At 39.4% G+C, this 122,080-nt stretch overlaps 1 protein-coding gene across 3 annotated transcripts; it reads right to left on the reverse strand.

Annotated features, from left to right (window-relative positions):
* Positions 1 to 47,282: 47,282 nt before the first annotated feature.
* On the reverse strand, positions 47,283 to 119,140 carry KDM5B (lysine demethylase 5B). Of its 3 annotated transcripts, XM_044676353.1 has the most exons (28): positions 118,768 to 119,140; positions 97,515 to 97,592; positions 93,442 to 93,564; positions 91,339 to 91,509; positions 89,434 to 89,490; positions 86,048 to 86,182; positions 83,692 to 83,788; positions 82,353 to 82,462; positions 81,173 to 81,331; positions 80,078 to 80,197; positions 78,985 to 79,143; positions 78,062 to 78,243; positions 76,696 to 76,858; positions 75,065 to 75,184; positions 73,254 to 73,448; positions 70,573 to 70,754; positions 70,260 to 70,384; positions 68,709 to 68,859; positions 68,490 to 68,604; positions 65,414 to 65,769; positions 63,341 to 63,479; positions 58,460 to 58,639; positions 57,026 to 57,184; positions 54,061 to 54,546; positions 52,517 to 52,628; positions 51,883 to 52,037; positions 49,644 to 49,964; positions 47,283 to 49,098 (listed from the first exon to the last, which is right to left on the reverse strand). In XM_044676353.1, exons 1-28 carry the CDS (start codon positions 118,981 to 118,983, stop codon positions 48,961 to 48,963), a joined length of 4,704 nt encoding a protein of 1,567 aa, XP_044532288.1. In that variant the 5' UTR covers positions 118,984 to 119,140; the 3' UTR covers positions 47,283 to 48,960. The 3 variants fall into 3 exon arrangements, with proteins under 3 accessions (XP_044532288.1, XP_044532289.1, XP_044532291.1); XM_044676354.1 differs by lacking the exon at positions 89,434 to 89,490; XM_044676356.1 differs by lacking the exons at positions 86,048 to 86,182; positions 89,434 to 89,490 and having other exon boundaries at positions 118,768 to 119,139.
* Positions 119,141 to 122,080: the final 2,940 nt, after the last annotated feature.

Consider the following 122,080-nt stretch of genomic DNA (forward strand, 5'->3'; position numbering starts at 1 on the left):
AGCCTGAGGTTCTGTTAACCCTTAGAGAGCCCTTAGAAAAAGAAAATATGGCTATTCTAGGAGAGTGTTCCCCCCACCTCAGGGCCTGGAGAGGTAAGGCAACAAAGATCAGAACTTAAAGCTATAGAGAGAAAAACCTCCCTTTGTTCACCAAGAGCAGCTAAGAAGACAAGGCAATGCTGAATTTCTTTCCCTTCCTTCTTCATATATTTCTCTGAGCATCCATGTGGGGAGATCCTCCTCCAGTTTGATCTTCAGTCCCATGACCCCAACATGCACACAGGAATATGCATGACATCCCAAGCAAGAAGAGCTCTGGTTCACACTAATCTAAAATGTTTCATTACAATTGGTTTCAGATAAGATTAGCCAGGACAGGAGCCAAAAGTGGGAGTGGAGAGAGGGAAGGAAGGAATAGAAGGAAAGCAAGAATAAGAGGGGATGTGAGGAGATGGAAGGAAGGAAGTGGAATGTGAAGGGAGAAGTAGAAGGAGGAAGGAAAAGAAAAAGAGGGAGGGGAGAAAGTATGGGGGGAAGAGAAGGAAGAAAGGAGAGAGAAGGTCAGAAAGAAAGTAGGAGAAAAAAGAGGATAAAAAAAGGAAAGATGGAAGAAGCATTTCTTTAGCACTGGCTAGGTACCAGACACTGTGATGAGCATTTTACAGGTTTTATTTCATTTGATCCTCCCAACAACTCTGCATTTATTATTCCCATTTTACAGATAAAGAAACTGAAGAGACAGAGGGTTAAGTGATTTGTCCAGGGTCACACAGCTAGTAAGTATCTGAAGCCAGATTTGAACTTCCTGACACCAGACCTAGGATTCATTTCAATTTGCCATTTAACTGCCTTTCAAGCAGAGAAGGAAGGGAAGGAGAGAAAGAATGAAATAAATGAGGAAAGGATTGAGGTAGAGTAAGGAAAAAGAAGGAAAGAGGGAAGAAAAAGAGAAGGGAAGAAGAGAAGGTAGGTAGAGGAAGGGAAAGAATAGGAAGAGAGGAGTGAGAGAAGAAAAACAGATAAAGAGAAGAAGGGGATGAATAGAAAGGAGAGAAGAAAGAAAAGTATGGGGAGAAAGGAAAGAAATAAGGAAAGGGAATAGAGAAAAAAGGAAAGAAGGAAGGGAAGGAGGGAGGGAGAAAAAAGAAAGAAAGAGAGAGAAAGAGAGAGAGAAAGAAAGAAAGACAGAGAGAGAGGAAGGAAGGAAGGAAGGAAGGAAGGAAGGAAGGAAGGAAGGAAGGAAGGAAGGAAGGAAGGAAGGAAGGAAGGAAGGAAGGAGAAAAGAAAAGAAAAGTAAAGAAGGAAGGAAGGAAGGAGAAGGGAAGGAAAGCATTCCTCCTCCACACTCTGCAGCTGTCTCACCCTCCCTTTTTTCTCTCTTTCATTAGTTAACCTGGATACTAGGAGTCAAGAGGACATGTTCATTTATTTCTGCTGTAACATCACCTCCAATTCTCCATCCACTCAAGTGTTCCTCTTTGTCTTTCACACTTTCCTTCTGAATACCTTTGTCCCCAGATTATTTAAACTAAATGAATTACAGGGGTCAGGTTGGAAAGAAGGGAGCCTGTGATTTCCCCCAAGAATCAGACAGAGGAATCTAAGGTCTAATCCCATGCACTGAGCCTCCTTTCAACTACTGCTCTAGGACGATACCAGAAGAAAAAAATAATAGTCTTTTCCTACTTGGAGGTGGAAAGGGTTAACTCAGCAAAGCATCTCCTCCCTGCCTCAGAGCCCCCACCTACATCCAGTCCTCTTACAACTCACCCCCCTCCTCTCCCCTCCATTCATTTCTATTTTTCCTTGTCCCTGGTGCAGGGTTCCTAGTTACAACCACTTAAACTCGTTATTAAGATGCATGGAAAAGTAATGGGTGAATTCCGCCTCTAATTGCAATATTCCCTAATTGCTAAATTCCAGAATCACCAGCCTTCTGCCAATTATGAGAAGCCCTGCCTTGGAGCCTGATGAGGATGAGGAATTCCTCCTCAGGGCAGGGATGCCCTTCAAAAGGGGCTCCCTCACCTCCACCTCCCTGAGGTGCTGCAGCTCCAGCCTATTACTAACTACCTCTCAGGGACTCAGACTGCTCATTGAGCCACAAACTCCCAAGGCTCCTGGCTTTCTTTCCTGGGGGCTGGAAGACGGATGGAATGTGAAAAGAACAGTAAAAGAAACTTCAGGAAAGGGAGGAAGTCTGGGTGTTTGCAGGAATCTGCCCCTAGAGAACTGGGGAGGCGGAAGGGCACTGACAACAACGCTTTGTGTTTTGGTATTCCTCTACTAGGAGTGTTCCCAAGCACAGGACCCCTGGCCAAGGTGCTGGAGATAGTGGGTTGAAGGAGGAAAGAAAGCCCCCTTTCCCATCTGATGGACAAACTCAATTTCTTTCCTAGGGACTTCCCAATTAGATGAAGGAGCAGGAAAAGGGAACAAGCACTTATTAAACACCTATTATGTATCAGGCAGTGTGCTAAGTGCCTTAAATTTTTATTTCATTTCATCCTCATAATAACCCTTCAAGGTAAGTGCTATTTTGATCTCCATTTTATAGTTGAAAGAAACTGAGGCAGAGATTAAGTGACTCATGTAGAGCCAAAGTCAAATCTGAACACAACCCTTCCTTGATTTTAGGTCCCATGTCCTATCTACACACTGATGAAATGATGGTTTATGCCTCGTGGATGTCCCAGGCAATTCAGAGAGGGGTAAGGGAGGGAAGGGAATAAGAATTTAAATGCTACCTACATGGGGCAGTGGGTAGAGTTCTGGGTCTGGATTCATCCTCCTAAATCCACATCTGGCTTCAGACACATACTAGCTGTGTGACCCTGGGCAAGTCACTTAACCCTGTTTGCCTCAGTTTCTTCATCTGCAAAATGAGGTCCACAAGGAAATGGCCAACCACTCCAGGATCTCTGCTAATAAAAAGCCCAAATGGAGTCACCATGACTAAAATGACACAATAACAAAACAAATACTTACTTCTGCCTGCTAGATACTGTGCTAAAGTTTTGTACAAATATATTATCTCATTACCTCCTCTCCTCAGTCTCGCCCCCACTCCACACACAGTCAGGATAACTACACTCTCAGGTAGCAACAATTAAATGTAAAGTGGCAAAGCCACAGTTGAGAAAATGAGCCCTAAAAGGGCTCAGGATAAAAGAATAAAAGTTAATCTGGGAAAGCTTCCTGGAAGATGTCACTTCAAAGAAGGCAGCCCTGCCTGTCAGTTAACAAACATCTTTTTAAGTGCCTACTATGTGTCAGATACTACACAAAATGCTGGGGACTCAAAGAAAGGCAAAAGTGAGACAGGGAAACTTCAAAGAGCTCTCAATTTAACGAGGAAATCAATGTGAGACAACTATATATATATGCAAGATATAGAGGATAAATGGGAGACAAAATATACCAGTACCTAGGAATGCAGCGGGTAAAGTGGGATGGCTTGGAATCAAGCAAACCTGAGTTTAAATCCTACCTCAAACACTGGCTAGTTGTGTTTTGTGTGATAATAAAAATCAAATTTTAAAAATCCAAGTCCAGTGGCAAGACAAGAATCAGGATGACTACAATGGCCTGAGATTCCATGAATGACCTTTTTTTATTTAAAAAAATTTTATACATCAATACAATTTTTAATAATTGTTTTCTGACATTTTTCAATCCATGTCCTATCTTACCCTCTTTCCCCCCTCCCCAAGACAATAGGTAATGTGATATAAATTGTACATATATTATCATACAAAACATACATCCATGTTCATCATGTTGTACATATATTATCATACAAAACATACATCCATGTTCATCAAGAAGACATATATATCGCTTACACTAGAGAAAAATTCATGGAGGGAATAAAGTGAAGATGATATGCTTCAATCTGCTTTCAGACTTCCCTCAGTTCCTTCTCTGGTGATAGATAGCCTTTCATCCTGGATCTTTGCATTGCTGATAAGAGTTAAGTCATACATCAAAGTTGACCATCATACATTGTTGCTGTTACTATGTACAATATTCTCCTGGTTCTTCTCACTTCATTTTGTATCAGTTCACATAAATCTTTCCAGGGTTTTCGTGATGATCTTGTTCATCATTTCTTATGGTACAATAGGATTCCATCACAATCATGTAGACATTGGCATCTTCCATGTCTGACCAAGCTCAAAGCTCTCCACAGTGCCTGCTTCAGCTATCTTCAATCAGATTGCTCTCTTCCCTCCATTCCACCAAAGAAAGTCTTCACATGCTTGGGGTAGATGTCTCCCTAACCCACTGACAAGTTTGTAGCCTGGCAGTTACCTTCCACCTGGTTTAGCCCATCTGCTTCAATGGTTTTACTGGAGTATGGCCACTCTGCATGCTACTGCTTCTTGGAGCCACAGGTGAGAGTTGAGTGACAGGTGAACATCAAAGATGGATAAACAGTCCTGGAAAGGTCTTAGCAATCCCTCACACCAGAGGTGCTAGACCTCCCTGAAGGCTTTATAAACTCCATGGGGCACAAAGGGTACCAATATTGGAGTCAAGAGTCCTGAATTCAAATCTCAATTCTGACACTCAGAATAACTTACATTCATGTCATCATTAAGGTTAAGAAGCACTAATTCCAATAATAATAAGTCAATTATTAAATGGTTAACATTAGTAGCAATAGAAATTTAGTAGTAGTAGTAGTAGTAGTAGAGGAGGAGGAGGAAGAGTGTAGTAGTAGTAGTAGTAGTAGTAGTAGTAGTAGTAGTAGTAGTAGTAGTAGTAGTAGTAGTAGTAGTAGTAGTAGTAGCATCTGAGAGAAGACACCTACAGTGGGTGAACTGTGTGAAAGGTCTCCTATAGAAGATTGGATCTGAGCTGTCTTGAGGAAGACAAGGGAAGCCAGAATGTGGTACTTTACAGAGTGAGGGGACAGCCTGTGAAAAGAGTTGGAAAGCAGGTTCCTGGAGGTCTAGGGCCTCTGAACACTTGTCTCTTTCCCTGTTTTTTTAGGATTAAATGGCTCCTGCTTCCTCCCCTCCCAGAAAAGGGGAAAACAAGGTCCAGTGAAGGCTAAATCCCCATCCTATTTTCACTTTTTAGCTCAGGGTGGCTCCAGGTGAGTCTTTGAGTCTTTGAGTCTTTGAAGGGAAAGCAGCCAAGGAAAAGGAAAAGCAATTTTCATCTATATAGATCTTTAAAGTTTATCAAGTTAGAATAGTTTGGGGGTTAGCAAAGAATTAGAAATAAAGTAGGAGCCTATCAGCTGGAGAATGGTTAAATGAAAAGTATATATTAATATAATGGATTATTCCAACACTACGGATACAGAGAAGCAAGAGAAGACAAAGAACTGATGTAAAGGAAACAATATATAACTAGAACAATATAAACAAAAAGGACAATAAAATAAAATTCAATGATATGTAATTAAAATGGCAAGTTGAGAAAATATATCTGTGTTGGCAGAGGTGGGAGAGCATGAGTGTACAATATCAGACAGGGTTGATATGCTAGTTAGTTTTGCCTGTTTATTTTCCTCTTTTTAAGTCTTTGTTACAAGGGATGACTTACTGGGTAAAGGAGGGGTATATTCAGAAATTAATGTGATATTTTTTAAAAATTAAGTTTATAAAATATATTTTTATTAGGCAAAAATATTGGATTTTATTTCTCTGTCTCTTCTATCATAACCTTTTATCTTTTTCTAGTTTATAAAATGCATTGCATACATTATCTCCCCACAACTCAATGAGGTAGATGCTGTTGATATCACTCTCCCTATTTGTCAGATGAGGAAAATAAGGTTAAGTCACTTGTCAATGGTCACACAACTAGTAAGGGTCAGAAGCTGGCCTGGAACCTCATCTGGATGTCTCCCAAAACCCAGTACCCAGTGTGCTTCCTCACAATAAAGGGATGAGTCACCCTATTCTCCAAATGCCCTGCACCTTGTTTTCCAACTCCAAAGCTAAAATTCTAGCACTAAACCCCCTCTTTGTCCCCCACTCCCTCTCCATACATACCCTGAATGTTTCTGAAGTTCAGATGTAGCTGTTTAATTACCAAAATGAGAATGATTCAGAGTGCACCCAGCATTAAGGCTGGAGATGATAACAAAATCCCATTATAGATATTGTTGTTCATCCTTCGTTTTTTGAAGAGGACCAGTGACATCATGGAGTGATGTCTTGATTTGTGCATGAATTTGATTTAAGTGAGGCAGAATGCACAGTCATCAGCCTCAATATCTTTCTCTCTCTCTCTCTCTCTCTCTCTCTCTCTCTCTCTCTCTCAACCATTACCTTCCATCTTAGAATCAATACTAAGCATTGGTTCCAAGACAGAAGAGCAGTAAATAGGCAATGGGGGTTAAGTGACTTGCCCAGGGCTACACAGCTAGGAAGTGTCTGAAGGTATATTTGAACCCAGGACCTTTCACCTCCAGATCTGGCTCTGAATTCACTGAGCCCCCTAGCTGTCCCGTCTCAATCCTTCTTCCAGTCATTAAAGTTCAGTGGCAAGAGAAAAATCAGAATGACTGGCATTGGTCCAGGATACAGTGGATGATTTGGCATCTTCTATGTCTGACCAAGTTTTAAACCCTCCACGATGCCTGTTTCAGCAGCCTTCATGACTTTTGGAACAAATTGTTCTTATCTTCTGCCAAGGGAAGTCTTCATGCTTGGAGCAGATATTCTCCTTCCTCACTGATGGGTTTGAGACCTCTTCAGCCTGCTTTAGTCTGTCTACTGGGCCAGTTTTACCAGGTTATGGCCACAGCATTGCTACAGCTTCTTGGAAGTGAGAGCTGGGTGGCAGGTGGACACCAAAGATGGAAAACCACCCTGAAAAGGGCTCAGCAAGCCCTCATACCAGATGTCCTAGTCTTCCCTGAACACCTCATATATTGATCATAAGGAGGGGATGAAATTAAGCCAGGTTATCCTAGCCTCTGCAGTCAGTTCAGGAGATAACTCAGACACAACTGGGTGGCTCTTCTCCTATCCTGGGAATTCTCCAAATGCCAGAATTCTCTATACCTGCCTGGCCTGGCCCGGGAAGCTGCCTCCTCTGCCTTGCCTATACCCACCACCAACCTGACCTCCTTCTCTTAGAAACATTTGCCATCTTTCTAAACTCTGAGCACACCAGTGTCTGCTTCCTCACACACTCTTCCAGTTCCCATTCTCTCTGATCCTTACCCCAGAGGTCCCAGGAAACCTAACCCATGGGAGAGGGAAAAGATATCTTTCTATTAAGTCTGAAGCCTAATTTCTTTGATAACTAGTGCCTGATTTCTGATTTGGGCAGGTAGGTGGCACAGTGGGTAGAGCATTGGACTTGGAGTCTAAGAGGACCTGAGTTCAGATCCAGCCTCAGACACTTACTAATTGTGTGACTCTGGGCAAATCATGTAATTCTGTTTGCCTCAGTTTCCTCATCTGTAAAATGAGCTGGAGGAGGAAATGGCAAACCACTTCAGTATCTTTGCCAAGAGAAACCAAAATGGGATCACAAAGAGTCAGACAGGAGTGCAATGACTCAACAACATAAAGAAATCAACATGACCATTATAAATAATAATTTATTTTTATTGTGTTTCAGTTCTGGATACCACATTTGCAAAAGAATATGGAAAAGCAAGAAGAAATCCAGAGAAGAAGGGCCAGGACAGTAAAAGACCTCCAGCTTATTGTCATGAGAATCAGCTGGAAGAAATGGGAATTTTTAGCCTAGACAGAGCAGACTGGAGTGGGGGAGAAGAGTGGGAGGAGATGGAGAACCTAGATATGGTCTCTTGCTTCAAGTATTCTAAGAGAGTTTATGTAGACAAGGAATAAGATTCATTCTGCTTGGTTCTGGAGGCAGAACTAGGAGCAGTTCCAAAAGGTAAAGTTGCAAAAAATAAGGACTAATTCCTCAACTCCTCGCTATCCCTCACTCCTCCATCTCTGAGCTGTTGCCAAGGATTATTGATTCCATAACCTCTTTAATATGCCTCCTTCTCTGCTCTGACACTGCCACCCCTCTAGTACAGACTGTCATCAGCTTACACTTGGACTATTGCAACAGCCTTCAGGTGGGTCTGCCTGCCTCAAGTCTCTCCCTCCAATCCATTCAGTCACCAAAGTGATTTCCCAAAAGGGAAGATCTGATCATGTCATCTCCTCTATTTAGTAAACCTCCAGTGGCTTCCTATCAGCTCCAGGATGAAATGCAAATTGTTCTGTTTGGCATTCAAAGCCCTTTGTAGCCTATTTTTCTTCCCAAACTTTCTAGACTTCTTATACTTTACTCCTTAATATATAATCTATCCTGTGACACTTCTCTGGCTTGTCATTGGTGCCTGGAATGCTCTTCCTCCTCATCTCTGCCTTTTAGCTTCCTTTAAATCCCAGCAAAAAACTCATCTTCTACAGAAAGCCTCTCTCAACCCCTCTTAATTCCAGTGCCTTTCTTTAGCTCATTATTTCCAATTTATTATGTATGTAGTTTGTTTATTTATGTATACTTATTTATTTATTGTCTCTTCCATTAGATTAAAAGCTCCTTGGGGGCAAGCATTGTCTTTTGACTCATTTTGTATCTCTATCCTTAAACACAGTCTCTGGCACATAGTAGGTGCCTAATAAATGTTGGTTGGTTGAGTAATAATGAGAGCTGTCCCAAAGCAGAATAGTCTGTTTTGGGAGGTCATGGATTCCCCTTCTTCAAAGGTCTTCAGCACAAGCTGAGAGGTCCCTTATGTCAAAGAGCAGATTCTTTTTAAAGTATGAGTTGATTGGTTGGCCTCTGAAGCTCCATACAGTTCTGAAAGCCTGTGATTCAGCCACTGTTGGGTTAGTTCTATGGATTACTGAGAGCTTACCTAACAACAACCTTATTTAGTGCCCATTTTTTAAGAAAGGAAACTGAAGTCTAGAAAGGGAAAGTGACCTAACTAAGGTCACACAGATGAATTTTGGGATTAAAGACTGGAATTCAGGTCTTCTGACTCTAAGACCCTTTGTCTGATACCATTTTCCTTCTCCAAGGACATGGAATCTTATTACACTTAACTATGTTCCCACAAGACTATAGTGGCCACTGCAAATGGGTAGTGATCAGTTTTTACATTTTTCTCACTCTCTCACCTCTCCCTCTCTAATCTTGTATCTTTCTCTTTTCTTTTGCTTTCTTCTTTCTCTTCTGTTTCTTTCCTCTCCATCTCTTCTCTCTTTGTCTACCCCATCTCTCTATCTTTGTTTCTTTGTCTATCCCTATTTCTATTTCTTTCTCTCTCTCTCTTTCTCTCTCTCATATCCTCTGTCTTTTTCTGACTCTCTCATCTGCTTCCTCTCACTCATCTCTTTCTTTTCCTCTTTTCTCTCTTTATCTGCCTCTGTGTCTTTGTCTCTCTCTCTCTCTCTCTCTCATCTTCTCCTTCTTTCTCTATCTTTCTCATGCTCTTCCTCTCTCTCATCTTTCTTTTCTCTCTATCACTTTTTCTCTGTTTGTCTCTGTATTTGTCTTTGTCTCTCTGCCTCTGTATTTCTCTTTCTTGTCTTTTTCTTCTCACTCATCTCTTCCTCTTCTATTTTCTGGCATTGTCTCTCCATCTCTTCATCTGTTTCTCTCTGTTCTCTGTCTCCCTCTCTGTCTTTCTCTCTCCCTATCTGTCACTTTTTCTCTGTGTCTCCATCACTTTCATTCCCTGTGTGTTTTTCTCTCTGTGTCTATCTGTCTCTCTGTCTCTTCCCCCCCCTTCCTCTCTCTCTCTCTCACTCTCTCTCGCTTCCTCTCTCCCTCCCTCTCTCTCTCCCCCTCTGTTTCTCTTTCCATCTTTCTTCCCCTATTTGTTTTTCTGTCTCCCTGTCTCTACCATCTTTCTGTTTTCTTTTTCTCCTCCTATCTGTCTGTTTTTCTCTCTCTGTCTCTTTCCCCTTTATGTCTATATGTGTCTCTCTTTCTCTCTCTGTCTTCCTTCCCCCTTTCCTCCTGATAAGAGCTACTGATAGGCTCAGAAACAAGATACAGTCAAGCCCCAGTTATCTCTATGTTCCCAGTCAAACCTCAGTCATCTTCTGAATGTTTGGTCTCCACTTAGTAGCTACCTTTCTGCCAGTGTTATATCCCAGGACAGCTTCCCTTTGCCCCTGTCTCCTCGTGTCTCTTTCCCCAACCAGTTCTAGGAAATTCTAAGAAACACAATGGGGGAATACAAAAAAGATGTTTCCATCTAACAAACTCTGGAGAACAATCTAGGTCTTGGATAATACTGCTAAGGACACATACTTTCCTCCTCTCAGACGAGGAATAAGACCAGAGGCCGTAGGATGTGCTGTACAAATACTGTGATTTGGCTTTTCTTTAGTATTTTTCTTTGTTTGAGAAAGGGTTCAGTTCTGGGAAGAAGGTGCTAGAGTGTATATGACTACGTATAAAAGAAGGCGACAGTAAAGCTTTTCAAAATACTAAAATCAAATCAACAAGGAAAAGGGCCAAAAGAATCTTTGCATTGTGCCCTTTCCCCAAAGACGTACTATATTCAAAAGTCAAGTGAAAAGTGCTTTTGCATTATCATCAGCCTTCAATTATCCATGCCCTTCTTCCCAGGAGCCAATACCAGAACCATGAAAGACTCACATAATTCAGAGTTGTCAGGGACCTCAGCAGCTACCTGCTAGAATCCCTTTCAAGAAGGCAGTCCCCACTACAGCATCCCAGACAAGTGTTCATCCAGACTCTGCTTGAAGGCCTATGACAGGAGAGATCTTCTGCTTCCCAAGGCAGCCCATTCTACTTTGGGGCAGCTCTAATCATTGGGCAATTTTTCCTGACATCAAGTCTATATGTGTCTCTTTAACCATTACTCCTGGTAATATCCTCTGAGGTAAACCAAAAGAAATTGAATCCCTCATTCACATTAGAATTCTTTAAATGTCTAGAGACATCCCTTCTACCCCTAGACTTCTCTGTTCCAGGCTAAATAAGCCTTGTTCCTCCAGCTTTCCCCCTACCATGACTTCCTTCACTCTTGTTTCTGATAAATAGATGACCCTTTTCCTTGCCAAAGCCACCCCCTCTCTATACAACTTGACCTCATCCCCTCTCATATTCCTTCATCTGGTTGCCCCAAACATCACCTCTCTAATCTTTAATCCTCAGTCACTCCCATCTACTTGTTCTTTCTCTATTGCCAACACATCCATGTATCCCCCATCCTAAAAGAAAAAAACCCTCACTTCTACCATTCTGTCATTCTACATCCCTCCTATTCTCATCTAAACCCCATGAGAAGTGCCTCCACTTCCTTACCTAACATTCTTTTCATTTTAACCCTCACCTTCCATTGCAATCAATACTATGTATTAGTTCCAAGGCAGAAGAGCAGAAGAGCAAGGGCTAGGCAAAGGGGAGTGAAGTGACTTACCCAGGATCACACAGCTAGGAAGTGTTTGAGGCCAGATTGGAACTCAGGACCTCCCATCTCTAAACCTGGTTCTCAATCCACTAAGCCACCCAGCTGCCCCCATCTCCTAACATTCTTTACAAAACCCTTTGAAATTTAGTTTCCAGCCTTAACTAAAATGGCTCTATCCAAATTTGCCAGCTATTTCTTAACTAATGGCTTTTTTCTGAATTCTCTTCCTGATCTTTCTGCAGAATTTGGCACGGTTGATCCCGTTCTTTACCTGGATAATCTCTCTTCTATAGGTATTTTTTGATCCTGCTCTCTCCTTGTTCTCCTCCAACTCCAGCTTCAGAAGACCCAGAAAATGAAGGTATGGAAAGTCCTTGGTACTGTTGATGGGTTCAGCATCAGAAACCAGATGTGACGGTATCAATGAAAACAACATTAAAGAAGATATATTGCCATCTACTTTTCTGCTGCTCCTTAGGAACTTGGGGCCCTTTCTATTTGACTTTCAGCTAAAACCTCCTATTTGTGCCATCTTCCCCTCTTTGAATGTGAGCACTTTGAGGGCAGGGACCATTCTGCTTTTCCATTTCTGTCCCTAGGACTTTCGCATACTGCTTTTACATTGTAAGTGCTTAATAAATGCCTTTTTAGTCATTCATCTCATGTCATTCCCTGCCCTCAAAGAGCCTACATTTTTCTTGGAAGGAGCCCAATTTCAGTTCATTATGAAGAACTTCCTAGAAATTAGAACTGCCCAGTCATGGAATAGACTGCCTTAAAGAGTAGTGAGCTCTCTGTCAGTGAATGTTATCAAAGCAAAGGCTGGATAACTTAAGTAAGGGCTGGGTGCCTCAGATGCCTCTGCCAACATTGGGATTCTCTGATAATGACTCACTGACTACAATTCCATTTCTCCAGGCCAGCAAGTTGGGATATGGTACCTCCCTCGTGCCTTCTGTCTCACTACTCTCTTTCCCCTCCTTTACTCAGCTTCCCTTCTTTCCCCCTTGCCTACAGGTGGATGCATGGGCTGGGTGGAAAAGAAGATACCTGGCTTTGAGAGTCATTCTATAGAGGGAGGACTACTGGAAACGGGGGAACTCCAAAGTCAATTCTGCATCACTAAGAGCAAAGCTTTAAGGCTGATCTGGAAAGATACCATCTCTCTCTACTGATTGAGGCTGGGGTCGGGGCTTTCTCTGACTGGAGCTATAAAGCTTTCTTCTGCAGCCTGGAAGAGTGAGCAGCTGAACAGCCACCTCACATGCTCAGAGACTCAGAGACAAAGAGCAGAAGGGAGAGAGTAAGACTCTGCAGTGCCATGTAGGGGAGAATTGAGAGCTAACCCTAGAAAAAGGATTCCAACCTAAGGGGAGAAGAGCCAGCTCAGCCCACCATCAACCAAATGCTCTCTTTGGCCAAGAGTAAATCCAACCCGAAACCTAATGTGATTCTATATGCAATCAGCTCTGGGTGGGTTTAAGCGATGACTTATGAGACCACCACTTCCTTCCTTACAAAGCTCTCCCCCAGCCCACCTACCCTAGAATCTAAGACAGGAAACAAGGAGCCGGGGATAGCCAAATGCTCCAGTAACCTCTGTCTGTGAAACCAGTTTAGAAAACAGCACCTGGTCCTCCCTGGTAGAAAGAATGACTTGCCTTTCTTCTACCCATTTTCTAAAGCCCGAGTTCTTCTGGGTTGGGGAAGGGAAGGACGAGAGAGGGGAAGAATTAAGGAAAGCTACTTTGAGACATCCTGGGCTGACAATTGTCTGTCTTCCTCCCCCATGGCACTTCCTAAAGGTATTTTGGGGAATGATCTCTAAGTGGCTTCCAAGGGCAAGAATTCTCTACTCTAGACCCTCCCCATACTGTATCCCAAGGGTCCATCCCCAAGAGTGGGGTTGGCATCTGTTCCCTATGATTAAACAGCAAAAGATTTAGAGAAACATCAACAACAACAACAATAGCTAACATTTATATGACACATATTATTATATGCTGGGCATCATGGTAAAAGCTTTATAGATATTATCTCATTTGATTCTTACAGCAAAACTGGGAAGATGGTGTTGTCATTATCCCCATTTTACAGATTAGAAAACTGAGGCTAGCAGCTGTCAAATGACTTGCATAGGGTCACATAGCAAGTATCAGAGGTCAGATTTGAATTCTGATTGCAGGTCCAGCACTCTATCCAAGAAGGCAGGGGACTTGCCTAAAGTCCTATAGTTAACTGGTAATAGATACAGAATTCAAACCCAGGTTCTCAGATTTTGGATTCTACTACATTATTCTTAGACACCCTACCTACGCCACAATGAAAAGGCAGCTCAAACAAGGAGAAAGGAACAGGAGTGTGAGCAATCCTGGGGGACCCTCTGACTCTGACCAAGTAGGGAGCAACTGGCCTGGGGCTAGGTGGCAATATGTCATGGCGTGGGCCCCAAGAGCTGACTCACCTGCTGTGTCCTGAGATGGGGCTGCAGACTGCAGAGGCTGCCAGGCCCAGCTCTTCCACCAGGCACGTCCCACTGCATCAGAGCTCTCTTGGCCCCGAGGCCAGAGTCCTGACCCCCACCCTGTTTCCCAACCTTCCTTGGCAAAGGGGCAAAATAGTGTCAGCTGAGAAGGAGGTGGTCAGAGGAAGGAGGCTGAAAGGATTCAGGTCTTGTTCTCTCTCACCCTCCCCATGAAGTGCCTTTGCCTGGACCCCTGGGATGGAGAGAAGTGGATCACAAAGGAGGAAAGCCCACCCCAGGCCCCTCCCTCAAAGACTTGTTAATGTGTTGAGGCAGTAAACTTTCAGCCAGCTAAAACACTCCCAGACTCCGATAAGGTTCTGCCCTTTTCTTCTTTCCCTTTCTACTCATCAGTCAACTTTGCAGAAGCCAAAACAGCAGCGTCCTGTCCTCCCCAGCCCAGCTTCCACTCCACTGGGGCTGCTCTGCCTCACTCACCCTCTACCTGCTCAATCCCAGCTTGGATCCACAAGAGCTTTTTTCTTCAGTGGCCCCTCCCATTTTGCCATTTCTTTGGTCCCCCTGCCTAATATTTCTCCCTCCTCCATCCACCTGGTTGCCATTAGAGAAAGGAAGAGGTCTTTACCCTGAGGGCTTCTGGGGCACCTTCTGTTTCCCACCCTTTTATCTGGGTTTCCAGGCCTATTCAGGGACTCCTTTGGAATCCAGTGGCTGGGAGAGGGAAAGCCATGTGTTTTAACAGGGCAGGACTGGGAATCCCAAAACTTGAATTCTAATTCCTATTCTGACTATTCTGTGACCTTGGACAAATCCTTTCCCCTTCTGGGCTTAATTTCCCCATCTGTAAAATGAGGGGTTTGAACTAGATCATCTTTAACTTACCCCCAGCTTTGACATTTTATAGGTCAAAAAATACATTCTTCTTTGACTCTATAGTCTTTGGGGCCCCCAGTCCTAGACCCACCTCTGTGGGAGAGTATATGACTGGGGAAGAGGGAGTCTGTGGGTATGGACAGAGGGGCTTGGCATGCTGATTTTGCAGAGGGGATGAGGTAGAGAGATGGAGGAAAGGTCAGGGCCACAGGAGGGGAGAGAGGTCATGGAACCAGGTAATTTTCCCTTTGGTGGGGCTGTCCAGAGGATGGGGGGAAGAGAGATGGTGCAAGGGTGTTCACAGACCTCCCAAGTGAAGGGCAAATGAAGAAGGCCATAGGGGCATATGACCCTGGCTCTTGCTTACCCTAAGTCTTGGTGGAGAGAAAACCGGCAAGGGAACCTGGGAAGGGGCAGAAACATGCTGAGTCATGGGATTTGGGCAGAGGGCAAGGGGTCTCCTACCTCCCTCTTCCTGAGTGCCCTACCTCCTGGGGATCCCCACTTGCAGATATCCCCCATTGCCTATTCCACCCTCTTTCCCTTCCCCAGTACGGGGTCTCCATGCTCCTCCCCCTGCTTATCCCACTCCCCATCAATCCCACTGACAGCTCGAGCCGCAGGCTTTCCCCCAGAGTCCTTAGCAGGTACAAGTGAACATCCCCGACGGCTGGGTCCTGTCTGGGGGGCGTGTGGGGGGCTGGCCTGGGGGGGGGGGGCGGCCTGGGATGGGAGAAGAGAGAGGAAGGTCCCTGGTCCCGTGGGAGAGTCAGAGGACCTGACGGGGGTGGGCACCCCGCCTCCTTCCCCCTCTGCAGCTTGTCACCTTGAGATACTGGTATTCCGGGCTGCCCTACCTAGTTCAGATCGAGTAGCCGTCTCCTCCTCGCCCCCGGGGGGAGGGAGAAGCGGGGAACCACTTCCAAAGCGGCTTAGTCCACTCGTACATACACAGGGGACTCCCTTCCAACCAGACTCCAAGTCCTCAGCACCCCGGGCTTGGCTCCGATGCGCCCACCTCAAGAGGGACTGCAGCCCCTCGGTTTGGCCACCCCCGAGAAGAAACGCCACTCCCTACCCGCAAGAAGAAACTTTAGAGGAGGTGGGAGGCGCCCCCTCCCAGGAGAGACTCACCCGGGTGCAGCCCCAAGGGAGCTGGAGAGAAAGGGACTCCCCCGGCGCAAGGGGCGGGCTCGGCTGGGAAGCTGCGGCAGTGGCGGCAAGCTAACCGGGATGCATCTGTCTCCACGGGACCAGGTCCCCGGCTCTGTCTCTGCCCCAACTCCAATTCCAAGTGTCTGCTGCAAGACTTGCTGAGCTTAGCAGTCTGCGCCCGAACCAGAGGGGGGAGGGAAGGGAGGGAGAACAACGGATCAATGGGCGAGAGGCGGGGGGAGCAGCTGCAGTGTGGGGGAGGAGAGCAGGGAAGTTGGTGCTGGTGCCGGTGCTGGTTGTGGGAGAACCTGACCCTGTTACGGCTTTGGTGATCCCCCGCTGCTGCTCAGCCTCTCACCAGCCTTGCTCGCGCTTAGCTCAAGGACATTGCTGCTTTCCTTAGGGCTTGGGAAAGTGGGGTGTGTACCCTGAATGGGGGGCCGCTCCTTTTCCCTGAGATGGGGCTCTATGTACCCCCTTCCTCTTCCTCTTCCTATCTTCCTCTTGCCCTTGGCCTAGATCGGTCCTCTCCTCACCGGTTCTCCCATTATACAAATGGAATCACTGAGGCACCCAGCTGGAAAGAGTCCCAAATCCAAGCATCTAGCCGTTATCATTCCACCTCTAAGAAGGGCAATAATAATAATAATAATAATAACAGCTAGCGTTTATATAGTACCTACTCTGTGCCAGATGCATACTATCTCATTTGGTCCTCACAATGACCCTGGGAGGCAGATGTTACTAAAACCTCCATTTTACAGTTGAGAAAAAAGAGGCAAAAGAAGTGAAGCAATTGGCCCAGTGGCACAGCTATGAGGTGTCCAAAGCTGCATTTGAACTCATCTTTCTAACTCGAGGAGCAGCTCTCTATTCACTGCACCACCTAGCTGCTTCTTGGGTGAAGATCCACAAATCTTCCCCAGTGGATATGTTTTCTGCCCATTCATTCCCCAGTTTCCCCAACCATGTCTCCACCCCTCCTCCAGCTATCTTGGGGTCCCATGTCACTGCACCACCAACTAACTGCCCCCTGACCGAAAGGGTTGCCACTTACCCATTTCCCTGAGCTAACTTAGAGGCTGTCTCTTCTCTGAGTGTCATCCTGCCACTGTGGGGTGCATTAAAAGGGGGAAGTGAAGGCCAGGAGTCATATCTGTCCATCTCTACCACTGGGAAGGTTTCTTTTAGGGACTGGATATAGAAGAGGGACAACACTAAGCAGGATGAGCCAGCTTAGAGTACTAGGAGGGTCAGTAGAAAGAGGACAGAAGGAGAAAGAACGAGAAAAAGAAAAAGAAAGGAAGATCACGAAGGAAAGAAAGAGGGGGCAAAACACCCCATTCAGATTATTCCAGAGTTTAGAGAGGAACGGAAAAGTGAGAAGGGGGAGAAAGAGAAGTCCTAAGGTAGGAAAATATTAATAGCTCACATTTATATGGTGCTTTGAGCTTTGCAAAGCACTTTTCTCCCAGCTCTTGTGAAATACATGGTATTATTGTGATACCTTTCTTGCAGATGAGGAAACTGAGGTTCCTTTTGTATTTAAACTCTTACTTTCTGTACTACACATAACTTTAAGACATAAGAGCAAGGGTTAGACAAACAGGGCTAAGTGACTTGTCCAGGGTCACACACCTAGAAGTATCTGAAGTCATATTTGAACCTAGATCCTCTGGATTCCAGGCTTGATTCTCTATCCACTGTGCCACCTATCTGCACTTAAACTGAGGTTCTAAGGAGTTGAATGACTTCTCTGGTACTGCATCATTAATTAGTGCCTAGGTCAGGTTAGATCCAGGTCTCCTGAGCATCTTGGACTTGTCCTTCCTCTTAATGGAGCCTAAAGGTTTGTCAAGCTCAAGCCACGTTAACCTGATCCAGCAAGGGCTTAGGAGAAAAGAGGCAGGAGAGTGGCAGGCTTGGGGGTACATCTTTTTACCGTGAACTGTATACAAATGAGGTGCCAAAGAATGCCCAATACTTCAAACTCAATCGAGAAGGCCCTTTTTGTAGTAGAACATCAGAAAGTAGCTCTTTCTTCATTTCCTGTTGTTGGGGATGGAACAAGGCCAAAAAGATGGCCCTCCCAGGTTTCCTGGAGGAAGTGGGATCCAGGGGTGGGTGGGAATGGAGGACAGAATGGATTTGCAGAAAGTCACCTTGCAAATAATTCTCAAGCATGTGACAGCCCATGGAGAGATTCATCAGCCCGACCGAGAGCAAGGGGAAGAGAGGAGCTATTTATGAGACTGTCACAGAGGGGGGTGATGGAAAACACTGGGGAAATCCTAAATCTGATTGAAGTTGCCACAGACCAGGACTCTGGGAGAGAGGTTGTTGTCACAAACTGCCCAGCTGCTGAGCAGAGATAACCCTGGGGCTGAAACAGGGAATATGGAGAAAGGTAAACCAGATGAAGAACCAGTCTTCATTAGATGATAATAATTGTATCCTTTCATTCTGAAGATGACTCTTGTGACCCACTGTCTTTGGGTTGTTTACTCTCCACTGAGGATGGTTTTAGAATCATAAAATTTCACCTCTAGAAGGTCTTTGGGGGTCGTCCAGACCCTGTCCCTTATTTTATGGGGGAGAACAGTGAGTCTTAGAAAAGGGAAATGACTTACCCACATTGTCACAGAAGCTGAGCCCACTTTCGGTGTCTCCCCTATCCAGTCCATCCATCACCCTGCTTCTTGGATAATCTTCCCAATGCATCACTAGGATGTGTCATTCTTCTCATTAAAATTCTTGAATGCCCCCCCTTACCTACCTAATAAAATATAAACTCAAGTCTAGCACTCAAGGCATTTCACAAACTAGTGCCAATCTAACTATCCATCTTTATCCCATGCCTATACCGTATTTTCTGTGATCCAGACAAAACTAACTACTTTCTTCTTTTTTTAAACCCTGACCTTCTGTCTCAGAATCATTACTGTGTATGGGTTCCAAGGCAGAAGAGTGATAAGGGCTAGGCAATGGAGGTTAAGTGGCCTGCCTAGGGTCATGCAGATGGGAAGTATCTGAAGTTGGATTTGAACCCAGGACCTCCTCTCTCGAGGCCTGACTCTCAATCCACTGAGCTACCCAGCTGCCCCAAAATTTGACAGCTTTCCATCTCTACCTCTTCCACCCTAATTTTCATACCACTTCTTGCTGGCCTTAGGATCATGAAGATCCCAAGTTCACATCCTGTCTCAGACATTGTGTGGTCCTCGGTTTAACCTCCCTCATCCTCAGTTTTCTCATCTGAAAAATGAAGGATTTGAACTTGATGGCCTCCAATGTCTGTTTTAGCTCTTAATTTTTGATCCTATAATATTTTGCCTTTACTTACATTGTTTCCCATTCTTGATACGGATATCTGCCCATCAGCCCCACATCATCAATCTCTATCTATTGGGGCCTTTTCCTTACTTCAAAATCCAACTAATTGCCAAGGTAGCACTTCAAGACTTGGTTTAAATACTACCTCTGAACATGAGACCTATTCCCCTCTCTCTATTTGCTAGTTCACTTCCCCGGTGAAATTACTTTATATTTATTTTGTGTATATATTCCCCAATAAAGGTTCTCTCGGGACAGAGACCCTTTAGTTTTTGTCCTTGTATCCCCTTAGCACATAGACAGTGTTTAATAAATGCATGCTAAATGAATACTACCTTCTTCATGAAGCCTTCCCTGATACCCTCCGTCCCCTGATTGCATTGCCAATGAAAGAAAGTGATCTGTATCTACTCATATTTCTCACAGCATTTTGTCTGGACTTGTCCTTTGCACATATCTTACTCTTTCTTGATTAATAGTTCTTCGTGTACTTGTCCTTCTCATCAGATTGTTAGCTCTATGATAGCAATTCTAATATTCTCTATATCTAGCACATAGTAAGTACTCAATTTAAAAAATTTAAACCCTTACCCTCCATCAATTCTAAGGCAGAAGAGCAAGAAGGGCTAGGCAATTTGGGTTATGTGACTTGCCCCAGGTCACATAGCTAGGAAGGATCTGAAGCCAGATTTGAACCCAGATTCTCTAGGTCTGGCCCTCTCTCACTGTGCTATGCTGGGGGGTTACCAGCAGTCCGGTTCCCCTTGGGATTTGGTGAATGAGCTGTGGCCAAGAAGCCAGGTCTCCTGATTTTCTGTCCAACATTCCTTCTCCTCTGCTACGATGTCAATCAATCCCTCCAAGGTCCCTCTCCTGGTCCCCATTCTAACAGGATTCATTTTGTCCTGGTGAGGACAATTGACCAGGGTGAAAGGTGAAGCCTTCCATTCACAGATTATACCTAAGCTAAATGGCCTGTGTAATATCAGTTTCATAAGGAGGCTGACTCTGCTTCCCGTCTTGAAAATCAAATTCCCCTATCAATCTAGTACCTCGACTTTTTCCAAGTACTCTAGAGAACCCAGGGTTAGATAAAGCAAACCTGGCTTCTCAGAGACTATTAAGAGATTCAGTGCTGCAATCAATTTAGGTAAATGAAAAATTCAGTGTCCCAGGTTACAGTTTTAATGTCCTTTTAATTCATCAGAACCAATAGCATCTGGGTTATAAACTTAATCAGCAGTTCAGCATCCCTGGTCCCTGTTCCCTCAGGCTTCTGTTGCTGTAAAAGCAAAGGATAGAAGCAAATACACACCAACCCAAACACTACTATTTCTTCAGCCACTGGCTATGGGGCTCTATTTTCAACGGTGTCTGGTTTTTGTTGTTTTTTTTTTCTTTTGGCATTTCAATCAGTGATTCATCAATGGTTGAGGATACTCATCCTAGAATGATAATGGAACTTCAAAGGAAATCATTTCCCTATCTTCAAGCAGAAAGGAATCAGACCTATGGGACGGAGGTCTTGTGATAAATTCTGTAACTTCCATCTATTCTATTAGTTCTTCATTCTATTGTTTCAGCACCTACTAATTAGCTTAAACCTCCTCCTCCTCCTCCATTTATTTTCCTATTTTCCTTTTCTCTGACAAGTTTGGGAGGAAGAATAAATAACTGTCGCTTTATTCTTTATAACAAACCTCTTCTTAGACCTGAAGTCCTGCCCAGGTCCACCCCACTCCAGTCCTCATATATTTGGGGGTTAAATAATTCATTCTATTCCATACTTGTTCATAGTTCCTACTCCTCCACCCTTTTAAATTGTCTTTGCTTCCTCCTGGTGAGGTTTTTGTCCTCATAAAGAGCTTTTTTAGCTACCCAATTGTAAACATAATAGGCAAGAATTGGGGCCAAGTGAACACGGCTTCAGCAACAACATCCCTGGACAGCTCCAATGACTTCAACCTTTTTTCTCCCTTCTAGGTTAAACCGTCACAAAACCATCAGACTTTCCTTTCTGCCTTTCTACTCCGTGGCAGTTTGTATTGTTCCCGACAATTAAGTAAACAGTGATTAAGCACTTCTGTGAATGGCATCCGCTTCGTGGATTTTAATTGAGTAGATGGTTTCTCAACTTTACATTCAGTTCCTACCATGGAAGGTCTCTTTCTTGTACCTTGTTTTGCCAAGTGTGTGTCATGCTGAGTAGAGATGTGGTTTTCACATTTAATTGAATTAATGTTTCATTCTTCTTTTGACTTTCTGAATGTCCCTTAGGTGAATCATGAAAACTGCTTAAAATAATGTCTTTTTTTTTTTTTTACACTAACCAGCTAGGAGAAATGTTACTTTACAAAAAGAAAAATTGGATATAGAGAACAATGTTAAGCATCATAAGGGCAGCAAGTGGCCTGGACATAGAAGGTCCTGGAGTCAAATCTGATCTCAGGCTCTTCCTAGCTATGTGATTGTGGGCAAGTCACTTAACCCCAAATCTCTAGCCCTTAACTGATCTTCAACTTTGGAACCAATATTTGGTATTGATTCTAAGGCCAAAAGTAAGGGGTTTGTTTTTTTAAGTAAATGATCGATATGTGCATGTGAATAGAAGGCATCCCATGCCTCAAAAGCAACTCTCCAAGAAGGCAGGGGCATTACCACAGGATTTAGAGGTAAAAGGGACCTTTTGTTGTTCAGTAATTTTCAGTTTTATCTGACTCTTTGTGACCTCATTTGAGATTTTCTTGACAAAGATACTGGAGTGGTTTGTCATTTCCTTCTCCAGCTCATTTGACAGATGAGGAAACTGAGGCAAATAGGGTTAAATGACCTTAGCCATCATATGTCCAATTTTGTATATAAGGCAAATGAGACCCAGGGAAATGAAATTACTTGTCCCAAAGTCACCCAGCTAATAAGTAGGAGAGTCAGGATTTAAACCAAGGTCACCTATCTCCAGATTCAATATTTTTCCCCTACACCACACTGCCCTCTAGCCACCTAAACCATAACTAGCAATATGAAAAGGTACTTCACAGTTTTCAGGCAATAGTCAGATTTATATCTGGTCATAGACATTAGGTAGTAGGTCGCAGAATCACTGGGAATTTGTCTTTTAACTGAAAAGATCAGAATTGGCTATAGCCCATGGCATGATGAAAAGAGCACTGGTTTGAGCATGGAGAGATCTGTGTGTCCCTGGCCAAATTTCTCTCAGAATCAGATCTCTGAGTCCAACCTGTGCCAGAACAAGAACTTGTCCGGGCCTCCTTATCCTGAGTTTCCTCATCTGTAAAATGAAGAAGCTAGACCAGATGTTCCCCAAGAGCCCTTCCAGCTGGAACCTTCTATAACTCTCTCATACCTTTACCTCCAGAGCTTAGGTAAGTAAAATCCCCCTTAGTTTCATTCAATGATTCTCCCTTCTCTTCCCTCACTCACCAAACCATAAGGGCACTGAAAGGAGTTTTATAAAAAGGGTATTTTCAGCGTACTTGGTGCTCTCTGGGGCTTGAAAGAACAAATGAGTCAGAAAAAAAATGAGTTAGACTTGGACACAGGTGAATATTTCTTTCCCTCTCCTGAAGGCAACTGTGGGTGATTGAGCTACCCAGCAGAAAGGAGCTGGAAGGCAAGTAGCTAAAAGGCTCTCTCAATAATTAACCCTGGCCCCCGCGTCCATTAAAACCCTATGTAAATAATAGCCTTACTAAAGAACTGGCCCTGGGGAGAGCATCTCAGCCAGAGGGAATAGAGGCACTCTGAGTCACAGAGGATAAAGCCAAGGAAGAAAGGGCCAAGATTACTGGGTTCAGCATCCGATGTGACCTAGTCCAAGTGCTTTCCTTCTCTGGGCCTCAGGAGCCACTGAGATACTTCCAATTTTGCTCTAAAAAAACCCTTCAAATAAATTCTCTTATTCTCTCAACTTCTCCAGAAGTTAGAAGTGAAGTTGAGTCTCCCTGTTACCCAGATATGGAAGCTGATCGCCCAGTGAATGTTGAAATCAATTCTTATTTTCCTAGCCTTTAGGAAGAGAACTGGATAAAGGCAAACGTCACCTCCTACAAAGATCCTTCCATGATTGCTCTTTGTGATAACAATCACCCCCACCTCAGACTTCAGACCTCATATAATTCTGTTTTGTAACTAACTTCTGTGCCCCAACCCAAGTCACCCAAGGCCAGGGTTCATTTCCACTTTGCTCTAAGATCATGTTGTGTGGGCATATGTGTAAGATAACTAAGTGAATAGACAAGATGACGTTCCTGCAGATGGCCAGACCCTCCAGCAGTATTCCGGGCCTGTGGGTTGGGATCAGGAAGAATTTGGGGGAGAGGAGGGAGAAGATTTTTTACTGCTTTCCTTGGCAAAGGTCCAAGATTGGGAGCAGCTGGGTAGCTCAGTGGATTGAGAGTCAGGCCTAGAGACGGGAGGTCCTAGGTTCAAATCTGGCCTCAGACACTTCCCAGCTGTGTGACCCTGGGCAAGTCACTTGACTCCCATTGCCCACCCTTACCACTCTTCTGCCTTGGAGCCAATACACAGAAGTTAAGGGTTAAAAAAAAAAAAAAGGTTCAAGATTGACAAAATATTAATAAGCTGAAGAACACAAATAGCTCCACGTACTTTGGTCATGAATGAAAGGCAAAATTTTCCACATGAAGTGAGGTAAGGATTGTCTATCCCAGATAATGATCATAGACAGTATAAGTGTCACCTGTGACTTCTAAGCTTAGGTTCTAAGCTTACCTGGACCGAATCCAATCTTGAACCTCAAAATCATATAACTTCTTGGTTTTGTCCCCAGTGTTATCTGTGGGAAATCTCTGGATGTAACTCTCTCTCATATATGTGTATACACACACACACACAGAATCCTCTGATCCCATACAATACTCAAGATAACAAAATAAATTAGGTGCAGGACAAATTTTATTCCACCCCAAAGAAAAATTCAAAAAATCAATCACATCAGCCCATAAATAGTCCAAAGATGTCTCTTCCTTCTTCAGCGAGTCGTCCCTTCTCACCAAGGGCCTATGAAGTGCCCTTGAATCTTAGTGCCCCCTTGTGGCCGAGGCTTTCCCCAGAAAGCCAATGAACTTGGGGTTCCAGCTCCCTAATGTCGAGTTCTTAACTCCAGACCCCTCTCCGTCCCCCTCTCTCACACACAAATATATATGTATATATGTACAGCGTTGTGGAGATCTTGAAGGTTTGCTCTACCCCTGGATCAAATAAGTCCTATTTCAAATAAGCTACAGGGGGAGACAAACTGCAGGTCCTTCTCTTCGCCACTTCTCCAGGCGGAGGAGGCCACGTGTGTGACTCTTTTCTGCCTCCAGGAGGCTGGAGCTCTCCCTTCTCTCATAACGAGGCTGAACTCTGGACTTCAAACTTCTCCCATACAAATGCTCAACGATGGCTACGTTGGAAACGCCAAAGCTGGGGTAGTTCAGCAGCTTTTTTCCCTGTAGAAGACCAGGGTTAGGGACTCCCACAACTGGACCACATGGTTCTTCTTTCCTAAGCCCGAGTCGTTAAGAGCTTGTAGAACCGACTCATCCCCCGCCCCCCCCCCCAGTCAATCCATTCAATTCACCTCTAAATGATGGCAATCAAAGCCTCATCTTTCTGTGAGCTCATTAAGTTGACCAGCTTCCCAATTCCCCGACTGCCCCCCAACAGCCACGACCGAGATGGCGCCGCCTATTAAAAACAGCTCCCGGTCCTGCTGCTCTCAATGACGTCAGCCCGGGCGGGGCCCTAAACCCCGCGCGCCTCCCGGTCCCTCAGATAAAGTGGAAGGACTGGACTGAGGCGAGGGACAGAAGGAACGCTTGTTTTAGAAGCCGAGGATCTTGGTTCGAATCCCAAGTCTCCCACGACGGTCCCGGCTGGGTCGTCTGTTAGCTGAGGGCTGGATCCAGCGCGGCGCCCCTTCTAGCTCTAAATCTCCGGTCCCAGCGGTATTCCCGGCGGCTGCATCCCAGGCCCGTCTCCTCGAGCCTTCATTCAGGAGGCGCTGGATAACTTCTTGCTTTGAGAGAGGAGAGGGGTAAAGGAGGCGGCAGGAGGGGAGGGGAAAGTTTATAGAGGCAGGATTCTCCCGACGGCCCAAAATCTCAGAGGGCTACAACAAAGAGAGAACCTAAAGGACGCATTAAGCGAGCGCACGGGACTTCCGAGGCGGTCTCTGAGACGCCGGTCTTCAGGAATGCTGCCTCTATTTGGACTGATCTTCAGGGTCCCCAGACTCGTCCCTTTGGCCTTGGAATGGGAGGGCCACGGCTGAAGTCGGGCCCCTGCTTGGCCGAGTTTTATGGCCCTGGTGGTTGTGCTCGGCCACCTTACAACTCCATCTAATCATAATTCCCATTTATAGGATTTGAAACTTACCCGTTTGCTCCTTCCTCACTCCTGGAGTTTGCTCCGGAGTCAAAGCTAAACCCTCATTTGAGGCCCAAAATGACCTCCTCCACAATCTTCTCACATTCTTAGAACCCCTCTAGCACCGATGCCACACAGCAAATCATAGATTCATTTCTATTTACATGCACAGTTAGGTAGCAGTGGATAGAATGCCAGGTCTGGAATCAGGAGGACCTGGGTTCAAATCTGGCCTCAGAAACTTCTTAGCTGTGTGACTCTTAATCCCAATGGCCTAGCTCTTGCCACTCTTCTTAGAATTGATACTAAGCTGCGTCTAAGTGCCTCAGTGGATAGAGAACTAGATCAGGAGTCAAGAGGATCTGGGTTCAAATTTGACCTACCTAGGAAGGAAGGAAGGAAGGGAAGGAGAGAGGGAGGGAATAAAGAAGGGAAGGAGGGAGGTAAGGGCATGATGCTTCTTAGTCAAACCTGGGTTCAAACCCCACCTGAGGTGTAGCTGTGTGATGCAGGCAAGGCTCTTAATTTCTCAGTCTCAGCTTCCTCATCTATAAAATTGGACAGCAGTATAGCTACAATGCCTATTTTTCAGGGTTATTTTGAAGCTGCAATGAGAACAGTGAAAGTAACTCAAGACTATGTAAACATCAGATGGTATTCTGGAGGCAGCGATGGTGTGTCCTCTGAACCAGAATGTTCCGAGCTTAGATATCTACTCTCTGTGACCCTCAGAGTCAATCAATTCATCAGTGCCTCAGACTTGTGGTAAAATGATAAGTTGAAGAATAGGGGCTTATTTAGGTCCCCTATATAGAAAGTTCCCTATAAATACTTACTTGGATACTCAGATTGACCGTCTCTTCCTTTGACTCTGCCTTCATGAGTGTGTCATGAAAACCCCCCATTCCCTTTCATCCAATGTGAAGCCTGGCCCCTGATCTCATGGGGTTCACAATTTATAGACAGGTGAGCCACCATGACAAAGAATGCCACCTACAAGCTCAATGGGGGACTAGGGAAAATTCAGGAGAAAATACTACAGAGACAAATGACCATCAGACATATGTACATTTGCTAGGTCTTTGCATACATTCTTCTTTAAGCAGCCCCCAAATTCATCAAAAACCTCTGATTTTTAAAACCTTTACCTTTCATCTTGGAATTAATATTGACAAGGGCTAGGCAATGGGGTAAGTGACTTGCCCAAGGTCATCATCTAGGAAGTGTCTGAGTCCAGATTTTAGCTTTCAATCCATTGAGCCATTCAGCTGCCCCACCTCTGGTTCTTTTTAATAATTTGTAGATCCCAGGTTTGTCATTCCTTATTCTCACACAAGTAGCCAATTGACATTTCAGGACACACAATTATTTTTAGTTATTGACAAATCATTTAAAGCTGGCTCCAGAATCTTCTGCAAACATTTCATCTGCCCTTCTTCCTGATGATACTGCTTAGCCAACTCTACAGCACCACTTGGGGCTCTTACCATCTTCCACACAAATACAACTTGCTCAATAAAGCTTCATCACAAAGGAGCTGTAATCCATCCTTTTCAATGGGGATCCCATCTTACTCTGAAAGCTTGTAAAGGGTCAGAGACACTGGGGAGTAGTGGAAAGAGAAATGGAACAAAAGTCAAAAGGCTTTGGCATGTGTCCTGGCTTCCTCATTTAAGAAAGAGTTGTACACTTCCTAGCTGTGTGACCCTGGGCAAGTCACTTAACCCCCATTGCCTAGCCCTTACCACTCTTCTGCTTTGGAGTCAATACTATGTATTGACTCCAATACAGATGGTAAGGGTTTTTAAACAAAAAAAAGAAAAGAAAGTGTTGTAAAACCAGGGGGGAAAAAATCACTTTACTTTTCTGATTCTCCTCTGTAAAAAGAGGACAAGTGCCATGTCAAAGTGTATAGAGTGCTGGATTTATAGTCAGAGAGCTGGGTATAACCTAGCCTCAAACACTTAGTGGCTGAGTGATCCTGGGCAAGTCACAAAACCCCTCCGAGCCTCAGTATCTGATCTGTAAAGTTAAAAGATTGAACTAGATGCCTTCTAGAGCCTTGAACTCATAGGATCTATGATCCTATAAAATATTTGTTGAGCCAGATTAAATTTACTAACAATTATGCTCCATCAGGCTGCTCTTAGGGGAATGCACAGTTTGTCAAGGTCTATTCGCTCACTAAAAACAATACATGAAGTAACTATTCACCACAAAACAGTCCAGTTTGTGCTGGAGGAATACATTAGTCATGAAGATTGTTCTTGCCCGCATGGAGTTTACAATCCATGGGAATGTGAGCTTTCATTATAAAGAATGGCATAATAGACATATGGGAAAATCTAAGCAAAATTAAACAGTCAAATCCTTCCCCACTGAGAACTACAGTACAGCTGCACAGTCATGAGGCCGCTGAGGTTACAATGAATTATTGATAAACCATTTCTATAAGTTGATTTTTATCTTAAATCTGATTAAATGCAAAATCAGTGAGCCAAAAACGTGGAAAGTTCAGAGTAAACACTGATGGAATATGAATCCTCTAAGGCTATTGCTAGAACTCCAAATGAAGAGAGTAACCTCACAGCATGATTGAGTTGTTTTTTTTTTTGTTTTGTTTTTTGTTTTTTTCTGACAGAATATGCTTAAACCAAAGCATAGGAGAGATTTGATTAGACATAAGAACTCCTGAATGGAGTGAGGTGCTGGACAGAGCCCAAAGCAACTTGAACACTGTAAGTAACACTTAAAGAGAAGGCATGAATTCAGACTCGATTTCAAATGTCAGCTTTGCCTCTTGTTTTTCCTGTGACGTTGGGCAAGTCATTGAACCTGGCTAGCCCTTGGTGAGCTCATCCACAAAATAAAAGAGTGGGATCAGATGATATCTAAGGTCCCTTCCAACTTTAAATCTCTGATCCTATAGTTTCCACATTGGAGAATAATAGTAATACACGCGTGTGCACAAACACCTATCTATATACTCACCACCCAAGAACGCCCACTTATATTCCTTCACACGTCAAATGAGAAAATATTTGTAGAGCACTGGCACATAGCAGACGCTGCAGAAATGCATTCACATACATTGTGATTTACAGAGTACTTTACAAATTTGGGAACAGAATATTGATCAGGAGAACATTTTGATTTGAGCCCTTACATCTATTTGAAATTAGTGTCAGACTTTAAGTAGTATCTTTATTCACATATGAAAAGGAAACTTCTGAGGACTTTGGAGAGATTTTGCCAACCCACAGAGCAGACCTGCTAAGCCCCACAAAGTAATGCGCAGTCAAAAATGCCCAGGGAGAAGCAATGTTGGGGCAACAGGAGAGAGGCCTGAAAGGCTGGAAATGCAAGATATCCATCCACTCACTTGCAACTCCCTATTCCAGATCTGTATTTGTTTCCTTTTCTTTTTGATGGGCTGCATGTGCCCAGGAAGAGCTGCTGATAATGGAAGCTTCAGGATAGGCATTAATGAGGATGCTAAAAGCTTATTACCAAGGCAATGGATTTTTTCAGCTTGTTTAGGATCCAAAGACTCAGGAGTTCCGAAGCTACCTTCCCTTATCTCTTCTACTTTTCACAAACTCCTAGAAAGGATCGTCTACATTCTTGACTCCATTTCCTCACTTGCCTCTCACTTCATTCCCTTACAATCTGGCATCCAACCAGACCACTCTGTCTCCAAAATGATCAATAATCTCTTAACTGCTAATGGTTTTCTCAGTCCTCATTCTACTTGGAGATAATAATAGCACCTGCCTCCCAAGATTGTTGTGAAGATAAAATGAGATAACATTTGTAAAGTGCTTTGCAAACCTTGAAGCATTATATAAATGCTAGCTGTTACTTGAGCTCTGCAGCTTTTGAAACAGTCCCATCCAGCCCTCCAGGACACTTTTCTCTTTTGGTTCTCCTCTTTTTTGATGACTCTTCAGCCTCCTTTTATGGAGCATCACATTCCTTCTACCCACTAAATATGAGTATTCCCCAAGATTTAGTCCTGGGACCCCTTCTCTCCATATCCCCTCGCCTTTTCTCAGTGATCAGCTCCCATGAGCTTAAAGAACCTATCTTTTTAACAGCTCCTAAATCTATTTGCTCTCCTGTCATCCCTCATTTCTACCTGCTTTGTGACTTCTACCCAGATATCCATCATCTCAAAATCAGCATATACTGAAAACTCATCATCCCTCTTCCTCTCAAATCCATCCATCCTCCAAACATGCCCATTTCGGTAGATGGCACCAAGATTCTTTCCACTCACTAGTTTACAACCTCTGAGGTCTTCCCTATCCTTCACTACTCCACTCCATTCACTTAGTTATGCAATTTTATTCATTCCATTTCTACAATACTTCTAGCACCTGCCCCTTTCTGTCCACTTATACTTTCTGCCCAGTTGACTCTCATTACTTCATCTGGACTATTGTGATAGCCTCCTAATCAGCATTTCTATATGCCGTTTCTCCCCCTCTATAATCCATCCTCAACAGTTGCCAAATTGACATTCCTGTGATGCCTTACTCAAAGAATCCTTTGCTTTCTTCAAGGTTCATCTGTGGTCCTACAGGGAACCTTTCCTGATACTACCAGTTATGAGCATGTATCCTCCTGGTAGAATGAAATCCAATAAATGCCTGGTAAAAATGAAGCAGGTCATGTTTTTTCTTTCCTGGTTTTTAAAATTTTGCCTTACTTGTGATGACACTTTTGGAAAGGGGCTGGCATCTGTCTTACATCAAGATGGGACATTTGCTAGTTACTAGAAGCAAGTTTTTATGCCATCAACAACAATTTTTCATTCTCTCTACCTAGTAAAGTCATGATCCAGGATATTTAGTCACAACTAAGGTCCTCTAGCTGGACTCAGGTAAATATATAAGACAAGGAAGAGAAGTTACAAGGGGTAAGGGGCTAGGAGTGATTAGCAGTTTGGCTCCTAAGTTTGCCTTGGCCCAAAAGAAATGAGACTTTAAGCCTGAAACCCATGGTATGAGTAATTGTTTAAGCTGATTAGCCTGGAAGATGTGGTCTTAAAATAGTGGGGATTCTAATTCAAAAAAAAATTTCCTGAGTGTAAGATTTATTACCCTCCAGACATCCAGAAAGCAGTTTTTCATTAGTGCTTTCATGCTTTCAGCATCTGATGGAAGCTGGGAGACATTTAAGTAGAGGTCTAGAGAAACCTTGCTCTAATTTTTGTACCCTGGAGATTTTTCAGAACTAGAAAAGACCTTACCTGTTCACACTGCATCACTGCCCTAATGTATAAGGATGATGAAATGTCCCTAAAAATATTTAGGATAAAAGGTACCCAATTTCATCTTCTAGTCATCCTGCAAGAAAAAAAAATTTTGGTCCTTTGCTGCCCTCTACTGTTGTTTCAAAGACAAAAATCCATCGTTCTGCAGGCTTTCTTGCTTGACCATTATCTCACATCTACTCTTTCAATATTTGGTTGAGGTAGGGTAGAAAAGGTGTGAGGCCTCCAAAGGATTTGAGTCAGTAGTAGTTTCAGTGGCTATCATTCTCATGGAATTAAGGGACTGCCATCTGATTGACTCAACCTGGGCATCCCTCTCATGGAAACTAAATTGGAATGGTCCTCAAAATGTCACCTAGTCTATCTAACCCCAACTGACCAATAATCCTCTCTATAAAACCCTTGATAAAGTTTTTGCCTGAACACCTGTAATGACTACTACCTTCCAAGGCAGCACATTCCATTATGGGTAGGAAATTTTTCTCTAATAAATGAAAATCTTATCTATAACTGCCACCCACATTTGCTCCCTTGGTTTATGCAAACAAGTTTGATTCAGAACACTCAATAAATGGTCCCATCTTCCCTAAGCTGCTATAGGTCTTAGATCTAGGGCTGGAAGGAACCTCAGAGTCCCTAGATGCCTTCATTTTATATATGAGAAAACTGAGGTCCAGGGCAGTTAAGTGACTTGCCTAACATTACACAAATAACATCAGAGGTGGGAATTTAAATCAGGTCTTCTAAACTATAACAGTTCCTAAATGGCCTAATTTCCTAAATGTCAGACCAACTTGGCCCTCTCTACCCAATTTATCATGGTCTCTCATGATCACCAAGACTTGGACACAATATTCTGAGAAACAGAAAAGCTAGAAGAAAAATTTATGGCACCTCTGACAAAGGCCTAATTTCTCAAATTCAAAGAGAACTGAGTCAAATTCATGAGAATACAAGTCATTTCCCAATTGATAAATGATCAAAGGACACGAACAGCTTTCAGACGAAATTGGAATTCTTTATAGTCATACTGATGGAGGCTGGCAGTGGAGGGGCAAGAAATAAGGCCTTATACTCTGAAATCTTGTATTTCTCACCAGTTAGCACTTGTTAAAATATCCACTGCAGTTCGGTATTAGTCAAGTATGAACTACAAAATCTGTATTGTTGATCAGTTACCCATTCTGGATCTGTTCTATGCTGGGAATCAGCTTTGTGCCTAATCCATTTTATTACTCATTGGTTTTTTGTTTTTTTTTTTTAACTTTAGTTCTGAATTGTTAGGACTGTGCTGTATCCCCACCCCATGTTCCCATTTCAGAAGGGTAATGAAATCTCTCCCAAATTGACATGGTGGACAATGAGGGAACATGGGAAATATGCATCAAGGTTTCTGGAATTCCAGAAGGATCCCCCAAACCTACGCATGCTCCTTATTCCCTATAACGTATGTCAAGCCCAAAACCAAATCTCCACCTAAATGTGATCATGCCCATTTTTTCCAGGGTCTTTGGGAAAAGTGGAGACCTCCCAGGAATAGATGGCTTAGCCCCCAACCCTAATAAATATGCAAACCCTAATCCACACCTGGGGCTGCTACTCCCTTACCTATAGGACTATTCTATCACCTGGAGAGCTGCTACTCTTATCAGCCCAGAGCAAACGGTTGCTAATACGTATCTGGAGGGCTTTCATTGCATCAGCTCCAGAGGCTACCCTACTAGCCTCCAGGCTAATCCCTCATCTCTAAGGCTGACTAGCTCAGCTATTAGGCTATTACACCACCTTAAACCACTTCTTCAAATAATTTTCATTTTGTACATCTGGATTGAATATTATTGACAAGACCCTGCTACAAACTTGCAATTCTCCCACAACATGAAAAAAAAAGGTGTGTACTGAACCAATCATTCTGGGAAATAATTTGGAATTGTGCCCAAAAGGCTATAAAATTATGCTTTCCCTTTGATCCAAAAATACCATTACCATGTCTGTATCCCAGAGATTTAAAAAAAAAGAAAAGAAAAACTTGTTCATCCAAAAATTTAGCAGTTTTTTGTGGTGGCAAAGAATTGGAAACTGAGGGGATGCCAATCAATTGGGAAATGGCTGAACTAGTTGTGGTATATGGTTATGATGAAATACTGTTCCATAAGAAATGATCAACAAACAGTATGATCACAAAACACCTGGAAAGACTTCTATGAAGTGATGCAGAGTGAAGTGAGAAGAACAGGGGAACATTATACACAGCAACCGCAATATTGTTCAATGAACAATTGTGAATGACTCGGCTTTTCTCAACAATCCAATGATTCAAGTCAACTCCAAAGGGCTTACAATGAAAAATGCCAACCACCTCTAGAGAAAGAACTGATGTTGTCTGAATGCAAATCAAAGCAGGCCATTTTCACTTTATTTTCTTCAAGGTGTTGTGTGTTGTGTATTTATGTATGTGTGTTCTTTCACAACATGGCCAATATAAAAATGTTTTGCATAATCACACATGTACAACCTAGATCAAATTGCTTACCATCTCATGGAAAAGGGAGTGGAAAAAAGGGTATGAACTCAGTATGTGAAAAATGAATGCTATAGGGGGCAGCTGGGTAGCTCAGTGGAGTGAGAGTCAGGCCTAGAGACAGGAGGTCCTAGGTTCAAACCCGGCCTCAGCCACTTCCTGTGTGACCCTGGGCAGGTCACTTGACCCCCATTGCCCACCCTTACCACTCTTCCACCTATGAGAAAATACACTGAAATTAAGGGTTTATAAAAAAAAAATGAATGCTAAAAATTATTTTTACATCTAAGCAGGAAAAAACAAAGCATTATTGAAGGGGGATAAAAAAAAAAATAAAAAATGATCTAGAGAAGACACATTACCTGTTCAGGCTAACACATTGTGATTAACTTGGGAGGCAGTATGAGGAGGGGAAAAAGATCATCTTGGCAATTGAGTATCTATGATTAGTTATTCACCTGACCTTTTATAAGTAACTTCATTGCTCTTTGATTCACTTTCCTCATCTGTCAAATGAAAGATATTGAGATGCTAGGGCATATCTAGAAGGGCAACTTGGTTGATAGGTAGACTGTAAATTATGACATGAGGATTATTTGGGAAAAAATGGGGTTCATCGGGAATCCTGAGATTCCTGAATTGAGGGGAATCTCAATGGCTATACATGAAAGGAATATCCACTAGCAGAATTGATAAACATTCAGTCTCTATTAATATTTCCAAAGAGGAAATACCTTCCTCCTCTGGAGGCTAACCATTACACTTTGGGGAAGTTATTAAATTTCTCCTGAAATCAAGACCTGCATACATGCACACACATCATCTACACACAGCTATCGTTCCTTAAGTTTTCTTTTCTCCAGGCTAAACTCAAAAGTCCTTTGTCTTACTCCTCTGCATGCTCAATGTTCTTCTTAAACATGGAGCCCAGAACTTTACATGATCCACCAGATCAAGGCTGAATAAGACGGGAAGGCAGGACTATCGCCTTGCAGTTCCTGGAAACCAGACCTCTCAATGAACATCAAAACCATATCACATCACACTGCTGACTCATGGCAAGCCTCTAGTCCACTAAATCTGTCAGATCTTTTTCAGATCTGCTGCCTCATCATGCTTTTCCCAATCATATACTTTTGAAATTGATTTTTTCGTATCCAAGTGCAAAACTTTGATATGTATCCCACTCAGCCCAAAGTCTAGGCTGTCCAGATTTTTGGCAGAGGAGGAATTGGAGATTCAGCTTTGTATCCTCTGAAAAGTGGATGGGTTTTTATCTATGCCTCTCCAAGTCACTAATAATAGCACAAGGCCAAGCACTTCTTGAGCACTACTCTGGAAGCTTGCTGCCATGTTGACATGAATCACAGAACAAACACTGAGTATGGCCATCTGTCATTCTGATTCTTTTTGATCTTATCATTGACTCCATCTTTAAAAGAAATTTATGAGCTACTTTAAAAAAAAAACTTGGCTAGAATTAGAATCTAGGTAGACTAAAACCACACACTTTACTAGTTTAGTTCTCAGCTAAACTGGATGTTTTGATCAGAAAATAGAATTGTATGAGGGGAAATAGGATAGATGCCTCCAAGTATGTGAAGAGTTGTTAAGTGGAAAAGGATTTAGATTTGTTTTGTATATGAGTCTCCAGAGTATGATATGACTTTAGGCCACTAAGATGGAGTAGAAATTTCAGAGATACAACTTAAAGCTTAATTAAGAGAAGGGGGAAGAGCTCTTAATGACAGCTATTCAAAAATATAAAGTGTTGCCTCAGGAGGCAGGGCGAGTCATCATAGCAGAGATTCAAGTGGTATATATATACATAGAATCAAATCTATATATCCAGACTCCTTTATCTTCAGAGTTGCAAGAAAAGGCCTAATCCTTACCCAAATCCCATATTCCCAACTTTCCACTGTTTGAGACACACACACACACATCTCCAGCTCAAAACAACCATCCTCTAGGAAAGCAGTCACAAACCAAATCTAAATCCTTTTCTACTTAACAAGTTTTCAGATATGTGGAGGCAGCAATCACCTTCCTCCTCTCCCATCATCTCTTTTCTGAGCCAAATGTCCACTTTAGCCGATTACTAAGCTAGTAGATAACAGTAATAGTGGAGGGATCGTTCATCTAGATTTTAGCAAAGTTTTTGATAAAGTAGTTTGTAATATTCCTGTAAAGATAGAACAAGATGGAGTTAGATGGCACCTTGCTCCTCAGATGTACAAAGCTGGTCTGCCTGGACTCCTCACTCTGCCTCACACTTCATACCCAGTGTTGCCACCTTTTGTCAACTTTACCATCACCTGACTCCTGGGTCATCTGTTCTTCATTCACACCTTCCTGGGGGCCAACTCAAGGCCTGGAATGTAATCATTTCCTACCTGCAACTTGACAAATTCCTATTCTTTTTTGTTTGTTTTTTTAATTTTAAACCCTTAACTTCTGTGTATTGACCTATAGGTGGAAGAGTGGTAAGGGTAGGCAATGGGGGTCAAGTGACTTGCCCAGGGTCACACAGCTGGGAAGTGTCTGAGGCCGGACCCGAACCTAGGACCTCCCGTCTCTAGGCCTGGCTCTCTCAATCCACTGAGCTACCCAGCTGCCCCCAAATTCCTATTCTTAAAACGCAGTTCTGACCACATCCCTCCCTGCTCAAGGAGTCCCTGTGACTCCCTTGAGATTCCGGAGCAAAAGACAAGCTCAACTCATTTAGAACCCCTGAATCTGGCTTCAATCCTCTTTGAAAGATCATTTACTTCATGCTCCAAACAATGTATCTCCCATGGCTGGAATGATCTCTCCTCACCTCCACCTCTTGGAATCCCTTGTTTCATTCAAGACTGAATTCAAATGCCATATCCCATAGGATTCCTTTCCTGATCTTTTTAGCATTTCCTACCCAACTCTGGTCCCCCAAATATTTTGTATGTATTTTGTATTTACTTCTCTGTGTGTACATCTCTTCCTCCTTCTTGGGGCAGAGGCCATTTTCCTTTTTGGTTTTGTGTCTACCTAGAACCTATTACCTCGCAACACAGAAGGACTGGAATTTAAGAATCTCTCAAATGACCAAGCTGCATATTAAATCCTGCATGTTAAACTAGCCTTTACTGGAAGGTAAGGGCTTGGGAAGACAGATGAAGACAGGACATTCCAGATAGGAGGAGGGGATGAATGGGAGTGGTTGAAGACATGATGAGCTGAAGGAAGAGCTGAAGAGTCGACACTGGCTGGCATGTAGAAGTCACATATGAACTTTGGCTGTTAAGACTGGCTGAGAATCATTTATAAAAGGCCACTAAGCACTAAGAAAACGTCTGAAGCAGTGATATGGTTTAGGCTTATGCTTAAAAAAGAAAGGTTTCTTTTTTTTGGCAGATTGGGGAGAGAAAAGACTGGGAGCAGGAAAGTCAGGAAGCTACTTACAATATTCTTGGCAAGAGGAGATTAAGACTTGAACTGGGGTGGTATTTCCATGAATGGATGGACACAAGATATTATGGAAGTTGGCCTGACAAGAATTGGCAAGATTGGATTGGATAGAGGTGAATGAGTGGAAGACAACTCCAAGGTTACCAAGCTAAGCAACTACATAGTAATCCCTTCAACAGGAAGAAAATTTGAGTGTTAGAGTTCATGGAGATTACAAGCTATTTTGGACATGTTTGAGATGCAAAAGAATCTTCTACATTGCTGGTGGAGCTGTGAACTGATCCAACCATTCTGGATGGCAATTTGGATCTATGCTCAAAGGGCTATAAAAGAATGCCTGCCCTTTGATCCAGCCATACCATTGTTGGATTTATACCCCAAAGAGATCATAAACAGACTTGCATGAAAATATTTATAGCCGTGCTTTTTGTGGTGGCAAGGAGGGTTTGCCCTTCAATTGGGGAATGGCTGAACAAATTGTGGTACATGCTGGTGATGGAATACTATTGTGCTCAAAGGAATAATAAACTGGAGGAATTCCATGTGAACTGGAAAGACCTCCAGGAATTGATGCAGAGTGAAAGGAGCAGAGCCAAAAGAACACTGTATACAGCCACTGATATACTGTGGTAAAATTGAAATGTAATGGACTTCTGTACTAGCAGCAATGCAATGAATGACACAGGACAGTTCTGAGGGACTTATGGTAAAGAACACTACCCACATTCAGAGGAAGAACAGCAGGAGAGGAAACACAGAAGAAAATCAACTGCTTGAATACATGGGATGATGAGGACATGATTGGGGATCGAAACTACCACACCAATGCAACTATCAACAATTTGGAAATAGGTCTTGATTAATGACACATGTTAAAACCAGTGGAAATGCATATCGGCCAGGGGAGAGGGGAGGTCGGGGGGTGAAGGGGAAAGTAAGAGCATAAACCATGTAACCATGTTAACTTTCCTAAAATATAAGTATTAACAAAATGTTTAAAATAAAAAAAAAAGAATCTTCTAGGATCTAGGCCCTAGGCTTTAATTAAGGAGAGATACAGATTTGGGAGTCATCTGTGCAGAGATGATAATTAAGCTCATGGCTATGGAATACAGTGAAAATTGCAGAGAGAAATGGAGCCCTCAAGGAAGTCTTGGTTGGCACTAATTCTTAGGAGACAGAAATGTCTTAGGAGATATTCTCCTGTGAATACTGGAACGTAGGAGGAATGCAAGGGGTCTGGCAGGTATTGCTTTAGCATTCACTTAGTAGTCAATAAGAACATGTACATAGCGTGCTTAATACATAGCAGGCACTGTGCTAAGGTGTTTAATGATAACAATAGCTACACTTAATAGTGCTTTACTTACTATGTGGAAAGACACCATGCTATGTAATTAATGACAATAATAGCCAATGCTTCTATAGGATTTTCTATATGCCAAGCACTTCTTAAGTACTTTTATGATTACCTCATTTAATCTTCAACTAGGAGGTGCTATAATTATGCCCACTTTGCAGATGAAGAAATTGAGGCAAACCAAGAAAAATGATTTGCACTAGCTCAAAGAACCTGAAGAGTATGTACTGAACTCCCGAGAACCGAACTCTATGGAATCCACTCCTTGTCCACAGGTTTCTGCCTTGTTCTAACTTTTCCCACAACTTTAATAAAGGAAAACTCATTACCACGTAACTAGTTTACTTAACCAATTTCCTAGCAAGACATCCATTAGTCTTTCCTCTGATCCACCCTCACATCAAATAATTATTGTCTCACTCCTTTCAAAAACTATCACTGTTCTTTTCACCACTAACAAATTAGGTACAAACTCCTTACCCTTGATACTTGAGGCCCTTTTTCAATTTGGCACCCTCTCAAGGTCAATGAAATTATGAACACACAAAGAAATCATTTCACTGGGAAGTGTATAAAGATGCTGATGGGGACATACAGGGACATCCACAGGTCATCTTCAAAGACATGGTCTGAGGTTTGTAAGCAAGGGCAGGTAACAAACAGGAAACACTAAAGCATGTTGGAGTTCAGAATGAGCTGGTAAACAGTGTTACAGAAAGTTTTTCTCACTACATTAGGGAAAAGAGGATGAAAAAAGCAAAGGCACTATTTAAGACAGATTTCTAAAAACAACGAAGAAAAAAAGGCAGAACTCTTTACTCTGTTTTCATTTTTAAGAATATTCTTTGAACTGCAATGGACAGGCATGGAGTTTCAACCCAATATAGTGGGGAGAAACACTTTGAGAGGTGGCAGTTACCAAGTCCAGAGTTGATCCACAAGGTCAAGTAACCCCAAAAAAGGCAAATGTGATTTCTGGAACACTAAAGTGTGGCAAGAGTAGAAGAAAAGATAATGTTTACATTTTGAAAAATAAAAACAAGAAGTTGGCACATTAGCAGCCAGTAATATTAATTTCAATTCCTGGGAAAATTCTAGAATATAGTAAATCTAAAGGAGCAACTACGGTGATGCAGTGGATAGAGCACAGAATCTGAAGTCAGAAAGGCCTAAGTTCAAATCAGATACTTATTATACTAGCTGCTGTGTGAATCTGAGCAAGTCTGTTTGCCTCAGTTTCCTGCCAAATGAGCTAGAGATGGCAACCTGCTTCCAGGATCTTTTAACAAGAAAACTCAAATGGGGTCATGAAGAGTTGGACACAACTTTTAACAAAAGTAAATCTAAAATGGAGTCAATGACTGATCTACAAAGAGATAGACCAATCTTATTTTCTTTTCTGATTTATTAGGCCAATAGGGGAAATGCTCTAACGCAGCAAAGCAGATAGTATGATCAAGATCCAAAAGGGGCTTGACAGTTTATAGTATGTTGAGCTAAATCTAATAAGATTAAATTCAAGAGGCATAGAAATAATCTTGCCCCACCCCCACCCCACCAAAAAAAAAAATTGTTTTGGACAGTTCTGAAAAAGACTTATAGTGGACTGCCTCAGTACATAATGTGGTAACCAAGAAAATTTGATCTGAATTAAGTCACTTTCAAGCACTGAGAAGTGAATAGTCCCACTGTACTCTTTTATCCTCATTTAGAGTACTATTTTTAAGCAAGATATTGGTAATTTAGGGAGAAAAGAGATGGACGAGTCCTTATGGAAAGACTGACTGAACACATCTAAGGACTGAAGATTTTGCTTGAGGGAAAAGCAGGGTTGTTTGTACTGATGAAGAAAGGAAATTATCAAGGATATGTGGAAAGGATAACTTGTTTCCAAATAGTAAACTAGATAAGAGGGAGGGAAAAGCTACCTGATTGGAATTGTCTAAAAGTGGAATGTATTGGTGCTAGGGTTTAGGTGGGTGGGGCAGTGCTAAAACTCCTGTTCAAGTGCCGACTTCTTCCATGTGCCATAAACAAGATACTCCTTATCCTTCCACTCTAGATTTCTCTGGCTAGTGCCCAGGCCTGGAATGCTCTCCCTTCTCTTTCCCACTATTAGGTACTCCCAACTAAAATCCCATCTTTTACTTAAAATCTCTCCAACACCTCTTAATTCTAGTGCCTTTTACTAATTTCTTATTCTGTATATAGCTTGCCTACAGTCTACATTAGTTTGAGTTCCTTGAGAGCAGGGTTTTGGTTTTATTTGCCTAGCACTTAGCAAAGTACATGGTACATAGATTGTTTATCTTATATTTGATCCCAGTGGTAATAGGGGTGGGACAGGGGTGGGAATGGAGGGGGGAGGGGGTCAATGGACAATATCAGACTTACATTTTAAAAAGATAATTTTTTTCTTAAACCCTTACCTTCAAGTCCTAGAATCAATACCGTGTATTGGTTCTAAGGCAGAAGAGTGGTATGTGATAAGCAATGGAAGTTTAAGATTTGCCCAGGGACGCATAACTAGGAAGTGTCAAGGCCAGATTAGAAACCAGTACCTTGCCTCTCTGAATCTGGTTCTCAATCCAATAAGTTACCTAGCTGCCCCCAAGAAGAGCACTTTTGACAGCAGAGTGGAACTAATACCTGAAATGGAAACTCCAAGGCATGTAGATCCACTAGCAGGTTATTGCAACAGTATATGTATGAGGTGATAAGCCCCAGAAACAAGTTGATAGTGTCAGAGAAGAGGATGTATACAAGAAATACTACAAAGGCAAAATATATAGGCTCTGGCAACAAATCGGCTCAGGTAGAATGAAGAATGCCATAAGTTCTGAGACCTGGTGAACTGAGAGAAATTGAGTGGAAAGTATGATCAATGTTTAATTTTGGACATGTGAAGTTTAAAATGGTTAAGAGAAATTGAGCTTGTGATGTAAATAATTAACTGTGTGGGAGGGTATGTGTGGAAGTCAGCAAAAAGGTTAGATTTGAGAATCAACAGCATAGAGGCATAACTGAATTCAAGGGAGCAGCTGCAATTGAGTAAAACTCAAAACTGATGTCTGGGGTTACAGGGCTTAGATGAAGATCCAGTACAGCCTGAGGAGCATAAGCGAGGAGATAAGGTTGTTTTAAAGACCTTTAGATTATGAAAGAAGAGTCATTAACAGTGTCAAAAGACTTCATAGAAGTCAAGGAAAGCTAGTAGGCCATTGATCTCATATTAATTATACCAAATTTAGAGTTGAGAGTACAAGAAGTGGAGGGACCTATTGTATTAGATTCTCTCTTTGGGCAGAAAAGGCAAGAGATTAACTAGTGGAGATGAAGTTAGGGTTTTCTGAGGATGGGGGAAGGCACAGTTCGTAGACGGAAAATAGCCAGTTGACATGGAGAGACAAAGTGAGAGATGACAGAAACAATCTTGCTGGGGAACACAAAAGACTGGGAAGGAATGGAATGAGCAGAGATATTAGCCTTGGCAAGAAAGGTCACCTTAATTTCAGATGGGTGGAGAGAGCGAGAAGGCAATCTAAAGTGGGAGGAGACAGGAGAAGAGGAGGTACCACAAGGAGTTATACAAATGAGATTTGGAAGCACAGCTGTGTTAAGTAGCAGAGTGAATTAGGGAGATGCAAACTGCCTTACAGTTTGCAGGTCCAGTTGAGTTTCTGTGACAAATTTGTAGAGGCCTAGTTCCCAAGGTTATCAGCTCCATTAATTAAAAACAGTGGATGGTAAGAGTAATCCAAGGGCTGAGGCCTGGCCAGGCAAGATGGAATTGGATAAAAGAACAAGGGACTCAAATCAAAAGGGCCAGAGAAATGGCTCACCAGGAGGTCAAAGTGATGAAAAAAATGTAGTCAGTATGGAGGTGCTGCCTTTTTTTTCAGGTATCTCTCTATTCTGAGGCAGGCTCCACTCTATAGAATCTTCCAACATTCTGAAGGCCTCAATTACTCTTAACTCACTGGAATTTACTCACCTGGTTGGTCACCTTGTATGTATGTCCTTGTACAGTCTTTTGGTATGAATTGTTAAATGTTCCAATGCCTTAAAGCAAAGGGTATTAGATATTTCCTCTAAAGTTTTGAAATGACTTTCCCACCCACCCCACCCCACGCCCCAGTTTCTGAAATCCATACCCTTATCAGAAAGCTTGTTTCATTCATTAAGCAAATAATATATGCAAGGCACTGTGTTAGAAACTTGAAGTAAAAAAATAATCCTATCCTCAAAGGGCTTACAATCTATTACAGAGATATACAAATAAATGCATAAAAATATAAATTTATTAAAGAATTCAAGGGAAAGGAAAAGAACACTAGCAAGTGAGGAAATCAAGACAGGACCTAGTAGAGAAAGTGAAACTTGAGCTGAACCTTTAAACAAGCCGGGATTCTAAGAAGCAACAAACATTCCAGCCTTTGGAAATGGCAATGGGACAATATCAGAAAACGGGATATTTTATACAAGGAAAGGCAAATAGGTTAGTTTGGCTGAAAAGTGGAGTATGAAGAGTAAGATGTAATTAGTCTGGAAAGGAAGGGTAGCATATGAAGGGATTTTAATGCCTAAGAATTGAAGGAGGAACTCGCTAGTTTATATGGAAAACATTATAGTCAAACTTAGGATTCAGCAATTATGGCAAAACCAGTCAGGGGTGATGAGGATATGAATTAGGCTGGTGGCTATGAGAGGGGAAATGACAATTCTACCTCCCATAACATTTCTAGCAACCAAGTAATTGGATTGGGGAGGGGGTGGCAGGGTAGAGAAGAAACACAGGTTTGAGGAAATAAGAGTGGAGGTTGTAACTTGGGTGACCAGCAATGGAGAAATTAGAAAGAGGGAAGTATTATTGGATAGTATAATTAAGTCCCAGGCTGTCTAGCCCCAGAACTGCAATAGATTTTCCTTCTATACTTCACTCAATAGTCACATTTTCTAATTAGACATGAGAACAGAGTATCTTATCTTATTATATCATCCTTACATTTTCCTCATTATTATATCCCATGCAAATCCAGACAAACCAGTACCTTAGCCTAGGGACTGTGTGTAAGCATCAGTTATAATGAAAGGAGACACCATCATTATACCCCAGGAGTCTTGGCCTTTTCTAAGGTAAGTTCCTTCCTTTCCCTGATCTCACAACCAGAGTAGGTTACTAGGTTACTGGTAGCTCTGCTTAGAAATTCAGACCCTCAAAACCTAACATATGAGTGTTACTCAGGCCAATTCTGAACATAAAAAAATAAGGTAGCCTGGAAGCATTCCCACTAAATACAACCAAACCTCTAGGGCCCCTTTGACAACCCCATTATTTCTCACTTCTGTTATGGAAAACTGTTCCAGTCTGGGTAGAGTAGAGGTTCACCAGATCTATGAAAGCTAAGATCCAGCTAAGCTATTAGATTCTTTAACATTTATTTCCAGGGTTTAAGGCCCAGAAAAAAACATTTGTGGATATAAGATACAATTATGGGGTGATTATTAAAGAACTTAATATGGTTAATAGCTTGAGGAATTGTGGCTAAGAAAATTGTTGCCTTGTCACCAGGTTCCTCAAAGGCTCAACTCAGGTAGCCCCTTCCTAAAGGAAGGAAATCTTTCTAGATCCCTTTAGCTGTTCAGGATCTACTCTACCTCTTTCTTTTATTTATCTGTGTGCAAGCTGTGTCCTTTCCTCCCAGAAGAACACAAAGTGTAAGTATAGAGTCTGACACAGTAATGGTTATTTTCTACAATATGCTAACCACTGGAATTACAGTGCTGGAATTATAAAGAACAAAGTTCTTTATAAACAGGGGACCTAAGCTCAGGTAGAACATAATCTAATGCAGATGTTAAAAGAAATGCCAGAATTAAATTTGCTTAGATACAGAAAATTCTAGCCCTATGGTATGTGTGTAAAGGGATCCCCTTCCTCCTGGGGTCATCTGACCTGCATCCCTGCGCTGCGTGACTGGACATCATGTGAATGCTCCAAACAGAGGTCACAGGTGAGGAGTCCTAGGGACATGACCCTGAACTAAAGGGTATAAGTCAGGCCAAAGGAAACAAATAAAAGGGGTGCCAGGAAGTGCTCACTCTCTATTCCCTTGGATGGGCAGCAGTGAAGGACTGTGGCTGAGAGAGACAGCCTCATGGAGGGGCATGATTAGAAATAGGCTTTAATCTCCCTCTATCTCTATGCTCTCTATCTATTTCAAGTAACATTAATAAACTCTATGGAAATTAAGAACCAGGAGTTTGTAATTTAACTTTAACAGTCTAGAACCTGAGAAATGGAATCTCCATATCTTCCTAACTTCCCAAATAATTCTGTGTAAAAGGGTTCACTTAAAAGAAATAAAAATTTGAGTAAACACAAAAAGGGATTCCTTGATTGAGAATCATAGTAATTGGTCACTGGCTCAGATAATAGAAGGTTCTGAAGCTGTTTCATCCCAGGAGACTGTGATTATTAGTAACATAATCAAATCATTTTTTAAAAAATGCCAGATTTCAGGGACAGGTATCAATTTTGTCTGTTGGACAAGGACTAGACTGGACCGGATTACAAGAATTCTACTCTCAGAATTTTTCTACAAGGAATCAGAGAAAAAAAATATTAGGGGTGTGTGTGTGTGTGTGTGTGTGTGTGTGTGTGTGTGTTTCTCTCCAGCTTCTGTGTGTGTGTGTGTGTGTGTGTGTGTGTGTGTGTGTGTGTTTCTCTCCAGCTTCTGTCCAAATCCACAAGTTGTAGCTCATTCTTTATAGTGGGAACAAAGTTTGAGATAAAAAAAAAAACACATAATTGAGCAGCTTGACCATTTCTCTGTGCCAAGAGCCCGGCTGTCCTTACAAAAAAAAAAATTCTTTTTGCTTCCACCCATGTCACTGATAAAGTAACTTCACCATAATCTTAAGCACTTAGACACAATGCAAGTTAACTAGGAAATAGGATGGCTGAGATATTCATAATACCAGAATTCTTTGCCTCATATTTAATCTAAAACAAATAATGGGGAAAGCAGTATGTCTAATCCACTGTCGGTCTTGAAAGTTCTATCATGTGGTTACAAATATTAAGGTGCACCCCTAGTTATATGCAGACATGATACAAAGGGATCTGAAAATTGTGATCATATACTTTAGATTACATTTCAAAAAGAAGTTAAGGTAGCATTGCTTCAAAGAGTAGGCACTTAATTTGTAAACATTTCAGACAAGCTGTCAGTAAAGTCCATTTATTTGCAAGGTCCATATGGCCCTCTCGGAAGACTTCACACTAACTAGAGCAAGAACTGTATTGGAGAAGAAAATCTTTTGAATGACAGGAATTAGAGCAGCCTAGTGACAACATCCAGGGCATAAATTAATCTATTCTGCTGAAACTACACAGGAATGACACAGTTGGAGCCTCATTGCTGCCCCTATTCTTCTTCCAAAAAACCAATATGAGGCATAAATCTTGTCTTAGATTCCTTAAGTTACATGACAAATATAGGCTAGACCAGGGGCTATCAAGACACATGCATCATATATGTAAAATTATATTTTGGAATAGTGTCTATATTGCTTATATGTTTAAATATTGTTGTTATTCTTGTACGCTTCTGGTGGTAGAGCAGAGACCTTCAGTATCTAGCAGTTTACCTGCACTGGGATTAAATATAAAAGAGCTTTGGAAAGATAGTTTGTCATCATTGTTGCCTTGTATATAATTGATGTTCACTAAACATCTGAATGATACTGATCTGAATGATCTGAATGATCCCATTCAACTGTAATAACATTAAAATGTTTTGATTTGTCAATGATAAATCAGGCTCTAATCATGATGACACTAAGACGAGAAGGGCTTCACCACATCCTAATCAAAGAGATAATCTCACTGTCCATATGCACTTGAAAAGATGAGTAAAAAGGTAAGTATTTGAGACCTCTCAGCCAACTAAAGTGAGCTTAAGGTTTAGCATCTGAATATTGGAATCTTCCAGTCCAAACCGGAAAACAAGTGGGCAAACCCCTGACCAATGCTATATACAGGAAGTTTCTGGCTGGGAACTTGAATCTCAATAGTGAGTATAGAAACCACTTACCAGTACAGTCTCCCCAAAGACTAGAGGACCCGGGTATAACAGATGAAACTAGCCTTAAAGAACTCTCCCATAGAGATGTATTCCAAAAATGGAGTTAAAAAATCCAGAGTGCCACAGAAACACACAATGTTTCGTACAAGAACTTGAATGAGGTTCGTGGATTTAAAGTTACAAGGGATCTTGAGATCATTAATTCAATGCTATCCTAGGGAAACTGGAAGTCAAGGAAGTAAAAGGATGGATCCAGGATTCAAACCCAGGTCCTCTGAGTCCATAGTCAGCATTTTTCCCTCAAAGCCAACCTAAGGTCTCAGGTCCCTTCCACCTTTAAAACTGTATCAGATAGGGAGAATTCTATTCTATAATGGTGCCACATGAGCAGGAATCGAGTTCAAATTTTGCCTCTGATGCGTAATATGAATGACTGTGATCTTATTTAAGTCACTGAATCTACTTAAGCCTTAGTTTACTCAAGTGTAAAATGAGGGATTTGCCTAAATAATGTCCATGGTCCCCCGTCTCACTCCAAAACTATGATTCTATGATTTTCTAATTTGAGTAATAACAAACCTCAGAGCTTCTGTGTAGACTATCTAATAGACATCCCAGGTGGCTCCTTGTCTTAGTGCCCCAAAATCTTTCTTCTCATTAAAACACCCCTAATGGAATGAGAGAATGCTCACTGCTCAGAGCCTTTTGAAAGACAAGGACCCATCAAGCCCATTATCAGGATGCAGAATCCTCTTGGCTTTGCAGTCTTGGTAGTGACTTCATTGATAGCTGACATTCTGACTAGAGAGACATTTTCAGACCTTGGAAATTTGAGAGCCAAAAACACAAACTATTTTAGATGGTGCTCTGTTGATCAGGTTACTTTCTAAACCCAGGACCCCCAAACAAGGAGAGACATCACAGGATCTGCATCAAAACTGCAGACAACTAAGAGTTATTCATAGAGAGATTTAATTATTTAAATTGCATAAGGGGGCTAGGGCTAGTACATTTTAATCTCCACTACATCACAAACTGCTAGGGTGTTTTTGTTTTTGTTTTTTGAAAACCCACTAAGTTCTAACCCTTCTTCAGGTTTATGGCTGAAAAATGAGAAAATAAGCAAGAGAGCTTGTTCTGTTTGTCAGTGATCACCACTGTAAAACAGACCCTTTAAAGGAGCTATTAGAGGGGAATAATGAAAGAAGCCCCTACTCCCCAGGACAGGTGATCTGAACTGAGGGTGAGGAGGAAAAACAAATAAGAAGGCAACTGCTCCCACCTTGTAAGTGTTTAACCCCATGGAAACTAAACTCTTCTTTAATGCTCACTTCTCTAGGTCTGTGAAGAAGAAATCCCTTTGGATTGTGTCCTGACCTCTGATTCTTAAGATGCTAGTTTTCATCTTCACTTTAGTAAATACAATTGAAATAAATTCATCAAATGGGACCAAGCTGCAGATTAGGCATGGTTTCAACATTCTGAGAAAGCCTATAAACATTATGGCTTTCAAGAACAGGTTCTGTTCCCTGTAGAGTATGAGCCACAACAGGAGGTTGGGGGAAACGGGAAAAGGGGTTGCAGGCGCAAGCAGCTGCAACAATAGAACAGAAGGCAGGGGACGGCACACCAGAAGAAATCCATCTCTAGCCCCTGCAAGTTGGAGCTTATTTTACAGCAGCCTAACTGGGACGAAGCAAGGGAAGCTGAAGAAAAAAAAGTTTAAGAGAAACTGCATTACTAAGGGCTCTGAATAACCAAGATTTACTAATATATCATAACCAAGGATTTATTCCACAATATAAACTGCAACAGTTGATACAAGCTACCCCCCTCCCCAGGAGAAAAAAAAAAAAAGGAAAAAAAAAAAAGAAAAAGCCAAAATACAGCTGTGGCAATTACTTACAGAGCTGTCTCCCTTCTACATCGCTAGTCCATCAGTGACACTAGAGCCTAAAACGTCTGTATCCCAAACATCAACCCAATGCTAAAGCACCAACACACTTTTCAGAACGTTTTTAATTCCAGCCACTGAAACCAGACATAGAAGTTATTGCTCAGATAAATAAACCTAATCTATGGGGAGGAGGAGAATGGGGAGAGGTGGGAGTTGAAGAGCAGAGCAAAACAAAAACAAAAACCCCAAAGTGAAAAACCAAAAGTTCCCCCCAAATGGTAACAGAGTAAACAGGAGAGATTCCTCAAAAGAGGATTTACTGGAATTTCTGGTGCCATTCTGGGCACTGAAGCCAAGCTGGACTCTTAAGCCGGTAAATCCCAGACAGAGGTATGACTTTAATGCTGTCCATGAAAAGGTGCAAGCTTCACTGCCTTCTAAATTGGTGGAAACCCCTGCAAAAAACAGTCAGCATTTCAGACCTCAACAACCACAAACAGCTCTTAAGGGAAAAATACAAAAAGTGTCAAAAAAAATTTTTTTGTTAGTTTTTTCTTTTTTTCTTTTTTTTTTTTCAAACAGTTCTGGAAAAATGATCCCATGAAGAATAGAAATAGCACCGTTTACAGGCTGGCACTAATACCAGTCCTGCAGCTTTGCTGAGAAATTGCAGAAATCTTCTCGGAGTCCTGAATTACATAAGTGGGGGATTTGTTTTTGTATTGTTTTGTTTTTTTTACTTTCGGTTCGGTGCGTCCTTCACAGTACAGCGCACACAGATGTAGTCTTCCTTCTCTGCCATCTCTGGAGAAACACCAACACAGACCTGATGAAACCACTGATTGCAGCTGCCATCACACTGGACCCAGTCCACCTAGTTACAAAGAGCAGGGAGATGGGATTTTCAGAGGGGAAAATGAGTTTCAAAACTGGGCGGGCCAGCGGGCCATTTTCAGGAGATCTAGACTGTTTCTAACTAACCCGCCAATATCCCATTCTCTGGCACAACAGTTAAGCCAGATGTACTGTAGCTGGACCACTAGCCAGAACCACCAAGTCAAAGCCATTCTTCAAGTGGTGACTGCTTTGGGGTTAGACAGCACTTCCCTCTGGTGGGTAAGCATTAAAAAAGCAATACGACAGCATCCCTCCCACCTTCTGAGCACCTGGATGGTGAAAGCTGGAAGAGGAGGCAAGAAAAGGAAAAAAGGGAAGAGCGAGAGTTTCTTCGAGAAAAGGGAGGAGACCCAGTTAACGATGGTAAGAGCAGAGAAATCAGTAGGGGTAGGGAGGAGCCATCGACTTCGATCAGCTCAAAGCAGATAAGCAGAAGAGAGAGAGACCCAGCGAGGTCTAGCTTACAGGGTTTCTGAGTTAGGGGGTAGGTAGCACGTCCTCTATGGCCCAAACCTCACTGACCTCATCTCCTTCTGGCTGTAGGCAGCTCACAGCAGGGCAGATGGCATCTTCATCCTCAGAGTCCTCTTGTTCCGAATAAGATGTATCTGAGGGCAGGGACTGAGTTTCAGTGGGACGGGCCAGGTCGTAGCTCCGTTCTTTCTCTTGCTTGAGATTGTTCATGTCCTTGGAGTGGCTCAGTTTGATTTTCTTCTTTTTAGGGGTCCGCGTTTTTTTAATTCGTTCCCGTCGTTCGATAGATGAACCCTCTCTTTCCAATCGTCTCTTCAATTTTCTTTCAAGATTTCCAGTTCCATCTCGCTTCCCTCGGCAACAGTCATTCTGGAAAAATGTGAAGTCAAGGTAAGCTTTACACAATTTCACAACTAATCCTCTTTGATATTTGTACTAAAATAAAAGAAACTATTACAGCTAAAAAGAACATGTATATTAGAAATCCACAAGTAAAACCCAAACCTGTCTTAAAAATATTTTAACCTACACCCTAATACATCAGGGTAGTCTGAATTGACCAGAGATGCTTAAGAAATGACTAAATCAAAGGAAAAGATGTCAGACCAAGAAAGAGTTAGGTTAAAATTCCTGAATAATCAAAAGAATGCTGTTAAGAAAATGCCATCTTAAAAGTAGATCTGGGGGGGCAGCTGGGTAGCTCAGTGGATTGAGAGCCAGAACTAGAGATGGGAGGTCCTAAGTTCAAATCCGGCCTCAGACACTTCCCAGCTGTGTGACCTTGGGCAAGTCACTTGACCCCCCCATTGCCTACCCTTACCACTCTTCTGCCTTGGAGCCAATACACAGTATTGACTCTAAGACAGAAGGTAAGGGTTAAAAAAAAAAAAGTAGATCTGGTAATTATTTTGTCTAAATATGCACATTTATCCCTTCTTTAGACTACAGATGTTACAGCCAAAGTCTCATCTCTGTGTTTTCAATGATAGAAGGAATTCATGGATGAGAAAATACTCTACACCAAGTAATTCCCAAAGTGGGCGCTACCACCTGCTGGTGGGTGCTGCAGTGATCCAGGAGAGCAGTGATGGCCACACTTTTTTTGTATTACATTCTATTCTGAGTTCAATAAATAGTTTCATAATTTCCAAGGGGCGCTAAGTAATATTTTTTCTGGAAAGGGGGTGGTAGGCCAAAAAAATTTGGGAACCACTGCTCTACACCAAAGCAATCTGCAACCTGCCACCTTCTCTCTTCAACTTCTCATCTCAGATTTGCCTGAAGTCATGAGATTCAGTAGTTGAACCTCAAAAATCAAATCCCTTTGACAGAAAAAATATAATTTTGCATTTAACTGCAATCATAATAGATTTCATGTCTAAAGATCTGAGGGGGAAATATTCTTCTATAAATGAACCAACATGGTATATGCTTTTTATCTCCAATCTCCCCCAGGCTCCATCCTCTACCGATCTCTCAAGATCACCATACTGGTTGTCCATTCTAACAAGTATTCCTTTTTACTTGGAAGCTCTAGAGGGAATAGGGGCTAAAATTGACTACTGAGTACTGAGATCAGTTCATTAATAGGATAAAAACACTTTCTATATAACAACTGAAAGGAACATCTCTCTTCTAACAAAGCTGTAGAGTGTATAGAAAAGGCAACTTCATTTGAATCAGCCCTCCAGAAAAATAGTCTAGCCCAGGGGTTCTTAATCCAGGGTCCATGGAGAGAATCCTAGGGTGGGCCTGCAAACTTGGGAAGAAAAAAAACCCCCTCAATTTTAGCTAAACTCTAACCAAACTATAGTATTTCCTTTAATTGCTTAAAAACATTAGTCTGACTATGGGTCCTTGAGTAGTCACCAGATTGTGAAAAGAACCCCTAGTCTAGTCTTAATTACAGATTCAAGATGAACTAGGAAAATGAAAAACAAGTTCACATAACTACATTCAGCCACAAATGGGCTACATATCTTGTTCAAATTATACACATGAAGAGAGGGAGAGGGAAGGAGGGAAAGAGACAGACGGACAGAAAGACACACACACACAGTATTCAGGCCCAGCCAGTTAGAAGATGGGTTTCAAGCCACAAACTGAGTCAACTGTTAAGTCCTGAGCTGGCTCCAAACAACACTCCTGGCCTTCACCTTATAGCCCAACTCCCAATTCATGGAAGTCCTTCTCCTTGTAATCCAATAAGACAACTCTACTAGTTACAATAAGGGTGAATGATATACAGCCTAAACCCCCTGTCTTCAGTTCTGAACCTGATACCTGCCTTCTCACTGGTGAGTCCAACAGGTGAACCTCGGTCAGGATGCTGAGTCGGGCTTGGCTTGGTGAGTAAAGTCTGGTAGATTTCCTGAATCTCAGGCAGAGACACCTGAAGTAACTGGGCTTCTGTTAGCAACTCATCCACATCAGGATTGATACCTATAAAAGATCAGAGCAAATAAATCTCTTTATCTTATTCTTCATTTTTCCTCTAAAACTTCCTTCATAAAGGACAAAATGCTACAGCTTCACATTAGTCCTTTAATACAAGGAAGCTGATAGTCCCAAACCTGCAAAACTAGAACTAGTAAAGAAGCCAAGCTATTAATAGATACTAATCTGTTTGTGGAAGTGCCCCAGACATTTGGAAAATTAACCCATCATTTTGGAAAGTGGAGATCCAGTGTAGTTGTGATCACAAATTAACCATAACAACATTCCAAAAAGAATAAAAAGCTTTTTCCACCCAGAACTCCTTTGCATTTCTAAATGGACCAATAAACTTTTAGTTATGACTCTAAAATGAAACAGGTAATGGCTTTTTAATTAGATCACTGATTAATAGCAGTTGAAAAATTAAAAAGAATTTCTTGTAACTCCTCTATCCCAAACCCCAAAATGAACGGGAGTATACAAACCATGGAGGGGGATGCAACTTCGTCCAGTTGAAAAGGGAGAATGTAAGTAGGAGGTTCTGTTGTCCCAGTCATGGGGCAGAGAAAAGGACATTGCACCAATTGTCTGTGAAACCTAATAGGAGGAAAACATTTTGTAACAAGACTTTCCTAGCATAGAAATAATTTCTTATAGGCCCAGTGATGGAGCTGGATCAGGTTGTCAAATTGACAAAAGGAGCTGCAATGGCTTGATTGCCCCCAAACTGACTGGCACTTATCAGGATCATCATCTGCCTCTTTGAATCTAAGTAAATAGGCTAATTACTAAAGGGATTAAGGCTTTAATCTTCCAGGCTTTACTGAAACCAGTTTTACAGGAGGACTACCTTGACAACAGTTATACTGTCAAAACAAAGGATCATTTTTCTTTAGGGGGCAGATTCAAATTAATGAACTCTTACTGTGTATAAACTAACACGGTCGATTAAAAATGCTAATTTGCCACGGTAATAGTTAAGATTTACTGAGGGACATAATGAACATAAGCTTTAATAAAAGATTTTAGAAACTATTTTAGAACACTGATCCTGAAGGAATCATAGCCAAGGACGTGGAATAAAAATAAATAACTTCGAGGTCCCACAGATACAATCTTTTTTACTTGTAAAAATATAAACTCTTGGTCTATTCCCAAGGAATTAAAGAGAAATCCAGGGAATAGAGTGGTCAAGGGAAATAGTCAGGGAAAGGACACAAATTCATCTTTGTTCAAATGACTGGAGAAAACTTTAAAGTTTTAACTGGCAAAAGAGAGACTAGAAAAGTAGTCCAACTTCAGTTTCCTTTTAAATCTACTATTTTTTACTAGGAATATAATGTATTTATATGTATGTATAGGAATGAAATAGGAAAGAAAACACCTTCCTATCCCAAGTGATTTAGTGTAGTGCTTTAATCAAAATGCCACCAGACAGCATCAAATGTTATGCTGAATTCACCTTTGTTCTCAGATAAATGGATGAGACAAATAGCACCAATATGTATTTTTGTCTTTAAGGAATGGTTCCCTAGGAGGAGAAAAAGGGAGGGATAGGAAAGAAATTCTGGAAAAGTATAAAAATCTATTTGAAAAAAAAGAACAGAATATAGCAGAAGCTTCTTTCCATTCTACTTGAAGAAGCTATAAAGTCTAAGAAATTACTTTAAAATGAGAAATACTGTATAAACAGTAAAGGTATATAGACAAATGGATTTCTATACAAACTAATTTACTATTCACTAGTGGAAAACTTGAGACTGCTCTAAGTAAACAGAGAAGAGTCATCAGTCTATGGAAGACTGCATTATAGAAAGAGATGAATCCACAACAACATGGATGAGCAAATGCTTCAAAACAGAGACAAAATAAAGTTCTAAGAAAACAGTTCTCTGAGAAGACAGCAGTGGCACACACAACATACAAGTGATACCGAAGATGATGCTCCATTAGTTGGAGGAGCACCTCAGCAACATGTATATAAATCATAAGGGCTTGCCAGATTCTGAAAACCCAAGTTTGAGCCTACCTTATTTGTCTCTGGCACCTGGCCTGCTGAGGCCTGCCATCTGCTGTACAACAGTCCTGACCCAACTCGGTCTAGTACCAATTTTAGGCTCCCTGAAGAAAGCATCTGCTGTGCTCTATGCTGCCAGTTCACGGTTCTTTCAATCATATATCGAAGAGCATCTCCTTCAGGAAGGCGAACACGGATACGCTGAAGGGAGGCCAAAAGGGGCAGAATTTTCTCTAATGGAGGCTTCTCAGATCTCCGACAATAGGGACAGAGCCAGACGCGGGGACCTTGCAAAATACTGGGCACAGCCACACAGCCCGTGTGGAAGGCATCTCGGCAGAGTTCACACTGAATCATAGGTGCAGCTGGGGCTTTCTGACATAAACAGATTTTGATCTCCAAGTCTTGGTTGGGTGACAGAAGTTTCCCTTCATTAGCTGCTCTCAGGGACTGCAAGGCCTCCATTTCCTTAAGCCGGGCTTCACCAAGTGTTGCCATCTGCAAGGAGATTACAACTTAAGTTTTAATGTCATTGCAGGGAGATTCCTGATCCCCAAACCCCTACCTGCAAAGGTCTGATGATCCTGGGAGATTTCTATTTTGTTACTTCTCACAAAATTTATTTCCTCTGACTTCTTCCCCTTCTAAAAATCTCCAAATCCTCCAACATAACTTTTTTCAAAAGTATATTTCTTCGTAGTCTTTACCATAAACCCACAAATACTAAGTTAATGTAAAATGCTAGTATTTATAACTCTTAAATCGTTATAAAGGTTTCATCTGTCCTATGCATCTGTTTTAGATAGTGAGCTTTTAGGAACTCTTATGTCACTTGTTCTACATGTCCTTATAATTTGTAGTTAATGAAATGACTCTCTTCAAACATTAAGTTAAATTAATTTTAACCAATTCTTTTTCCCATCCCTCACTATCCAAAAGCAATAAAAATAAAGGAAGGTTGAAATTTGTTTTCCTTGCTCAGTACAAATTAGCTTAGTGGTACATTTTTTTTTTTGGGCCAACTTCAATCACAATATTTCAATCCTCCCTTTATGATGTTCACACTTAAAAGAACTCCCAAATTATAGGAAAATCCCAACTACTAAGTAAATCCATTCCACTGATTAAAAAAATAAAACACTAAAACTTTATGTTGCTAGCTAGTTATCTCTCTGAGCCCTTATTGCCCATTATGAGCTATGATTTAAAAAACAGGTTTTCCTCTCTGCTTAAAGATGACAACTATGGTACTTTTGAAAGAAAAAAATGTTTTAATTTTTTTTAACTCTTCTTGTCCTAGAAAATCTGACCCCAAAATAAAGATATAATAGCCTCTGGGGTCTATCTTCTTCAGGATTATCCAGTACGCAATTTACATACAGTATCCCTTCACAATGTAAATCAGCACAATGCACAAGATTCCAACGCCTACAGCCACTCCTGAAACTAAGACAAACTATACACTAGGTGATTAAATGAATTACCAGGTTAATGAATCAGATTTCAGTTCATTTATGGAATAGAAAGGGTAAGTGTACAATGTGTCTCTAAAGAAGTGATAGAATGGAAATTTGAAGTTAGCATTTAATATATCATTAGAATCACAAAGTTGCCAACGTAAGTGACTCAAATCCAAACCATGTTTTGCAATGACAACATAATTTGGAGCGCATATCCATAACACATTTTCCAAAGTACCTTACAAACACTCTCTTCCTCCTACCAACAGCCCTATAGGAGATAAAATCCTTTCATGGAAAAGTAGAGAACTATGGTGTGGTAAGTCACCTTAAGATGTAAGTCAAGATAAAAAAATCAAGCCATTCCCCAATTGATAAATGGGCAAGAGACATGAATAGGCATTTTTCAGATAAAGAAATCAAAAGTATCAATAAGCACATGAGAAAGTGTTCTAAATATCTAATAATTAGAGAAATGCAAATCAAAACTCTGAGGTATCACCTCACACCTAGCAGATTGGCTAAAATGAAAGAAGGGGAGAGTAATGAATGCTGGAGGGGATGTGGCAAAATTGGGACATTAATGCATTGCTGGTGGAGTTGTGAATTGATCCAACCATTCTAGCTGGCAATCTGGAACTATGCTCAAAGGGCTATAAAACACTGCCTACCCTTTGATCCAGCCATACCATTGTTGGGTTTGTATCCCAAAGAGATCATAGATAAAGACTTGTATGAAAATATTTATAGCCGCACTTTTTGTGGTGGCAAAAAACTGGAAAATGAGGTTATGTACTTCAATTGGGGAATGGCTGAACAAATTGTGGTATATGCTGGTGATGGAATACTATTGTGCTCAAAGGAATAATAAACTGGAAGAATTCCATGTGAACTGGAAAGACCTCCAGGAATTAATGCAGAGCAAAAGGAGCAGAGCCAGAAGAACATTGTACACAGACACCGATACACTGTGGTAAAATAGAATGTAATGGACTTCTGTACTAGCAGCAATGCAATGACCCAGGACAATTCTGAGGGATTTATGGAAAAGAACGCTACCCACATTCAGAGGAAGAACTACAGAAGTGGAAACAGAAGAAAAACAACTGCTTGAACACATGGTTTGAGGTGGACATGATTGGGGATGTAGACTCAAAACTACCACACCAATGCAACTATCAACAATTTGGAAACAGGTCTTGATCAATAACACATGTTAAAACCAGTGGAAATGTATATCAGTCATGGGGGAGGGGTTGAAGGAGAAAGTAAGAGCATGAATTATGTAACCATGTTAAAACTTTTCTAAAAAATAAATATTAATGTTAAAAAAAATCCTAAAAAAAAAGATATCAATCATGATGTTTGGTCAGTTTGGAGCAATACTTTGTTATGCGGAAAGGTCACTATTGCCTGGGAAGATTCAGAAATGATTGTGATATAAAATAAGACAGTGCTTTAACAATACTAAAAAAATAATAACAAATGGATAAACTAGGTTAAGAAGAAATACATACTGCTGAAGCTGTCTCTTTACTTTCAGTCAAAGCTCTTTCAAGGTCACTCAGACTCTCCAGTCTTGTGCTCCTCTTCTTTCCACTTGGAATAGGTTCCTTTAACTTTCTCTGCTTTCTCTTCAGCCCCATTGTACCCACATCACATCGGGGACAAAGAACCTAATATAAGCAACAAAAAGTTTCAACATTCAACTATCATTCAAGGAGACACAGAATGAAGCACAGAGTTAAAGGCCTAAGTCTGGACTAGAGTTCTTATTGAAGGGTCTATGATCCACCAAGACATCTGTGAATAGATTTCGGGGAGGGGCAGTAATCTTGGATGGGGGGAAAAAATTGTCTTCACTTGTACCTCTAACTAAAAGTTAGCATTTATTTCAATGATTTGCAAAAACTTTATGACGCAAAAAAGTCCATAATATGTTTTACCCAAGTGGCCTCATGATGAGGCCACCACCCTCCTCCTATCCCCAAAAAAATTGTTAAATGAGAGACAAGAAGCCCACAGGCTTTCTGGTCAGATAATGTCTAAAAAGTATAATACCTAAAGTTTCTTAGAGGAGGGGGTCTAGGGCCAGTGACCTGATTTAATGAACTTCAAAAAATATTTTGATTAACTCATTAATTAGTTAAGGATAGTTGGTTACTTGGAAAAAGAAGCCTGCAATGGATCTGAATGAGGTAATAGCTTAGAAATGAGAAATTAAAATTTAATAATTATCAAAATTATAAAACTAAATGTTTCCTCTGCCTCCCCTGACAAAACACCCAAAACCAAACATTTTTATTAATAAGAATAACAATGAGCATGACAGTAGAAAGTCACAAAGTCAAAAAAACTTGACTGCAAGTCTCACCTGCAAACACATGCAAACCTGGGCAAGTTTTAAAAAAAAAAAAAAAAAAAAAAACTCAGTAGCCATGGCAACTAACTCTCTATTAAGATTGCAGCAGCTGGAAAATAGTTTCCAGTTCAAAAAGGCAGATGAAATCTACTGACCAGGAATTCTCTATACAAATGAAATCAGTTTTGGACGAAAATCAATTGCAAGGAAAATAAAGAATCTATAATATATATATATAGCAATCTGGAAAAACTAAAGCATAGGCATTTTCTGATTTTCTGGAGAAGGTAGCACAAGTACTACTATTACTACTAGAACAATGTCAAGCTGAAGATCTAATGACTACAGGTCAATTAGATTTAAAGGAAGAATAAAGTACTATCTTAGTGAAAAAACGGTTATCCCAGACTTGCTTATTATTAGCAAGTTCATGTAAAATGATAATTTGGGAAGTTTAGTGTAAATTCAACATCCCTACTAGAAAAAAAGCACCTCAGGATACAGGTCAGTAATGTTAACTTTATCTTTGAATGGTAATACTTTATTGAACCAGGAGAGACACAGGGTTGGCTAGTTTCAAGTATCTTACCTCCAAGAGTGAGTATGGAGAATTTTCCATCAAAAAGGTATTGGCTGCACATTCTTTCCAAGCCTGAACCTCAGCAACTAAGGACTCTAGTCTTGGCAAAGAATTCAGATGTACAGGGATGGATCGGCCACGTGAAACAAGCTCCATTAGTGTTTCTAACACTGGCACTCTTCCTCCAGCCTAATATAATCAAGAAAATAACTGACATTAAAACACAAGAGTTTTACTCAAGAATTTGATTTCTCAATTTATTCTTCTGACTGGGAAAAAACATGACACTTCAACAGTGAAATAAAAGGGACAAAGAAACTGAAGGCAAAGAGACTGAATTGTAATAACTTGTCTTTGAGAGATGGAATATGGCTTGTGTTTTATTTATTCAATTCCAACTCCCCCCCATCTATTTAGTAATTCTCTTCTCATTGTTGTTGCTACTGAGTAATTTCAATCTGTTCATGACTTATCCCTCCCATCCTCCAATTTGAGGTCATCATGTTTGTGGTTCAGTTGTTTCAGGCATATTCAACTTTGTGTCTCTATTGGAGCTTTTCTTGGCAAAGGCAACAGAGTGATCTGTCATTTCCTTCTCTAGGTCATCTGACAGATGAGGAAACTGAGGCAAACAGGGTTGAGTGACCTATCCAGGTCAGAGAAGCTGGTAAGAGACTAAAACCAAATTTGAATTTGGGTCTGTCTCCCTGACTCCACAGCCAGCACATTATCCACTATGCTGCCTTGCTGCCTCAGATCTCTTCTTATGCTAACGTGAATAATTTAAAGAGATATAACAAGAGATTTTTAATTTCTAAAAAGTGAAGCATTTGGTCTAATCTTTCTAGTGCAACAAATAACCTACACTGAAAATAAAAATAAAAACAATTTTTATTGCTACATCTTTGAGTCACATCCCTGAAAATAATGATTTAAGAGCAGTTTCCATCACCTGGGACATAATATCAGACAATGTTTTTGCCTTAATCACCCTTGGAGAAATTGTTAGCTCATACTTGTCCCATCCAGCAAGAGTCCACAGGATAAGACAATTTGCATATGCTTCACAGATCTTTAGCATACTTTCTGAAAAGAAGCATTTTGCCATTAAATCTTAATAACTAGAAAGGTAATCTTGGCAAAAGAATTTATACATATGCATATATATATAAATATACATATTTATACAGATCAGTCTAAACACACTGCACATGTTTTCAGACTTTCAGCGTACTGATCAGTTGTGCCGGCTATGTCTTCAAAATAGATTATTAGTTAAACAGAATGTTTTTTTGGAAAGGGAAGGGGAGATAAACTGAATTTAATTATGATGGTATAAAAACAGGGGACAGCAACAAAAACATTTTTTCTAAAGAAGCTCTATGAAATAAATGTAATCATCACGCTCCTATCACTTGGCATTGTATCCTCTCCATAATAACAAATTCAACTCAATTGAACACATTATAGCTTCTTGTTTGTGTCATTCAAAAGCCTTCCATGAATGAAACCAATGACCTTAGGATAAGACTGTGTTGCTTCCCTTTATAATCAGTCATTTACAGGGTCCCCAGTGATGAAAAATGTATTTTGCAATCAACAGAATATTTTGGGTGACATCACAGAGAATTTGGACTGACGGCTAAAGGAACAGGGGAAAAGAGCATGTTGTACATCGTGGGTAATGTTTAGAGAGGGCTATCCTCACAACAATCATAAATAATCCTGAACAACTTCACACTTTTGCTTTTGATTAACATGATGTTATTAAGTAACTTCATTTTCACTTTCAAGTTGATAACCAGGAACATTCAGGCTAGGAACAGTACAGGCAAGTTTATAGCCACAAAAAGGAGGAAAGTATTCATGAATCCACTACAGAAAATGCTAGAGTAACTTCTCAACTGTGAGATAAGGGGGAGAAATGGAAAAATAGCTAAGCTTGTGGGCCTCTTGAGCTGTGTGCTACCGTGCTCCCCAGTATCTAACAGTGATGTCCAATCTCACTGTACCTGAGAGACTCCCCTTATCAATCATCAGACTATGAGTTCTGAAAACAAATTGGAGAACAGTTTAACCACAAAGCTGAAAGTGAGATGATTAGAGCTGGCAGATTGCCTTTTCCCTTTTTGACCTTGGGGCCAAACTAACACTTCCCATCCCATTCAGTGTAACTTCTCCTCTTCCCAGAATTTGATGGATTGTTTATGGTTACTGCGTTAGAAAAGTACAAATTATTATAATTTGTTATATCATAAGAAACTTTATGCAGAAAAGTTTATTTTTAATAATTTCCAGCAAAAGAGTTATCTTTTGAAGGACCTGGGAACTAAATCTCTGCCCCATTTTCCATTTGTGGTTTTCACTTTTGCACCATTTTCTAGACTTACAACACACAAAAATTAAGGATTGTTATTCCCATTTTAATATCATAAAATGGACTACTTTTGAAAATACTATCAATTCCCACTTTAAAAATTATGAAACTAAGTTAGAGAAACACTAAATGACTTGTTCATGATCAACCAGCCACTAATTTATTAAATGTTGAACATGGGGTAGGTAGTGAACTCTGTCTTTGAATTTCATTTCAATCTCAGAATTCTTACAAGAGCCGCCCAAGTGTAGCTTGTTTGACAGAAGTCTTGGCCAAGAACCCACCTCTAACAATTGCCTTCTAAGGCTTAATCCCTTCAAACAAGAATATATATATACCTAACTCAGAGATTATTTAGAGAATAGCTCCTTGATGAACTCTAAGGTCCATTTCAACTCTATTATCCTAGGGCTTCCATGTAGTATTTAGCCGGCTATGATGCCTTAAGCATCTACAAACCATGCAAGGACGTGAACTGAAAAATACAGCTAACTTCTCATTCAGGTAGCAGAGACAAAAAGCTTAAATTTGTGGCTACCCTTGCTCCAAGAGTATTCTAAGAAGGTAATTAGGAAGAGTCAGCTATAATCCAGCTATTACATTTTTCCTCCACAGTCCCAAGTTAAATGGATAAAATTTTGCCCTATGAACTATAATCAATGCTTCATCCAGATGTAAAGTAAGCATAAAACATGACAGTATATGAAAGGGAGACAAAGACTTACCTATAAAATTCAACTTCTAGACAACCAGTCCTATCAAATCTTTACCCAAGATAAAGTTCATAGCACAACAAAAAAGAAAAATTTTTAAGTGCTAGTGTGGGAGAAAACATCAAGAAGGCCCAAGGGGGTTTCATTAAGTACCACTGCAATTCCTATCACTCCAAATTAAATCAATATATGCTTCAAACTGGTTCCATTTACAGAACATGAAATTATATTTATATTATTTTTATTGACTATAGAATTATAATATCCTAGAATGTTAAAAGTGGAAAGAATCTCAGAGATTTAGTTGAATTTGTTCACATTTTCAGAATGAGGAAAGTCAGTCCAAAGAGAGAAGAATATTCAAGCAAACACATGATATCTTCTTGCTGGAAATAAACCCCCTAGACCTGTCTATCCAAAGTCACAATGAAGACCACTTCTAGTTGCAGCACTGCTACTTCCTGGAAAAGGGCCGAGTAAAATGCAAAGGCTGAATAAAATGTATCTACAAAAACAAGTCATCCTTCACAGGCAAAGATAATTAACTTTTGTTTATCTCTACCACAGTGGAGACAGATCCTAGGGGAAAATGTCTATTAACTGACCTGGATTTAGTTGACAAGTTAATAGTGGGCTTTGTACTAATGAAAGGCTGAGTTTCTTGCCTTTTCTAGTTCTTGACCCTGATATGAGTAGGAAGAATATTCAGAGACAATGAAATTTCCCAAACACGACCCCACCCTAACCAGTTCTTCTCACAATGAGGATATTGTGAACTGGATTTACTTGGCCTATCAAGTTATAGACAGGTCAATGACATTTAAAATAAACTGGAAATATCCAATTTATACAGAGTAAACACAAGAGTAATGCATGCAACCATGCCAATAACTTAAGTTGATCATGTTGGTAATAAGTTTAACTTATTAACAATTAATTAAATCAAATAATTAATAATTAAAAATTAGTAACTTTTTTCTTCCAGGAAACTACTCATGCCTCTTACATAGAATAGATCAGTGAGGTCAGATATTCTTTAGCAACACTTACACAAGTGTCAAGAAAACAGCAAATCACTACATTGTTGGATTTGATATTCTTATGTAAATTTTAAAATAATCACAAGCCTGACATTTTAATTTTTGAATTGCCAAATTAATCAGCAATTGGAAAAAAAAATCACAAGCAGCATATTTCACCTCCATCTGAGCTTTAAAAATTAAAATTTCATGGTTCACTTTTCAAAATACCAGCATCAACCAGCTGCAATATTCTGTAATGTATCTGTTGGACCTGAGTTTCTAAAAAGTAACAAATTCTATAGATTGAGACCTATTTCATTATCTAAGCATAGTCAAAAAATTCAAATCACCAAGCCCACTTGTGACCTCTCTTCATAATTCACCCAACTTCTAACTCTGCCACTCCTTTTATTCTTCTCTTTACACTGCACTCCAATAACAGTATATAGGCTTAGTCAAGAAAAAAAGACACACAGGTTTAACAAGAATAAACAACTGGTCTGAGCAAATCTAATTTGGATGAGAAGTGAAAGAAAATGGGACTTGAGCACTAGAGGATAGCAAGAAACCTCAATTTAAGATTTAATGTGACCATTAATATTGCCACATTAACCTAGAATTGTACCATGCTAAAATTAAACCTTCATAATGGTCCCTTGTCTTATATAATATAGGATACCAAAGAGATTTATGGTAGATACACATAGGGAACAAGTCAAAACAGAACCACAATTGGGTTTTTTGTTTTTGTTTGTTTTGTTTTTTAAGTTAGACAAACCTGAAGGGCTTCTACTTCCTGAAGCCAATCTCTGGCTTTCTGTACAGCATCTTTCAGAGCAAGGCCATTTGGGAGGTATGCTGGAATCTCCTCGATTTCCTTGACTGCTGCTGCAAGACTGTTTAATGAGTGTCGTGGTCTATGAAAATGAGATATGCAACTCATTGAGCATCTGATGTGTCAAATTCACTTTACATACTAAAACCAGAGGACTAGAAAAATACTGGTATCACAAAAATCTTGAGTATTTCAAATACAATTGGCTAAGGAGAGCAGTCACTTCTAAGGCATATGATTACTTAGCTTTAGCAAGTAATGGCTAGGCCCAAATGGCTGAAAAGTCTACAATAAAAGCTTTTTTTTTTTTTTTGGAGGGGGTGAGAAGGGGAGGAAAAAAGGACACCTGAAACAGTGCCTTGTTCTTGGCACAATGAAGGTATTACTGAGAAATGATCCATTTGAAGGATAACACCATGATAGTTCCACGTCCACAGAGGAAGTTAGGCACAATCTGTACAAAAAGGTACATGCCAAAATACATCAACTCAGATCCATTCCCAAGGACAACAGGGCAGAAGCAGGACTGGAGCAGTCTCTTTTCTATCTTTAAGTCCCACCCAGAGTATGGGAGGAAGAGGATATATTCTTCTACTAACCTCCAGAGGACAGAAAACAATAAAGAGGTACTTGGAAGAGCAATGGAAAAAAAAATATCAGATGACTTTCCAAATGCTTTGGGGAATGGATAAAACAGAAAATTAAGTGGGAAGTTCATAGAAACCTGTTGGTTGAACATATAGCATAAATACTGGTAGCCAGGAGGAGAAGCAGGATGTGAGAATTACCATATAATAGAGTGGTAGGAGAAATAGGAGCCTGCCGCTTGATGACAAGGGAAAAACTACATTCAGAGCCAGAATAAATTTGAATTCTTATTCATTGACCACGGACAGATTACTTTCTTTCTCCAGTCAGTTTCTCCCCTGTAAAATTAGGGGTTCAGACTATCTGCTCTTATCTGTTTCAGCTCTAAATCCTATAAAACAATAACATACATTTAATTTACTTGAGCTTAAAATGTGATAAGTTGGTGCAATAGCAAAATATGCTTGTCTTCGACTATCAATGCTTTAACTCAAAAAAAGTAATTGGAAAACTAGTAAATGAACTCAGGTGGTTAGCACATAGTACTAACGAAGACAGGGCCAAGTTCAATTTCCATGTTCATTTATATTTTGTGTTCTGTTCCATGGCCAGAAATTAACATTATTAAAATCAGTCACACTGAAAAAGAAAGGAAATAATCAATAGTATATGGACAAATCACCAAATCTTAGAATTAGAAGGCCATCTTTGGATAGATAAGTGCACAGTAATTAGATCAACAGGCCTAGAGTTGGGAAGTACGTGGGTTCAAATCTAACCTGAGTCACTTCTTAGCTATATGATCCCGGGTAAATCACTTAACTAAGTTTGCCTAGCCCTTTCCCTTTGTTACTAAGACATTAAGAAAAGATTTTTTTTAAAAAAGGACATCACCATCTAGTCCAATATACAATCTCCAGTGCAAACTTGCCTAAGTTATCCTGTGGAGAGGATCAGTATCTAAAGAAGTAACATTTTCCATGTTTGAATAAATATAATTAAGTTTTTCCTTATAAACTTGTAACATGATAACTTTTAATTTGTTGTTTAACAATTATAACTTTAAGTATCAACTGATAGTTGCTCTCCTCTCTCCTCCCAAAATGATGAATGGTATTCTGGAACAATTGGATTTACACAATTTTTAAAGAAATCCAGAACAAAAATCTCACTTCCAAAAGGATTTCTTATCAAAAGTCCCTAGAGAATAATAAAGCTCAGTGATGAATCCATAAGCATCCCTTAATTTTAAGAGCTTCTTTTTAGCTCCAACTCTTCCTACCTAACTTTCTCTAATATTGGGATATTAGCTTTTTTATAACGTATGGATCATGAAAAAAATTAATATGCTGATTTTGCTTTATTTTTTAAATACCTTTTCCTCCTATCCAATATCAAATGGAGAAAAAAAATGAAATTTGGTTTCACCTGGCTTTAATGAGGCTCCTGGCTTTGTCATCCCAATGTTCTGATACAGTAAGCAACTCCTGTAGCCTCGCCATGGCCTTTTCCACTGCTGAGTATGGAGCCAGTCCCACTCCCAAATCTATGAGACGTCTCATATCATCAAGGGTAAGGGAGCTGGGGTCTAAGCAAGCTCTGTGAACCTCTTCTAGCCAACGGGCCTGTTCTAGACGGATGCGCATCTCAGAAAGTTGTGGAAGCTCAACATCAAATTCAAAGCTGACATCCAACAACTCTTGTAGCTCAGCAGCACTGGGCATTTCTTCTGATAGCAGTTTCTGGCTATGTTGTTGGAAATCTTCCACCCTATTCAAGAGATCCTGAAAAATATGAGATGGAAAATCAAACACAAAAAAAAGATACTTTTTAGTAAAGATACTTTTTGATTATCTTCTGTTTAAAAATTGACAAATGTCAATTTTGCAAAACTTCATTTAATTTCTCGTGATATTTAGCCACATTAAGTTAATAAGTCCATGTGACTGTGAATTCTATGAAACTTTTAAAGATCAACTAATTCCAATATAAGAAATTTGAAATAGGTAAAGAAGGAGTTTGACAAAATTCCTTTTATGAAACAAATGTGATACTGATATCTAAAACCAGGAAGGGGGAAAAAAAGTGAGAGAGAAAAACTATTGACCAATTCCATAAATGAATAGACATAAAAATCAAAAATAAAATACACTCAATTCCTATTAAAACAATAGATAAAAGCATAGATAAAAATGGGAGTTTTCTTACAATGATATGAAGCTTCTATCTAAAACCATCAGCAAGGGTGGAGTTGTGAACTGATCCAACCATTCTGGAAGGCAATTTGGAACTATGCCCAGAGCGCTAAAAGATTGCTTGCCCTTTGATCCAGCCATACCATTGCTGAGTTTGTTCCCCAAAGAGATCATAGGAAAAAAGACATGGACAAAAATATTTATAGCCGCGCTCTTTGTGGTGGCAAAAAACCGGAAAACAAGGGGATGCTCTTCAATTGGGGAATGGCTAAACAAATTGTGGTACATGCTGGAGATGGAATACTATTGTGCTCAAAGGAATAAAGAACTGGAGGAATTCCATGTGAACTGGAAAGACCTCCAGGAAATGATGCAGAGCAAAAGGAGCAGAACCAGGAGAACATTATACACAGAGACTGATACACTGTGGTATAATCAAATGTAATGGACTTCTGTACTAGCAGCAATGCAATGACCCAGGACAATTCTGAGGGATTTATAGAAAAGTATGCTACCCACATTCAGAGGAAGAACTGCAGGAGTGGAAACACAAAAGAAAAACTGCTTGAACACATGGGTTGATAAAGACATGATTTGGGATGTAGACTCTAAACGACCACCCTAGAGCAATTATCAAGTGGAAATGCATGGTGGTTGGGTTGGGGGGGGGGGGGGGGGGAAGGCAAGACAATGAATTATGTAACCATTGAAAAAAATTATCTAAAAAATTAAATTAAATTAAAAAAACATCAGCAAGTATTATATGCAATATGATAACCTACAAGCCTTCCCAACAAGATCAGAGTGAAATAAGGATGCTCATTATCGCCAATATTATTTAACACAGTATTAGAAAAGTTAGTAAAAATAATAAGAAAAAGAAATTGAAGGAATTCAGAATGGGCAAAGAGGTAACAAAACTTATCTCCTTTTGTAGATGACATGATGGTATATGTGAAAAATCCTAGAGATTCAAGTAAAAAGTTATAAAACTATGTGGTATATCCTTAGCTGGGTCAAGGAAATCAGGAAAAAAAAGAAAGGAACCCATAATACAAAATATTTATAGCAGTTCTTTGTGGTGGCAGAGAATGAGAAATCAAAGGGATGTCTATCGATTAAGGAATGGCTAAATTGTGACATATGACTATGACAGAATATCATTGTGCCATAAGAAACACTGATCAGATTAATTTTTTAAAAACTTGGAAAGAAATACATGAGCTAATGAAGAGTGAAATGAGCAGAACCAAGAGAATGTTATATACAGCTACAGATTTGATATTTGAAGAATAATTTATGAATGTTCTCCTCCAGAAAATGAACTTAAAAATGGAAGCATGAAAGACATGATCAATATATACACATATCTGTTTGCCTAATGATTCTTTCTATGGTGTAGGGAGGGTAGGGCTGATATAAAGGGGAATAAATTCTATTAATAAAAAAAATTTTAAGTATACATGTGGCTACCAAGCTCCTGATATAGACATCTATTTTTTGTATATAGCCAATATGGAAATTTTTTTTGCTTCCTACTGTCTGCCCATCCCTTTCTCCTGAGTGAAGAAGAAAATAAATTTTCCAAAATTAGGAGTTTTTTTTGAAGTACACGGGCAATAGATAAGAACCTATGATTTCACTGGTTTAGAGAACTCCCATGAGGAAACTTCCTCTCCCAAGGCAGGGGAAATTTTTTTTCAGTTTAAGATTTAGAGAATTGATTTAAGCCCAGAGAGGGGTGAAATGATTTGTCCAAGAAAGGTCACATTGGCAGTATATGTCACGGATAGGAGTTGAATCCAGGTGTTCCTGATTTTGAGGCCAGCTTTCTAGACACTAAGCTATTCTGCCTGACTCTAAAAGGCATAAGCATGCAAAATACTTAACTATTAACACTTTAAAAGTTTTACAAGGCACTTTCTCCACAATCTTGAAATCAGTAGTATGATTATGCCTATTTACAGATAGAGAAAATGCCCATAAAAACAGTAATTGAGATAAGAAACTTCAGTTCTAGCCTAATAACTTCAAGTATCATTTTTTCCAATAGTCAATTAGTATACACTAAAATGGATGACCACTCAAGATAGAATCCGTAGAGACCTTGAGACTAAAATAGATATCAATTCCTTTCAATATCAAATCATATCAGGTAATCATTATACCAAAATAGCCATTTCTTCAAAGGTCTGGTACACTATTATGCACACAGTATTCTGAATTGAAAATATTTCCAGACACAAATATCTACAAAGAAATCTAAAGAAGTGAAATCTTGCTCTCTTTCCCCCATCCTGATTTCCCACCTTCAGTAGTGGCGTTTGACTGAGAATGCATGGAAGAGCATAGAGCTGTTTCACAAACAGTCGGAGCTCATTGACTGTCAGCTGATTCTGGGATTTCCCTCCACCAGAACGGTACCTGCAAAAATAATCAAATCTCATTAAAACAAGTCTCAATAAGCTATGGACTTCTGGTGTGTTCATTTATCATCTATCCTAAGCCAAAATTGCTGGGTCCATTACCTTGTCTGCCTTTTGCCATTGAGCAGCTGCTGTGCCACTGATGCACACTTGTCAGCATCCTGAGTGACTAAGCGAAGATGGCGCAAAAGATCATTGTCAGGAAATTTCTTTATTTCAGATTCTTCTATAAGAGCCTTGAAGTTGACAAGGCCTGGAGATAACAAAAGCACATAAACAAGGAGATTTTTTTTAAAATAATAAAAATACTTATATGTAGTGCTGATTTGTAAGCAATTAACCCTCCAAGAGTGCCCATTGATTTAGCTTTATCTTTTATTTCCCCAAATAAATATATGTGCACAGAATGACAACTATATCATATGTCTAATAGTCTTTAGAACATGCATTACACACAGGAGAAATTAAGTCTAGGACTGACCTTCAATATATATCATTACAAGTAAAATGTACACTTGGAACTATAGAATGGAAAAAATGTGGCTTATAAAAAAGGTAGAAAATTATCTAGGAGACTTCAGTTAGCATTCTTGTTATATAAGGATAGTAAGATATTGAGGGACATAAAATAACAAGGCCTAGTGGCAGCAAAGGCCTTGAAGGGGATTATAGGAGATATAAGAGAAGAAACCAACTGCTTCCAAGGATAATGGCAAGTATAAGAAGAAAAAGAGAACGCATCCATATTGTGACTTTCCCTATTGCAGTATCATATACTGCAGGTCAGGATAAGAAATTAAATGGGGATTTTGGGTGAGCTTTTTGGAAGACAATGCATGAAGGGTAGCAGATGTCACAGGAAAAGTTTAGAAACTCAGAATTGCATAAAACGTGTAGTATTGTATAACAGCAACATATTTTATCTCTCAATACCATAAATATACACAATTTCTTCCACAGTAAACACCCCATAAAAGAAAAGGAAAAATTCATACAATTTCTCTGGTAGGAACAGAGGGCTAAAAACAATTTTATGAGGATTTTCCAGATCAAAGGGAGTACAGAAACCTTAAACTCCATAATATGTAAGGGATATTTAAACTTTTGTTTTCAAATACTTCCTATACCATGATAAAGACCTCATTTCCCTCATTTAATCAAATGAAATGCTATCGCCTCAAAGTCAAAATATTATTTCCATTTCTGGTAAAATATATACTTGTCCTTCCAGCTACATTTCTAAGATCTTATGGGATTCTATGTACAAATATAAAACCCCTCAGTATAGGAGTTTTCAGATGTTTCATTCAGTAGTTAAGGCAACAAAGGGTCATAAAAAGTAAAATTAATACTAGATATAGGTACGCTTTCAGTTTGAATACAAAGTAGAAAGAGGTTTAGACAAAAATCAAAGGTGTTATCTGTATTTTGCTTTGTAAGTAACAGATTATACCCTCTTAAAAAGACAACTAGATCTATAACCATGGTGACCCAACCTTAAAAATCTGCCATTAGTCTTAAGATTTGGCTAAAAAGAAAAACATTTAAAAATCATAGTAGACAAAATCAATTGCTAATAATCATTGTTCCATTTGTTTTCTGGATGAGCACAAACCACTCCATCCTATTCCTCTCTTTGCTATAATCACATACTTTTCTTATTGTTGATCTTGGCCTCCAAAGCTTCATTCACATTCACTGCCCATTCATTGTATGATTCTGCTCGGAGTTTCAGGGCATTCATCATGGGGTATAGATCATCCAGAGTGTATCTGTACCTAGAAGAAAGAAAACCTAATTCAATATGACTTATAAAACATTTTCCACTCCAAATATAAATGAGTTCTATTAATTTATAGAGTGATTTTATTAAGTAGAAAAAAGGGCATACTCTCATGAACACATTCTTAAGCATGACACTATTCTTTTTAACACATACTCCATGAAAATAGTTCTTTCTACTTACCCCAGCTTATACTTATAGGCAGGACAAGAACATAGGTCTTCTACATGATGCAGACACACCAGCAGGCCAGGTTTACAAGAACAGGACACTCCAGACATAAAACATGTGGTTTTGCATTTTATGCACTGGCGCTCATCATCTGGTAACAGTTCAAAATCCATTCGTTCTGAATCGATTACTCCCTACCAAAAAAAAAAAAAAATTTGCTTTAGATCTCCAAAATGATTGTGTAAACCACCAAGCACAGAAACAAACAAACATAGAAAGCAAGCACAGAAACAAACAGATAATACTTTATATTTATTAAATGAACCAGAAACTTCAGAAAGGGTTTGGGAGAGCAAAGATGTAGCAGAATAGATTTAAACTACTTCATGAGTCTACAAAGACTTCTAAACTTTTCCTGTGACATCTGCTACCCTTCATGTATTGTCTACAGCTTCCAAAAAGCTCCCCCAAAATCTCTATTTAATTTCTTATCCCGACCTGATATAAGGAATTTATAGAATAAAGAAACTTCAAAATAAAATGTTCATTCTACTTTATACTAATCAGGTTCATACTAGACTATATTAAAAATTGAGAACTTCACTTATACACAGAATAGAATTGTTCAGGGAAGGCCAACAGAAATGAACCAAGGTCTAAAACTGGGACTGAATAGGAATTACTTGTCTTGGGTTTCTAGTCTTATTTTAAATAGTTATAAGAAAGAAAAAAAGAGGTTTCTATTTTTTTACTATTTCCACTAGAGGCAAAAAAAATCTTCAAAAATATTCACCGAGTTATTAGATAATAAAATAGATCATGAAAAAGAATGGAAAATTTTCTTCCTTTAGATCTTTATTAACATAAAATTGAAAAAATATTTTTATTTTTGTTTCCAGAGAACCTAAAAGATGGACTAGAAAATAAGTATCTACATAATCATTCCAGGAAATATAAAAAGATAGGTAAGTAGGTAGCATAGTAGATAAAGTACTAAGATTCGGAGTAGGGAAGATCTCAAGTCAAATCCTACCTCAGAAAATTTTTGCCTGTTTTGATAAGTCACTAGGACTCATGGTTTTTTCAGGAACAATAAGAAAGTCTAGGGAATCATCCATACTCTTTAGAGGTATATTTAGGTATATATCTGACCCATTTCAATAGATTTCCCCAGTGAATGGAAAATGTTATAAAGGGGGTTGAGGTCAAAGGGGGTCTTGAGCCAATAAACAGGTTAGCAGGTGGTTGGTTAAGTTGTTATGAGTGGGCAACCTCAATTGAGTATGAAACTTGCTTATGAAAGTACAAGGATCCAATCCCTGAAAGCCGAGTGCCCAGTGAAACCTCACTGCTACAACTAGGCTCCTTTTAAGGTGTTAGGCAGGCAGCCCCTCCCTGCTGAGGAAACAGTCTCTTATTGGTTATGGCAGACTGGCAGGAAGTGGATGTAGGACTTCGCTCCTTAACTATGGAGTTTGTTTGAACCTTAACAGCTCAGAATTCCGTGCTTGTTGCCCATCTTCCTTAGCCTTTGAATGGTATGGGAATAACCACAAGATTCTCTGGTTAAAGGCTATGGGATTTATTGATCACTGGGGAAGGAACAAGGAAATGGTAAGAGGGCTTGGTAGCACTAATCTGTTGCTATGAAATCACTGGCTGAAGCTGGAAGAAGGTCCTAGGAAGGTTTTGGCTGACACTAGGAAGGTTTTGGCAGCCCACTGCCAGAGCAAAGCTGTCTCAAATTAGCAAATTCAGTAGATCTATTGGCTAATTTTGTAAGATAATATTGATTTGCTCTTAAAGATAGTTCCTAAAACCCTACTCTATCCTAAGGTCCAATTCCCACGTTCTTCTGCAGTTGGGAGGGTAGGGGGTTCAGGGGGTGGAGGGGTGGAGTGTTAGGGGTAAGTGAGTACCCAGGGTGAAGTCAGGGAGAAACAGAACCCAGCCTTGAATTTCCAGGGCTTTTTATACTCAGTTCAACTGCCAGTTGGTATCTGCCACATGGTGCATGCCACCCTCAATATTCCATCTAGGGCAACTGACAGGTTAGACCTAAGCCAAACATGAGCAATGCTAAAATCTGTATTACAAAAGGACTCAAAAGCTTTTTTTTATTCCTTGTCAGGAACTCTTCTCAGAGGACTATTTTTAAAACACAAGGACTCAATTTTACAGACACTGCCTTTTTTTCTTTAATGTCCACCAAAAACACCTATATACTGGCATACAATTCTAAAACATTTTCAAAAGGCAAAAGTCACAATTAAACTGACCTTTACCCAAAAAGTTTTTTTTTTTTTTTTTTAAGAGAGGCAGGAGAGAGAAAATTACAATTTCTCTAATGGAACTTACTTTTTTTTTTTTTTTTTTTTTTAAATTTAACCCTTACCTTCTGTCTTGAAGTAAATACTGTGTGTTAGTTCCCAAGGCAGAAGAGGACTAGGCAATGGGGGTTAAGTGACTTGCCCAGGGTCACACAGCTAGGAAGTGTCTGAGGCCAGATTTGAAACTAGGTCCTCCCTTCTCTAGGCCTGGCTCTCAATCCACTGATCCACCCAGCTGCCCCCTCTAATGGAACTTATTAGAAATGATCTAACAAGTAAAATTAACCACTAAATCCGGCTGCAAAAAAAAAGTTTCTAAAATGAGAATACAAGCATTACAGCTTTAATCCACATAAAACTTACCAACTTGCGAACAGTCTCCCTTAAAGTCTTTTCATCCTCAATCATAATGGCCATATCTTTCTGAACAGTTGAAGCAACCACCACATCTAGTACATCAGCTTTGGAAGCCATTTTACAAATCATCTCATCATGAGAAAAAACACAATATCGGTTCAGCAGTCGATAATGCTCCACACACTGACGGCCTAATGGCAACTATATCAAAAGACAAACATTTCAAAGGAAAAAAGTCAAATTGCATTAATGTGCCCCTTCTCCCCATATGAATATAAGTCATTTTATAAAGTGGATGATCTCATAAATGTATGTTTTGGAAATCAATCATACATAGCTTATGGTAATGCATAAAAAGGAAACAATTAAAACAATTCTATTAAATAGCTTCACACACTACTAAATCCTTTGGTTCAATTAGTGATTTGATTCAGGAAACTTTTTTCTATAAGTAATATGAGAAAAATGTCAGACTTCATAAACAAAGAGGCTATTTAAGAGAAATGTTGGGGAAAATAGGTATATTTACTAAGTTATGTGCCAAGCAATTGTGCAAAAATAGTAGGTATTATAGGTCAAAAAACAAGTCCTACCCTCAGGAAGCTTACAACCTAACATTTTATAATCTAAGTTTCTTGAAAGCTCAAAACAAATAGTGCTCCTAATTGATATATTTTTTTTTAAATTAAAATATTTTTTAAAACGCTGTGGTAGCAAACTAACCATTAATATAATTAAACAAGTAAAGTAATTAAAACTATTGCTAATTTTTAAAATATACATTTTTAAGCAAATATACATATGGTGATTTTTAAAATATAGAAGTATAATTTATACAAGGACACAATAAATCCAAAAATACTCAATATGTCTTAGTATACACTAACACTTTGCTGGTGGAGTTGTGAATTGATCAAACCATTTTGGAAGACAATTTGGAATTATGTATGCCCAAAGGGCAAAAGAATACATCCTTTTGATTCAGCAACACCACTAGTTCTATATCCAAAAGAAACTATAAAAAATGGGAAAGGACCTATTTAAACCTGCACTTTTTGTGGTGGCAAAGAATTAGAAACTAAAGGGATGTCCCCTTCAATTGGAGAATGGCTGAACAAATTGTAGTAAATGATGGTGATGCAATACTATTGTGCTATAAGAAATGATGAACAGTATTTCAGAAAAAGCTGGAAAGGCCTACATGAACTGATGGAGAGTGAAATAAGCAGAACCAGGAGAAAACACTTTACATAGTAACTGAAATATTGTGGGATGATCTAATGTGACAGACTTAACTACTAACAGCAATACAATGATCCAGGACAATTCTGAGGAACTTGTGACAAAGAATGCTATCCCACCTATACAGCCACCTGTAGAGTCTGTCAGAGTAGGAATGCAGATGAAAACATAAAGGTATAGGATTTGGGGCTTTGGTTTTAAGATTATAAATGAATAATATGGGGAGCAGCTGGGTAGCTCAGTGGATTGAAAGCCATGCCTAGAGAAGGGAGGTCCTAGGTTCAAATCTGGCCTCAGACACTTCCCAGCTGTGTGACCTTGGGCAAGTCACTTAACCCCCAGTGCCTAGCCCTTACCATTCTTCTGCCTTGGGAGCCAATACAGAGTATTAACTCCAAGATGGAAGGTAAGGGTTTAAAAAAACATGCATAAACTAGTGGAATTGCTTGTCAACCCCGGGTGGGAAAAGGCAGACAACCTGAATGGTATAATTTTGGAAAACTTACATGTATATTTGTTATTAGAATAAAATAAAGATAAATTTTTAAAATTTTAAAAAATGTGATAGTGCATACCCAATCAACAGTACAGAAGTTAACTGCTTCAGCAAAATTGAAACCTTGGTTAAAACCACTGTGATAGGCTCTTGGAAAGGTGATCACAAACTCACCAGCACACTGATTAGTTCGGTAAACCTAACAAAAACACAAAGAATATATATGAGAGAGACAAAATGTATATAGCATGTGAAGCTAATTAAAGATAGGTCATTTTGACATTGGATGGTAATGGGAAAAAGTAACCAAGTAGATAAATGGCTGATTTAGAGATTACTTCTTATATAGGTTTTCCTAAGACATGAGTAGAAACTAAATAACACAGGTTAATCACAATCTCTATTTTCCTCCCCATCGAAATAATATGGCTAAAAATTAACCTAAAACAACCTAAAGCTTAAGCTATAATAACAGTCCTACTATGATGATGACAATGACCTATAGCAAATGTTTAGCTAAAATATTAAAGGAAATTCCATCTGGGCATTTTGGGAATCACTTACATAATCATCTAAATTTTAGGTCACACATACATTATTTGTAATCAAACATAGGTTTCTGGTTATTCTTACTAGGGTAAAAGATAACATCAGAGTGTTTTTCTAATGTTTGTAAAAGGTTAAACTGCAAGAAACTCCACTGAAGTCACCCAGGGTGACACAATTACTAAAGAATCTGAGGCCAGATTTACACTTAGGTCTTCCTAATTCCAAGTCTTCCAGTCCATTTAATGCATTAAGTAGGTACCTAGGAAATCTTTCCTTCTATCATACTGAAACCTAGCTCTTTGAAAGTTTCACTCAGGGCTCCTGGTCTTTTATGGGCAGGTCAAGCAAAACAAAGCCAATTAATCCACTTTCTACATAGAATGCCTGCAAGTATTCAGAGATGACCATCAAATGATCCTAAGGCTTTTTACTTAAATTCATTTTGTAACATTCACAGTTCCTTCAACTAACACTTGTATATCATGACCTCTGGTCCTGTCAAGACCCACATCACCTTCTTCTGATATTCTAGCTCATCCCTCTTTCCTATAATTTGGTACCCAAAAATGGATACTATTACTGAACCCAACAGTTGTGATCAAGGATGCATGATTTATATGGAATAATGCCTTTGCAGGCAAGAGGGCCTGGCTGTAAATCTGACCTTGATGTTCATACCTGCATGAACCTAGCCATTTCACTCAACCTCTCATCATCAATTTCCTTATTTGTAAAATGGATATTGGACTAAGTGTACTAGGTCACTTTCCATTCTGAATCTATAATCCTTGGTCTCCATATTTCTAGGAACTATATATTTATTCTCAAGGCAGCCTACAGAAAGGCACTTGGGTAGGCCAATACAAAACAAAACAAAACCAAGAGGTCTAAGTTGACAAGATTATCTCCCTTATTTATAATAGTGTATTTAACTATTGGCTGTACTCTGAATTGGCTTTTACATCACCTTAAGAATTTCACTTAGATTCAGGGAATATATGTTACCAAAATACACTTAAATACTTTTTCTTCTATCAAATTATGCTACAGGAAATCCTTATAGTTGACTCAATGCCCAGCAGAAATAGTGAATGTAAGAGAAAGGGAAGGAGAAAAAACAAAACAAGAAGAGTGGTACAAAGGAATGAGCCCAGAACATACAGGCACTCCATGAGCCATTAGGGTATTTGGGTTCATGATGGTGACAAGCTGGTGGAGGAGATCTGGCTGGGACACAAAGAGTTCTGGAGCCAGTTTCTTCATTACATCTTCCAGCTGCTCAGCTGCATATCCTGGAGCTCCGTACCAGGTTTTTGGCTCCCCCCTACAAATAGATTAGGGGAAAAAAACATGAAACAGTCCCTTCCATCATTCCCTCTCCTCCCATTCCCTCTCTCTACCTTCCTATTTTCAGGGCCTGCTTCAAATGAATGTGCCATAAGGGTATAGTCAATCAATGAACAACTTGCAGAACATGTGCTCTATCTGCATACACTATTTTTTCGTCAAGTTGTTAAGTAAAAGAAAATCTGTTGATAGGAGTTCTTTTTAACCCCTTAGAAAACAATTAGATAACTAGATTTCTAACAACCTGCAATATCAAAAGTCTAGGACATGTTGCTGATACTATTTTTTATACCAGATTTGGCCTGGAATTTGGGGTGAATAAGGGATGGGCAATCTGTCAAAATCCCCATTTTGACAACTGAGGTTAAAGGAAAGCTAATATAACAATTAGCATCTCTACAGAGCTCAATTTCTAAAAGTATTTTACACTGTCAATCAATTAATTTGTGATATCGCTAGGAAGTATAATCTTCCTCTATAGCTGAGAGCAATTGCCCAGGAAGGTAGATATTGCGCTACATACACAAGCTAACTGATACCCTTTGCTTTGTAGCACTTAAAACTCTGTATGTAGGGATCTGAGTAGGCTATTATATAGATCATTATACAATTTCTGTACTTAACAGAGCAAGGGATATGTGGAAAACCAGATGTGAGAGAAGCAGTTTTATTTTTGAGAGGGTCAGAAAGCAGTAGTATAAAGTAGATAGAACTTAGGGGATTCACCTAAGTAATTCACAACACTAAGAAATAAGTAGGCATAAGATTTCAAATAAGTATTAATAGTATGGTAAGCCAGAAAACAAAAAACAAAACAAAACAAAAAAAAGGCAAGAATGAGCTAGTATTAACATAACCACTGAAGGAAAAGATGATTTTTTTTTCTTTTTAAAAGATATCCTATCTGAAAAACCAACCCCGATAGTCCAAAGTAGTACAAGAAAAAAGGCAGTGTGACTGAGAAAGAAAATGGAGACTCGTTAACATTTGTCCTTCCCAAAAGAAGAAATAAGCTACCATACAGCCATTTTCCTAAGTCAATAACCTGTCAGTAACTCTGCTAACAAAAACTAAATAACTATAGGGGGCAGAGAGGTCAGTCTCATTACCCAAAAGAGCAAGTATTTGGTTATAAAAGACCTACTTCCCCTACTTTAAAATTCCATTTGGGATTTCTTACCAGTGCAGGTAATTAATTGAGTAGCTCCAATGGTCCTCAATATGCCAACAAAATGAAGAAAAACACATTCCTACATACAGCCAGGGCAGTTTCATGCCACATATATCAGCAGTAATGTGAGCAAGGACAGATTGCTCCATCACAGGCATGTTGTTCAAATTCCAACCACTATCAAGATATTCCTAAAAAATGAAGGACAAAAACTTCAGCTTGTCTCATCAATTTTAAACTAATTTGCCTACAGAATCATGAGTTTACTTGAGGGTCATTTTAGTTGAATAAGGATCAGCACTCCAGATGAAGTTGATCAATTTTGTATTGGGTAGGTTATAATTCCTAGAAAGGTTAATCAGTCATAAATTTCACAGATTTGATCAGGCTGTTAAGAAATTTGAAGGCAACTTATTTTTTATCTGAACAACCTCCTTTAAGAGAGTGGTACATTGATTTCCTAATGCAAACCAATTAGCAGCTTTTTTACAAAATCTTATCTTCTAAAAATTTGTAGAGGATAGGAAAAGTATTTCCTCTCCAAGTGTACCCTCTTCTGCAGCTACCAGTCAGAATCTCTAGTACAGATAAATTTAAAGCTTCTAGTTCAACATATGACTGCATTAAGTATTTATTCAACATTTGAAAAGATCTTCTAAGATCATTGAAAGTGTACTCTAAGGAATAATTTCCAGAAGTTAAAAATTGTTTTAGGCCAACTAAATGGGAATTACAAATAACATAACTTAAATTTAAAATATTTAAATAAAATTTAAAATAAAAAACAAACTCATTTGTACAAACATAGGCCTTTAACATTCCCTATAATAATGTACTGATGCAATTTCCAAAGGATGTCCATAAAAGAATGATCCCTAGCAAGCCGTTTTCTTTAACATTCTGAAACCTATGTCAGAGGTTTGGAACCCTACCTCCTCCCCAGGGGAGAGTTTTATTTTCCCATCTCGTACAGGAAAGCCACTGCCAAATTCTTTTGAGGCGATATCAGCCCCATATTCCACTGTGACATCCTCTTCAATGGTGCTTACTAGACGCCAAAATTCTTTCTCTACCAACTCTGTGGGAACCATCTGGAAATGAAACAAAGGAAAGGAGAGGAGAGGAGACAAGGAATGAATTCTCTCACCAAAAGCTCCATTTCTAAAACTGCCCATGACCCAGTTCTTATGGTACTAGATTTTACAGGAAGCATAACAACTGCTCTAAGAAAAATTAAGCACCCCTTCTACCAATGGTCCAAGGATCAAAGCAAGTAACAATTCCACTCCCTAAAAGTAATGTTTCTAAATTATAATGGAATTCAGAATCCCCCTACCATCAACATACAATGTTGTTTGGCAATCAATAATGGAAGCTTTTCTTTCTCACACAATTTACTTTATTATTACATGGCTACCCTGGTCCTTAATCTTATAATATTTTATATACTTTCTGAAACATTTTTTTCACATACATTTACAAACATTTGAGGGATTACAGGTATTGTTTAACATTTCTCAGATGAGGAAACTAAAATCAACAGTCTTTAGAGAACCAGGAATTCCCTGGTCCCACCTCCGATGGCCTTAATACACATATAGAGAAAATGTGGGTATGACTTGGGAGACAGGATACAAGTACAAGGAGTAATAATGCTATAGCAGCAAAATATAATGGAATTAATGATAGGCTTACTAAATGCCTACATTCAAGTTCTAAAAAGTAATTTCAAGGACATCTTTTAGCGAGTCCTTAATCACCCATTCCTTCAGATGACCTCTGTCAACATGATAAAAGGGTTGTCATAACAAAATGAAGTTATACTCATACTCAAAAACACTATGAAATGTATAAGACTGTAAAAATTTAAGTTTAGCAAGAAATATCAAATTTATTCCCTGTGTTAAAGGTAAAACAGCCTACATGCAAAATGTCAACTATTATTATATGCTATCTATCATGATCTAGATTTGAAATTACTTTTAAGTTAGCAGAGATTCAAATATATTAAAGCAATATACATACATGAACAGGCATGTTGAAATAGTCTGACTTGAATGCATCTGCCATTTCCCCAAAAGTTCGGAGTGTGTAGTCCCTGGCTGCCTGTTCAAAACCAAATGCTTCTTGAGGCTTATTACACTCCTAAAACAAGAGAAGAGGTAGTTATTTTCACTAAAGTGACAACAGAAAAAGATGAATTTCTTCTAAACTAACAAAATTTTAGTGAAGAAAGTACTTCTTTTTACAAGGTCTATAGACTAGATAATTTCAACAGGTAAACATGACATAATAGAAGGTGTAAAATATTGCAATCTAGTTAATCTAATAAAAATGTTAACCAAAACAAAATATTGCTCATAAATTTGAGAGGTCATACTGCTTGTCATTTTCTCATGTAAACCTTTATTAAAACATCTTCAGGGGGCGCAGCTGGGTAGCTCAGTGGATTGAGAGTCAGGCCTAGAGATGGGAGGTCCTAGGTTCAAATCCGGCCTCAGACACTTCCCAGCTGTGTGACCCTGGGCAAGTCACTTGACCCCCACTGCCCACGCTTACCACTCTTCCACCAAGGAGCCAATACACAGAAGTTAAGGGTTTAAAGAGTTAAAGGGTTAAGGGTTTAAGGAATGAAAGAATGAATGAATGAAACGAAACATCTTCAGGGCTACCTGTCCATCCTGACCCTCTCTGGTTTTGTCACCGGCTTCAATCATTCAGCCCTTCTTTTGTTTCTTTTTCTAAAAGTTCAATACCCAATGTGGGAATTTGTTTTGTGTTGCAAGGATTTATCTCTTTACTTGAAGAAATGCTTAAATTGGGGACAACTGGGTGGATCGGTGGATTGAGAGGCAGGCTCAGAGATAGGAAGCTCTAGATTCAAAACCAGCCTCAGACACTTCTCCTAGCTGTGTGACCCTGAGCAAGTCACTTAACCCACATTGCCTAGCCCTTACCACTCTTCTGCCTTGGAACCAATACACAAGTATTGATTCTAAGAAGGAAGGTAAGGGTTTAAAAAAAAGAAAGTTTAAATGAAATGAATAAAATTTAATTTTAAAAAGTTTAAATCTATCTCGCTGCATTTGTTAAAGCAATACCCAAATACTAAGTTCTTACTTGAGCCAAACATTTAGGGCACCTCCAGTCTCCCTTAGGAACATCATGAAGAGGTGGAATCAGGCAGAAAGTATGGTAGCTATCATCACAGCCATCACACAAAAGAAGGCGATCCTCATCATTGCCACTACCACACAAGAGGCAGACGTATAGATCCACCTGCAATATTAGAAATTGTCTTCTGAACAGAGCAGTATGCACTTAGATCTGATTTTATAAAATTCTATTCATTTCCCTCCTCATCCCAACCTCCAAAACTGTGACTAAATCTTTGAGAAACATTCAAACTCATTCAAACTTTACATTTAACTAAAACCAAAATATGAAATAACTAACCTAAAAAGAACAATCATTCCAAAGCATTTGAAACTGCATTTATCCAACTTAGTCTAAAACGGTTGTACAAAGAAAATCATAGTTTGCTTCATTTCAATAATTTCCAAATGAAGAATCTTAATGTGAATAAATCTTTCTATTTCTTATTTAGCAACTACAAAATGGGAAACTTTGTAGAAAAATGCCTTTTATCATAAAGAGCTATAAAGATTTCATATATTTCCTGTTATTTCTATATTTTAAATGGGCAAATTGTGCCCCTCCTCTTCCCAAAAGAAAATTCAATAGACCAAATGACTTGAAAATAACAGGGCCAGAAACATGGTTTGACTTATTCAGCTATACTAATGGCTACAAAATCTTTGTAATCTTGAACTATAGGAAAAAGGGACTGAAATTGTGCCAATGGTGGGGGAAATCAATTTATAGCTCATATTCAAGTGGACTGATTGTTAAGAGTTGCTGAATGATGTTGCTCTGTGTAAATAGACTTTTCCATATTGTCTGGAAACCTATGTTCATGAGCATGTCTTATCTCTGAAATGCAGATCAGTGCTGCAATGACTCATAAAGCATAATCTAAGGCCTATACACTAATCTAATTCCATCAATAAATAGGGGAACACTTACAAGCCCCCAAAATAACTGCTGACTTTTTAGACTTGACGCCTTTTGGTTAGTGCAATCTTTTGAATTCTTGAATACATTATCTTTTGATTTAAGCCTATCACCCTATCCCATAATTATCCCTAGAAAAAATGCTATAAATTGATCTTCTGGGTAAAGGCAAGAAGATGTCTTCATCATCAAGCTAGGATATATAATGAAAAGGAAGATGACTCACAGCATTTGTGCTTTTCTTAGAACGACTCTTGGGTTTCTCCTTCTCAATTTCTCCAGCATGCTCTTTCTTCTCAACAGTATCTCTTTTTATTGTGCCCCGAATCTCTTTTTCTGTTGGAAGTAACCCAAAAGAAAGTAAATCTTTCTATACTATACTTTCCCACACCTGGTCATTACTTTATATATGTGAAATTATTTTTTTCAACTATAACAAATGCTACTGAATATATATAGTTATTTTCCAGTAGTAAGCAAAGTATCATGCCATATGTTCCAATATTGCAAAATATGCTAATAAAATGATGAGTTCAAGTTTCTCTGGAACATTCTCTGGAACCACAATATATTTAAGATGAGATTTATTTAAGCCCAATACACAAAGAATGATTTGACCACACAGATGACACCCAATTAAAATTTTTCACATTTTTAATGCCTTCTACTATCATTTTTCTAGACATTTTTTCATTTTTAATTCAAGTTTATTTTCTGTTCAGAATTCTCTCAGAGGTGGGGGGGGGGGGGGGTTCGAAAGGAGGAGAGACTTCAGTCTGTACTGAATCTATCAGTTCTCTTATTAGGAAAGTGCATGTTTCATCAGGAGTCCTTTGGAATTCTGGTTGGATTGCCTCACCCAGTCTTTTAAGCGTTTGGTTTCAATTCTTATTTCCAAAGACCAGGGAATTTAAAATATGACAATTTAATTAGAGACTAAAAACTAAAAGATTCACAGTGAAATATGTACTTCTATCAATACTTTAATGGCATCATCCATTTATGTTAAATGAACCTTAAGAAGAATGCCTGACTTACAAAGAATTTCTTTCAAAATAGTCCCAAAGCCTATAAATTTACCTCTAAAGCAAAGTAACTCAAGGTCTCTCTGATCTAGATCAAAGGAGGGAGGGCAAGTATTACTCAATGAATTCCAAAGATAATTTTAAAACCTAACTTCTGGGTTTACTTTCCATACTCAAACCTCCCCCAGATAAAAATGTTTTATTCATTCCCTAGTCCCATTCTCCCCAAAAAGTGTGAAGCAATGAAATGTCTCAAGAGATGTAGTAATAGAAGGTGAAATCAGTTTCTGTAGGTAAGCTAAGAAGCAGAATACCACCCAAAATGTTCACTGATTAGAGAAAAATGTATTTGCCTATACCAACTGAAATGAATCATTAGTCAAATATTTTTTCAAGTTGTAATTTCAATAAATACTAAAACAATTACTGAATTGAATTTTAAGATTACAACTAAACTACATTTGGGAACTATATATTTAAAATAATTATCTTTGAGTTCTATTATTTTTGCTTCTTCATTCTCTCATTAATAATTCTTACCATTTTCACACTTTGGGACCGGACAGCCCATTCGGCGTCTCAGATTATGAGTTCTGACTTCTGGAGCCTCTCCTGGTTCTGTTTTAATATTAGTGGCCTTTAAATAGTAACACAATATTTGATTAAATTGGTACATTCAAACATTATAAGTGGAAGCTAAAGGTACTTAATTACAATAAAGATGTAATTTAACATTTTCTTTCCAACAGCTATCAAGGAAATATTGACCTTCAGCTCATTTGGGGACTCTATTTAGAACTCTATATCATTAAGGAGAATGAAAAACACAGAGAAAATCAGAAATCAATTCTGAAATCAATTCTGAGAACTGCTCCTGTATAAATGGCCTCAACTTCCTTTCCTCACATCTTATCCTCCAAATTCTTACTAACACTTTCCCTTCCCTTCATTTTATTACCAATAGGCGAGGGCCCAGATGGTATGTTAATATATCTTTATCCTGGCATAATGTTCACTGTCAACTGGAAATAAATCATTTCCCTTAAAATTTTGTATTCATTGCTTATAGTAACCCCTTTCCCTCAAACTACTAATGAACCACATTACTGATGATTTTATTCTTTAGGGCTCTATAGATGACATAGACTCTCGTATTTATAGGTAAATATTTCCCATAGAAAGTGAATTTCAAGACAGAAAAAGATTCTAGAGGAGGGCCTTCAGAATCTAGACCAGGCTGTTAGATGGGGAGGAGAGCATTGAAGGGTCAAGGGGAACAGTTTGAGGTTGTGATCTGGAAAGGGGAACTGGAAACAGACTTAAAGGGAGATCAAAAGGGGTGAGGTCAACAGTGAAACCAGGTTAGCTTTCAGAACTACAGCAAGCAAGTGCTCTCTCATTTTTAATGGAAGAGAATATCTGGGCCCCCATCTGGTGATAAGAGATCCATGTGGAGCAGGGCCAAAGTCATACCCCAACAAAAGGGCGTTCTTTCAGCAAGAATCACTCGATAACGGAATTTTCTTTTTCTTTTTGTAATTGTGGGGTGTCTGTGCTTTTTTAAAGTATTTCTGAATGTGGGTAAATCATTCATCCTTCAGGGCCTCCCTGTTGAAAGAGGGTGGTTGGAAAGGGAAAACTAAAGAGGCTCAAAGAGGAGTATGATACCATTGATGTATTTAAACAAGAAAAAAATTTCTATCCAAAAGGATCAAACTCCCCAAATTCTTTTTTTCCATAGCCCATGGTCTAATCTTTATGGACTATAAGAATTTCCCATGTATATATGTATTACAGCAAAGGAACTTTTTCCCATGGCTGATAATCATCACTATGTAATACAGTATAAGTAACCTAGGAATCTACAAGGCCACAAAATGCTTATCTTTCTAACACAGTGACTATAAAACAATTTTATGGCAAAAATAAGGTAAAAAGACTTAAGAGATAGGCTAACTTTAGGTATGTCTATAGGATTCAAATATTCAAATATTTGGCTTTTCCCTGTTCTGTTCCAAGGTCTGAGATGGTTTCTTGTTAAGGTAAATATAGTCTAAATTCTAAAACAAAAAGTGTTCTAAATCTTCAATAATCTGAGGAAAGCAATTCTACACATATACATTTTCAACTAAAAAAAAAAATGAAGCTAGAATCTTTTTTCCAATAGCCAGTTAAGTGTTTCAGAAAGTTACTAAAATTTGAGCCTTCCTTTTAGATTCCAAGAGCCAATCTTTTTCAGGAATACATTCTCTGAGCCCAGAGATTTAGTCAGATAGTAATTCAAAGTCTTGCATATCCAAACTTTATTATAAAATATTCTTTCCTATGAGAATCTTAAGATAATACAATTTAAAGCTATAGTTTTCTATTTAGTTCTCTTGTACTCCTTTATAAAATTCTTTAAAAAAAACAAACTAGTTCCCCCATTCCTCTTCCCTCTCATTTCACAAAATGAAAAACACAAAGATTACTACTACCACTTTTTATTCTGTAATCTCCCCATTTTCTAGCTCAAGTGGTACAAGATATCACAAACATGGACCACTGAAAAAATACAAAGCTTTCACTTCATTCCTAGTTCTGCTACTAAGCAATTTTTATATGAGTATTTCTCCATCCCTTTATCTCCTAACTTTAATCCCGATGCTTTTCTAACTAGTATGTCTTCATATAACTATTTTCTAGTTTTTTCCTAAGGTCCTAACTAAAACCTATTATAAAGCTACCTACTTGTCAAGGGATAATCTCAAAAATACTTTTCCCAAAGAATGACATACTCACTTCATGAACTTACCAGGTTTCCAAAAAGTATAAAGTACACATGTAAGAGTAACACATGCAGAAATAGTGCTCAAAAAGTCAACTGATAAAACTTCTAAGGCACCTCCTCACCCACCTCTGCTCTCATGCGCTTTGCACGACGTGCTGGGGGACAGGTTTCCACAGGCTGAACTGACTGTCTCTGGGGAATATCATGGGGTTTGTATTCCTTGTCCTTTGTGTCTGTGGTTAGATTTGGCTTCTGCAGACACTGAAAACAACACAATTTGATTGGTAAGATTTCTCTCCACCTTTTAAATACAAAGCAGGCCCATTTATGATTCTGTTAAGGTGTGCTTCAAATCTCTTGGTGAAGAACACAAAATGTATACAAACAACGATGGCTATCTGATATTACACAAACATTAAATCTCCAGTCAAATACACCTAACATAAGAGTCTAATGATTTAAGGGTAAGATTGAAAGTTGCTTTAATTCACTTGACTAATGATATCAGTCAGGTTATTACCCATCTATAATAATTCTATATCAACCATTTAATTGAATTGCTAAGACTTGAAAGTAGTTGTTTCAGAGTGAAGCTATAATAAGGACATCCATTTAAGTATTTGGAAATTTAAGACAAGAGAAACTAGGATTGCTTGCTAGATTTTAATAACAACAATCTTAAGGCATGATATAGCACATTGTCCTTCCTGATTTCAAAAGATGTCCATAAGTTCCTTACTCTAAGAAGCAGGAAAGAAGCTATGGTTGAAAGAATTCTATGTTACAGAAGGAACTATATATTAACGTTATTATAAAGTGGGGGGAAAATCAAAGGCAAAACAAAGATTAATCATAATTAATAAGCAGCGAACTCTCAATGGTATATTTAAATCTTGCTCAGATTATGTCCTTGCCTCCTGAAAAATGAAATAATTATTATTCCTACATACTATTTTTGAATTTAAAGATAATTTTAAAACTTGTGAAAGGAAAGATGACAGGTACCAAAAGATACTTCCTACTAATCAGTAAAAGCCCCACCTACCTTCAAGAGACATGTGTATTAGGACAGGAATATTTAATGTGTTGATAAGAATCAGCTGAAATATGCACTATCTGTATGAGGGGTAAGGGACAATTGAACAAAATATATATATATGAAGAACCTTTCCAGGTCTTATGAGATATGAATAACCTCTATTATCATATAGCTATACTATCAGAATTAGTTCCTTAAACTCTTAAAAGATATGGATAAAAACACTTTTAGATAAAAGATTCTAGTGCATATGGGAAAGGGAAAAAAGAAAAGCATACATAGCACTATAAACTGAAATTCCAAGTCTCTGAACTTCCTAATAAGAAGTTTCAGTTCCAAGAAAATCAATCAAAATAAACCTCCAATCACTCATAGAACTTAATTAAAGAATTCAAACTATCTCTAAATCTCTGATCAAGATGTTATAGCCTAAGTAAATTACTTCCAAAACTTACTGGGTTGACTATCAACTAGAGAACACATAGATTCTAATCTAAAAGAAACTTAAGGCTCTTTAATCAGCTGTATTAGAATTCTAGGAAATTCTAGGAAAGAATAGCTTATCTTATCATCAGTAAAAATTGGGATCTAAATACTGCTTTTGATTCTCCAAAGGAACTCACAAAGCCAGGAAGGTTATATATATACAACAGCACTAAGCACTCAAACCTGAACTTCTCTATCCTTTGCTATAAAAGTTTTAAAACAATAAAAATTAAGGCTTTAAAGCTGATTTTAGTAAAAGGAAAGGAAAAAAGTCACTTTTTTTTTAAATTGCCCATTACTTGGGAAAACCAGCTCAGGGATAAGATGTCGGTCTAGGAGCAATTTAAAAAAATTGATCCCACATGGTATTATTACAGTCTGGCATCACTACTCCTGGACCTCAAGCTTCACTTAATCACTTGGATTCACTTGGATCTCTGAGCAAGAATTTTATTTGGAACTTGCTTCTATGCCAGAGCAAAGATATTGTCCATATATGAGGTAGGAGAAAAAACCTAAAGTCTACCAGATAATTATTTTACTTCAAAATATAGTTAAAACACATGTTTATCTTTGTCATATCTGATACAATCAAATACAAGGTATAATCTTGATTGCACTGGAGAAAGGGGATTTACAAGGATGATATTACTGTATAGGCTTAAAAGGTAAATAGATTCTCCAAAGGAAAGAAAGTCTTTTTTCACAAAAAAGGAGACTCTTAAATATAATTAGAGAGCAAGTCTATAGTGAGACAACCCTGGTACATATTTAACTTTCACATTACTTTCCCAGTTACTTCTTCCTCGCCTCCCAAACCTACCCAAATAATTATTAGCCCAGAACTTCTCTACTGTGGAAACAATTCCAGACTTTTTTTTTTTAAATTTTTGCTCATCTTTTATCACCAAGCTAATGAATGCACTTATTATCTGAAAAATACTTACTCCACCTCATATCATTTAAGAATGCTTTAGCAATACAAATTTAAAGCCCAAAACACAACTGCTTGAGATTAAAAACTGAGTAAGATCAAATACAAATTTAAATAATTCCATTTCCCTGAGCCAGCATTCCTCCCTTTTGGGGCAGACAGGGAAATGAATGAAAAAACAGACGCTTGCAAAAGTCAATGCTACGAAATTTGCAGGAAATTGTATAGGATACTAGACACATAAACCATCCTCAGAGAACAGGATAACTGTTTTAGGCCTCTGAAAATTTTTTTAATGCCCTTGTTTTGTTTAGAATGACTTTGAGTTAATCATGGCAAAAGAAGTTATAACCTGAATCAATGAAGCTCTGGAAGGGCAAAAGGCCCCAGAGGCTTCACTCACCAACCAAATAAACCTTATTTTCAGCTACTAGATGGAAACTAAATGACAAGAGCCCACTCAGTCAGGAAAGGGGGCAAGGACTTAAAAACAAAAAACAAACAAACAAAAAAAAAAACCACTACCTATTCCCTTCATCTCTTAAGTCTTTTCTCTAACACCATTACAAAGCCCGTCAAACTTTAAAGGGTTTGGCTAAAAAGCAGCTCACTTGTATCCTGAATTATTTTGCTGCTCTGGCCCAGAAAAAGCAGAAGTTAAAAGCACATATCCGTAAAAATCCAGTCAGTGTCCTCCCCAAAAGCTAAACCACCAAGGCCCCCAGTTTAAAAAGCAAGGGAAATAAAAACCTGGAGACCAACAGAGGACCTGTTTGTGAAGCACTGCTGGCTGGGGTAGGAGATGGGGCCCCTAAAGTATTATGGGTCAAAGCAAAAGCAAAAAAAAAACAAAAAAAAACAAAGCACTACAACACATACACAATGAAAGGCAAGTAAACCACATTTTAAAAAAATAAGAAAAAAGAAAGCCAATGAAGCCTGAACATCCGGCACATCAGGATGGGGGCAATGATGACAATAGTGCAGAAAAGATAGCTTTCGGGCATGGCAGATTTAAAACAAAAACAGCACAACAACAAAAAGGAAACGTACCTTTTCCAGAACGCCATGATCCACTAAACACATCAGTTTGGAACATATGTCAGGTGCCTATTGCAAGAGAGAGCTTGGAAAGTTACACTTAACAAAAAGTGGGGCCACAAAAATCCAGGTCACAAGCAGCCCAAGTGTGTCTCCTGCTCTTGTTGCTGTCTCTTTTCCACAACGACCAGGCTGTAAGAACAGGCCCAATGCCACGGGCCAGGTTCACATCTCTCCAAGCACTGGCTACCTGACTGATGATGCACTGAGCTTTGATCTTATACTACCTGAGCCAGAGAGATTCCTCAAACAATAAATGCAATTCTGAATAGGGTTCAAAGAAGAGCCAACTCTTCTATAGTTTTAATAAGTATGGATTCATTGGTTCATCCTGGGAAACTGCTATAAAGTATGAAAAACTTAAAACAGAATTCTGCCCCATTTCATTCATTTGGCATACCATATCTGAAACTTTTAGACCTAAAGAGTTTATTACTCATTTACATTCCATTATTTCTGAAAATGAGATTACTTTATTAATTGGATCAGGCTTTGTTTGATACAGCATACAAAACTGAGAACCTGCAAGACTTAAGACATTAAAGACTGTAAATACTCATGATCCTATAAAATCACCTTTCTTACCTTCTTCATGATTAATTTATTGCCAAACCTTATTGACACATTCTTATATTATTCAAATAACTATGAATAATCAGAGCACAATACTTCTGGTGAACAGAATTTCTGCATTCCTTCTCATATAAGAGATGTTTTAAAAGTTGCTTGTTTTTTTTTAAAGCCTAGGACCATGTTGGCAAAGACATGGGTGCAGGAAGGGGCTGCTCCATTGCTCTCTACTGAGTCTTGACATTTTTTGCATGCCCTGCCTCTCTGTCCAACAGACTAATAAGCACTTCCTCCCTTGTTCTCTGGGGTAATACAGGGGGCTCACAGGCAGCTTGAAGGTGCAGTTTGGGGACACAATCTCTTAAAGGTTCACCAATGCTGGCCTAGGACTAAAATTTATTCTCTTGATCACACTTAAAAACTATGATAAAGTGGGAGGAGAAACACAGAGGAAAAACAACTGCTTGAACACATGGGCTAATGGGGACATTATTGGGGATGAAGACACTAAACGATAACTCTAGTTCAACTATTTGTATGAAATTAATCAATGATACATGTAAAACCCAGAATTGTGCGTCGGCTGGGGGGGGGGGTTAGGCGGGTTTGGGGAGAGGGAAAGAACATGAAACATGTAACTATGGGAAAATATTCAAAATAAAAATAAAAATATTTTTAAAAATAAAGCTATGATAAAGGAGAACATGACAAATGTCAATAGACCTAAAGTTTTTTCCATCTTAAAATAAGTTAGCTTGTCTAGAAAAAAATGTACTCAAAATTATGAAGATTCTCCATCTTAATACTGAATCTCTACTCCCCTAAAAAATCTCAATGAAGATCTCATCTGATAAGAGAATGAGTGGGAAGGTGTTTCTTAGGTTGTACTTCATGAGAAAACAATCACCAGGAATACAAAAGTAAAACAGGTTTGATTAAGAACCAAGACTTCATTCAAAAGCAATTTTAAGACAAAATTGGCACATTTATTCAACAAGTCATTCAATGAAAGAAGCTTCTCTTAGTTATTAACAAATTTCAACTTGACAGCAAAGATATTTCTTCACATATCTGTGCAATCTAAAGGAGAAAAAAGCATGTATTATACTATACTTAACCAAAGAAGTTCACTGCTGAAAATTTAAAATACTGATATACTGAATAGGATATCTTTGAAAAATGATTCAAGGCCTTCTCCCTAGTCCCACTCTTACTCTTCCCTTCATTAAAAGAAAAGCAAACAGTAGTTACAAAAAAATCAAGTTTCAGCTACCAACCAATACTCACCAGCAGACTAGCTCCAGACTGGAATAGATTGTATGGGTAAAGGATTCGCTCATAATGTGCTCGGATATGTGAGCCTACAGCTTTGCCAGGAGCAAATCCCATCTTGGTGGCGATTTTGGTCCATTTTCTCTCCTTGCAAACAACATCAAATCCACCTTCTTCTGCGACTAACTATTAAATAAAATGGAAAGAAATATATTCATCTTTCAAGTGTCAGGTCCCAAGGATAAATTTTCTTGGTCATCTAGTATTAGAAAATTTCTAAAAAGAATTTTCATGTCAGAATAAAGGTCTTAAATTTCTTTAGTTTTCCCATCATATGGAAAATAAACTTTCCTTTCCTAACTACTATAATGAAATGTATGAGCATAAGACTTAGGCTTTTCAAAGAATGTGTCTTTGTATTAATCTAAACCGGTCTAAAAGTGGGTGCTTTCAACAAGGATGAAATATTTACTTAATTGCACGGAAGTAGTTCCAAGTAGATCAAACTTGCGGGGGGGGGGGGGGGGGCGGCGGGCAAAGAAAGAGTTCAACAGTATTGTCTTCAAAATTTTCTCTCCAGTCACAAATTGGATTGGAGCTAGTGAGGACAGTAAGGTATGTGATCCATTTATAGCTGGACTAGGGCTTATCGTGGGTAAGATTCCCATGCCTTGTTCTCCAAGGTATGATATATTTAGCTTCCTTCCCTTTTGTGGCTAGCAAAATTATTTTGAGAAAGTCTAACAACTATCCTGTGTAAACTAAAGGATAAGAAGTAACATCCACAGGCCTAGAGAATCTTGGGAAAGCAGATTTAGGACTCTCCCAATAAGTAACCATTACCAACAACATTATATGAAAGAATCTTCAAGCCCTAGGACCATGTTGGCAAAGACATGGGTGCAGGAAGGGGCTGCTCCATTGCTCTCTACTGAGTCTTGACATTTTCTGCATGCCCTGCCCCTCTGTCCAACAGACTAATAAGCACTTCCTCCCTCATTCTCTGGGGTAATACAGGGGGCTCACAGGCAGCTTAAAGGTGCAGTTTGGGGACACAATCTCTTAAAGGTTCACCAATGCTGGCCTAGGACTAAAATTTATTCTCTTGATGTATGGTCTCTACTAAAAGACTAAAGATGGGGGCAGCTAAATGGCACAATGCATGGAGCACCAGAACCTGGGTTCAAATCTGGCCTTAAACACTTCCTAATTATTAAATCGGCAAGTCACTTATCCTGTTTGCCTAGCTCTTGCCCTTCTGTCTTAAGAGAACAGAAAGATTGTTTTTGTTTGTTTTAAGAAAATCCCCAAGTTGTTTCTGGGTTATGCAACCAGCCCCCTCCCTCTTGCCTCAATTTACTTTTCTTTACTCAAGTAGTGAATGAAAAAAAGAATTGACAGTGAGGTCCTAAGAGGGAAAATAGAAGAGGTTTCACAAGCTGCATTACTGATTCAGTAGCATTACAAGGGTCTGAGGCAAGATGCTATGCCAGACTTCCGAAACAAAGAATGAATGAATCCTTATTAACAAAGAACACGTTACATATATCCCTCTTCCTATTTTTGAACTGATAAAACAAGAAAAATACGTGGGTATATATATGAGGAACTGTATCAGTACTGAAGATCTTGCCCCAAAGAACAGAACCAGGAGCAATTACAAGAAGTCACAAAAAGACAAATTCAGGGTTGGTATTAGGAAAAACTTCCTAGCACTTAAGGGTTATAACAAAAGTACAAACTGGGTACCTCAAAAAGTAGCAAGTTCTCTATTCATGGAAATGTTCAATATAAGCTAGATGACTACTTGTCAGATGTTAAAAAGAGTGTAGATACTTAAGACATGGACAAATATAACCTCTCAAGGTCCCTTCCTCCTTTCCAAACTGTCATTCTGTATCTATCAAGTAAACTATCTAAATGTACTAGCAGGTCCTGATCTAATGCCCAATACACCCTGATTTGAGATTAGTTCATTTACAACAAAACTTTTTCCCCTTCAAGTTAAGTGAAGACTCATAGGAAACACAATTTATACAGTGTACTTAGTGTACCTCGAACTAAAAATAGATATTACTCCATGATTACTTTTTAAAACAGTCAAACAAATTCCCTTACCCTGTTAAGCTGAAATAAATCCAATATTTTCCTTTCAACATGTGGAATTTTTAAAGTACATCCTTGGAGCTCCCAAAACTTTGCAATCTGGTCCAGAAAATTCAGTTTTACCCGAGTTTGAGCCTAGAAAACAGAATTAACATAACTTAATTTGTCTTATAAAAATGACCAAAGTCAATATATAGAAATATACTAAAATATTATGAAATTAAATATATATATAGAAACAACATCCTACATATGGTCATATATAGTCATATCTGTATTTAAGGAAAATTATTCTGGCAGCAGTATGTGGGATGAAACAGAGTGAGGAAGAGACTCGGAGGCAGAAAGGCCAATTAGGAGGTTGATTACTTAATACAAAGACCCTCAACAAAGAATGAAGAGAGGGAATAGGATATAGGATATGACAGAGGTTGTCAAGGTAGAAACAGCAAGGTTTGGCAACTGACTGGATGCCTGAGTGGAGTTGAGCATATCACAGTTATGAATCTGGCAGTTAAGACAGATGGTACCTTTGGCAAAAACTTAGGGGTTTAGAAAAGGGGAAGATTTAGGTAGAAAGATAATGAATTGAGTTTTGGAGATGTTGAATTGAAAGTTATCTCTGAAGACATACAATTTGAAATCTTAATAGCCAATTGATGCTATAGGACTGAAGCTCAGGGAGACTAAAGTTAGATATAGAGATCTGAGAGCCATCTACACAGAGATAACAACTGAATTCATAAGAGCTGATGAGATTACCAAGAGCAAGAAATTCTTAACCTGTGGCCCATGAACTTGTGTTATATTTTGACAAGTGTTATTCCAATTAGCTGGTTTTATACACTTAAAAATATTATTCTATGAAGGAATACAATGTGTGTAACACAGACACACACACATTAAAAATTCCCAGTTATAGCAAGAAAACTAGAGTTTGCAATATAAAGCTAGCAAAGACTGAGAAGGAGCAGTCAGATAGTTAGGAAAAGAACTAGGAAAAAACATCTAGGAGGACAAGGTAGTCAATAGTGTCACTCAGTTGATATTGAGAAGGATTAAAACTAAAAAATGAGGGAGCAGCTCAATCCAACTCAGGGGATTGAGAGCTAAGCCTAGAGAAGAGAGGTCCTAGGTTAAATTCTGGCATCAGACACTTCCCAGCTGTGTGACTCTAGGCAAGTCACTTGACCCCTATTATTGCCTTGCCCTTACCACTCTTCTGCCTTGGAGCCAATATAGAGTATTGATTCCAAGACAGAAGGGAGAGTTTTTTAAAAAAAATAAAACTAAGAAATGGGCATCAAATTTAGCAATAATAGGTCATTGTTAACTTTGGAGAGAGCAATTTCAGTTGAATAATAGTGAATAAGAAAAAGGATTGCTATAGCTTTTCTAAAAGTGAAGGTATTTAAGGTTTGAGAGATGGGTATATCTGAAGATGGGAAGGAAGAAAAAAACAAATTGGAAAGAAAGGATGGAAAGGCGAGAAGGGAAGGAGAGACTGAAAGAAATCATTTCTGTAAGATAGTGGGAGAATGGAGGAAAGTGATATCAAGTTGTCTTGAGAGGAAAGAAAACCCACCTCAGTAAAGAAGTATTTCCTCATTAAAGAAGAAATAAGGACCCCCTCAGAGAGAGAGGACACAAACATGTAAGAAGCTTGACAAGGGGGTAAAAAAAAAATTTAGAATAGCTTCCATGAGAGGGGTAGGGATCAATTAAAGAAGAATAAAAAGATACTCTGGTTTCAGAGAGGGTCCAACAGAGATTAAATGGCATGAATTTGTCACATGACCCATCACAATAGGTGTGAGGCTTCTCTCAGTCTTATTCAGGAACTTCCAAGTAGGAACTCAAGCAGGAGATAGTGGGAATTATCTACAGCTGAGGTTTAGAAAAATAAGAGTTATGAAAAGACCAGGAGATTAATGATTCAAGAGCAGAGAAAGGTAAAGCTGAAATGGTTAAATGGGTTGAAGCTGGAGGGATAGGAATGTGAAGTCAAGGGGAAGGGTAATGGTCTGAGAAGACACTGAGAGGCAGTGATGAAAAACAGGTTCGGAATGTCAGAATATCAATTAGAGAAGTGAAACATTTATAAGTCAAGGTGAAATCTAGTGGCTAAAGAATGAGTCAATGGAATTTTGAGAAGTTAAGGAACTGTAATGTTAGGGAGTTTGAAAGAGCATCTAAGTAGATGCTAAAGTTTCTAGGTATAAGAAATAGAATTGGGAATGGGAGGAAGAAAGAGAACAAGGTATTAAATTCCTTCAGGGCAAGAGGGGAAAATTGTCAAAGACCATATTAAAAAAAAAAGTTCCAAAACATTTGTTATTGCTCAGTTGTTTCAGTCTTTGTGTTTATTTGGGGTCTATTTGGGGTTTTATTTTTGGTTTGCAATTTCCTTCTCCAGCTCATTTGACAGCTGAGGAAACTGAGGCAAACAAGGGTAAGTAACTTGCCCAGGCTCACACAGCTAGTAGGTATCCGAATCCAGATTTGAACTCAGGAAAAAGACTCCAAATCAGTAAGGAAATGTAAATTAAAACAACTCAAGATTCCAGCTCTATCACAGATTGGAAAAGTCAACAAAAGAGAAAAATGACAAATGTCAGAAGGGGTTGCAAGAAAATAAGCACGTTAATTCACTCCTAGTAGACATGTAAACTGATCTATCCATTCTGGCAAAGCAATATGGAACTATGTCTTACAATCCTAAACTGTGCATTTCCTTTGAATCATTGATACCAATACTAAGGCCAGACCTTAATAAGGGGACCAAAGAGAAGAAAAAGTTCAAAAAGTACAAAAATATTCATAGCATTTCTTTTGGCAGTGGCAAAGACCTGGACACTAAGGGGGCTATAATCAGTTGTGGAAATGCCAAAAAAATTTTGGTATATAAATGCAATAGAGCACAACTGATAAATGAAGAAACTTTCAGAGAAGCCTGGAAGACTTATAAGGACTGAGGCAGAGTACAATGAGTGAAAGAAATGGCAGAACTAATACTTTAAGATCAAATTGTAAAAACTGAAAAAGGACTCTGACCAATGGTAATGTATGAAAAAAGATTCTAAAGAAATGATGATTAAATCTGTTACTCATAGGTATTCAACAACAGAATTTTTCTAAGACATACATTTTGGACAAGGAAAAATTGTAAATTTGTTTTGTTTAATCATGTATATAAGTTATAAATTTGTATTGGACAGGGTGGAAAGTAAACAGAAAGTTGAAAGGAAAATAAAAACTGTGTTAATTTAAAAATATAAAAAGAAACCTTGAGAGATTTACATGAAATTATATAGAGAAAGGACGGAAAATAATATAGGGGTCAACAAAGTACTACTCCAATAATTCAGAATGAGTAGAAAACTGATTAAATGGACTTCAAAAGAGCATAGGTTACTGAATAAAGTAGGTTATGTCAAAGTCTGAAAGTGAAAATAGGGAGCAAATAGAATTCCAACCCCTCCTCCAGAACCAAAGAAAGATTCTAGCCATTGGCAGAGCGGAAAGTTAGGAACACAGTGTTATTAGATGTCTTCCAAGTGGCTGACAGAAAAGGGATGTGAGAGAAAAAGGTCTGAACAGATGAATTCTCAAGAGCACAGTTGAGGAAGGGACACTTAGAGGAGAACAAGGATGAGAATCAATGAGAAAAAAGAAAAAAAAGGCTAGAGGCAGTTTTCTCCTTAATGGCTAGTGAGTGTTAACTTCAAAGAGGGCAAGAAAAGCAAGAAAAGTTTTAGAATAGTAATGGTAGAAAATTTTGGCAATCACTAAACCAAGCTTGGTCTGCTCCTTTGTTGGGGGGAGTGGGGAGCACTCAATAGATGGTGAATAGTGGGTTCCCATAGAGGTTAACAGGCAAAGCCCACATCTGAGTTCAGATAGGGCCTGCCTTAGCAGGTACTTTGCACTTCCTTCCTCCTTTGGGGTAGCTAATTTTATATTATCTGATTCAGTGCACAAGACTGAAACTATTGCTATCATGCCATTTTCTAGAAAGTTGTCATATTTAACCTAAAGGACCAGAAAGATTATAAATCTTAAAAGAATAATATTTATGACGTTACCTCCAATTCATTCAGTCTCTGGATTCGAGGGGTAAAATGAAGTTTATCAACATCACATGCGAATGGTGGTTGCCAGGCCTAAAAGAGAAAAGGTGGCAATTAAAGTCCCATTTTCAAAAATCAAACCCAGTTCATATCACGCAAAAGTCAATGCTATCAACAGTCCCAACACCCAAAAAATGACCTGGGGGGTGGGGGTGGGGGGGTGGAGCACACCTTCCATTTACTGCTATATAGCTAGAGAAGTTACATTTCTGGTAAATATCCTATAAACTGACTTTTGGATATTCTTTGTTACCACTAACAGAATTTTTAAAAAATTAAAGAGAGGGGCAGCTGGGTAGCTCAGTGGATTGAGAGTCAGGCCTAGAGACAGGAGGTCCTAGGTTCAAATCTGGCCTCAGGCACTTCCCAGCTGTGTGACCCTGGGCAAGTCACTGGACCCCCATTGCCCACCCTTACCACTCTTTCACCAAGGAGCCAATACACAGAAGTTAAGGGTTTAAAGAAATCTAAACCAATGAACATCTGGTTGTTATTTGGCTGGAGATTCTTCTCCCCCTCAAGGAACCTGGCCAGACCCAGCCATGGTCTAGACCAGTGGTTCCCAAACTTTTTTGGCCTACCACCCCCTTTCCAGAAAAAATATTACTTAGCCTCCTGGAAATAAATTTTTTTTTATTTTAATAGCAATTAATAGGAAAGATAAATGCACCTGTGGCCATCACCACCCCCCTGGATCGATGCAGCACCCACCAGGGGGTGATAGTGCCCATTTTGGGAATCACTGGTCTAGACAGAAGGGAAAGAAAGGAAAGGAAAGGGTAGTGATGTTCTTTCTTGGCAACTGTGCTGTTGATTTCTCTCAACTCTGTTTGGTAATAGATGATTGAACTTCTAATGGCAATAGATATGGATGCTGGATCTGTAGGTCTACTGGCCTACCCATCTCCCGCTGGCTCCCAGAAATTCCCTTCTCAAAACTGAGACCAAGAATGGCTGAAGCCCCTAGGTTTTTATAGAGGTGGTCCCAACTGTCTTTTGCCCTTGGCTCATGCCATCTGGGTAAATTCCAAGTTCTATAACCGACGATCTGTCACTCAAGCTGTTCTCCATCTTTGTCCAAAAGTTATATATAACAGTTGATACCTCCCAAAGAGATCATAAGGAAAAAGATATGTACAAAAATATTTATAGCCGCACTCTCTGTGGTGGCAAAAAACTGGATATTCCCTTCAATTGGGGAATGGCTAAACAAATTGTGGTATCTGTAGGTGATGGAATACTATTGTGCTCAAAGGAATAATAAACTGGAGAAATTCCATGTGAACTGGAAAGACTTCCAGGAACTGATGCAGAGTGAAAGGAGCAGAACCAGGAAAACATTATACACACAGACTGATACACTGTGGTAAAATAGAATGTAATGGGACTTCTCTACTAGCAGCAATGCAAGGATCCAGAGCAAGGCTGAGGGACTTATGAGAAAGAACACTATTCACATTCAGAGGAAGAACTATGGGAGTAGAAACAGAAGAAAAACAAATGCTTGAACACATGGGATGATGGGGATATGATTTGGGATGTAGACTCTAATCAATCACCCAAAGTGCAAGTATCGATAATATGGAAATAGGTCTTGATCAATGACACATGTAAAAACCCAGTAGAAATGCATATCAGCTACTGAGGGGTGGAAGGGGGGCCACGTGGAGGGGAGAGAAAGAACATGAATCAGGTAACCATGGAAAATTTTTCTTAAAAAAAAAAAAAATTGAAGAACAGCAAAATGAGGAAGAATATCATCTTCCAAAGACTCAATAAAAAAAGTCAAAAGGAAATTCCTATTTACCAAGAACTGAAACCAAGATAAATTGTGGCTTGCACCTAAATAAACCCAATCATACATAATGGCAAAGTTCTTCCTAGAGTGATGTTCAAGTTCTCTTAAATTGAAATTTCACCTAAATTTTTGAATAGAATGCCATCAAACTAGAAAAGGATAGGACCATCAGCCAACGATAAAGGATATTCTTTCTGAGTATTAAGACACATTGGGCATAATAAAAGTTTTATTATCAACTGATTAGCTTTCACACTATACAGACCATAGAAAGACTATGTATCCTTGTTTAAAAACAAAGCTTCCCTCACAAAAAAGATGATGTATATAGCATAAACATTAACCCCATCTTACAGATGAAGGAAGTGAAATCAAACTTTTTTATTATGTCAATAATTGGAAAGCTAGTAATCCAAAGATCTTTTGACTCCAAGTCTTTTGTTTCCTACCATGCTTACCTTTAGAGGTTCAGTTAAAAAACAAAGAAAGTCCTCTTAAGAACTTATCTAGGGGGCAACTAGGTAGATCAGTGCATTGAGAGCGAGGTCTAGAGAGGTTCCTAGCTGTGTTACCCTGGGCAAGTCATGTAACCCCCCCCCCCCAGCCCTTACCACACTCCAAATACATAGTGTATTGATTGATTTTAAGGTGGAAGGTTGGGGGGGGGGCGGGATAGTGAATAATCTTGAGGCTAGCTCACACTGGGTGAATATCAGGAAAGCAAAAAGAAACTTACAAAGTAGTCAAGCACCCTTCTAAACTAAAAGATGCTTCAAAAATGGTACTAGCCCCATTCTTCCCTTATACAATGGGGCAAAAAAACCTAGGCTGTTTCAGTACCTGCCTTCACACTAATGTGAGAACACTGTCAGCTTTGGGACTGTGGAACTCTTGCAGCCTTATCATCCACAGAGAGTCCAGAATGTTTACTCAGAAAAGTTTTCAGGACACCCATAAAAGGATTCACTTCACTCTTCTGAGCCCACTATTCAGGTCTTTTTTTTCTAAACCTTACTTACACCTTACAATAACCTGAAATTAGTCAGAAAAAACAGGTACATATGTCATCTTTCCTTTTAAAGTCTTGAACATGAAAAGAGATGGGGATTTTATACCCCATCATCTGTCCTGTCCAACAAAACTAACTCCTCAAGACTCATCTCAGGAACACCACATGTCTCCCAGTTGTGTCAAGTTTGGAGTTTGAGTCTCCTAGTTTCCAAAACTGGGACCTTTTCAAAACAGCTAAATTTTTTTTAATTAAGAGTTCTCACCATTCCAAGAGATATACTTGCCTTTCCCCAGCAATCATTTCTTAGTAGAGAAACCATCTTCTCTTTGTATAAATTAGTATATATCTAACTTCAGTGGAAAGCTTTAAAGCCAATTAAATTTAATGAAACCATGCTTGCAAACTGACTCCAGGTTCAGGACTACTAATAAAATAAGCAATAGGCCAATAGTGTTGTGTCACTACAATTACTGTAGTATTAAACACTATAGAAAGCAGGCTGTTCCATAATAGCCAATCTTTTCACACTAACTATGCCATTTCCTCCTCTCTCTATGGTCAGAATGGAGACTTCCCCATTGCATTCCTCATATCCCTTCAGGGTTACAGTAAAGCACTAAGTGAAGCAAACTATATTTGTTTCAGTTCCACTTAATGAAGTATATCACTTTATAAGTATAAGAAGAGAATTTGGTTTCTGAGATATTTGTATCTAAGAATAAAAAAAAATATTTACTTCTGATTTTACAGATACAAGCTGCTTATAAATATGAACCTGACTTTCAAAAAAAGAATTTTAAAGAGTAACCCATACAATAGCACACCAATGATCCAAAAATGTTTTAACAATAATGAAATATGAAAGGGGGTGAGGGTCAAGCTTATATTTAATTATAAATTATTATTTATTAGTCCCCCATTTCTTCTACTGAATCTTATAGAATTTTATCCTCTATTTCAGCATGTTCTATTTTTAAAGTGTTTAATATAGAACTTTTAATATAGAATTTTTGGAACTAATGACAACTATTTTAGAGAAAGTAAACTTAGCAAGTTATTGTAAAGGAAACCAGCTTTCCAAATCAAGTCTTTCCATTTGAACCCACCCCTAAAAACTGAAAACTACCCACATGGGACACTCTTCTACTGAACTGTCCATGGCTATTGATTTATTATAATGAAGTACAGCTTTTTTTGTTACTGAGTTGTACTGTTACATAGAACTTAAAAAAAATTCATGATAGGCAAAATACTACTTACTTAAATATTAATTCCATTATGTTTTTCCACATAACTAGAAAATTACTATTCATTATCAAAAGTAATATTAAGGTTATACTATCAAGCCCTAATTTAAATAAAAAAGAATGTTAAAAACTACGAACCATACAAACATCCTATCTCTTCCCACTACCCCCCTTCCCTTTCACTGCCAAACCTCTAGAAAGGGGCTTGCTGCCTCAACATCTCTACTACCTACTCTTCAATTTGGAAATCTCATCCATTCTTGACTCCTATACTATATATCCAGTCCCAATATCTATTCTATGCTCTTGCCTGCCTGCTGGACCCTACTTAGATATCCTATGTGCATCTCCAAGTCAATAGGAACCCATTTAAACACATCTTTCCCCTAAAATCTGTCCCTCTTTAAGTTGAGGATTTCTGTTAATGACAAGTCATTTTTGAAAGGACAGTACAGGTGAGTTTAACACATGATCTTATCAGGAAACAATAGTGTACTTGAGCTAGAACCTAGAACAGTCTAAAAGGAAATAGTGACTGGCTAAAAGAGTAGCTCAAGAGTCAGATTGTTGAGCACTATGGACATTTTTATTTTATACCATGGGGCAATGAGAACTACTATTTTAGGGAGAAACATGACCAAACCTCTTCATTAGAAAAATCTGACATTATTTGGAATGGAGAAAATGGAAAGCTATAAGAAAATTAGGAGTCTATTATACTAGTCCAAGCAGAAGGTAACAACTGCCAAGACTGAGGTAGTGTCAGAATGATTAAAGCCAAGGGAATTAATGGATGGATGAGAGATTGTGGAGAATTGATAAAAAGAAAAAATGGGTTGAATGTTCAAATAAGATGAACAGAGCACTTCGGTTTTGAATCTGGGAGACAAATGGGAAAATAAATTTCCTACACAGTCACAGTCTGCTGAAACATCTCTTCCTTTAAAACATAATACAAAAATATCATCTTATCCTTCTTATCATTCTGATTCCCAGTAATGTCTCCTTTGCCCTTATATTCTCCCAAGTATTGTACTTAGGTATTTAAATGTCTCCTTTACCTTTCTCCCTCTCCTCATTAGGATATCAGCTCTAGAACAGAAATGGAATTTTTTTTTATCTTTGGATCCCAAGGTTGACAGTGTCATACATCTAAGGTACATTCAAATGTTTGCTCAACTACATTTGGGGCGGAGTTTTTAAGTATAGTTCTAACTAAAGTAAATAGACTGGAGGATTAGAGTAGGAAATCTTTCCAAAATTATATGAGTTTAAGATGGTTGTCAGTAAAATGAATTTAAGCAATTCATGAACAAAATTCTACACAAATAATACAGTACCAGAAAACTACGTGGTAAAAGTAACAATAAGGAATAAGGATAAGGAAACTTCCTCTACCACTGCAGGTCAGTCGGCACCTTCTCTGCAACTTAAGTCTTTTAAAGAGTTGCCTAAGTATTAGAGGCTAAATTGACTCTTCCAAGGTCACAACCAGTTTGTGTCAAAGGCGAGTTTTGAACCCAAATCTTCTAGAGTTCAAGATCAGCTCTCACTATGGCTAGCTTACCTCCTTAATATACATTATAATTAATTTCTAACAAAAAGTAAAATTCACCATCATTTTGGATATTCCCTCAATTAAGAATGTTACTTTAGTATTCTCCCTTATGCTTGGTAAACACATTGTTAGTTCAAGTTTTCAAAATTCCCCATGGTGGACTTCAATGGAATTCTCCTGGCTATGACTGGTTTGAAAAGCTTTTCCTGAAAGAAAAAAATAAATATATGCATATTTTATTCAACAGGGAGATAGGAAGTAAAAGAGAAAAGAAAAAAAGAATGAAGGCAAGATTAAGGGGAGAAAGGAGTTCTAAGAAAAACAAATCTATGGATCTGCAAAATTATAAATCTTGAAATTGCAAAGAATGGGAATCTGAAAGAATGTCCATAAATTGAGTAATGAATAAATTGTGGTATATAAATGTGATGACGCTACTGTGTTTTAAGAAATGATGAAGGGGATGGTTTCAGAGAAACCATTTCAGAAAAAGATTTGTAGATCTAATGATGCTGGATATTAAGTAGGGGAAAAATGCAGGAAAACAATTTATATTAAAGAGTGGTTTTAGTCGTGTCCCACTCTTCAAGACCCCATTAGGGGTTTTCTTGGCAAAGATACTAGAAAAGGTTTACTCTTTCTTTCTCTAGTTCATTTTACAGTTGAAAAAACTAAAGCAAACAGAGTGAAGTGACTCGCATAGGGTCACACAGCTAGAAAGTATCTGATGTCACATTAGAACTCAAGTCTTCCTGACTCCAGGCCCAACACTCAATTATACTGTGTGCCATTTGACTGTTTCATTTATTTAATTTATACAATGACACTAATGTTAAAAATAAAGTTTTGAATCAGGAATTCTTTGATTGATGTAATGACCAACCATGAATAAAGAAGAATTATTGATTAAACCTGCTTCTCAATTCTTGATAAAAGTGAACAAGAGTACAGAATGAGGCCAAAAAATTTTTGACATGGCCAACATGGAAATTTTTTGATTGACTATACATGTTTGTGACAATTTTGTGTTGTTGTTTTTTTTTAGTTTTTAGTTTATGACAGTTCTTTTTTTTAGCTCTCAAGCAGTAGGCAGATTTTTTGCTGACTGAAAAAAACAATATATCCTGATGTTTGACAGAACTGTGAGTAGCCATATAGTTCACTAGAAGGATCACTACAAGTTCACAAGAAGGATCCCCAAAAGGTTTATTTTAAAAAGTAAAATAGGTAGTGTTTCATTACTGAACAATCATCTTTATTTGAATGAGGTAAGATTATCAATTTGAATGGGCTGACTTCCTCGAATATTAAAAACTAAGTTAATCAAGCATGGACATAAGCATAAAATGAATTAAAAAAGTGTTAGAGCTTGATCATACAACTCAAATCCCCCATCCTATGGGCACAGTTGCCAATGAAAGGAGAAAGCAATGTCGTAAGATCTTCTAACATAGTTCCTTCTAACTGATCAGCTTGGCTCTGAATTGAGTTGTGAGTCAATGCTGCTGCTGCATTTTTTGAAAGGATTTAATTTATTTAAAGTAGTTTTACACTGCATTTTCTAAACATTTAACTCTAGGCCTGTTGGGAAAATTTTGTAACAATAAAGATTATAGGGCAAAAGCAAAGATAGCATCCATTAATTTAATTAGAATATTTGCTCTTTGAGAGTCAACAATGCTTCATTCTTTATTTTGTATTTTTGTATTTTGTATCCTCACCACCTAGCTGAGAATATTCCAAAGAAAATGAAATCAAATTCTGCCAGCACATGTTGTTCAGCAGTACCCAAACCTAGCTGAAGAGATAAAGCCAAGGAAATTAAACACCCACACCCTTATTTTATTAGATTTGTAAACACCTTTCCTGCCTATAAGCAGGTGACTTATAAGCAGATAAGACTACAGAAATCAAGTCACTTCTTATAGACATTCCAAATCAGGACAAGGGCAAAAAGGATTCTGTATTAGTTCAATAAGTGGGATTTCAATTGCATGTCAGTTAATACAACCAGATTAAAAACTACTATGGGAATCTAAACCCCAAGTTTCATAGGCTGAATGAAATCTCCTGAACCATTACTATATATTTGGCTATCAGAAAGTGACATCAGTGGCCATGCATTTACCTGCAGGCATACATAAAACCAACCATTAGATAAATTATCAATCAATGGTGTCAGAAGAGAAGAATAGTGCTTCAAACAAGGGATTAGATAAATGATTCTTGATACCAACTCTGGATTCTATGATTCTATCACTATTACAATGATAATCTTAAATATTACAAATGCAAATATATGGTAGCTTAACTACAAGTGATAAAATGGGAACTGTGTATCTAGAGTTCAAATCTAAAATGCTAGTAGAGAACTAACTCCATTATCACTTTTAGATCATCCGACTATTTAAAACACGGGACAAATATACCAGTCTATTCAACACTTTATAATTCTGACCAAGAGTTTTAAGATTAGTCCTCTAGTTTGAAAAGTTTGAGATGACAGATAAATCAGTTGATCAGTTATGGATTTAAGTTTAATCAATCTTAAAGTCATACTTGAGGCCTAATTGTAATTTGCTACATGCCTTTTTCTATACTTATCTATTAAACTATTTTATAATTTGTACTGGCCAGCACTTATTCTCAAATTAAATCCATGATCAATAATGACAAAAAAGAATATACCTGGCTCACAGGTTACTTATCATCTATAAACAATGTCTCAGGATTAAAAAAGGGTTAAATACTATAATTCCAAAATTATAGTATCACCCAGATTTTAATGAAAGTCATATATAGTCTATGTATATAAGAAACTAAAAAATCATTACCATAAAATCCTTTATGTATGAAATACTGGTACATGGCCAAATATAATCACAGTTCAACAAAACAGAATCCTTTACCTGAGGCTTGTCAATAGTAGGTCTGAATTGAAAGCAAATGCTTAGCTAACTCCTAACTATCTAGTCTACACCTATGCCCCAATTTACTATTTTAATTAGCAATGGCTCAAATACTATAAGACCATCCTAGAATTTCAAAACAAATATGAAAAATACTTTCCCCACCCAAAGAATAAGGAATCACAAAAATTTTATACTAGATTAAATTTAATTCAACAAACATGTTCAAGGCACTATACTAGGCAAGACATACAAATGTAGTTTCTATCTCAAGCATGGGCATTTCATATGTTGGACATAGGGAAAAATGGGAAGGGACACCAGAAAAGAAGGCTGGGTAAACCAGAGTAACAGCTCCTACTGCTCCTAATCCCACTAAGGACAATCCCCTCCTACCCTTTCCCATATCTGAAAATTCATCCCCTCTAGAGTATCCACTACCAAGGAAGCCTCTCAATGGAAAAGGTGACCTCAGATTAAATCATTTCCATTCAATTCCATTCATAACACTCCAGAATTATCAGTGGGACCAGCCTTTTAAGTGTTAAGAGTCAAAATGCATGACAGAAATCATCTTTCCCCCTGTCACTAGTCAAACATCTAATATGCATTATTTGCCTATTATGAGGCAAGATACTATATGCAAGGTGCTGAGGATAAAATGACACAGTTCCTTCCCTCAAAAAGATTCTTTTTTAACTAGGGAAAATGATATCTATGAAAAATAGTATGCATATGATAACCTGCAGAAGGACAGCATAAGAGGTTCCAAAAAAGTTTCTCATGAGGGCTGGGTTGAAGGCATTGAAGATCCACCAAGGTTACATTAAGGAATACATTTCAAGTATATGGAAAAGCCTGTGCAACCGGCAAAAGATGGAAAAAATTTAAAGTAGCAAGTATGGTACTTGGGCTGCATGTAGATTAAGGGAAGGGAAGTATCAGTTCTGGAAAAATTCTTGAAAAGTCTTAAGTGTACTACAAGTTCAATAAGCTAAGGAAGTCAAAAAGGTGAGCTTGGGCTGCTTTGAGAGACATTATATCCAAGCATAAGGAGGTGATAGGCCCTTTTTATTCTATCCTTGTCAGGCTTCAACTGGAGTATCATGTATAGTTCCAGTTTTAAAGACACCATTTAAGCTAAAGCTGTCCAGAGAAGAATGATGAACAGAACAGAATGGTAAAGAACATAGTCCATGTCATGAGATTTGATTAAAAGAACCAAGGATGTTTAACCTAAATAAAAAACTTGGGTCATAAAGTCATAATAGATGGGTAGAACCTGTTAGAAATGAGTGAACACTCAACAAAGCAAATTTAAACAATGGGGAGGGGGGTGGAGATTTCTAGAGGTGGAAGAAACCCCTGAAGTCAATATCCTCACATTTTACAAATGATAAAAACTGAAAACCAAAGAGGTTAAAGAGATTTATCCGAAGTCATATAGGTAGTAAACATAAGAAGCTGGGATTTGAACCCAGGTCCCCCGACTCCAGCAAAATTTTCCTCTGCATCTCACTGAAGCACCTTAAATTTACCAGGTTTAAACAGCTTAAACTACCTAAAATACTGATTGCTTCAAAATACCTTGGTCAAAGAGGGTGGGGCAAGGATTGTTTGATATATAGATATAGATATAAAATTTTTTTAAAAACCTATGGCCACACAACAAAAGAAAAGTTAGGAACAGAAACCTGGGTTTTATTGTCTGGACCTGATTGCTGCAAGATTATAAGAAATAATTTTCAGTGATATTAGTGCTTAGGATATGTCTAGAAAGAAGTATTCTAATTCAAAGACATTCATTAACTGAAAGGGGGGAAAAGTTCACACCAAAAGAAAGTACTCCAGAAGGGATGTTCTGTGGATTATAGAGCTAAGAGAAAAGGGAGATTTTTAAGCTCCAAGCAAGAATAAACTTCCTAACACTACAGAGCTAGTCAAAAGGGAAATTGGCTTGGTTCCCTTGACAGATGTCTTTAAGTGAAGGACAAATAACTATTTCCCAGCATCATGTCTGGATGTCTGGATATCTCTCCACCTGGCTGTCACATATGGAAGAAGGGACAAGAATAGAGATCTGTCTGTGATGCCTGTTTCATCTGCATTTTGGAATTGAAGGTGAAGGGAATAGCAGCTCAGTCACTAGCTTTTAAGTAGTCACACAGCTAGTGTCTGAGGCTGAACTCGAGTTCAGGTCTTCTTGACTCTAGGCCCAGCATAGACACAAAAGAAGAGACACCTCCAAAGAAACTGGAATTACTCACTATTCCTTCTCATCTAAAATCATCCAAGTTCCAGTTCTTACCAAGTCTAGTTGATTCTGCTTCTCCCCATTTACATGGCCTAACCATCCTTCATTCAAGTCCTAATAACTTCTCACCAGGCCTCCTAGTCAATAGGAACATATATTTTATTATGTACCTACCTGTCATGGACTTGTGCTGCCAAGGACTGTTCTAAATTCTGGGATTTTAAAAAGAGGCAAAAGGAATTCATAATCTCTCAACTGGTTCCCCTTCTTCTAATTTCTCCCATCTTCAAATCCATCTTCTACACAGCTGACACATTCCCAAAGCACAGGCTGGCTCTCTCTTGCCTCACAATCTGTCTCCAACTATCTTTCACTGACTTCACCTTACTCATCATATACAGGCCTGTTTTCCCTCAGTAGACTCAAAGCTCAACCTTGGACTATTTCATTTCCGTTCTATACCCCCAACACTCAGCAATAAAGTCCTTAATGCTTGATGAATTGAACTTGAGTTATTAGGATTATTTAGTCCAACACTCTGTGCCAGGGGATGTACAGAGGATATGAAGACAATTCCCTGCCCTTCTACTGAGAGACAATGTTCAAACAACTGTATGTATACATGCAAGTTATGGACAAAAAAACATGAGGAAAAAATCTCAAGAGAGAAGCCTTTCAGGGGATTTTATCCTCACTATACAGGAGAAAAGTTCAAAGAAAAAGTTCACACTTGCCTAAAATTGCAGCTCCTTGCAGGGAGAGCTGAAACCAGTCTTTTTATTCCAAGTTCAGGGTCCTTCATATGCTGCTTATCAAGTCAACACAAGTTCTATTCTATGACAAACTGGGATAAGAAGACTGCTCTCAAATGAAACTGAAAATGTAGAGATTCAAATGTAACTCAGGCCAACTTTAGTGGCTGTGCAAAGGAGTGCTCATCTACCAGACATTCAAAATGGGCAAATGGACAAGAATACAAAATATGTTTACTGAACTCCACTTAGCAGTTTTTAAAGGTATATGAATTTTAGAATGTTACGTCTCCAATATGATCTTGCTTTTCTATTATCCTCCCACTTCAAAACTGGGTTAGATATAAATTGAACAAAAGGTAAATGAAGCATACCTTCCATGTAAGATTTTTCAGGGATATATGGGGAGGCTTGATTCTCTAAAGCCTATCCTAATCAGGCTAAGCATGAAAAATCATTTGAAAATTCAATAAATACCCAACGATTATTACCCCAAATCTATTACCAAACACAAAGAACAATATCTTCTCCTCCCCTTTCCATAAATTCTGCAAAGTTTATGGAAAAATTATCTATCTGACCTTATCCTGTTGCTTCCTTCTTTCCAAGTAAAACTCTGTTGCCTCTCCTTCCGTCCTCTAATGTATTTGTTATAATGCCATCTTTTGCATGTTTTTGAAGGATAAAAGAAAATGATCTGCCTTTCAGACATCTAGTATGCCTTAGCTTAAAAAGCATTCTCTAACTATTATAAATTTTCACATACAAAAGAAAATGCACAAGTTAGGCTTTGGATCTTAATCCTTCTCCCATCACCAATTAATTAATCTGGACAACAGCTCCAGTTGGTGCCTGATCCTTATTTGCAGATGAAGGAGACTTGATCCAAGGTAATGCTAGAATTAAAAGGAAAAAACAAGGCCTTTATCTTCTTTTGAGAACCTGGCATTCCCCAGTCACCCTAGATAGGGCTTCTTCAATTCCTAGAAATGTAGGTTGTTTTAAATCATTGGTTTATGAGATTAATATAAGACAAAATGTTCCAATACAAAACACCACCACCACCACACAGGGAGAGCAGCAATATAAAATCAAATGAGTTCAAAAGTTTATAATTCCAACTCGATCATTAAAAGACCTCATGCCTAATGGTTTCCTATCAGTAAGATTGTTGACAGTCTCTAAACAAAATAGTAGAGAATTGCTTGCAAAACTCAATTCAGCTACTAAACTCCATGTGGCCCCAGACAAGTCATGTGACCTGTCTTGGGCCAACTCAGTTAAAATAAGACTGAAACTTGATCTTAAAGTTTAGTACCAATTCAAAATTCTATGAACCTAAAAAAAGGAATCTTTTTAAGTGAAAGTTATCCTAGTAAACATTCTGTATGTATATATCAACTCTAAACAAATTCTATTGAATATTGAAACCTGCAACAAATGTGTAATAGTCAGTATAAGCCTGTACTGTTTGCATTTGAGGGAGAAAATAAAGGCAAGGGATGGAAGGGGAAGGGAGAAAAGAGGTACCAAAACTCAATTGCTGTCCAGAGACCAACAAAGAAACATTGACATTTCTTTAAAAATATTATTTCCAGGTAAATTAATAAGTTTTAAATAACCTAGTATGTACCAGAAACTAGGGATACAAAGACAAAAATAAAAACAACCTCTATCTTCAAGCTCACATTGTATTAGGGGAGTAATAATATAAGCATATACAGCAGTTTATGTATAAACTAAAGGCCACCTTGAGAGAGAAAGCACTAGGAACTGGGGGAAGGGAGATAAAGAAATCAGCAAAGGCTGTGTGCACAAGAAGGGGGTATGCCTGAATTAAGTCTTAAAATTAGGGATTTTAAGAGGCAAAAAGGAGGAGATATATCTCAGACATGGGAAATAGTGCAAAAGCACAAGATGAAATATGTGTAAAAAAGGCCAACGGCACACCACTGAGTGTAAAAAAGGGGAAAATGTATATATGTTAATGCTGCTAAGGTACAGTCAGGTTGTGAAAAGGCTTAAATGCCAAACAGAAGAGTTTCTATATTTTATCTTTGGAGCAACAGGGAGTCAATGAAGTTTATTCAAGTGGAATGCCATGGTCAGATCTGTATTTTAGTAAAGTCATTTTGAGGTTTTCATTGGATATCCATCAAGCTCAGAATATTCTTCCTTTTCTCATCTCTGGCTTGAAGCTTTCTTTAAATTTCAGCTGAAATCTTACTTTCTGCAAGAAACTTCCCCCCAATCTTCCACAATATTAGTGCATTCCCTCTAAGGTTATATATATATATCATACATATATATGAATCATACATATAGATATAGGGGTGTGTGTGTATATATATATATTTACACCTTGTTTGTACAGTTGTTTACCATGTCCCATCAATGTCTAATTCTTGAAAGCTAGGACTGTTGGGGGTTTTTTTGCCTTTGTATCCCTAGCACTTGGCACAATATCTTGCACATAGTAAGCTATTAATAAATGCTTGTTGATTTGAATTGATAGAATTTTGGAAGAGTTGAGGCAGGGAGCACTATTAAAAAGGCTTTTTAAACAGTCCAAGAAAGCCGAATTAAGGTGATGTAGCCCAGTCAATCAAAGTGAACAAGAAAATCTTTATTATTTTGCTTTTTTTTTTCATTATCCAGTTCTACTTAAAATACTTAAAACACTCCAAGAAAAGAAAAGCCTGGATAATCCCAAAGATAAAAGAAGATGAGGAAAAGGATAGAACAAACATATCATGCCAATTTTCATTAAAGGAATTTCCCTCCCAGTCAGGGTGACATGCTTATTAGCTACAATAATGAGCTGACATGCAAGGTCCAACAACTGTCCTGAACACCATGAACTTTCTCCAAAGATAAAGACAATGGATACAGTAGTAGCTCAAGACTAAGGCACGTGTTCTTCATCTACTAAATACAGTAGACTCAATTCTCAATTCTGAAAAATCTTACTATTCACTATTAGGTAGAGAGAAGCAGCTAGATGGCACAGTGGACAGAGTACTGGGCCTAGGGTTAAGAAAGATGCATCTTGCAGAGTTCAAATCTAGCCATGTGACCCATGGTAAGTCACTTAACTGTTTGCCTCAGTTTCCTTATCTGTCAAATGGAGGAGAAGGAAATGGCCAACCATTCTAGTATCTTTGCCAAGAAAACACCAAACGAGGTTACCCAGACTGAAACAACTGAACAAACAACAGAAAGGCAAAGCCACTTTACTCTCAGGCTCTTTCTTCCATTTTAATTCAATAATTGCATTTGGCACCAAAAGACCATTTGTCCACTCTAATACTGCCTTCCTCCAACCCTCACATTGTCAGAAAGTGAGAATTTCCAGTCAAGTTCCTTTCAATGGCTAACCACCACCCCTCCAAGTTCCATTCTACTAAATCTCAATACCTCTAATTTTAAGGAGAAATACAAAAGCATCAAATTCTCTCTAAATTTTTCCTCTTCTGGCAGAGGGGGAAAATGGAGAAAGTATTCTCCTCCAATCAAGGAAACTACTATCTGTCAAAAAAAAAAAAAATCTTGGTATCAGTGAGTACCATCAGAAGACCTATAGATTTAAATGGTGATACTTCTTTTAGAGAAATTGAACAACTTGGTGTTTGAACAATTTTTAAAACACACAGATGCACTTAAGTAAAATCTGTTCATTGTTGGTTCTAAACACCACACAATTAATTCACACTCAATTAATTCATACTGAACTTAGTTGACAGAACAAAAACAAGTTATCACCTTAAAACTCTGAGTGAGTTACTATTAGAGGCAGAAATTTTTCATAGTCAGGTAAAAGTAAAAAATGAGTCATAGGATCGATTGATCAAACATTAAGCTTCTACTAAATTCAAGACTGTGCAAGCAGAGCCACTCCTTGCCCTCATGAAGCTCAAAAGCTGTAAAATGTAAATCATAGGTTTTAGAGGGAAGGGACTTTTTGAAAGACCATCTACATCTAGTTCAATCCCTTACCTCTTATTACACATATAAGGAAACTTAATGCAGAGTGTGTTAAAAGTAACTTTTCCACGGTCAAATAAACAGTAGGTGTCAGGGTCTCAGGAGTCAAAGCAAAGTCTGATTCAAATCAAGTGCTCCTTACAAGAATAGTTAACAGTTTTCAAAATTTTCTTTAGTCAAAGAACAACACAGTTGGGACTAAATTAAAGGCACTTATTAAAACTAAAATGACTTTGTAGTAAATTCAATTCTCCCATGTTAATCATTATTTTTTAAAGAACACAGAAATTTCATTAGACACCAAATCATCCAAAGCACTTCCTAATTTATAGACACCCAAAATTATGGAAGTAGCCCAAAGGAGTTTCAAAAAAAAAAGAACAAAACGCCTCAACAGTGTCTCTAGGGCTCCAGGAATTAACATCATTTGGGTAAGGGAGACAATTCCTTTACAGTGTGTGTAAGTTCTGAAGTCCATTCCTGATTTCATCTAAAGCCAGAAGTAGCTCCAAGAACTGAATTAACACTATCATTTTGACAAGATGAAAAGCCAAATAATGAAATATTTTAAATTTGAAGTGTCTAAAATGTTTTGAGTTTAGTATATCACTTACTTGGACACAGGCTTAAATAAAAAACCTAGCCTATTTTTAGGCTAGTACAGGGGCCAGGCCACATTCTATAGTTTGCGGGCCAAAAGAAAGTAGGTTCTATACCTTATGCAAGCAATTCCCAACTTTTCTTACCAACTTAGAGTGGTTCTACAACTTATTTGATATTTGGTAGGTAGAATACATAGAGGGACTGCAATATAAGGAACCGAATTACATTTTTATGGCTTTACTTCTTCCAATATGATTTTTCTCTTTTTGTTTTTCAGCTGTGTCCATCACTTCATGAACCCATTTGGGGTTTTCTTGGTAAAGATTACTGGAATAGTTTGCCATTTCCTTCTGTAGTTCATTTGACAGATTAGGAAACCAAGGCAAACAGGGTGGTGAAGTGACTTACTCAGGGTCATACTGCTAATCTAAGTCTCTAAGTGTGTCTAAGGCCTATTTTGAACTCAAGAAGATGAGTTTTCTTGACTCCAAGCCCCAGTGCCCTACCCACTTGGCAACCTAACTGCTCTTCCTTTTCTCTAGAGAATCTTAAAAGCAGTCTAATTAAGTAGGCAATCAAGGTTGTACAGTCTGCAAAAGATCTCATTACAAAAAATTAGTCAAGTTCAATTTAAAGAAATTAGTAATTTATATAATGAATACACTTTTGGTCCTTTTTAAGGAAGTTTTATGAGTAGCAAATTTGTGTCTGGTAATACTTAGAAAATCCCAAATTTAATGGCTTCAAAAACCATTAACAGAAATGACAGAGGAGTTGGGGAGTTAATCATTAGCCACTCAACTGGAAGTATTCAGCTTTCACAGAACAAAAAGAAAGTACTCTAAACCTAATTAAGAAACAAGGAACAAGTGATGCTAAGGGTTAATAATTTTCTGTAATTTTTTTTAACAGTTCATTGAGTCCTACCATCAATGTCTAAAACAAAGAAGCAATTCAAAAACACTGGCTTTAACATGGAGGCACTATTAAAAGATTTGCAAATTTAGTTCTAGTTATGTGACCAATATGCTGGTTCACACTGCATGTTTTATCAACAAATCATCTAAATATAGGAAAGGAAACCTCTTAGGGAGTAAAGAAATTTTAAGTTTTTAACTCTCATATTTGCAAAACTACTCAGGTTACTAATTTCTCATTGTGGATCTTCAACAATTTACTTACAATTCTATTGGATGTTATTGTGACTCAAAGACCAATCAATTGCCAAATTTAAAGCCAAATATATAGCCAAATGTAAATTAGATGACTTGATTAAATGAAATTCTTTAAGATAGCCACCTCCCTCAAACAAAGTAGAATAAAATGATTCAGAGGCCCTGCTTCAAGGCCCAAAATAAATAATAAATGCATGGATAGATGGATAGCTAGATGGATGGATGGATAGATAGATAGATAGATAGACAGACAGACAGAGACAGACAAGATAAGATAGATGTTTCTCTGCCTAGCTACTGGGAAAAGGAGTATTCCAAGATCTCTTCCCCCTCCAGTTCTATGGGAAACTACAGTAAACACATTCTAAGTGCCAAGGGTGATTCTAGTCTGTAGGCTCTGGTACAAGAACATTAAACATACAAAGCTAGTCAGAAATTGGTGACAAATACAGTGATGCAGTAGTAAAGGTTTTATGTGAACCAGGGAACTCAGGAGGATTCAGAGGTTAAAAACACAAAATACCATAAGCCTATGAGGTAGGCAAAATTCATTCAACTAGGCATTTAGAATCAACTCCTCGATAAAGGGACACAAAATTGGGCTTCTCTTCCCCTTTCCTTCCTTTCAGAAAACTAGGGAGAATGTTCTCCTTATCATCACATATAGGCAAAACAATGCCTTGAAATGCAGGTGAAAAGTAAGTTAAGATCCACACAAATTATAATGACAAATCTATAATAGCATTCCCCTCACCTTATTGAGCCAATCTTATATGTACTTACATATCTTTACCAAACACAGCTTAATTAAATTAGGACTATGGGATGCTTAAGGGAGAATTCTGGCCTTGGGGGTACAAATTTAGATTATCACTTACAAACCACACTGTCCTGTCCCCCCCCCCAAACATATCCTGACTGAAATCCTGGCTGAAATCAATGGCAGATCTGGACAAAATAGCCAATTTGAAGGCAGATGAGATTTAAAATAACTGCAGCTGAGTTTAAAACATCAATAAACTTTGGCATACTGGTAAGTCATGCATTATTTAGCTTGGTTAAAAGAAAATGTATGAATATGAACATGACATTGAAAATAAAATTGGATGCTTTAGTGTAAGAAAACTAGGGAGGCAACAGATAAAATTTTCTTTTTAAAAACTATTTTAATCTAAATTAAGAGCAAAAAATAAAAGTTGGTTATTTCACACTACTATTGATATTGCTTAAATTATATGATAATTTGTTTTTCTTTTAACTTCCACAACTAGACTTTGGCAAACACATTCAAAACCAGTATTAGTTCCAACCACAGCTATACTTGACACATTTTCATATAAACTTCAGAATAAACACCCAGTATATGATAACCAAAACCTCAACCACTCCAAAGTTTCCAGAAATCCAGCTCAAATTCTTTCATAGAAGTTATGGTAGTTGATTATACAATCCCAGTGACTTGAGGTACAAACATAGGTAATAACAAAATAAAATCATATAAATGCTTTTTATTCTGCTCTTCTCCCCCCCCAAAAGTGTAAATAACTACAACTCATACCCAACCCTTTCAATATTTCCTTATTTTCCAAAGAACTCTATATTTTAAAATATTGATGTCTACTATAAAGACTAACCTGTTTATCACCTATGGAAATATTTAATATAGATTTTGTTTGCTGTATCAACTCTTTGAAACCACTTGTTCAGTTATGCTTTCTTAATGAAACTCTTTTACTAAAACAAAGATTGCTGGCATTTCTCAAGAAACCTTTGTTCCAACAAGACCTCTCCTCCTTCAAGAACTACAACTTCTGGATATAATCCCTTTCTGTGGTTAGATTAACAAATTTACAACAAATACCAAGTTTCAATTGGGCACAGGAGTTTGTTAAACAAAGGAGGAAGCAAGCCCCCCAGCATAAAGATGGGTTCCAAAAGAAAGGATTTGTTTACATTTATAAATTATTTCTGCCTCTTAACATCCTTCCTCAGGCTGTATTCCTCTCTATACAAAATGGTGGCCATCATGTCTGTCTAACATTAAGGGTAAGAAAAGACAGTAAAATTACATTATTTTGCTCAACTTTCCATTTACATGTGAACCAAGTTGAGAGAAGTAACCAGACCAACCTAAGGCAACCCAATCTTCTGGGTTCAGAAAGACCAGAAAAGAAAGTCAAAAATAAAGGGCTTTGGCCCAGCCATAGTAGTATATTACAATGCCAACATGGAGGACAACACCCAGGAACCCAGCCTCCTCTCATACAGGTCTCTTCATAGCCTCTCATCATTAGCCACTCACATATTTGGGTCCTAAAGAACTTGCCCACGGCAGTAGCTTTCTGACTATTAGAAGAACTGCACACTTTATATTCACCCTTTCTATTCCAGTTTCTTATAGTATAAGAAAATCAAAACAGTAATGAATCAGTTTGTTTTCTTCTCAGGAATTAAAACAATGACTTCAACAAGATGGGTCTTTTGTGGGCTTTGGCAGGACTACCTCAGTTTTAAAAGAAAATTCACTTCCCTTCAATCACCAGAACCCTTCTTGCCCACTCCACTTAGAAAAAATACATCATTTCCAGGATATTTCCTCAACTGAAATGAACTAGCCAGAAATTAGGGGTGGGAGAAAAACAGGCATTTCAACTTCTCTTAAAAACTTGAGCAAAAGAAACTATTGAAAATGTGGTGGTGACTTTATTTTGGCCTTTTTTGGTGGGGTGGGGGCGTTTTTCCCATGTCTGGGTCATTCTCAATGACCACTAACCCTCCTTTCCCCCTTTTCTAATAAACATCTTTTCAAAGCATAGTACTAGGCAGAAAGAGGGAGGGATCAAGAAGGGAAGAGAGGAGACCCTCCTGCTCAAAGACGTCATTACAAAGAGCTGAGCTTTGGTTGGGAAGGGGCTGAGAGGGTGGAGGATGGGTGGGGGCGAGAAATAAACAAAACAAAGCAGATTCTCCCTCATCCTCCAATTTGGGATAGGCTGGTTCGGGGGAGGGACTGGGGGGAGAGGGGGAGGGGAGAGGGCCCTCTCTCCACAACCGCAAGAAGGGCAGTTGGTCTCCCTCCCCCAACGGTCCCTGCCCCTCCAACCGCCACTCTAGGATAACTTTGTCTAGTCCCCCCCCAGGCCAGGGAGGGGAGGGGGTATAGAAGGGGGGAGGGGTGCGCCCAACTCTTTCGGGGGTTTCAGGCTTTCTTCATTGAACGTTGCAGCCGTTAGGCCCCAAGTCTGAGGCTCCCATTACCATACAGTCGGGGCGGGGCCCCCCTCAGACTCAAGACCCCCACACACACCGAAGTGGAAGAATTGAATTTAGGGGGGAATCTATGGTCAGATGTTGCCAAACACGAGGCCCCTCGAAAATGAAATGGGGTGCCCCGCCCCAGGAACCCAACATTGAGGGGAATAGCGATGGGGGCTCAAGGCGCCCCCCAACCCCCAAAACATACACATGTATACACACACACGCGCGCACACACACATACACAAGCACGCAGCCGCGGTCCGCGGAGCCCTGAGCAGCCCCGGGCGCAGGTGGGGGGGCCGAGGCCGGGTCAGGGGGCCCTGGGGCGGAGTGGGGCGCCCAGGTGAGGGCCGCCCCGGGGCCTCCGCTGCCGCCGCCGCCGCCACACAAAGGACCAGGGGCTCCCGCCGCCATATTGAAAACTTTCCTCCTCGCCCCGACTCCTCACAAGTGCGCCCCCCGACCCGCCCCGGCACCGCCGCTCACATTCACATGCACACGCGCGCACTCGCACACCCCCCGCCGCGTCGGAAGGCAGCCGCCAGCCCCACGGTCCCCCTCCTCCTGCCGATGGCTGTCGGCGGGGGCCCGGCAGCCTTAGCCGCCGCCTCCGCGCAGCCCTCCCGGGCCTGTCCTCGCGCAGTCGCGGGTTACTCACCGGGGGCGGCCGCACCTTGCAGATGCCAGTCTGCTCAGCGATGGGCCGGATCTTGTGGATGAAGGCGAAAGGGTCGGCGAACTCCTCCCAACTAGGCTCGAACACCGGGCACTCGGGCGGAGGCAAGAACTCGCCCAGTGGGCCCGGGCCGGCGACGACTGCGCCGGGCGGAGACGGGCGGGGGCCCGCCGGGGGCAGCGCCAGGGCCGGCTCCATCAGCGGGGACGGCGCGGGGCCGGGGGCAGCGGGGCGCTGGGGCCCGAGACCGATGGACAGAGCACAGCCGAGACGGCAGCGACTGGCGCGACTGCCTACGAGAGCGCAGTGGCGGCGACACCTTGAGCAGCAGTGGCGACACCGACACCTCCAACACGGACCCCCGCGAGCAACAGCAGCTCGTCAGCCTCGGCCAAGGTTTTCACCGACGCCGCCGACGACTACGACGACGACGCCGCCGCCGCCGCAGCCGTCGTCGTCGTCGTCGCCGGTTGTACGCCTAACCGCCGTGCGCCTCCGCCGCCACGGAGAGAGAGAAAGGAGTCCCACGGCATCCCCACCTCCCCCAATGAGCTGTGCGACCCCGCCTCCTTCCGTCCCCAGAAGGGCGGGGCCACGGAAGGATGCGGGGGATGGGGTGGGGGGGCGGGCAGCGAGACTGTCATCCCACTATCTTTGTAAGGGATGGCCTGGGAATCGGAGGGTACCATCTCCTCTTTATACGGGAACAGCAAATCCCCTCTTGGCCTCCTGCTGCTTTCTAGAGCCTTCTTGAGTTGGGTAGTAAGGAGCCGACCTCAGAACTCCTAATGGGTAAGATAAGACCTTGAAAGAAGCCAAGCCTCCCGCAGTAGTATGACTGGTTCTTAAATCCGAATTATATAGCTATTTAAGGTTTACCAAACACTTTTTCCTCAATAGCCTTGTGATGGAAGCAGTTCAGGTATTATTGTTCCCATTTTACAGATGAGGAAACTGATTCAGAGTGTTCAATGGCCTGGCCATGAGCAACTATTTGAATATTCAATAGAGCTATTAAAGAGATTGGAGACTAGACTTGTGCCCTCTTTGGGCACAAGTCACTTAAACTCTGGGCTTTAGTTTCCTCATGTATAAAATGAAAAGGTTAGAATAGATGGCCCAGCCCCTAAGGTCCTTTCTATCTCCAAATCTAAGATCCTGTGATATCTTCTGTTCTTTTTCTGAAACATTCTGCCTCCAGTGCAACCCCAGGAAGCCCACCCTACCAAGGCTTCCATCTCCAGTCTCACATCTCTGGTCTCATTTCTCGCTGTGCTGAATGTGCATATACTTTTTGCCATATCACCGGTGCACTTGATATGCACTTGAGACTGTCTTCTCCCAGAGAACAAGGGCACTTTTTTTTTATCTAAAGTGTCATAAACCTCTAAATGCTTCCCTTCATTGAATTTGAATTTTTAATTTGAATCCAAGGTAGGACTTAAATTAGGAGAAAGAGTTCTATAACGTACACGGTTCTCCTACTGGCTCTTTGCAAGGGGAACTGGCCCCCTGCCCTATCAGAGGCCTACTCTTTTCTCACTATCTCTCTAAAAGCCGGTGGCCAGTAGCTCTCAGGGGCAAAACCCTACTCCTCTCCTGGACTAGACAAGGGATGCTCAAGTGGGGTTAAGAGAAGGAGCAGCTGGGGTTCTGAATCCCCATCCTTATGCTCAACATTAATGGGCCCATTTCTGAAGCTGAATTCTGCTGCTTCATTATTCCCTTGTCTTCCATCTTGGAGTGGCCTCAGACTTTTTTTCCGTATCAATCAGTACCCCCCTCCTTTTTAATATATAAAACTGTTTCAATACAAGATATCTAGTAAGAAAAAATATAATTCAACAATGCTTATAGATGAATTCGTCTCTTATTAATCATAACATCCTCATGCATTTGAAACAACTTTAATAGACTTGGAGACAGTAATTAGGTCTGCATCAGTGTTTGCTCACGAGGATTTGCAATATGGATTCCAGGACCTAGGGAACAAGGCAACATGTGGAGGTCTGAGAGCCCACAAGCAGGGTGGTCATCGCAGATTTTCAGGATGCACTCATAATTCTTTTAACTACTGAGATTAATTTGTACTTTTGCTTTCAGTTTTCTTCCTTGGAAGGAGGGCACAAGAAAGACGGGCCCACAAGCATTTAAGAAAACCACAGCCCTGCCCCCTCTCATCCTTGGGCCTCGAGCTCCCCAAACCCGATTTCCAACATGGCGAGGAGGGTAACTTCAAAACACCGGACTCCATTCGTAAAGGATTGAGATAGCTACGTCCAAACACCGGTAGTGAGAATTTTTGGGTTGGGGGAGTGGGCACAAGGGGTTGCAGGGACTCTACGGGAAGTGGCCTAAGACAGCAGACCCCTCCCCCTTTCAAAGCAGGGTTCCCTTTGCCCTTTATGATGTGTGTTTACATGTGCGGAGGGATCCTTCTCCAGCTGACAGCCACACCACACCCGGATCTTCTTTTTTTAAAGAGCCTAGCTGCTGGCAGTGATTGGCAGAGCCAGGGGTCGCATCAGCCTCCGGGGGCGGGGCCCAGGCCGCATTGTCTCGGCCGGGGCCAGCGGGGTGCTCCGGGGGCCGGGCTGCACCGCTGCGGGGGTGGGAGCTCCAAGGTGGGGAGGCGGGATGGGAGCGGGGGAGGAGGTAAGGGAAGGAGCTAGGTCCGGGTCGAGTCTAGGGTGGGTTACCGGGGATAGCGTGATGTGGTTGAGGCTCCAACAAACTCCTGATCGTCGTGCCACGTCTCCGGGACCCCCCCCCCAACTCGCAACCCCACCCCAGCCTGCATCCTCTTCGCCCAACTCCGTGATAGCCCTTCCGTGGCTAGGCTCCGTATCTCGCCAGGAATCTCCGTATGCCCCAAGCCTTGGGCTCAGCTAGTGTCACCCAGTTATAAAAAGGTCAGCCGCTGTAGTCCAGAGAAACAGACATAACATGCGCCAAACCCCTCGGACATCGGGGCATCTATTGCCGCCCCCGCCTCCCTTATTTTCTCGCGGGCCAATGGGAAGGATTTCCAGATGCCCAATTTCAGGGAGGATCTTTTCCCTACACAACTTCCTGTTTTCTGGGACTCGTATGTGTTCGGTTCTCGAGGAAAGGAAGAGCAGGCCCATCTCTACTACTAGGGGAGGGGGCCACGGCCGGCTCTGCACGTAGCGCACGTGTGCGGCTGGGCTCCTCCCACCCCTGCTCCACCGCCACCGCCTCCTCTTTCTCCCCCTCCCCCTCCCTTCCTCATCCTTCTGAAATCCCCCCGGGATCAACCCCGCCACCCCCCCCC

Source organism: Gracilinanus agilis, chromosome 4 (assembly GCF_016433145.1).
Source record: "Gracilinanus agilis isolate LMUSP501 chromosome 4, AgileGrace, whole genome shotgun sequence".
In the NCBI taxonomy this organism is placed as follows: Eukaryota; Metazoa; Chordata; class Mammalia; order Didelphimorphia; family Didelphidae; genus Gracilinanus; species Gracilinanus agilis.

Excerpts from the sequence above, each read along its gene's own strand:
- KDM5B (XM_044676353.1), bottom strand. The coding sequence starts at position 118,983 with ATGGAGCCGGCCCTGGCGCTGCCCCCGGCGGGCCCCCGCCCGTCTCCG. Across the intron at positions 70,385-70,572 it reads GCCTATAAGTATAAGCTGGG|GTACAGATACACTCTGGATG; the intron begins GTAAGTAGAAAG and ends TCTTTCTTCTAG. Across the intron at positions 63,480-65,413 it reads AGGAGCCTCATTAAAGCCAG|ACCACGACACTCATTAAACA; the intron begins GTGAAACCAAAT and ends TCATTTTCATAG.